Raw genomic sequence first — 144,179 nt, 5'->3', positions numbered from 1 at the left:
CTGGTAGCAGCCAGTGGCACAGCTCACCCACTCCCAGGGGTCCAGGCCAGGCAATGCCCATGGGGGACCTGCAGAGCAGGCTTGGGTGCTGCTCTTCCCTGGGACAAAGGACAGGGGTGTCATTCTGACTTCACCCACTCACATGTGGCTGCAGGTTAGAGGCCACGAGATTTTCCTGTCACCTTCATTCTGGGCAAAGGATTTCCTGGTCTCTCGCCTGCTCCAAGCCCAGGACTCCTCACTCCACTCAGGCACCGACCCCTGCTCCAGTGCTGCCTCCACACCTCCCTGACCAGCACCCTATGCCTTTGGGGCTCTGCTTAGCAACCAGGACACAGGCCCTGACTTCACCCCAATGTTCCATCCTGTGGATTGAGTCAGAGTGGGTGAATACTTTCATGTCCTCAATATGTGGGGGCCCAAATGACACCACCATGTGACATGCACCAAACAGGCCTCATAGATCAAGTAAAGACAGTGGGTAGACCCTGCAACCCCAGTGGGCTCTGAAGCAGTCACACTCTTAGAGCAAGGGGGACTCGCATCAGCAAAGCTGTGTCACCCTCCTCACGAGGTTAAGGCTGTTCATTGGAATCTCTTTCTTCTTGTTTTATTTGTAATTTGTGAATGGTCTTGGTGGTATGGTTCTGTAACAGCTATAAACATAGGGGGTTATGCTTACTTTCATGTTTTTATGTACTTAAGTAACATTATAATGAAAATAAATTGTCAATACTAGGGAATCAAGACAATTTTTCCCTCCAAAATGGGTATTTAAGAAACACTGTGATAAAATAATCAATCCCCTCTGAGGTGTTAAATAGCCAATAAATGACTTAAGAAAGAGGTAGCCCGGAAGAGGGTCAAAAACTCAGAGACGGTCTGGATTTGAGCCCACATTCCTTTATGAGCTCAGACCTGGGGAAAGGGTCTTAGAGACTCTGAGCCAGTTTTCACATCTGAAAGGCAGAAGCCCAGTAATGGTTAGTAGGTCTCTCTCCTCTGGGCATCATCCTTCCCAAGATGGGCCTCCTGTACTCAGACTCCCATGCAGAAGAACCTTCAGCCAAGAAAAGCCCTGCTCCAGTGGGAATGCCAGGCCACTGACATACAGGATAGGAAAGGGTTTGGCTGAGACCTGAGGGGCAGTGGCCTCTAAGACCTAGCAGGGCCAGCTGCCCTCCGCTGTGGGGCAAGGATCCCACTGCCCGGCTCTCTCAAATCCAAACCAAAGGGTAAACTCAGCTTCGCCCACACCCTCCAACACTAGCAGGAAGAGGAGCTGTGGCACCTCACCCCTGGGGCTAGCTTGGAACAAGCAGGAAGGCTCAGCAGGTGTGTCTCCTAGAGCAGCCGGGACTTCCTGACCTGAGCTGAGGGCAGGGAGGTCAGCAGTGCCCACATGAGACCCAGGCCCCCAGTCTTGGCCAACAGCCTGCCAGCCTCTGAAGGGCCCAGCTTGCGGCAGGTGAGCTGGGCCGGGTCCCAGAGGCCAAGGTAGATGGGCTGCAGTCTTCTCAGTGAGGACCTATGGTCACCCACCAGCCTGGCTCCCTTCAGGGCCCTGCAGTTCACTGGCCTTGCTGCTCACCCTGGACATTTGGGGCCCCCTGTCCAGGGTCCACCCTGCAGGGGCTGGTAAGCTTGACTGACAAGGCCACGATCTGATTATTTTTACTTTTCAGGGTTGTCCCCACCAAAATGAAGCCCTCTGTTTAACCAGTGGCCACTAAAAATAAATATTTAAACACCACCTTTGTGCAGCTGAGCCAGGTCACGCCTCAGGGACACGCCATCTCCCTCAGTTGCCCAGGCCCAATGACAACCTCGTGCCTCCAGTACTGGCCCAGTAGGAAGACTAACTCTGCGATGGCCATACACATCCATATTCCCCAGCATCTGGGAGAGCAGTAACTGGTAAGAGAAGGTCAGAAGGAGACCAAGAAAGGGAGCCCCTCTCCAGAGCATTGTCCCCACACTGGGATGTGAACAGCCCCCAAGAAACACCCTGACCTTCCACAGTGTACTGGATTTGCTCCAGCCATGCAGGCCCCACCAGGACACAAGATACTACCGCCCTGGCTGCAGCTCAAGGCCAGAAACCACACATGGCAGGTGGTCCTGGAGCAGGGACTGCTGGGTCCTCCAGATGGGAGAGAACCAGCCTGGAGAGAAGAAAGTCCCCACCCCGCCAGTGATCTTCTGCTTTTTCCCAGCCCTGAGATGTTCAAATGCAGCTTTACTGCTAGGAGGTCAGGAAGTGGGGGTGGAAAGGTCCCATTTTAGCATCTGGAGTAATAGAGAGAGAGAGAATCAGGAGAGAGACAGAGAGAAGGGAGATGAAAAAAAACACAGAGAGGAGAAAGAGAGACAGAGGTAGAAAGAGATGAGAGAGAGGAGAACTCTCTGATTTCTCTCAAATGGGATGAGGGTAGCCAGGGAGCAGAGAAAGGTAACCCGCTGGGCCCCGGAGCTGCCCTCCTGCAGGATGGGCTCCCCCTACCCCGGCCCATGAGGGAACAGAGCTACCAAAGCCCCACTTCCCTTGGCTGACCGTGCGCAGTAGGGCTTGCTGGGGGAACTTCTCTCCAAATGAAGTTGGACCTAGATGGTGGGATGGAAAGAAGCTGCTGCTTGCCAGGTATCTGTAACCTTGGGTTGCACCATGAAATAGGTTTTTAGTAGGTCTGTGTTGTAAATAGCACAAGTTATTTCCACTGTATTCTTGTGGATTAAATCACTATCACTTTGTGAATACGTTGAAAATACATCTCAATACTTGCAATCATGTTTTGTCTGTCTCCTATTTCTTTTCTTTTACTTTTTATTTTTATTTTTTTCTCATATATTTAAAGGCTCAAAAAATAAAGTGGCCAGGAATTGCCCACCTGAGGTCACCTCGTGAGCTAGTATAGCTCTGTAAGTGCTCGGGCTCAGAGCATGACAGGGTTCCTGTGGACCCTGGCACAGGCCTCAGGACCAAGAACAGCCTCAGGGACAAGTCCTGCACCCCTCAATGCTTAGACCCTCAAATCCTCTTGCCCCTTAGGAGTCACTGCAACTAAGACCCTGAAAACCAGGGTGACCTGGGGGGGCCAGGTGGCTGTGGCACTTGGGAGGGCCACCTACCTGGGGCTGAGCAGCCAGGAAGAAATGGGCTCAGCCCACCTGGGAGGACTGGCCCAGGTTCCCGAGGCAGCACAAACTTTGGACAACAGGTGTTTGTAGTGGTGAGACTTAGTGGGGATGTGGCATCCCTAAGGCTTGTCCCTGCCCCTGACTTAGCTGGGTGTTATTACTGAAGGGGTTTCTTTTTTTGTCTTCTCCCACCCTCTAGAAACACCTTGAAAGAATCACAGTGATAAAAAATAATAGTTCACCTTGTTTTCATCCCATAATATAACATATTGACCTATTTTATCCCACCTGACGTTCACAACAGCCCCACCTTCTCTCCCATCACACTTTTCTCTGTGCTGTTCTTCAAACAAACCAAACACTTTTCTGCCCCAGGTCTTTTCAGATGCTATTTTTCCTGCTTTAAATATTCTTCCCCATGCTGCACCCTTTCACTTCATTCAGGTCTCTATCAAATCTTCCCTCCTCTGTAAAGACTTACTTCACAATCTTGTGTAATCCATGTGCAATCCAGGAGAATTTTCTTTTTCTTAAGAGATACACTGGTGTGTTTAGAGATTGTTGTGAATTAAAAATGGCAGATTTTAAAAGAATCTTTGCAGTTCTTCCATCAAAAGTTATAATCTATTTCCTCACCCTTCTGCTCTGGGCAAACGTGTGACTTGCTTTGACCAATACAGTGTGGTACAGTGATGCCGTCTGACTCAAAGCTAGAACTCAAGAGACCTTGCAGCTTCCGCTCTCATTCCTTTGGAACACAGGTGCCTGTGAGGAAACCCAAGCCAGTCTGCTGGAGAGGCCTATGGAGGAGAACCAAGGTGCCAGACCAACAGCCCCACCAGAGGTAGTGAGTGAGACCACCTGGTGTCTTGTTTGGAATATCTAACTAAAACAAGAGGGAAGAGTCAAGGTTTGCAACTTAAATTTTTTGAAATAAGAAATTATTTTAAAAATTTTCAAAATAAGAAAGGAAGGACAAACAGAAACAAAATATCAGATAGCTACATCTCTGGTCAATTGATTTTCACCAAGGATGCCAAGAGAAGTCGATAGGGGAAAGGATAGTCTTTTCAAAAAAATGATGTTGGAATATGCAACAACAGAAGAATGAAATTGGACCCCTAACTCCCACCATATAAAAAATTAACTCAAAATGGATCAAAGACCCAAATGTGAAAGATATAACTGAAATATTCTTAGAAGCAAACATAGGCATAAATCTTCTTGATCTTACATTAGGCAGTGATTTCTTAGATATGATACCACAAGCAATAAAAGAAAAAATAAATCAATTGGTCATCGTAAAAATTAAACACTTTTGTGTTTAAAAGAAAGCAAAAGGACAGCACAAAGAATGGGAAAAATATTTGCAGATCACATGTCTGATAAGAGATTCACTTCTAGAATATATAAAGAATTCTAAAAACTCAGTAATAATGCAAATAACTTGATTTTGAAATGGGCAAAGTATTTAATAGACATTTTTCCAAAGAAGATGACCAATGAGCATTTGTATGAAAAGATGTACAAAAAGATGCTAAACATGATTAGTCATTAGGGAAATGCAAATCAAAACACCAATGAGATTCCGCCTCATAAACAGTAGAATTACTATAATAATTTTTAAAAGGCAGACAATAAGTATTGACAATGATGTGAAAAAATGGGAACACTTATACACTGCTGGTGGGAATGTAAAAATATTCAACCACTTTGGAAAACTGTTTGGTGGTTCCTCAGTAAGTGAAACATAACGTTCCCATATGATCCAGAAATCCCACTCCTAGGTATATATCCAAGAATTAAAAACATATGTTCATACAAAATCTTGTGCATGAATCTTTACAGCAACATTATTCATAATACCCATAATAGCCAAAAGGTAGAAACAACCCAAATATCCACCAATTAATGAATGGATAAACAAAGTGTGGTATATCTATAGGTGGAAAATTATTCAGCCATAAAAAGGAGGAAAATACTGTTAAATGCTACAACATGGATAAATGTTGAATATATTTTGGTAAGTGAAAGAAGTCAGACACAAAAAGTCACATATTATATGATTCTATTTATATAAAATGCCCCAAGTAGGCAAAACCATAGACACATAGATTAATGGTTTTCAGGGACTTGGGAGAGTGGGGAAATAAGAAGTGACTGCTAATGATATGCAGTTTATTTTTCCATTAATAAAAATGTTCTAGAATTAGATAACGGTGATGGTTATACAAACTTGTCAATATACTATCACTGAATTTTACACTTCAAAATGCTGAACTTGGGCTTCCCTGGTGGTGCAGTGGTTAAGAATCTGCCTGCCAATGCAGGGGACACAGGTTTGAGCCCTGGTCTGGGAATATCGTACATCCTGCAGAGCAACTAAGCCCGTATGCCACAACTACTGAGCCTGTGCTCTAGAGCCCGCAAGCCACAATAACTGAAGCCCATGCACCTAGAGCCCATGCTCTGCAACAAGAGAAGCCACAATGAAGAGTAGCCCCCACTCACAGCAACTAGAGAAAACCTGTGTGCCGCAACAAAGACACAATGCAGCCAAAAATAAATAAATACATTTTTTTTAAAATGGTGAAATTTATGGTATGTGAGTTAAAAAACCCAAAACGTCTGAAAAAGATAAAACTTAGGCAACTACTAAAATTTCTGTAATATTTAATTTTCTTGATTTGTTCTTTGGTTTTATTTCTTCCTTCGCAAACTATATACATTTTATTTCCTTTACTTGTCTTATTGCATTAGCTGGTACTTCCAATATGATGTTGAAAAAGTGTGGTGAACACACCTGCAGTCAATTAATCTTCAACAAAGGAGGCAAGAATATACAATGGGAAAAAGATAGTCTCTTCAGCAAAGGGTGTTGGGAAAGTTGGACAGCCACATGTAAATCAATGACGTTGGAACACACCCTCAGACCATACACAAAAATAAACTCAAAATGGATTAAAGACTTAAACATAAGACATGACACCATAAAACTCCTAGAAGAGAACATAGGCAAAACATTCTCTGACATAAATTGTACCAATGTTTTCTTAGGTTAATCTCCCAAGGCAATAGAAACAAAAGCAAAAATAAACAAAAGTGAGGTCTAATAAAGTTACAAGTTTTTGCAACAGCAGAGGAATCCATAAACAAAACTAAAAGACAACCTACAGACTGGGAGAAAATATTTGCAAATGATGTGACTGACAGGCGCTTAATTTCCAAAGTATACAAACAGCTCTTGCAACTCAACAACAAAAAAACAAACAACCTAATTGAAAAATGGGCAGAAGAACTAAATAGACATTCTCCAAAGAAGACATACAGGTGGGCAACAGGCACATGAAAAGATACTCAACATCACTAATTATTAGAGAAATGCAAATCAAAACTACAATGAGATACCACCTCACACCAGTCAGAATGGCCATCATTAAGAAGTCTACAAATAACAAATGCTGGAGAGGATGTGAAGAAAAGGAAACTCTCCTATGCTATTTGTGGGAATGTAAGTTGGTGCATCCTCTGTGGGAGAAAAGCATGAAGATTCCTCAAAAAGTTAAAAATAGAGTTGCCATATGATCTAGCAATCCCACTCCTGGGCATATACCTGGACAAATATATGATTTAAAATGATACATGCACCCCAATGTTCATAGCAGTACTATTCACAATAGCCAAGGCATGGAAGCAACCTAAATGTCCATAGACAGATGAATAGGTAAAGAAGATGTGTTACATATAAACAATGGAATACTACTCAACCATAAAAAAGAACAAAATAATGCCATTTGTGGCAACATGGATGGACTTAGAGATTATCATACTAAGTGAAATAAGTCAGAAAGAGAAAGACAAATACCATGTGATGTAACTTATATGTGAAATCTAAAATATGACACAAATGAACTTTTATGAAACAGAAACAGACTCACAGACATAGAGAACAGACTTGTGGTTGCCAAGTGGGACGGGGTTGGGAGAGGGATGTAGTGCGAGTTTGGGGTTAGCAGATGCAAGCTATTATATATTGATAAAATGGATAAACAACAGGTCCTGCAATATAGCATAGGGAACTATATTCAATATTATGTGATAAACCACAATAGAAAAGAATATTAAAAAATGAAGAATGTATATATATATACACATCTGAATCACTTTGCTATACAGCAGAAATAACTCAACATTGTAAATCAACTATATTTCAATACATTTTTTTTTTTAGAAAAGGAAAAGTGTGGTGAGATGGGACTTCCCTGCCTCATTCCCAATCTTAGTGGGAAAGATCCTAGTTTCTCACCATTAAGTATAATGTTACTGTGGAGTTTTTGTAGATTTTTTTTATCAAGTTGAGGAAGTTCCCTTCTATTCATGTTTACTGAGAGTTTTTATCATGAATAGAAATTTTATCAAATGCTTCTTCTGCACTTACTGATATGATCAAGTAATTTTCATTTTTAACCTGATGGCATGATTACATTAATTGATTTTTTTATATTGAACCAGCCTTGCATACCTGGGATAAATCCCACTTGGTCATGCTGTATAATTCTTTTTATACATTGTTGGGTTTAATTTGCTAATATTTTGTTGAAGATTTTTGTATCTCTATTCATGAGATGTATTGGTCTATAGTTTTCTTTCTTATATTTGATGGGCTTGGTTTTAGAGTAATGCTGGCCTCATAGAATGAACTAGGAAGTATTCCCTCTGCTTCCATCCTCTGAAAGAGATTATAGAGAATTGATGTAATTTCTTCCTTACATGTTTCGTTGACTTCACCAATGAACTCAGGCCAATTGTTTTCTATTTTAGAAGATTATTAATTATTGATTCATTTTCTCTAATAGGTATGCCTGTGCCTATTCAGCTTATCTATTTCTTCTTGTGTGAGTTTTGGCAAATTATGTCTTTCAAGAAATTGGTCCATTTCATCTAAGTTATCAAATTTACAGGCATAGAGTTGTTCAAAGTATTCCTTTATTATCATTTTAATGTCCACAGGACTTGTAGTGATGTCCACTCTTTCATTCATTAGTAGTCTCCTCTCTTTTTTTCTTAATTAACCTGGCTAGACACATCAATTTTATTGATCTTTTCAAAGAACCAGATTTTTTTTTTTTTTTTTTTTTTTTTTTTTTTTTTTTTCTTTTTGCGGTATGCGGGCCTCTCACTGTTGTGGCCTTTCCCGTTGCGGAGCACAGGCTCCGGATGCGCAGGCCCAGTGGCCATGGCTCACGGGCCCAGCCGCTCCGCGGCATATGGGATCCTCCCAGACCGGGGCACGAACCCGTATCCCCTGCATCGGCAGGCGGACTCTCAACCACTGCGCCACCAGGGAGGCCCCAAAGAACCAGATTTTGATTCCATTTAATTTTTCTATTAATTTCCTGTTTTCAATTTCATTGATTTCTGCTCTAGTTCTTATTATTTCTTTTCTTCTGATTAGATTTAGTTTACTCTTCCTAGTTTCTTAAGATGAAAACTTAGACTATTGATTTTAGATCTTTCTTCTTTTCTTGTATAAGCATTCAATGTTATAAATTTTCCTCTGAGCACTGCTTTTCCTGTATCCCACAAATTTTGATAAGTTCTGTTTTCATTTTCATTTTGTTCAAAATAATTTTTAAATTTCTCTTGAGATTTCTTCTCTGACCCGTGTGATATTTAGGAGTATATCACTTAATCTTCAAATATTTTTGGAGTTTCCAGTTATTTTTCAGTTATTGATTTCTAGTTTAATTCAATTGTAGTCTAAGAGCAGACATTGCCTGATTTCTACTTTCAAATGTGTTAAGATGTGTTTTATTGCCCAGAATGTGGTCTGTCTTGGTGAATGTTCCATGTGAACTTGAGAAGAATGTGTATTCTGTTGCTGTTGGACAAAGTGAGCATACAGACATTGATTATATTCAGTTGATTGATGGTTGATTATATGCAGTTGGTTGATTATATTCAGTTGGTTGCTAAGTTCAACTATGTCCTTCCTGATTTTCTGCCTGCTGGATCTGTCCATATCTGATAGAGGGATGTTCCAACTACCATAGTGGAATCACCTATTTCTCCTTGCAGTGCTATTAGTTTTTGTCTCACATGGTTTGATGCTCTGTGGTTAGGAGCATACACATTAAGAATTGTTGTTTTCTTGGAGAACTGATCCCTTTATTATTATGTAATGCCCTCTTTCTTCCTAATAATTTTCCTTCATTTGAAGTTTTCTCTGTCTCTAATTAATATAACTACTCCTGCTATCTTTTGATTAGTGTTAGCATGGTGTATTTTTCTCATTCATTTACTTTTAACTTATAAGAGTTTTTACATTTAAAGTGGGCTTCTTTAGACAGCATAAACTTGGGTCTTGTTTTTTGATTCACTCTTACAATCTTTGTCTTTTAATTGGTACATTTAGACCATTGACAATCAAGGTGATTATTGATGAAGTTGGATAAATATCTACCACATTTGTTACATTTTCTCTTTGTAGTCCTTATTCTTTGTTTTTTTGTTTTTTGTTTTTTTTTTGTGGTACGCGGGCCTCTCACTGTTGTGGCCTCTCCCATTGTGGAGCACAGGCTCCGGATGTGCAGGCTCAGTGGCCATGGCTCATGGGCCCAGCCGCTCTGCGGCATGTGGGACCTTCCCGGACCAGGGCACGAACCCGTGTCCACTGCATCGGCAGGCGGACTCTCAGCCACTGCACCACCAGGGAAGCCCTGTTTGTATTTTTGTCTGCCTTTTGTGGTTTTAACTCTTTTTCTGCTTTTTGTGGTTTTAACTGAATATTTTATATGATTTTATTTTATTTATCAGTTATACTCACTTTCTCCTTTTTTTGCTTTTTAAAGTGGTTACCCTAAATTTGCAATATACATTTACAGGTATTCCAAGTCCATTTTAAAATAACACTATACCACTTCACAGGTAGTCAAGTACCTCCTAATAACAATCTTAGTTCCTTTTTCCTGTCCCTTGTATCATTGTAGTCATTCATTGAACTTATGTATAAGCTTACATAAATAAATAAATATATTTTTATAATTTAAAATTTTTAATTAAAAAATTTATAATTTTTATATTTATAATAAAAATATATAACATACCCAAGTATACATAATCAAACACATTGTTGGTATTATTATCTTGAGCAAACTGTTATCTGTTAAATCAATTAAAAATAAGAAAAATAAACATTTTTATTTTACCTTCACTTACTCCTTCTTCAATGCTCTTGCCTGCTTTATGTAGCTCTGAGTTTCTAGTCTATATAATTTTTCTTCTCTTAAAGAAATTCTTAGACATTTCTTACAAGGCTGGTCTACTGGCAACAAATTCCCTCAAATTTTGTTTATCTTAGAAGTCAAACATTCTCCTTCACTCCTTATTTGTCCTTCAGTTTTGAAGGATCATTATGCAGAGTACAGAATTCTAGGCTGTAGAATATTTTCCCCTTAATACTTTAAGTATTTCACTCACTCTCTTCTTACTTACATGGTTTCTGAGGAGAAGTAGGATATAATTCTTATCTTTGTTCCTCTATAAGTATAATGGTGTTTTTTTTTTCCTCTGACTTCTTTTAGAATTTTATTCTTTATCTTTGATTTTCTGTAGTTTGAAAATGATATGCTGTAGGTGTAGTTTTTTTGTTTGGTTGGTTGGGTTTTTGGGCATTTATCCTGCTTGGTGTTCTCTGAACTTCCTAGATCTGTGGTTTGATGTCTGACATTCATTTGGGGAAATTCTCAGTCATTATTATTTCAAATATTTCTTCCTTTCCTTTCTCTCTTGCTTCTCCTTCTGGTATTCTCATCACACATATGTTACATCTTATGTAGCTGTCCCACAGTGTTTGGATATTCTGTTTTCATTTTTTTAAAGTCTTTGTTCTCTTTGCTTTTCAGGTTTCAAAGTTTCTATTGATATATTCTCGAGTTCAGAGATTCTTCCCTCAGTCATGCAGTCTACTAGTAAGCCCATCAAAGGCAGTCTGCTATAGTGTTTTTTATCTCCAGCACTTCTTTTTGGTCTTTCCTTAGTATTTCCATCCCTCTGCTTACATTGCTCATTTGTTTTTGCATACTGTCTATTTTATCCATTAGAGCTCTTAGCATATTATTCATAGTTGTTTTAAATTCCTTGTCTGATTATTCCAACACCCCTGTCATGTCTGGTTCTGATGTTTGCTCTGTCTCTCCAAATTGTATTTCTTGTCCTTTAGTATGCCTTGTAATTTTTCTTGATAGCTGGGCACGACGTATTGGGTAAAAGGAACTGCTGTAAACAGCCCTTAGTAACGTGGTGGTGAGGTGTGGGGGGAGGGGAAGTGTTCTAAGTCCTATGATCAGGTCTCGGCTTTTTAGTGAGCCTGTGCCTCTGGACTGTGAACTTCACAAGTGTTTCTCAGTATTTTTTCTCCCCCTTTTGGTGGGACAGGATAGCTGAAGTGGCCTGGAGTTGGGTATTTCCCTTCCCCTGGGTCAGTTAGGCTCTGATAATACCCCCAGCAGGCTAGGCTCTGGTTAACTACTTTCCCCTGAGGGCAGGTTTTGTTAAGAAGAACACAATGCTCTGGGCATATTTCAAAATGGTTCCTCTCCCCCTCCCCCTGTCAGAAGTATGTGGGGGTTTTTTTCCTCTGATACTTACTGTGGGAACCTGGTCAACTCCTGGAGGTCAATCTCAGTACCATGGGGGCCCCTGTATGATGGGTCTGCTGGAGTTTTAATTCTCAGACTTGTCCACACTGGGCTTCCAGGAGTTCATCAGTTACAGTTCAGATTTCCTACCCTGGCACTGGACATGGTGGTTTCTGGCCGTGAGTCTCTGCCCTGGGAAGCTGTGGCTCCATGTATTCTCCTCTGTTTCTCCAATCTTGGGAGCAAGAGTTGGCCTTATGTCTTCCCCTCTCTTACAAATCCAAGAAGAGTTGTTGACTTTTCAGTTTGCTCAGCTTTTTACTTGTTAGGACAGAGTGGCAACTTCCAAACTCCTGACTTGTGGAATGCTATTAGTTTTCAATTAATAATTTTAAAATAATATGTTCCAATATTAAAGATATTATTCAAATTTAGTAAAATATTTTGTATATGAACTAAAAATTGTACTCACCTTGCAGTTTGTGCCGTTATACTGCTTTAAATTTTAAAAACAAATAAAAACTTCAGTGGTCACATAGAATGGCAGAATTGAAGTAAATCAAGTTCTGGATCTTCATCTTTCTAATCACTGTACTATTGTCATTTTGTTAAATCTGCAGTTTAAATGAAGGAATTCACAGTATCCCATGGTTAGAGACATGAGTCATGCCCCAAATGGCTTCTGATCTCTGACAACTTACTTTGGACAGCACATTTCTGGGCCAATTGTATACATGGGAATCCTCCAAATTAACTTTCATGTAGAATACAAAGTTTATTAAAGGATTAGAAATAAAATCATGCTAATCTGTAGCATATATATATTTATACTCACAGTAACCCTAGCAACTGTTCAGAATTTAGACCAACAAAATATTTTCCCAAGACGAGTAGAGTATTTTATCACACAAAGTGATTAAGAAAATAACGACACAAAACAGCAATCTGACTTGGCAGATTTCACTATTGTTCATTTCTCTACAGACTGCACCCTTTTATTGCCCAAACCCAGGAAGACGGCTCCCAATATGCTGTCCTTGGTTCACCACCTATACTTCCTGTTCCCCTAATGCTTTGTAGTTTTTATTTTAGTCAGTTCTCAGGAGAATCTTATGAATTTAGAGATTATAATGCTTATTTTACAAATGAGGAAAGCAACCCAGAGAGGTTAGTGGCTTGTCCAAGGGCTAGTCAGAGAGGACAGAGCCTAAAAGCCACATCTGCTAGACCCCAGTTCTCAGCTACTTTGGTTCAGGGTCCAGCTCCCCACCCATGGGACCACATCCAGACTGGCCTCTCTTAATAGTGCCATGGGTCAACCCCCTACCACCTTCCTGCAGACAGGTTCACCCCAGCCATGCTCACAGGAAACTGTCCTCAGCCTAGTGTCTACTGTCAGCCTAGAAAAAGCCTAGAAATTCATGCACACTAAGGTTCCCAGAGCTGACTCAGGTCCCTTTCTCAGGAGGTATTTGCAACAGGGCTCCTCACTACGCTGCCAGGATCATCTGTACATACCTCCCTCTTTCTCCACATCACCTTAGGAGTAGTTTGCTCCCCAAAGATGAATTCTTCTTGAGGGTGAATCAAGAGAGAGACCCCAAAGTCAGGTCAGCCTCAAAGTGCATTTAAAGCTCAGAAGCAGCGGATTAAAGCTCCACAATCAACTTGATGTACCCTGCATCTGTGGAATACATGAATAGACAACAAATCATCCCAAACTGAGGAGCCAGGAGTCAGTGCTGTGCCTCTGAGGTGGGAGAGCCAACTTCAGGACACTGGTCCACAAGAGACCTCCCAGCTCCACATAATATCAAATGGCGAAAATCTCCCAGAGATCTCCATCTTAACACCAACACCCAGCTTCACTCAACGACCAGCAAGGTACAGTGCTGGACACCCTATGCCAAACAACTAGCAAGAAAGGAACACAATGCCACCCATTAGCAGAGAGGCTGCCTAAAATCATAAAAAGTCCGCAGATACCCCCAAAACACACCACCAGACGTGGACCTGCCCACCAGAAAGACAAGATCCAGCCTCATCCACCAGAACACAGGCACTAGTACCCTCCACCAGGAAGCCTACACAACCCACTAAACCAACCTTAGCCACTGGGGACAGACACCAAAAACAACGGGAACTACGAATCTGCAGCCTGCAAAAAGGAGACCCCAAACACAGTAAGATAAGCAAAATGAGAAGACAGAAAAACACACAGCAGGAGAAGGAGGAACATAAAAACCCACCAGACTTAACAAATGAAGAGGTAATAGGCAGTCTACCTGAAAAAGAATTCAGAATAATGATAGTAAAGATTCTATTTCCAAGATCCAAAATCTTGGAAATAGAATAGACAAAATGCAAGAAGCAGTTAACAAGGACCTAGAAGAACTAAAGATGAATCAAGCATCGATTAAAAACACAATAAATGAAATGAAAAATACTCTAGATGGGATCAATAGCAGACTAACTGAGGCAGAAGAACAGATAAGTGAGGTGGAAGATAAAATAGTGGAAATAACTGCTGCAGAGCAAAATAAAGAAAAAAGAATGAAAAGAACAGAGGACAGCCTCAGAGACCTCTGGGACAACATTAAATGCACCAACATTCGAATTATAGGGGTTCCAGAAGAAGAAGAGAAAAAGAAAGGGACTGAGAAAATATTTGAAGAGATTATAGTTGAAAACTTCCTTAATATGGGAAAGGAAATAGTTAATCAAGTCCAGGAGGCACAGAGAGTCCCATACAGAATAAATCCAAGGAGAAACACACCAAGACACATATTAATCAAACTGTCAAAAATTAAACACAAAGAAATCATATTAAAAGCAGCAAGGCAAAAACAACACATAACACACAAGGGAATCCCCATCAGGATAACAGCTGATCTCTCAGCAGAAACTCTACAAGCCAGAAGGGAGTGGCAGGACATAACTAAAGTGATGAAGGAGAAAAACCTGCACCCAAGATTACTCTACCCAGCAAGGATCTCATTCAGATTTGATGGAGAAATTAAAACCTTTACAGACAAGCAAAAGCTGAGAGAGTTCAGCACCACCAAACCAGCTTTACAACAAATGCTAAAGGAACTTCTCTAGGCAAGAAACACAACAGAAGGAATATAACTACAATAATGAACCCAAAACAATTAAGAAAATGGGAATAGGAACATACATATTGATAATTACCTTAAATGTAAATGGACTAAATGCTCCCACCAAAAGACACAGATTGGCTGAATGGATACAAAAACAAGACCCATATATATGCTGTCTACAAGAGACCCACTTCAGACCTAGAGACACATACAGACTGAAAGTAAGGGGATGGAAAAAGATATTCCATGCAAATGGAAACCAAAAGAAAGCTGGAGTAGCAATTCTCATATCAGACAAAATAGACTTTAAAATAAAGACTACTAGAAGAGACAAAGAAGGACACTACATAATGATCAAGGGATCGATCCAAGAAGAAGATATAACAATTGTAAATATTTATGCACCCAACATAGGAGCACCTCAATGCATAAGGCAAATACTAACAGCCATAAAAGGAGAAATCGACAGGAACACAATCATAGTAGGGGACTTTAACACCCCACTTTCACCAATGGACAGATCTTCCAAAATGAAAATAAATAAGGAAACACAAGCTTTAAATGATACATTAAACAAGATGGACTTAATTGATATTTATAGGACATTCCATCCAAAAACAACAGAAAACACATTTTTCTCAAGTGCTCATGGAACATTCTCCAGGATAGATCATATCTTGGGTCACAAATCAAGCCTTGGTAAATTTAAGAAAATTGAAATTGTATCAAGTATCTTTTCTGACCACAATGCTATGAGACTAGATATCAATTACAGGAAAAGAGCTGTAAAAAATACAAACACATGGAGGCTAAACAATACACTACTTAATAACGAAGTGATCACTGAAGAAATCAAAAAGGAAATTTAAAAATACCTAGAAATAAATGACAATGGAGACACGACGACTCAAAACCTATGGGATGCAGCAAAAGCAGTTCTAAGAGGGAAGTTTATAGCAATACAATCCTACCTTACGAAACAGGAAACGTCTCGAATAAACAGCCTAACCTTGCACCTAAAGCAATTAGAGAAAGAAGAACAAAAACATCCCAAAGTTAGCAGAAGGAAAGAAATAAAAATCAGATCAGAAATAAATGAAAAAGAAATGAAGGAAACGATAGCAAAGATCAATAAAACTAAAAGATGGTTCTTTGAGAAGATAAACAAAATTGATAAATCATTAGCCAGACTCATCAAGAAAAAAGGGAGAAGACTCAAATCAATAGAATTAGAAATGAAAAAGGAGAAGTAACAACTGACACTGCAGAAATACAAAAGATCATGAGAGATTACTACAAGCAACTCTATGCCAAAAAAATGGACAACCTGGAAGAAATGGACAAATTCTTAGAAATGCACAACCTGCCAAGACTGAATCAGGAAGAAATAGAAAATCACAAGCACTGAAATTGAAACTGTGATTAAAAACCTTCCAACAAACAAAAGCCCAGGACCAGATGGCTTCACAGGCGAATTCTATCAAGCATTTAGAGAAGAGCTAACACCTATCCTTCTCAAGCTCTTCCAAAATATAACAGAGGGAGGAACACTCCCAAACTCATTCTACAAGGCCACCATCACCTTGATACCAAAACCAGACAAGGATGTCACAAAGAAAGAAAACTACAGGCCAATATCACTGATGAACATAGATGCAAAAATCCTCAACAAAATACTAGCAAACAGAATCCAACAGCACATTCAAAGGATCATACACCATGATCAAGTGGAGTTCATTCCAGGAATGCAAGGATTCTTCAATATATGCAAATCAATCAACGTGATACACCATATTAACAAATTGAAGGAGAAAAACCATATGACCATCTCAGTAGATGCAGAGAAAGCTTTCGACAAAATTCAACACCCATTTATGATAAAAACCCTCCAGAAAGTAGGCACAGAGGGAACTTTCCTCAACATAATAAAGGCCATATATGACAAACCCACAGCCAGCATCATCCTCAATGGTGAAAAACTGAAACCATTTCCACAAAGATCAGGAACAAGACAAGGTTGCCCACTCTCACCACTCTTATTCAACATAGTTTTGGAAGTTTTAGCCACAGCAATCAGAGAAGAAAAGGAAATAAAAGGAATCCAAATTGGAAAAGAAGAAGTAAAGCTGTCACTGTTTGCAGATGACATGATACTATACATAGAGAATCCTAAAGATGCTACCAGAAAACTACTAGAGCTAATCAATGAATTTGGTAAAGTTTCAGGATACAAAATTAATGCACAGAAATCTCTGGCATTCCTATATACTAATGATGAAAAACCTGAAAGTGAAATCAAGCAAACACTCCCATTTACCACTGCAACAAAAAGAATAAAATATCTAGGAATAAACCTACCTAAGGAGAGAAAAGACCTGTATGGAGAAAATTATAAGACACTGATGAAAGAAATTAAAGATGATACAAATAGATGGAGAGATATACCATGTTCTTGGATTGGAAGAATCAACATTGTGAAAATGACTCTACTACCCAAAGCAATCTACAGATTCAATGCAATCCCTATCAAACTACCACTGGCATTTTTCACAGAACTAGAACAAAAAATTTCACAATTTGTATGGAAACACAAAAGACCCCGAATAGCCAAAGCAATCTTGAGAATGAAAAATGGAGCTGGAGGAATCAGGCTCCCTGACTTCAGACTATACTACAAAGCTACAGTAATCAAGACAGTATGGTACTGGCACAAAAACAGAAAGATAGATCAATGGAACAGGATAGAAAGCCCAGAGATAAACCCCCACACATATGGTCACCTTATCTTTGATAAAGCAGGCAGGAATGTGCAGTGGAGAAAGGACAGTCTCTTCAATAAGTGGTGCTGGGAAAACTGGACAGGGACATGTAAAAGTATGAGATTAGATCACTCCCTAACACCATACACAAAAATAAGCTCCAAATGGATTAGAGACCTAAATGTAAGGCCAGACACTATCAAACTCTTAGAGGAAAACATAGGCAGAACACTCTATGACATAAATCCCAGCAAGATCCTTTTTGACCCACCTCCTAGAGAAATGGAAATAAAGACAAAAATAAACACATGGGTCCTAATGAAACTTAAAAGCTTTTGCACAGCCAAGGAAACCATAAACAAGACCAAAAGACAACCCTCAGAATGGGAGAAAATATTTGCAAATGAAGCAACTGACAAAGGATTAATCTCCAAAATTTATAAGCAGCTCATGCAGCTCAGTAACAAACAAACAACCCAATCCAAAAATGGGCAGAAGACCTAAATAGACATTTCTCCAAAGAAGATATACAGACTGCCAACAAACACACGAAAGGATGCTCAACATCTTTACTCATTAGAGAAATGCAAATCAAAACTACAATGAGATATCATCTCACACCAGTCAGAATGGCCATCATCAAAAAATCTAGAAACAATAAATGCTGGAGAGGGTGTGGAAAAAAGGGAACACTCTTGCACTGCTGGTGGGAATGTGAATTGGTACAGCCACTATGGAGAACGGTATGGAGGTTCCTTAAAAAACTACAAATAGAACTACCATTTGACCCAGCAATCCCACTACTGGGCATATACCCTGAGAAAACCATAATTCAAAAAGAGTCATGTACCAAAATGTTCATAGCAGCCCTATTTACAATAGCCCAGAGATGGAAACAACCGAAGTGTCCATCATCGGATGAATGAATAAAGAAGATGGGGCACATATATACAATGGAATATTACTCAGCCATAAAAAGAAACAAAATTGAGCTATTTGTAATGAGGTGGATGGACCTAGAGTCTGTCATACAGAGTGAAGTAAGTCAGAAAGAGAAAGACAAATACTGTATGCTGACACATATATATGGAATTTAAGAAAAAAAAATGTCATGAAGAACCTAGGAGTAAGACTGGAATAAAGACCCAGACCTACTAGAGAATGGACTTGAGGATATGGGGAGGGGGAAGGGTAAGCTGTGACAAAGCGAAAGAGCTGCATGGACATATATACACTACCAAACATAAGGTAGATAGCTAGTGGGAAGCAGCCGCATAGCACAGGGAGATCAGCTCGGTGCTTTGTGACCGCCTGGAGGGGTGGGATAGGGAGGGTGGGAGGGAGACGCAAAAGGGAGGGGATATGGGAACATATGTACATGTATAACTGATTAAATTTGTTATAAAGCAGAAATATATATATATATATAAATTACATTTAAAGTAACAATTAAATTACTCATTCTATTAACTTGTGTCTGGTTATAAGAAGCTAAGAAAATTTAGCTTGTCCCCAAGTGGTACTGCATCCAACAGCTTAGCCTCTGTCTCAGGAGTGCAGACAGCCTCAGCAGGGTTTGGGAGAAGATGCTGTGAGAGGGCAGAATCTCACAAACTCTAGAAGTGGGTGCTGTCCTTCTCAGTGTATTCAGATGCTCCCCTCCAGAGTTACTGGATTCACCAAGCTTAATAAGGGTCAAAGTAATCATTTTTGTCCTCCAGGACCTCACAACTCATTAAAATCCTTCTGCACAGACAGATTAGGGAACAGCCCTGAGAAAAATGTATATCTGCTTTAAGAAAAAAATGGTTCGGATTCCAGTTGATATCAGCCAGGCTTTAGTTACAGGAAACAGAAACCACTCTAACAATTTTAAGCAAAAAGGGGTTTAGACAGGAAATTAGGAGCTTTCAATTTTACTGAGAGGACTAGAGGAGAAGACGTGGACAAGGCCTATTGGATTGACGCCCAGGACAATGTCTGGGGACCAGCTTCCTCAGCCCCACCAGCCAGGTGGATGTCAGAGGATCACTGCTGATGCTGCTGCACCTGGCTCTCAACTACACAAAGGAACTGAACGACACTGGAATGCCACTGCAGGAGAAACAACCAGCACAACTTTGCTTGCCTGCAGGAACAGCCAAATGCAGCAGGAGGATGCTCTTGACCTCAAATCATAGTGACATGCAGCTAACTGGCAGAACTGGGCATGTGCTGGAGCCAGCTCACCCCAGCTCCACATTCAGTGACATCATGTAAATAGCCTGAAATTGACCATGGTGTGAGTACTTTTATACCAGGGAAATCAGTAGACATTACAAGCCAGGGTGCACTGTTTTTTTCAGTTGGAGAGCTGGTTGTTAAATATTTACCAGCACACCACTGGGCAGAACCCAGTTCACGTCTAGAACTCTAGCTGCAAGAGAAGCAGGAAATTTATTTGTTCACCTTCCAGCCTTTGAAGGAACACTAAAAGGAAGGTGAAAACGATGCTAGATGCCAAACCACCAACCATTACACACACTTCTGGGAATGTATCCTACAGTAAATTTACATTAGTGTGAAATGATGTATGATTGATGATGTTGCAGGGTTATTAGTAATTGTGTTGAAGCAAAATTTCTTAACACAAATTTCTCTTGAGCTTATGTTGAAGTTTATTAACTCTCCAGCAAGGGAACTGGCAAGGTGACAAAATAGTATATTGGTTCAAAGAGGGTTTGGAAGTTGTTGATGTGTATCTACATCAGGGAAAGAATGCTTGCATAAGCAGCTCATTAAAAAAAGAGGCCGATAATAAGGTCAAGATTACGGTTTCATTTACCATGATCATTAAAACATCATTTCTGTTTCTGCCACAATAAATGAGTTTTTAGGCACAAAAGTCTTGGAGACAATTTCTGGAGAGGCCAACTCTTCAGCAGAGATAACAAGAAACACATCCAAGACACGTTACATCTGTGGCTATTAATTAGACATACAAAGGTACACTGTTTGATGTCCCAGCAGAGCAGGACAAGGGCCAGTGAGCCCCAAGGCAGCAAGTGTGCCAAGTGAAGTTCAGACCAGAGAGCCAAGCAACCAGATCCTGCTTTGTCTCCATAGCCAGAATGAGCTTCTGGTTGAAAGGTGCTAAATCCTTGGTCACCAAATCCTTCACTTTGTTTTTTATTTAACAATAGGCAAAAATGGAAATGAGGTGTTACATACTGAATTGTGTTTCCCCCAAAATTCGTATGTTAAAATTCTAACCCCCATTGTGACTGTATGAGGAGATGGGGCCTTTAAGGAAGTAATTATGGTTAAATGAGGTCATAAGGGTGAGACCTTCATCATAGGACTAGTGTCCTTTTAAGAAGAGAAAGACAAACTCATTCTACGAGGCCACCATCACTCTGATACCAAAACAAGACAAAATGTCACAAAGAAAGAAAACTACAGGCCAATATTACTGGTGAACATAGATGCAAAAATCCTCAACAAAATACTAGCAAACAGAATCCAACAGCACAATTAAAAGGATCATACATTATGATCAAGTGAGGTTTATCTCAGGAATGCAAGGACTCTTCAATATATGCAAATCAATCAACGTGATACACCATATTAACAAACTGAAGGAGAAAAACTATATGATCATCTCAACAGATGCAGAGAAAGCTTTTGACAAAATTCAACACCGATTTATGATAAAAACCCTCCAGAAAGTAGGCATAGAAGAAACTTTCCTCAACATAATAAAGGCCATATATGACAAAATGACAGCCAGCATCATCCTCAATGGTGAAAAACTGAAACCATTTCCACTAAGATCAGGAACAAAACAAGGTTGCCCACTCTCACCACTCTTATTCAACATAGTTCTGGAAGTTTTAGCCACAGCAATCAGAGAAGAAAAAGAAATAAAAGGAATCTAAATCAGAAAAGAAGAAGTAAAGTTGTCACTATTTGCAGATGACATGATACTATACATAGAGAATCCTAAAGATGCTACCAGAAAACTACTAGAGTTAATCAATGAACTTGGTAAAGTAGCAGGATACAAAATTAATGCACAGAAATCTCTTGCATTCCTATACATTAATGATGAAAAATCTGAAAGTGAAATCAGGAAAACACTCCCATTTACCACTGCAACAGAAAGAATAAAATATCTAGGAATAAACCTATGTAAGGAGACAAAAACCTGTATGCAGAAAATTATAAGACACTGATGAAAGAAATTAAAGATGATACAAATAGATGGAGAGATATATCATGTTCTTGGATTGGAAGAATTAATATTGTGAAAATGACTATACTACCCCAAGAAATCTACAGATTCAATGCGATCCCTATCAAACTACTATTGGCATTTTTCACAGAACTAGAACAAAAAGTTTCACAATTTGTATGGAAACACAGAAGACCCCGAATAGCCAAAGCAATCTTGAGAAAGAAGAACAGAGCTGGAGGAATCAGGCTCTCTGACTTCAGACTATACTACAAAGTTACAGTAATCAAGACAGTATGGTACTGGCACAAAAACAGAAATATAGATCAATGGAACAGGATAGAAAACCCAGATATAAACCCACGCACTTATGGTCACCTTATCTTTGATAAAGGAGGCAAGAATATACAGTGGAGAAAAGACAGCCTCTTCAATAAGTGGTGCTGGAAAAACTGGACAGCTACATGTAAAAGAATCAAATTAGAACACTCCCTAACACCATACACAAAAATAAACTCAAAATGGATTAAAGACCTAAATGTAAGATCAGACACCATCAAACTCTTAGAGGAAAACATAGTCAGAACACTCTATGACATAAATCCCAGCAAGATCATTTTTGATCCACCTCCTAGAGAAATAGCAATAAAAACAAAAATAAACAAATGGGACCTAATGGAACTTAAAAGCTTTTGCACAGCAAAGGAAACCATAAACAAGATGAAAAGACAACCCTCAGAATGGGAGAAAATATTTACAAATGAAGCAACTGACAAAGGATTAATCTCCAAAATTGACAAGCAGCTCATGCAGCTCAATAGCAAAAAAACAAACAACCCAATCCAAAAATGGGCAGAAGACCTAAATAGATATTTCTCCAAAGAAGATATACAGATTGCCAACAAACACATGAAAGAATGCTCAACATCATTAATCATTAGAGAAATGCAAATCAAAACTACAATGAGATATCATCTCATACCCATCAGAATGGCCAACATCACAAAATCTACAAACAATAAATGCTGGAGAGGGTATGGAGGAAAGGGAACCCTCTTGCAGTGTTGGTGGGAATGTAAATTGATACAGCCACTATGGAGAGCAGTACGGAGGTTCCTTAAAAACTAAAAATAGGGCTTCCCTGGTGGTGCAGTGGTTGAGAGTCCGCCTGCCGATGCAGGGGACATGGGTTCATGCCCCGGTCCGGGGGGATCCCACATGCCACGGAGCGGCTGGGCCCGTGAGCCATGGCCGCTGAGCCTGCGCGTCCGGAGCCTGTGCTCCGCAACGGGAGAGGCCACAACAGTGAGAGGCCCGCGTACCACAAAAAAAACAAACAAGAAAACAAAAAACTAAAAATAGAACTACCATACAACCCAGCAATCCCACTACTGGGCATATACCCTGAGAAAACCATAATTCAAAAAGAGTCATGTACCACAATGTTCATTGCAGCTCTATTTACAATAGCCAGGACATGGAAGCAACCTAAGTGTCCATTTACAGATGAATGGATAAAGAAGATGTGGCACGTATATACAGTGGAATATTACTCAGCCATAAAAAGGAATGAAACTGAGTTATTTGTAGTGAGGTGGATGGACCTAGAGACTGTCATACAGAGTGAAGTCAGAAAGAGATAAACAAATACCGTTTGCTAACACAGATATATGGAATCTAAAAAAAAGATAGAAAGAAAATGGTCAGAAGAACCTAGGGGCAAGACGGGAATAAAGATGCAGACCTACTAGAGAATGGACTTGAGGACACGGGGAGGGGGAAGGGTAAGCTGGGACAAAGTGAGAGAGTGGCATGGACATATATACACTACCAAACGTAAAATAGATAGCTAGTGGGAAGGAGCCGCATAGCACAGGGAGATCAACTCGGTGCTTTGTGACCACCTAGAGAGGTGGGATAGGGAGGGTGGGAGGGAGGGAGATGCAAGAGGGAAGAGATATGGGAACATATGTATATGTATAGCTGATTCACTTTGTTATACAGCAGAAACTAGCACACCATTGTAAAGCAATTATAAAAAACAAAAAAAAAGAGAAAGAAATGTAGAGCTTGCTTACTCTCTCTGCCATGTGACGAAGACCCAGCAAGAAGGCAGCTGTCTGTAAGCCAGGAAGATAGCTCTCATAAGAAACCAACCCTGAGGGCGCCTTGATCTCAGGCTTTTAGCCTCCAGAATTGTGAGAAAATAAGTGTCTGTTGTTTAAGCCACCCAGTCTGTGGCATTTTGTTATGGCAGCCTGAGCTGACTGCCCAAGCTACATGTCCCTTAATAGTGTTAACTGGTTAAATAAATTGTAGTATAACTACTAATTGTAGTATAACTATTCAGGGCCACATCAAATACCACATGGAATACATAACTACAGTACCCTGTAGTTATGCAAACAGCAATGCGCACTCCTATAACGAAATGCAGTGCAACCATTAAGACGAAAGAGGTAGCTCAAATAAGCACAAGGACTAACCTCCATAGTACGTTAAATGAAAAAAAAGGAAGGTACAAATCTCTATATATAGTATGCTGCTCTTCAGGCTAAAAATGATCAAAGGTATCTTTATAGATGTATTTGCTCAACTAAATAAAGCTATCTCTAGAAAGATACCCAAGAAAATGGTAGTCTCCAGAGAAGAGTAGCTGGAAGCAGGGGTGGGGAAGAAAATTTTTACCATATGCCTTTTTGCACATTCTGAATTTTGTACCAGTGTGCGACTAGTGGCAATTCAAAAACGTTTAATTTTAAAAACAAATGTTTGCAGGAATAATACTACACTGTTCATGGGAATGTGGTGCTTGGCCCTGGAAGAGCAAGGATTGGGCTGGAGGAATCAGAGCACCGCCTTAAGTGTCTGCTTTCCTGCAGGAGCTAACCCTGGACTTCAAGGCACACAGGGAGTTGGGGTCCTGGTCTGACCTTGGGCAAGTCACTCACCCCTGTGGCCTCAGTGTCTTCATAAAAGACTGCCCATCCTGGGAGACAGACATCACCTATGCTTGTCTACACAAACCAGGTGCGAAGTGAGTTCTTTTCCTATGTGGGGCAGGGGTTCATTCAGGGATTCATTGCTATGTAGCCCAGATCAGACCCCAAACCAGACACATCTATTAAACCCTGACCCCAGGCATCCACAAGAAGGCCACTTCCATGCTCAATGTGGAGGAAGACAATCAGGCCAGTGGTACCAGGGGTCAATAAGAAAGGTGGCAAATGTGGGCTCTGGAACCCCTGCCTGGCCTGCGTCCTGGCCCATCCCTCATTACCCTGCCCACGTCTAACCTTGACCTGAGAGACAGGCCTGGTCCACTCTGAGTGGTGATGTGGGAACTGGAGGGGACATGGCCTGTGGTGTGAGTGGCATGGACTACACAGAGAGACTTGTGAATGCTGCCCAGGGCTATTTCCTCAGGTCGAGCTCTGGCCGGGAGAGGCTATCATAGCTGCTTCCTGTGGTTAAAACATACAAACCTAAAGACTTGTTCAAAGAAATAGATGGCTTAACAACGAGGGGTGGGCAGGTTCTCATTGAAGTGTGTATGTAGATGCCCTTGGCTGGCCCTCCTGGGCCCAGTTATGGAAGCAGGACAGGCCAGCCCACCCCTGCCTGTCCCTCCCCAGCACCAGGGCAAGCCGTGGTTGGCCAGCAGCAATTCTTCATTTATTCATGAAACGGTCTCCATTTGCTCTTGAAAAAGTCTCTGTGCTCATTGACATTTCTCTCCCTGACCTCTGACCCTCCTCTTCCCCAGCCCCAAGCTCCTGCATTAGGGTTCAGAGCTTGGCAGGACCCCAGCATCCCAGGGCCTGGGTCTGACCCTGCCACAGCTGCTGGCCACCTCTGACACACCCCCTTTCTGCCAGGGCCCCTCAGCTGTATGTTTCTAATTCCCTGATGCTCAGGCTGAGAGGTGGGAGGGGGCAGCTCATACTAGGCAAACTGTAGGATCCCAGGCAGCCTTGATGGGCATGGGGAGGGGCTGCCCACTCAGGCCTGGCCTGCCCTGGGACCTCCAGATGCCAAGGTGTCAGAGACTCACAGAGAGCAGGGAGTTGCCAGGGGGGCCATGCTGAAAGGGGACGCTCTAGCCTGGATGTTTCTGGAATCTGGCCTTGAAGGTCCCGACAGAATTTTTCCTCAGAGATGGACTTTCTTGGGGTTCCTTTAAGCAACTCAAGATGACAAGGTAATTTCCCAGGAGGCTGGGAGGTAGAACCAGGCCCAGGGGCTCAGCATTTAACCTGGGCTCCTTTGTGAGTGTAATTCTTTCCTTCCTTGCTCTCACCTGCGGCCTCCTCGGTCCATGGTATCTGTACAAAAGATGGTTATCGACTGGCACAGCCTGACAGGTGATCAAATGGCAAGCTGTGCCCTTCAGGTTGAATTATTTCTTAAGTGATTTATTGAGGTAAAGTCACCTGTTCACCTTTTCCAGGAAGAGCTCACTCTCACTCTCATTCCTCCGAACCCCTAGGGCCAACATCTCCTGAACAGTGACTGTGGGCAATGATTGTGGGGGCAAAGACCAAGGTCTGGGCATCTGGGGAGTAGGGAGCAGCTGTCTTGGCTGGCAGCAGGCAGAGCGAATAGGAATGCTCTCAGGAGAGAGGAGATGGAGTGGGAAGGGCTGCGCTGCCCAGACGACCTGAGTTCACTCTGGGCCAGTGGAGAGGCGTTGAAGGTCAAGAGCGAGAGGTGATGTGATCAGGGATCTGGGCAGCAGTGCAGGGGCTGGGCGAAGGGATCAAGGTGTGGAAGGAATGTGGGTTCAGGAGAAGCTGCTCTCAGCCATTGTACCTTAGACCAGTCCCCAGGGCTCTCTGAGCCTCATTTTTCTCCTCTGTGAGATGAGCTGATAATGACAAGCCTGCCTGCGACTGAGGAGAGCTGGGGGTCAAGTGGCCCAGGGGTATGATGTGCTGTGTAAACCAGGTCATCACAATTGCACTAGTGGGTGTGGAAGGGGACACAGCAGCACCGAGGCAGCTCCATGGCTTCCTGAACGGGAATGTGATGGGGCCTGATCAGGACAGACATCTGACCTCCTGGTGTCTTCATATGCCTCCCCACCTGCCACACCAGACAGCCAGACCTCCCTTTTTATGTTTCTAATTTGACAAGTAACATAGGAGCAAAGACCAAAACAGGCAAGCACACACACACACAACCACCACTACCACCACTACCACACCACCACACCCTGCTCCCTCCCCACCAGCAGTAGCTGAGTAGGCTTCATCCTTCCGGTTCTTCTATGCTTAGCATACAAATGCTTAGCACCCAGAGTGGGGTGTGTGTTTGTGTGTGTGTGTGAATGGTTTCTTAGCACATGTGCTTATCCAACTTGTTTTTGTCACTTAGCACCAGGACTTGGGGAGACCTCACTCCCACCGGCCATCAGAAAGTCTTCCGTGGGCAGTGCTGAATGTCACAGAGCCACCAGCTGCTAAGCGGTGTTTGGGTTATCTTGGACCTCACTCAAGACAAAGAAATGCTGGGGAACAAGAGAGACAGATTTCTGAAGTGTGTTTATTTCATAACCTCTCCAGAGTTGACAGGGATGTTGTTCCAGGTGAGGAGACCGAGAGGCTCAGAGGACACCCCAAGGCCACCCCTCCACCCCCACCGACCCCGAGGACAGAGTCAGACTGCTAGGGACCTGCCCGGTGCCCTTGAGAGAAGCGTCTCTGCTCAGAGGAAGTTGTCTCTCAGGGATCCGGTCCCAATGACCTGGATTGCTCCTGCCCCCCGCCCACCCCCGGCCACATGAGTGACCAGACTCACTGCCCTCCACTCCTGAGACCAAGAGAGGGGCCTGGAAGGCTGGGGCAGAAAGAGTGCTAGATCTCTCCCCAAAGAGCTTTTTAAACTCTTGCAATTGCCAAGTTATCCGAAGGGTGATGCTTCATGCCCTGTGAATATCTCAGTCCCCAGGAACCTGGGGTTTTATCCTCCATGATGGTCCTGGCCTGAATCAGTCCCTCACTGAGGGCTGCAGATCAGTGGCTTCTGATTCTCTCCTTCTTTCCACATTGACATTCTTCTGTGAAGAAGAACTTCCCTCACCCCCTGGGATGCACAAGTACTTCTAAAAAGGTGTCATGCTTACCTACAAGGTGGGAAATGGGCTTCTCTCTCTCCTCTTTCTTTCTTCCTTTCTTTCCTTTTTTTTTCATTCTTTGTCTTTTTCTTTTATTTATTTATTTTTTGATGATCACAATGAGCCATGGATTTGTATGTATTGTTCTTTGTGCTCAATTATAGTCATTATGCTTTTTTTTTTTCCTGCGAAACACGGGCCTCTCACTGTTGTGGCCTCTCCCATTGCAGAGCACAGGCTCCGGACGCGCAGGCTCAGCGGCCATGGCTCACGGGCCCAGCAGCTCCGCGGCACGTGAGATCTTCCCAGACCAGGGCACGAACCCCTGTCCCCTGCATTGGCAAGCGGACTCTCAACCACTGCACCACCAGGGAAGCCCGTCATTATGCTCTTTAATGCTCCAGTTGTCCCAGAAATCTTTGAGCACTTCTTTCTTTCTGGCACAAGATGTCCCAGGCCCACCTTATTCTGTTCCTGCCCCAGACCTAGCACCAGTCAGTCTCCCAGAAAACTGTGGGTCCTTGGCATGGGAATGGGATTTAGAACCCAGGATCTGGCTCTCAGGGTGTTTACTTCCATAGAGGTGATCCACTACATTGTGCAGAAGAAAGATAGGACACCAGAGAGTGGCTGGGGATCAGCCAGGTCCCCTAGGCACCTGTGGCAGAATGGAGACTGAACTCCAAGACTCCCAGCTCTCTGCTCAGGTTCTTTGGAGTGGGAGAGGTTTCCATGTAGGTCATTTCTAGGTGTATGTCCTGAAGCCCATGTTTTGCTCAAGGGAGGCCTTGTCAGCATCCTTAGCTACCCACCCACTAGTGATGCCTAAAATTCCCCCATTCATTCCTATATGTCAAGATTTAGATCTCTTAGATAGCTAAGAACTAGTTCCCTGAGGAGTTCACTTAAAGGGTTCAGGTGTTCCCAAGACAGATTCCACTAACAGACACAGCCCTGAAGTGCCTGGACCCTGAGGTTGGGGGGAGGGGCCACTCTGAATGGGGAAGGGCCTACACAGACTTTGGGGACTGTCTAGGTCTGGGCACTACCTCACAAATGTGTGTCACAATCTGGCAGCCCCAGCCCCCTGCATATCCACTGCTCTAGGGAAAAAATACACCACTCCCTGCACCCTCCAAGACCTCCAGGGGTCTTGTACTGCCACAGTACATTGAACTCATGATGGTCAATGAAGAAATCCATGTGTTCCCCCTTCTCTTGTAACCCCCATAGCCTCCAGGGCCCAACAAGGGACAAATGGAAATCTTATTCTTTGACAGAGTTGAAACGGAGGGAGTGAAAACATCAGGCCAACCAAGAATGGCAGTAGGTGGAGTGTGCACGGGGTTGGGGGTGGGGGCCTGGCTCAAGCTGGCTTCTGTTTTGAGGAGTTGGCCCTAAAAGACATCAAAGGGACTACCGCCTTTGAGCTGGGCTCCCCTCACTGCTCCCTCTGCCCTTCCCCCCTGTGCCCCATGGCATCCAAATATCTTTTGACCAAGAAGTTTCTACCTCATGAACAAAATAAGGAAAAGCGTTGTTTTCAAAACACAGGGAGCTATTTCTCTTTGTGGCAGAATAGTACTTCAACATATTGAGGTATTTCTGTTTGGGTTTTTTTTTGTACTTTCTGCAATCCCATCACTTAGTCCATTCAGACAGGGGGTTATTTTAGAATGGCTGACCTCAGGGTGGGGTCACCCTGCAGGGAACAGAGCACACACATGCAGGATTTTGACTTCCAAGGCAGGCTGCTGAGACGCGGGGAAGAGAAGGATGGTAGGAGCCAAGGCTTCACATTGCAAGAGCCAGGTTCTTCAAAAGAGAAAATTTTGGTTTTGTGTTTTGGTTTTGGTCCTCAAAGGCCCAGAGGACAATAGACAGCAGGGTAGAAAAAAAAAGGATGTGTGCAGAACCAGTGCTCCACTCGAGGAAATGGAGAGTGTCCAGGATGGTGAGGGGTGGGGAGAGGGGGTGGGCGTGGCTTCAGCCCTGGCCAAGACCGTGCAAACATGGAAGAACACCAGAGCCTGATGGAGTCCAGGAGAGGACAGAGAGTTTTGTAAGCCTCTTTCACCAGGGTTTCTCACCATGGCAGGTGAGATAGTTATGCTTAAACATGGTGCCCAGGCCACCTCCAGCTTCCCCCCGCATTGTCCCTGGGGTGCTCTTGGTCCTCAGGACTAGAGATGAAGCTTTAGCCATCATATCCATGATTCATGCAGCAGGATGGAGGAAGGGGGAAGGAGGGCAAAGGCTGTCCCGCAGACCTGTCTTCAAGTCATTTCCCATTTGCTGCACTTCTGCCTTTTGGTCAGAACAAATAACAGCTGGCCCAGCTTGCCAGAGCAGTGCTGCTCCAAACAGTCATCCAATACTCATCTGTGGCTGTTGAAATATAAACTTAAGTTAATAAAATTATTATTTGGTGCTTAACACCACTAATCATCAGGGAAATGCAAGTCAAAACCCCAGTGAGATATCATCTCACACCTCACACCTATTAGAATGGTTATCATCAAAAAAGAAAGAGATAACAAGTGATGATGAGGATGTGGAGAAAAGGGACCCCTGTAAACTGCTGGTGGGAATGTGAATTGGTGCAACCACTGTGGAGAACAGTATGGAGGTTCCTCAAAAAATTAAAAATAGAACTACCATATGTTCCAACAATTCCACTTCTGAGTATATATATCTTAGTGTGTGTGTATGTGTGTGTGAGTGTGTGTGCGCGCGCGCGTGTGTGTGTGTGTGTGTGTGTATATATATATATATATATATATATATATATATATATATATATACACTGACTTGAAAAGTTACCTGCACACCCCGCCATGTTCACTTCAACATTATTTACAATGGCCAAGACATGGAAGCAACCTAAGTGTCCACTGATGAATGAATGTATTTTTTTAAAATGTGGTGTATATATACAATGGATATTAAGGAAATCTTGTCATTTGCAACAATATTGATGGAACATAAAGGCATTATGCTAAGTGAGATAAGTCAGAGAAAGACAAACATCATATGATCTTATATGTGGAATCTAAAAACCAAAACAAAACAAAATATTAAACTCGTAGAACAGAACAGATTGGTACTTGCCAGAGGGGAGGGGATTGGGTGTGGGCAAAAAGGATGAAGGCGGTCAAAAGGTACAACCCCCAGCTATAAAATAAATAAGTCCTGGGGCTGTAATGTACAGCGTGGTGACTATAGTTCATAATACTGTGCTGTATATATTTGAAAGTCGCTAAGAGAATAGATCTTAGAAGTTCTCATCACAAGAAAACAAAATTTGTAACTATGTGTGGTAAAGGATGTTAACTACACTTATTGTGGTGATCGTTTCACAATATATACAGATATCGAATCATTACTTTGTACACCCAAAGTTACAGTTATGTGTCAATTATATCTCAATAAAAATAAATAACAACAAAAAAGTAAAGGTCAGCTCCTCTGTCACACTAGCATTTTAACATTTTAAGTATTTGATAGCCACATTGGAGCTAGTGCCTACCATACTGGACAGCACAGACATAGAACAGTCATGGAAGAAAGTTCTCTTGGCAACACTGCCCAGAGGGGTGAAGAGTCTACAAACTTCCACTTGTGGGTCCCTTTCAGTGCTCCTGCTTCTTCCCTCACCACAATCCCTACCTCTGGTGACCAGTGCCACATACCGGTCCCATCACACCGACCAATGCCTGATGCCAGGGCCCAAAGGCCAGCCAAGTCAAGTGGCATCAGTATGGGAGGAGAGACCAAAAGGGACAAGAAGGAAGAGGAAGAACTTAGGGCGAGGGGGACTGGGGTGCTGTCAGCCCATGTGGCAGCTGAATGGGCAAATGGAGCCAAAACTCCTCCCTCAACCTTCACATCCATCCACTCACCCATCTACCCATCCACCACCCATCCACCCACGCACCCACTCATCCACCTATCCATCCATCCATCCATCTACCCATCTATCCATCTATTCTGCACTCCTGCTTTCCAGGAATTGTGGGTACAAAACAAATGAGCCACAATCTCCCACCTCAATAGGAAAACAACTAGCATAGTAATAATAATAATAATATCAGCAACAGCAGCAGCAATACCAATCAGCATAGCGGTGATAGCTGCGCTGACAAATGTGGAGGGATGCCTGCTGGAGACACATTTAACGGTAAATACTGACTAAATGCTGAGGAGCTGTCCAAGGCTCCTCCCCCTCTAAGGAGCCCGTGCTTCCCAAGGTGGGTTAAGGCTGTCAGTCCACATGCCGGGACCTCCCCAAACTCCTTGAGGGAGGATTTTGGGGTGTTAAGCAACACCCCCCAGGACCTGTTACGGCCAGGCCACTCAGCCAAGGGGGGGTCCAGGCCAGCCCCCCGCCTGCCCGCCCTGTGGCCCCACATTCCTAGGCTGTCAAGTCTCTGCTTCTACAAGATGAACACACCCAGGAACCCCCAAAGTGTGACTTTGCCTGCAGAGGATCCTGGCTGAAGCTGCCTTTGCGACTTTGGCTTCCTTTCAGAGGAGTCGGAAAATGTGCTCTCAGAGCCTGGCCATGGTCCCAGCTCTTCTGTCCTGGAGCTGTGTGGCTGCTCAGAGCTTTGGAGGCCCTGTCTGTAACACGCAGACCCATTCATCTTGCAGAGTTGTATGAGGATTGGAGACAATGTGAATAAAGACCTAGCTGGGGGCTGGCATACAGCTGGTGCCTAATAAATGTTACACATGGTTTCAAGGTGAGGAGGGTTCCCTTCCCACTCTCACAAAGTCTAATGCTATAAACTAGAGATTTTAGGCACACAGCATTATTCCTATAAGTTCACAAGCCTGAACAAAACCATCCTGTGCACGGGCTCTGGTTTGTACTCAAAGGGAAAGGGCAACAGGCCATAAATCAAAACACCTTGACCTGTCTGGGGAATCTGCTCCCCCACACACTTTACCTGAGTCTTTGGAGAATTTTCACCACATGTCAACATGCCGTCCAGCCAGGAGGTCTGAGGCCTCCAGGAACTACCTTTTACAAGCATGCACAGGGCCACAGAGCCTGGATTCATGGCAGGTGGTCAACAGGGCGTTGCATACCTGAGGGTGAGCTGGTTGGCTGCATTTCACTGCTGGTTATGAAAAAGTTCAAGATCAGATCAATTAGTTGTAAATGTGGCTTTAGAACTGAGTGGGCCATGGGTTTACAAAACTATTTCTCCCCCACAGGAACATATCCTACAGGCAATATTTGCCTGAGTGTTCAAGAGAGATGAAGCAACAACGATTTCTGGAACACGAGGTGTTGGGGTGTGTTTGAGGGAGAGACAGATGAGTCATTCAAACAACATTTATTTATTTAGTGCCTACTCTTCAGGTACTCCGCTAGTCAGTGAATAAGACAAGGTGGTCCCTGCCTTCATGGGCCTGGTATTCAAGTTGAGGAGCAGATAAGGAAATAGTCAAACAAAATGATTACAAGTGTTCAAGTGCTGTGAAGAAAATAAAGGACTGAGATAATAATAACAATGGATGATCAGAGGCCTCCTTGATAGCATGACATTTAAACTGAGATCAGAAAGATGGAGAATGAGCCAGTCATGGGGAGAATGCAAGGAAAAACATTACAGACAGGGAGTAGTATGTGCAGATGCCCTGGGGCAGGAAAGAGGTTACCATGCTCAACCCCCTGAACCAAAGTCAGAGAGGTAGGAACAGAATGACATGGACCACATAAGCAGTAAATAGAGAGTATGAATTTTATTTTTTTAGTTTAATGAAGAGCTATTGGAAATTGCCCCATAGGAGCTATGTGCTTAAGAAATACCACTCTTCTGTTGCTGCATGGAGAACAGCCTAGAAGAAATTAAAACTGGAGACAGAGAGATCTATTAGCAGGCCTTGGAGCAATCCAGGTGAAAACTGATGATTACTTGAATGAGAGTAATGGTAGTAGGATAGGGAAAAGTGGGGAGAATGCAAAATATATTTTGGATATAGGACCCACTGCAACTTGCTGCTAGGTTAGATTTCAGGTTGGAAGGAAAGAAGGAGAATCAAGGGTATCTCATGTATTCCTGGCTTTAAAATGCTGGTACCAGTTGCTGAGATTAGTACACTGATTGAGGGTGGGTAGATATATTAAAAAGGGAAATCAGGAGTTCTGTGTTGGACCTATGATGTTTGAGATGCCTGTGGAACAACCAAATACAAGTGATCTAAGGGCATTAGGAACTCAGAGGAGAGATCTGACCTAGAGATAGAAATGTGAGGCCATCAATTCACAGATGAAATCACCTAGGTGGAGCAGGATCCCTCAGACGTAGAAGCTTGGAGGAGGAGGAAGAGTAAGCTGAGAAGACACAGAAGGGGCACAGGAGGAGGAGGAGGAAACCTAGGAGAAAGCAAGAGAGAAGTGTTTTAAGAAGAAGGAGGTCAACATGTCATCTGCTGAAAAGTTAGATGAGCACCAAGACCTGCCTGGGGATGGCTGGGGAGGCCACTGTGGACTGACCAGAGCAGATCCGTTGTGGCTGTAGGACAGGAGGCAGTGGGTGTGGAATGAAAAATGAAGGAGAGATGAGAAAGTGGAAATAGCAGGTGGGGTTACACCTGTCATGTTTGCTGGCTGCTCCACAGCTTGAGAACACTTTGGCTCTGTTTGGGGGCCCTTCCCACCTTGAGAGTCCTGTGTCCCTGAATAGAATGGAGAAAACTCTCTTCCTGGTCTCCTTTGCACTCAGGGCTTAGGCGTGTGACCTGGGATCCTCCAACCAGATTCAACCTCATGAGACATCAAAATCCCTTCCCAGCCTCCTTTGCAGCCAAGGCACAGGCATGTGATCTGGCTCCACCAATCAGATTCAATCTCATGAGATGTCAACCTCTTTTTTTTTTCCCAGCTTCTTTTGCAGCCAGGACTTAGGCATGTGACCTGACCCTGCCAATCAGATTTGCCTCATAAGGCGTCTATCCAGGGGGAAGCTTCAGAGGGTAGGAGTGGTCGAGCTCCAAGCACTAGAGGGACACTGGTGGTGACAGCAGTGCAATGGCAGTGAGGTCAAGCTCCAGGCGACAGACCCACTGTAGCATCTGGTGCTCCATGGGGCAATGGCAGTGGTTTCCTCTCTGGCTAGTCCTGTGATGTTATAGTGTGGGAAGTTGATCCTTGGGACTTAGTTTCCAGCTTGCTACTTCAGCCTTCCCCAAAATTCCTTTTAATAAACTCATCTTTTGTTTAATCTTCTTGACACAACTTCTGTTGCACAAATGAAGAACTGTGCCTGATTTAGTACGATAGAAACAACAGAAAGAGCAGAACAGGAAACAAAGAAGAGCCTGAGTGCCCTGAAACCCCTGGATGCTGGACCAGCCCAGGACTACCTCAGACTTCCTATTGTATGAGACCAGTAAATCCCTCCCCATTATTCAGGTTTTCTTGCAGCCAAGTGCACTCCTAACTGAGCCAAAATTTGGTGGCTGGCAGTGGAGCACTGCAAGAATGGGCTGAGGGAGGAGGAAGGGGCAGATAATGACAACCCCAACTTTGCAGGACAGCCATGCAGTGGCAAAACATTTGGCCAAATGGTCCGCTGCTGCATGGTGGGATACAGATCATACACCAACTGAGGCTGTAGAGTTAGGGAAATGTTAGGAAAAATCCAGAGCAGAGCTGTAATTGGTTACTTTGGGCAATGTTCTACAAGAGAGGAATGGATTGAGACCAGAGACAGCCAGATGTCAGGCAGTGATAGGAGGGAATGTGACGGTTCTGAGAGAAGCTCCCTCTCTCAGTGGCCTGCAAGCTGAATGGGGTGAAATTTCCAGAAAGTTCCAGAAAAGTCTTGCAGGATTTTGCGCACGCATACACACACACACACACACACACACACAGTTTCTTTACCCCAGACTGAAATTCTTGCTTGCAAACGACAGCCATAGTAGGAGATAAAATTGGGACACAAGGTCTTTCTCCAGAATCTTCTCTTAAGAATTCCATCTAACAGAGAGGCCCACAGGAAAGAGTGTATGAAGGGGCATCTCCCACGAGGCCACTGTTTTGAATGCAGTAACAAATCAGTTAGGATGAGGGCAAGTAGGTAAATCATTGGAATTGTTGTGTAAGACAGGCTAGGGGAGATCTCTGGCTACAGTTCCTCTCAAAAGAAGGAACGACACCACCCCCCCCCCACACACACACACAAAAGACCAAAAGCCTACCAAGTTTTTGAGTAAAATTATTACCTGAAATAATTCAATGGGTAACTGCCAATCCCCGACCCTTAGGACCCCAAATTCACTCCAACCGGAAGCTGTGTGGCCCCAGGGATGGCATGCCCCCTACAGCCTGCTTCACATGTGGCCATGGAGAGTGATGGACAGGGAAGACCCCTGCGGAGGGCAGAACAAAGTCCACAGGGGACAATGGCTACAGCAGTTGCTCCCAGGAACAGAGCAGGGAGCCAGATGGCCACCCAACGAACAGGGTGTCCTCATAGGGCAGGACCTTTGCTGCATGTACCAGTGACTGCTGCCTGTGTTGGAGCAGAAAACTTGTAGTTTAAAAGTCGTAGGACCACAAGGAGCGTTATGGAGAAGACTGGCCTGGGTGTAGAGATATGAGACTTCTGCTGTCTGCTGTGGGAGACAGTGACATTTCCTGCGTGTGGGGGAAGGGTAGGATGAGTGCCGGACAGCAGAGAGGCAGACTGTGCACAGTTACTGCCTGCTGCCTGTTCAGTGTCCACCCCTCCTTTCTTCTTTACTAACAGAGACCTGGTTTGGGAGGGGGTATATAAGTGCCCTTCTAAAATGCTCATCTTCTCAGTCACGTGGGAACTGTGCCATCAGTGAAATTCATTCTCCCAATCTGTTTAAGTGGAGTCAAAAAATAAAACTGAAATCTAAATCAGCATTAAATTTTTATGGTATTAATAAATATTTCAGTCTTGCTTTGGCCAGTTGGCTGACTTTCCAGTAGAATAGGGAGGTCAAGAAGAGTATGCTCTCAGACGGGCCTTTTTGGGATTCAGAGGTGAATATGGAAGGAGAATCTGATGACTGAATGGGGGCATGTGCCCCAGGCTTACAGACTGGCTAGTCCCCAAGGGCCATCCAATGGAAGGATGGAACAGAGAGCAGGACATCAGGCAGCTAAACCACAGATCCTTCTGGTTGTCAGGAAAGTGTTGGGAAAGTGTGATTTTCTCCCACAGTTTCACAACTTCTTAGAGGCCATCCACGGAGCGTGGCCTTGTGTGGTGAAGCCTTACATTGCGTACATTTGTCTCTTCCTAGAGCTCCGTGTGGCAGGATGCATAGACTCATCACTGAGTGTAGATGCTGCCCCTGCACCCAGGACAGTTAGGGGACCTTTGGAGACCATATAAAAAGGAAGAGAACTTGGCCAGGAGCCCACATTTCCTAGGTATCTACCAAGGCTATGGTGCTGTACACATACAGAGATGTGATCTCATTCTAATCCTCACAGCCCCCCTGTGAAGTAGGGATTATACCCCCATTTTACAGATAAAGTAACTGAGGATAAGAGAAATTGGGTAATTAGCCAAAGTTACCTAGTTGGAAGCCACGGTGCTGGAATGCAGCCCAGGTCAGTGCTTGGAGTTGTAGCTCTGCCCCCAGATCCAGTTGCTGGCAGTTTCTTTAGGTGTGTGAGCATTTGTTATCTTACAACACTGAAGAGCCATACAGTGCAGTGAGTAAACTCACAGGCTCCACAGCCAGACAGCCTTGGTTTGATTCCCAATTCCCCTACTCACTGGCTGTGTGACCCGGGGCAAGTTTCCTAAACTCTCTGTGCTTCAGTTACTGCATCTGTAAAATGGGAATAATGAGAGCAGCATCTACCACATAGTTAGACCGTGTAAAACCCTTAGAATAGTAGCTGGCACATGAGAAGCCCCGAGTAAGTATCAGCTATCATTATTTTATTGTTGTTGATGATGACACTGGCATGGGTGAAGGAGCCTGTGAAACTGCATGGCTGAGGTAGTAATGGAGGAAGGAGTCCTGAACTCCACCGATGCTGAGAGCCCCAAAAGTCCACTTCAGCAGTGGCAGGCTTGGAGGATGGGCTCCAACTCCCTGGCACTGCCCCCACCAAGAAGTGGTTTTGGTTTTGTCTGTTTGGTCTGAGTGTTCAGACTCAGGTCTCCTTGGATTTCTGTCCCCACAGAGCTTCCCACCCTACTGTCCGAGTAAACATGCTCATGGTCATGTCCTGGGCAGGCCCCTTCCAAGGCCTTGACCTCCCTCAGGGGTGGTCAGAAGAGCTGGCTTGCGTTCCCAACAGGCACCTGTGGAAAGGTCAGACACTTCTGGGGTAGGATGCATGCAAGTCTGTGGCCCAGCCAGTGTGGGGACACTTGCCCGTCATTTCTGAGCCATGGGTCCTTGTCTGTCCCTGAGAAAGCCCAGCGACCAGAGGGAAAAGCTTTGGCTGGAGGGCAGGGGTATCCCTGCACCACTTATCTGCTCTCTGGGCATTAATGCTGCCTGGACCCTTCTACTGGTTCCCAGGGGGCCCTACTCTGCCTGAACTGAGCCCGGCACAGCTCTAACCCTCAGGGCCCAGCCACCCTACCTGGGCCGCTGACCTGAGGGCCCAGACTCTCTCAGGGTACTCTGGGCCTGGCCAAAATCACCCAGGCCTTTACCTTCTTGAGAGGGCAATACAAGAGCACTGGGTAAGCAAGTCTGCTTGGCAATCCCCTCAGATGCGTCACTCCCCATCTAAAGTGCGAGCTTTGGGGCTTCCCTGGTGGCGCAGTGGTTGAGAGTCCGCCTGCCGATGCAGGGGACACAGGTTCGTGCCCCGGTCTGGGAGGATCCCACGTGCTGCAGAGCAGCTGGGCCCGTGAGCCATGGCCGCTGAGCCTGCGCGTCCGGAGCCTGTGCTCCGCAACGGGAGAGGCTACAACAGTGAGAGGCCCGCGTACCACAAAAAAAATAAATAAAAATAAATAAATAAATAAATAAAGTGCGAGTTTTGAAAGGGTGAGAATGGAGTCTCTACAAACAGAGCCTGTCACCCCTCACCAGGTTCCCCAGACTGGAACCCTACACAGCAGGCGCTTAAACTGGCAGCAAACAGTCCCCAAATACCCTTATCAGTCCAGATAGCCATAAAGCTTCCTGAGTGCTGCAACCTGATCTCACAAAAGTAGAGCTGCTGATTGGAACCTTACAGAAACACTAAAGCCAGAGTCCTCCAAGGAACTGGAGGAACATTCTGGTGAGCTTTTCCTGCCCCATTTTACATTTGAAAAATTGCAAGAAATTTATTTTGGGTTTTACAAATTAGTACAACATCTTTGAAAAGAAATCTACCGCTCTCTTTAAAAAGCAATAAAAATATCCATCCCCTTTTACCCAGAAATCTCATTTCTGAGAATGGAGTTTACGGAAATAATTGAAAGGAAGATAAAAGAAATAATGGTCAAAGCTTCCCACTACAGGTTTGGCTAAAACATCTAAGCTGACTCTGGAAATGGCCTCATGTCTGTCCAACACCAGAAGGATGGCTATGTTCGTGCACATCTATCAACTCAATGGTGTCCTGTACGGCTGTTTAAAATTATGTCTGTTTACAAGGACAAACATATAAGTGACAAAGGAATAGTAAGTGCACCAACTGACATGTGCCTGCATGTGACCCAGAAGGAGGTGTGTGGGGGGCATTGAGATTGTGGATGACCCTCCCTTCCTCCTTCCTTCCTTCCTTTCTTCTTTTCTTTCACTCTCTCTTCCTTCCTTTAACTGAGGCCATGGGGTTTACTCTTCAAGACACAAGGATGAGAGCCCCCAAGAGAGAGGAAGAAGTGCCCTCAGACTGCTTCCCAGCTTTCCTTGTTGAATCCAAATCTTTGTTCTTCCTCTCAGGCCCTGTGGAATCCAAATAGCAACAAAATAGCATCATTATCACCATTGTCATTGTCATCAAAGGAAGAGTCACGCTAAACACCCTCCCTGATGAATCCACATTTGCCCCGAAGTCCCTGCCTTGACACTCCAGCTCCAGAGAGATCTGCCCTGGAAGGCGCCAGGTGGCAGTCCCTTCATAGATGTGTCCTGGAGGCCTAATGTCCTGAGGACAAGTCATACGCAAGCATTCCAGCCAGTCCTGCTATGGGGAAGCACGTTAGGTAGAATAATAAAATTCCAGGCCTGAAGGAGGAGTTGATGACAGTGTGTGAGGGTGGTTAGCAGTCTGGACCTGAGGGATCCCAGGCAGCATCAGAGCCCAGGTGTCTTTGGGCTCACTCTGGCCTTGGGAGGCCAAACTTGTGTGGGCAAATCCTTAAGAGGAGCAGATTGGGCTGGAACCTGGGCACCAGTTTACCAAAGCATCTGAAGCACTGTCTGCTCTCGTGTAGAGCAGGGATGGAGACCTCAGCCTAAGAAGGCTCAAGTAAGAAACAAAAAAGTACCAACCATATGGGAAAAATTGATTCATTAGACCGTTATGTTGCATTATGAATCATTATCAAAGGACATAATGAGGAAAGTAAAGACAAGTCACACACGGACAGTATTCGCAACATTTGTACCCAACAAAGAGTATTCAAAGTATGAAAGGACCCTTCCAATCTGACATGGAAAAGATAAGCAGTCCAATGGAAAAATGAGCAAAAGACACACAGAGGCATTTGTAAACAAGGAATCTCAAATTACAAAGAAAGGAAATGTTGCTTAACCTCAAATGCACAAGAAAGCCAAGGTAAAAATGTGTAGCCATGGGAACCCTTTGCTTATACGAGTGTGATTCGGCACAACTGCTCTGGGAGCATCTAATGAGGGATCAGCACTTAAAGAGGGGATATGTACCTGCCCTACAACAGAGCAAATCCACTGTTTGTTAAGTGTAAGTCAGAGAGGAAACTTGTGCACAGGCAGTCTAGGGGCCAGGCGATAGTCACACCCCATCCTCCAAAACACAGAACCCTGGCAACAGTGCAAACCCTCAAAACTAGACTACTTACTATTTAAATATGGTCTATTCATTTATTAACCACATAAGTCTCAAAATCATTGTTTTGAGCAAAAATTGGGAGAGTCACAGCATCTAAAAAGAATATCTTTGATCTTATTTCTAGAAAGTACAAGAATAAGGAAAACTATGAAATACATTAATTTGAGATGCACACATACAAAGGTGCTGATGTTACCGAACCAAGTTCAGGTCTGCTCACCTGTGTGCGGTAAAGATAATCTACTGACACCTGGTTGTAGCGAAGGAAAAGCACAGTGTTTATTGCAGGCACCAAGCAAGGAGTCCAGGCAGCTAGTGCTCAAAAGGCCTGAACCCTTCAAAGGCTTTCAGGGAAAGGTTTCTAAAGACAGGCTGAGGGACGGGGGTTGTGGGGTGTGTGATCAGCTCGTGGACATTCTCCTGATTGGTTGGTGGTGAGGTAATTGGGAGTCAACATCATCAACCTTCTGGTTCCAACCAGTCTGGGGTCTACATGCTGTCGGCAGCATACAGTTAACTTCTTCCACCTGGTGGGGGATTCAGTATCTGCATAACTGCTCAAAGGACCTGGCTCAGAATATTCTCTATAGCCCTTGAGGAGGAACTAAAGTTCCTTGGCTTTGTTTAATGGCTAAACTATCAAATATTATTATTTTGTCTTGCTTGACTGTTTTCATTTCTTCCATATTTTCTCACTACTCTGATTAAATTTATTCTTTGACTAAAGTTTTTCTACAGACAAAAGGCAGGTGGAGGACACTGTTGGGGGGTGTTCTGTTCTGGGAAGACCCCATAGGGTCCTGCTCGGTTACACTAAGAGCCTAAGACTTCATTTTACTACTGCTCTCTATTTAAGATGTACCTAAAATGACATTTGTACAATATGATTCATTGCACTGTTGTTTGTAACAGCAAAAGATTGAAACAACTCATGTCCATCAGTAGGGACTGGTTCAATAGATTAAGGTTCACCAAGTGTCACAGTGCAAAAAAACACCTAAAGCAGGCTGTCTGTATAACCAGATCACTGTGATATATTGCTAAGTGGGAGAAATAAAGCCAAGGTGTAGAACAGGCTGTGGGCATGCCTTCCTTTTGTGTAGAAAATGAAAAAAAAATAAGAAAACATTTTTGTTTGTTTGTCTTTGCTGCTCTTGCTTGCAAAAACCAGGTGACCATCTGTCCCCATCCTAGTTTGTGCCTGCTGTCCTGGCATAATTTAAGCACACCTTTCCCTGTTGGTAAGGCCCTGGTTGGACCAAGAAGTTACCTGTGTCACCCTAATCCAAATTTGTTTCTTCTTTTTCCTGAGAACAAAGCTAGACTACATTTCTCAGTCTCTCCCACCATTAGGTTTGGCCGTAAGGGTGAGTTCTAGGAAGTGGAATTTAAGTTGAAGTTGTCATGACTTTCAGGCTTGGCCTGTAAAACTGCCACGTGAGATCCTTTCCCTTCCAGCTAGCTGGGTGTCAATGTCAAGGGCAACCTCAGAAACCCTGAGCTGAAGCTAGAGCAGCCCCTGGCAGCCAGGATCCCTGAGTGACCATGTGGAGAACAGCTGCCCACCCTCCTCTCCCTGCCTCTTTTGCCCTGCTTTGGTGAGTAGAAAGAAACTTCCATGGGTTTTAGTCATCAGGCATTTGAGGGTTTATTTGTTACAGCAGTCACCCTAACTAAGGCAATTAATTTCTTATTAAAAAGTAAAATAAAAGTGCAAATGTACATTACATGCTTCTTTATTTGTAGGATGTATTTTACAGGGAAAAGTATTTAAAATAGAGATCCTTAACCTACAGGATTACTATGAAGATTAAAAAAATAATGTATATAAAGCCTTCCTCAGTGACTAAACCAGAGTTGGTGCTCTAAAATGTGTAACATCCCTTATCTATTTACTGATTGTTAAATTGAGGCCATTGTCAGGGCTGAACACCGGCTGTCCCATCACCAAGGCTATTCCCTCTCTCTTTTCTGGATGAAGAGGTCCCACCCTCCTGGTGGCACCTCCAGCAGGTACCTGAGCTTACTTAGCTCTGCAGGAAGCGTTGGCAAACCTCTCCGGGTCAGGACTGGAAGGTCAGTGAGGGCCTTCCCTGTTCCTGGTAGCTCAGCTGCCCCTCACCTCCATCCACCCAGGCCCTGGGTGGGAGGAGGAGGACTCTGGGCAATTAACTCCATACTCCCTCACTTTTTATCTTCTTTTAAATTCTTAAAGTGCCCTTCTCTCCCCCTCCAATCATTAAAGTAATAAGTGTTCTTTGTAGAGAATTGGGGAAACATATTAAGGCTCAAGGAAGAACATTAAGATGTCCATAGTCCCACTCACCAGAAATAATCTGGGGGCTTCCTGGTGAGGTGAAGCACTGAGGAGCAGGGCCGAGCTCAAAGTGTGTGTGTGTGTGTGTGTGTGTGTGTGTGTGTGTGTGTGTGTGTATGAAATTATACATAAACAAAATTTATCATCATTTTCAAGTGCACAGTTCAGTGGAATAAGTACATTCACATTATTGTACAACCATTACCACCCTTCATCTCCAGAACTTTTCCATCTTCCTAAAGTGAAACTCTATACCTATTAAACTATAACTCCCCATTCTCCCCTCCCCCCAGCCCCTGGCAACCACCATTCTAATTTCTGTCTCTATGAATTTGACTTCACTCATGTAAATGGGATGATACAAGATTTGTCCTGTTGTGACTGGCTTATTTCACTCAGCATAATGTCCTCAGTGTGCATCCCTGCTGTACCATGTGTCAGAATATCCTTCCTTTTTTTTTTTTTGTTCGGTACGCGGGCCTCTCACTGTTGTGGCCTCTCCCGTTGCGGAGCACAGGCTCCGGAAGCGCAGGCTCAGCAGCTATGGCTCACGGGCCCAGCCTCTCTGCGGCATGTGGGATCCTCCCGGACCGGGGCACGAACCCGTGTCCCCTGCATCGGCAGGCGGACTCTCAACCACTGCGCCACCAGGGAAGCCCTATCCTTCCTTTTTAAGGCTGAATAATATTACATTGTATGGGTAGACCACATTTGTTTATCCATTTGCCCAAATGCTGAGGTCTCGTCTGAGTGTTCTGTGAACTCTCCTCCCCTCTAATACTTACCGGGACCCGGAGGGCCGTTTTCCCCTCTCCGTTCACAACAAAGTCTCAAAGAAGGTGCAAGAGCAGATTCAGGTTATGGGCCTGTGGGGCCAGAAAGGCAGAGACTCTGAGACCAGGAGAAGGGAGAGGCGAAGGTCAGCTAGAATCACTGGGGGACAGGATGGACGTGGACAGGGCACTCTCCTGTGACCTGGGCCTGCTGTCCCACAGTCCTGGACACTTAGGGGCCTGGGGCTAAGGAAAAGACCCTGTCCCTAACAAGGGGACAGGATCTGAACCAGGGAATGTCTCAGGAATCTTCCTAAGAAAGACAGTGGTGGACACGTGACCTCTCTTCAATTTGCACAGATCTACGGCCGAAACCCTCCTACCAGCTGTGGGTGGGTTAATTGAAAAAGACAGTTAATGTGGGCAGTCATGAAGTAAAACCACTCACAATTTAAAGCTTCTAACCGAAAACATACTTAATAACTACACTTTTTTAAATATAAATTTATTTATTTATTTATTTACTTACTTACTTATTTACTTATTTATTTATTTATGGCTGCATTGGGTTTTCGTTGCTGCGCACAGGCTTTCTCTAGTTGCAGCGAGCGGGAGCTACTCTTTGTTGCGGTGCATGGGCTTCTCACTGCAATGGCTTCTCTTGTTGCGGAGCATGGGCTCTAGGCTCGTAGGCTTCAGTAGTTGCAGCAGCAGGCTCAGTAGTTGTGGCTTGTGGTCTCTAGAGCTCAGGCTCAGTAGTTGTGGTGCCCAGGCTTAGTTGCTCGGTGGCATGTGGGATCTTCCCAGACCAGGGCTCAAACCCATGTCCCCTGCCCTGGCAGGTGGATTCTTAACCACTGCGCCACCAGGGAAGTCCGGCTTCACCACTTTTGAGTATTTCTCACCAGCTGTGAGCAACTCATGCAGCAGAAGCAGGACTCTAAGAGTACAACTGGGGAAATGAACTTAGTGTGAGCATAAAACAAGCCTTCCAAACAGCACTAGCAAAAATAATGCAAGACACACGTGATCCATGGACATGATAATGTATAGCACAGAACTTGCTCCACAATACCTGGGTTCAAGAAACATTTCTTTATTTTTCAAATAAAAATTTCAAAACAAACAAAAAAAAGTTGTCTTTGAGCAAGTCGCCCCAGAACACATTCCAGAGGTGCAAGCCCAGCACCAGGCACCAGCCTCTACCTCAGCCCCTCCAAGGTCCAGCTCTGGGCCCCAGGACTGAACCATAAGACCAGAGGCTCCTTGTGGGGACGGCCCAGCCATTTCCAACACCTGGGGGCAATTTCCGCTTCCTGGTCTGGTGGGTGGGAAACCCTCTAGGGAGAACACAGCTGCAAAAAGAAAAAGCCACATGCTCAAAACCCACAACAAGGAGACACATGGTCATGTTTTCAGCAATTACTCACCTTTCACACACTCCCTCCTTAAGTCCCTGCAGACCCTGTGTTCCTCTGTTCCTATGCCGGGGCTGAAATTCTGCCCAAGGCTGCCCCAAGGTGTGGGTGGGTGAGGTGGGGATGCTGGATGTTTCCCTCGTAAGCCCACACCAGCCACCACAAGGATTATTTTTCTCATAAAGACTCACCCTGTTACACAAGGTACAGACAGTGATTGTATAATGAGAAGGTCTTAAGGCACAGGGCAAGCAGAGGGTTGGAAATCAGAACACTTGGAAAGCTGTCTCCCCACTCACTGACTACCGGAGATCCCTAGAGGGAACAACCCTTCCGGCCAGGCATAAAAGGCAGAAGAGTGGGTAGACGGATGCATGGAGGGACAGATAAAAGAACTGGGAAGTGGGGACGGGTTGGGGTTACATTAGTCAGAACTTCTTCTGTTACCAGTGACAGAAACTGAATTCAGGCCAGCTTAGGCAAAAGCAAATCTATTGGCCTATGTACCTGAAATATCCAGTGGGGGATCTACTTTTAGATATGGATGGATCCAGGGACTCAAACAATATCATTCTCTCTTCACTTTCCTTGTCTTGACTCATTTTACATTTGTGTGTTGACCTTTTCTTTCTCCCTGCAGATGGGCTATGCTGTCAAGGAAGAAGCCAGTAGCCCAGGCTTATATCATCCCAGCTTGGCAAGCCAACCAGAAAGAGACATTCTCTAATAGCCACATAGATTGGCTTGGATTGCATGTCCACCCCTGAACCAATCCCTGATACCATGGTGATGGGAGCACTAGGATTGGGCAGGCCTGGGTCATTTGCAGTCAATGTGTCCAGGACAGGGTGAGGGCACTATGACCCATAGTCCCACCGGAACTATTTTGATAGAAGATGGAGGAGGGTGGTCCCTGTGTAGATAAAAAAAAGTCTTTCTGCTACAGTTGTGTATGTTATTGGAAGGGTATAAATAAAGGCCAGAACATGGGAACACAGAGCTAGAAAAAATCATTGTGAGAGAAGCAGAAAATGAGATGGAAGGTGGGTCAGGGCCCCCTCACAGAGGGCCCTTGAAACCCCATGAAGGGCTCGTCTTCTCAATCCATTTTGCCATCTATCAAAACCACCTGTGGATACAAATCAACAAAAAAAAAACCCAATTGAAAAATGAGCAAAGGACTTGAACAGACATTCGAAGAAGTTATATGAATGGCCAATAAGCACATGAAAAGTTGTTCAGCATCACTCATTAGAGAAATACAAGTCAAAACCACAATTACCTCACACCCATTAGGATGGCTACTACTGGAAAAAAAAAAAAACCCGAAAATAACAATTGTTGGTGAGGATATGGAGAAACTGGAACCCTTGTGCACTGTTGGTAGGAATGTAAAATGGCACAGTCACTGCGGAAAACAATATGGCAGCTCCTGAAAAAACTAAAAATAGAACTACCAAATGATCCAGCAATTCCATTTCTGGGTATATACCCAAAAGAATGGCAGGCAAGGTCTCAAAGAGATCTCTGTAAGTTCAGAGTAGCATGATTCACAATAGCCAAAATGTGGAAGCAACCCAAGTGTCCACTGAGAGATGAATGGATAAACAAAATGTGGCCTATATGTATACAATGGAATATTATTCCATTAAAAAGGAAGGAGATTCTGACACATGCTACAACACAGATGAATCTTGAAGACATTATGTTGAGTGAAATAAGCCAGACATAAAAGGACAAATAGTATATGATTGCCCTTACATGACATACCTAGAATAGTCAAGTTCAGAGAGACAGAAAGTAGAATGGTGGTTTCCAGGGGATGGGGAAGGGGGGATGGGGAGTTAGTGTTTAATGGATGCAGAGTTTGAATTTGGGAAGATGAAGAGCTCTGTGGATGGATGGTGGTGATGGCTGCAAAACAATGTGAGTGTACCTGTCTTAGTTGGCTCAGGCTGCTATAACAGAATACCACAGGCTTGGTGGCTTAAACAACAAACATTTATTTTCTCACAGTTCTGGAGGCTGGAAGCCCAAGGTCATGGTGTCAGCCTGGTCAGGTTCTAATGAGAGCCGTCTTCCTTGCTGTGCACTCATATATCCTTTACTCAGAGGGTGCTCATGGAGGGAGAGGGATCTCTCTTCCTCTTCTTATAAAGCACAAATTCCATCATGAGATCCCCACCCTTATGACCTTATCTAAACCTGATCACCTCTCAAAGACCCACCTCTATATATCATCAAAATAGAGATCGGGGCTTCAACATATGGACTTGGGTGGGGGGACACAAAAATTCAGTCCATAATAGTACTTAGTGCCACTGAACTGTATACTTAAAAATGGTTAAAATGCTAAATTTTATGTTATATGTATTTTACTACAATATATTTTTTAAGTTATACAAGTAAAAAAAATCTTGTGTAGTGAGTTAAAGACTCTGGACCTTGGGCACCACCACGGATGATCTGATTGCTGGAGCTGCAATGGGACCCAGGAAGCACTGATCTTTTATGAGCTATAGGCACATCTGAGGCACACCACAGTTTGAGGAGCACCAATCTAGGTGATAGAGAGCCATGAAAGATTTCAGAGCAGGATTGTGCAGAATGCAAGTGGAAGGTTAGGTCGCAGTGTGCAGAAAGAAGTTCCAGAGCCATCCTGCACTTATGGCTAAGTGGGGAAGTGGGAAGGGAGAGAGAGAAGCAAAGCCATGAGGAGACAAGATGAATAATCTCCAGAACAGGGTGAATGATCTCCAAAGTACTGAACATACTGAACAGAAAACACTGACCACATGGCCATTTCCAGCCTGGCCAGTAACCCGTCTCAAAGGAAGGGTAAATTCCACTCCCTGCAGCTCCCTCTCCCAGAGCCACCTGACCGAGGTGGCTTGAATGGGACCGTCGGCAGACACAGAAAGAGCAGCTTCTTCCACTGGAAGAAACCAGCCAGCATCTCTGGGGCCTCGCCAGGGACAGAATCCAAGCTCCGGAGCGACCAGCAGGGACAAAGGCATCTGTGCTGTCCTGGCCAACACCTGCCAGGAGAGAAATGTAAAACCCTCGCTGGGAGCCCAGAGGCTCAGCTTCGACTTGATGCTTTGGCCACAGATGACCGCTTATCGTTCAAGGAGACAATCCTGGCATGGAGACAGTCCTGAGGCCAACCTCGCACTGGCCATTTCCACTGCCACTGGAGCAGAGAGGCCCTTCTTGTTTGGAGACACTGAAGCAGCTGGAGGAGGATGGCTGAGATGGGGTCTTTGCCAGGCAAGATCAGCAATGCACTGCTCACAGTGCCTCTTTCTGCTCTCCCAGGGCTTTTCAAGGCTCAAACCCAGCTCTACCCAGAGTAACAGAGAGGTGTGGGAACCCCGAGCCCCAGGCATTTGTTCCTTCCTTCCCTTCCAAGGGCAGTCCAGCCAAGTGGCCATGGGATTTCACCAGAGAAAGGTCAAGCGGGAGGGGGACAAGGTGGGGGTCTTCCTCTGTCCCACAAAAGAAGACCCCTTGGTAGTGCAAGGGGCAAATGGATTTTTTATGTTAGTTCTTAGATCCTGCTGCTAACAAAGTGATCACTTGGAAGAATATTTTCAGAAGGTCACCGTCCCTGAACTTGGTGCTGATTTTTGGCCTCAGACGTGCTCCCCTGGGTCACAGCCTCCAGAAGGCCTTTCCCAGCACAGCACCTTGTCAAAGTCGCTATGATTTATCTGCAGAGAATCTCAGAATTCCTTCCACCCCATACCGCCCCCCCCACCAATTATACATGTTTTTTGTGTGTGAAAACTTGAACAATAATGTATGTGTTGGGCTTCCCTGGTGGTGCAGTGGTTGAGAGTCTGCCTGCCAATGCAGGGGACACGGGTTCGAGCCCTGGTCTGGGAGGATCCCACATGCCGCGGAGCAACTGGGCCCGTGCGCCACAACTGCTGAGCCTGCGCGTCTGGAGCTTGTGCTCCGCAACGAGAGAGGCCGCGACAGTGAGAGGCCCGTGCACCGCGATGAAGAGTGGCCCCCGTTCACCGCAACTGGAGAAAGCCCTCGCGCAGAAACGAAGACCCAACACAGCCAAAAATAAATAAATAAATAAATAAATTTAAAAAAAAAAAAAATAATAATGTATGTGTTGAATGATATCCCCTCCCCTAAAATTCATTTGATGGGAGTCCTAACTCCCAGTACCTCAGAAAGTGACCATATTTGGAAATGGGTCACTGCAGGTTTAAGTTAGGATGAGCTCATACTGGAGTAGGGTGGCCGCTAATCCAGTATGACTAATGTCCTTATAAAAGGGGAAATTTGGACACAGAGATACATACACAGAGAGAAGACCACATGAAGACACAGGGAGAAAGCTACCTACAAGCCAAGGAGAGAGGCCTGGAACAGATCTTTCCCGCCTAGCCCTCGGAAGGAACTGACACTTCTGATGCCTTGATCTTGCCTCCAGAGTTGTGAAACAATGTATTTCTGTTGTTTAAACCACCCAGCCTATAGTATTTTGCTACCGCAGCCCTAGCATTAAATACAGAAGGGTGTAAAGTACAAAGGGAAAGCTGACTCTCACAGGCAAGTCCCTTCCAATCCCCTCCAGAGTAACCCCCATGGGTGGTGTGCTGCGGCCACAACGTTCTTTTTTTTTTTTTTTTTTTTGCGGTACGCGGGCCTCTCACTGTTGTGGCCTCTCCCGTTGCGGAGCACAGGCTCCAGACGCGCAGGCTCAGCGGCCATGGCTCACGGGCCCAGCTGCTCCACGGCATGTGGGATCCTCCCAGACCGGGACACGAATCCGCGTCCCCTGCATCGGCAGGCGGACTCTCAACCACTGCGCCACCAGGGAAGCCCGGCCACAACGTTCTTAACTCCATTCACCAGATTTTGTACACCTGGGTTCTGCACATGAATTAGTTTCACCAGTGAGAGACATTCATGTGTAATTTGGAAAGTGGGATTGAGGGAGAAGCCAGCCTGTGGCTGCTCCTCCTGCTGGCATAGGGCTGTGGCTGTCTGTGGCCCATGTCAACATATCACAGCATCTCAAGATGTTTCACAGGTGTGAGAGGTATGTGTGGCAGTGGCAGCTGGGTCAGCAATGACCTCTGAATCAAAGCCACATGGTATGCCCTCCCACAAATCAGCCTCTGGCTCCCCTAGCCTACCAACAGCACAGCAGACACCTATTCCCCTCTATTAAATGCCTTATCTGGAAATGCCTTGAGAGGCTCCCATTTCCCACAATGGATCCTGATAGATAGAAATGATTTGATAAGTCTTATTCCAGACTTTTCTGCAGAGAATTTTATAACATTTATTGATGTCCTAATTAAAACTAGAAAATTAACACCTATTCGTTAAAACTTCGGAATCACTTAAGAGTATACAAGAGAAAAGAATCACTTTTAACATTTTTGAAGTTTTTCCATTCAATCTTTTCACTGTGAATATGTCCGTTCCCCTCTAACCTGGGCGTATAATGTGCATACAGTTTTGTAACTTGCTTTTTCTTTTTTTTTTTTAAATTTTAGCTATTGCATAAAAATGCTTTTAATACAGAAAACATTAACTCATTAGATGGGGCCAAAAAATGAAACATGGATAAAGTTAAATATCATACAATTCACATAATATGTTACATTTTAATTAAAAAAAAACAAAAACAGGGCTTCCCTGGTGGCGCAGTGGTTGAGAGTCCGCCTGCCAATGCAGGGGACGCAGGTTCGTGCCCCAGTCCGGGAAGATCCCACATGCTGCGGAGCGGCTGGGCCCCGTGAGCCATGGCCGCTGGGCCTGCGTGTCCGGAGCCTGTGCTCCGCAGCGGGAGAGGCCACAACAGTGAGAGGCCTGTGTACTGCAAAAAACAAAACAAAACAAAACAAAACAAAACAAAACAAAACCAAAAACACCCGGTCTCTAAAGACCCAGTGAGGGCCATCTCCTCCAGGAAGCTGATTAAGTGAACTATAATTGTTTATTCTCCATGCAATGAACAAAACAATAAAAACAATTTTAAAAACTGAGTCCAATAAAACTCTTAAATACCACAGAATGGGAAGGGTGGAGGAGGACTTCTTATCTCTAATTTCACACTACTAGAGAGGGGGCATCTTAAGGTTTTCAGGACCATACTTGGCATAGAGAAGAAACTAACTAAAAGTCACAAAGATAATAATCTCAGATTTTTATCAGATCGAAGGACCTAGGGAATATCATGGGACCTTCCTCTTTTCACATTCTTCTAGCTCCTAAGTCATCTGAAAGTGAACATACCTTCTCAGAGTCAGAGGGAATAATAATTTGAAACACCAGATCTTATCACTGTATTCCTCCTTCCCCAGTGATGTAACTTGCTTTTTATTCTTATTAATATGTGGACAATTTCCCATGTTACACAGTCGTCATCAGGAAGATGAGTTTTAATGGAAATATAGGGCCATTTTTTGTTTTAACTCACTTCTCTTGTGAGATAACTACTAAATATAAAAGAGGCCATTAACATATACAGTTTAAATAATAATTATAACATGAACACTCAGGTAAGGAAACAGGACATTTACTGTACCCCAGAAACCCTTCCCCTACCACTATCCTGACTTTATGATAATTTTTTTCCTGCTTTCTTAGTAGTAGTTTTACTGTTTTTGGATTCATCTCTAGACAACATTGTTTAGTTTGGCTGTTTTTTTAATGGAAACTTACAATGTCTTCTGCTGGCTTCTTTGTTTTTCTGTAGATTCATCTATTGTTGCATGTAACAATAATTTGTTGTTTTTCATGGCTATATAGTATTTCTTGTATAAATATGTGCTTACCTTTATTCATCCACTTATGTTGTTTGTGGACCTTTGGGTTGTTTCCAATGTTTTATTATGAACAATGCTATTATGAACATACTTTTATATGAATCCTAGTGCTCATGCCATGAATTTCTGCTGGGTAAACACTTATGAGTGGAATTGCTCCTAAGAGCAATCAACCTGATTAGGTAATGATGAACTTGTTTCCAATGTGTCTACACCAGTACACACTTCCGTCAACAGTGGATGAGTTCTCATTTCTCTACAACCTCAGCAACACTAGGGACCATCAGAGTTTAACATTTTTACTAGTCAAGTGGTATGTGAGCGTATTTCATTGTGGTTTTAATTTTCATGCTCCTGATGACTAATAAAATTGAGTATCCTTTCATGTCAATTGGCCATTTTGATTTCCATCATTGTGGAATTCTTGTTGAGATCTTTTGCCTTTTGCCAAGACAGACAGTCCTTTCCTATGGGCCATCTCTCTTGTTCATATTGGCTTATAGGAATGCTTTATATATTCTAAATATAAGTCCTTTGTCAGATGTATGTTCTGCAAATATTTTCTCCTGATCTATGGGTTGTCTTTTTGTTCCCTTTATACATTTTGATGTACATGAATTTATTACTCTTTGCCTTTATAGTTAGTACACTTTTGGGGTTTAATTTAAGAAACCCTTCCTGGACTTCCTTGGTGACGCAATGGTTAAGAATCCGCCTGCCAATGCAGGGGACACGGGTTTGGTCCCTGGTCCGGGAAGATCCCACGTGCCACAGAACAACAAAGCCCATGTGCCACAACTACTGAAGCCCATGTGCTGTAACTACTGAAGCCCGGGCACCTAGAGCCCATTCTCTGCAACAAAGAGAAGCCACCGCAATGAGAAGCCAGCACACCACAATGAAGTATAGCCCCTGCTCGCCACAACTAGAGAAAGCCCACGTGCAGAAGCAAAGACCCAACACAGCCAAAAATTAAAATTAAAGTTAAAAATATAATAATAAATAAAAAGGAAAGGTAATATAATTCTACAAAAGAAAAAAAAGAAACCCTTCCTAACCCCAAGATCAAGAAGGTATTCTATTATGTTCCTTTCTAAAAGTTGTATTGTCTTGTCTTTAACATTCAGGTTTTTAATCCACCTATTTATTTATTTATTGGTATAAGGTAGTGATCTGATTCTCCCCACTTGTCCCAGCACCATTATTGAAAAGTCAGTCCTCTCCCACAGATCTGTAACATTTGGTATCCACATATGCACATACCTGGTTTTGAACTCTCTAGTCTGTCCCATGGGTCTGTTTCTCTGCCTGCCCCAGTCTTTATTTAAGAGTCCCTCATTACAGAATTGTGTGGCAGAATCATCTTTTGAAAACAAATGTTTCTTCCATGCCACAACTTCCATGTTGTCCCCTCATTCACCCAGCTGGCCTATTTCTTATTTCCATTTCCTCAGGGATGATTGTTGTAGCAGAACACAGACAATAAGTAGGCAAGTTCTTGACTTTTGAATTTCAAAAAGATACAGATAAGTCAGAGCTAGTATCTTACATAAGATGAGATAAAGATCCCTTGGATGAAGAGGAGGAGAAGCATGGGGCAGAGAGGGCTTGGGGCAGGTTTTCTGTCTCTGGGCCATCTCTCTTGATGCCTCGGGTTATTGGAAATCAAAAAGGAGAAGGAACAGGTGCTCCCAAGCTGAGCAGGATTGGGGATATTAACAAAACCCCAGATTTACCCTTGTGCCTGACAGTGTTGGAGCAGCAAAGCAGAAGAGACCGAGAAGGTGACAAATGTTTCCTGAATGTCAAGGGGCACTACTGAAACTGAGAAAGGGTGCCCCTGTAGAGAGGCTTTGCGATGGAGTAGGAGGAGGTGAACATAACCTGTGGGGCCCGTGGACAGAGTTCTACAGCCAGGACACCTCAGCAGACACTCCTCTCTGCATACCAATGCTGAATGAAACAGTGAATCCTTGTTTCCAAGGATGGGGTAAAGTGTTCAATACTTCATCATTAAGCATAATGTCAGCACTCAAGTTATTCTGTAAATGGCCTTTATCAGACTGAAGAAGTTCCCTCTATTCCTAGTTTGCTGAGTTGATATCATGGATGAGTGTTGAATTTTATCAAGTACTTTTTCTGCATATATGAGATGATTATATGATTTTCTACTTTATTCTATAATATGGTCAATTCTAGTGACTGATCTTTGAACGCTGTAACAGCCCTACATAACCACCACACGTTGCTAGACTCAGTTTGTTAATAAATATTTTGTAAAGGATCTTTGTGTTGATAAGAGATATTGGTCTTTTCCTGTGATATCTTTGTCAGGTTTTGTACTGAGGTTATGCTGGCCTTAAAAATGAAATTGAGATGTGTTCCCTCCTCCTCCATTTCATAACAGAGTTTCTATGAAATTGATATAATTTCTTCATTAAATATTGATATAATTAACCAGTGAAGCCATCTGGGCCTGGAGTTTTTTTTCTCTGGCCAAGTTTTTCTTTACAAATTTAATTTTTTATTATATGTAGGGTTATTCAGATTACCTGTTTCACCTTGAATCAATTTTGTTAAATTGTGTTTGTAAATGTGCCCATTTCATCTTTGTTATTGAAGTCATTGGCATAAAGTTATCTTATTACTCTTTTAATAGCTTCAAGATCAGTAGTGATATCCTCTTTTTTAATTCTGTTATTCATAATTTGTGCTTTGTCTTTTATTCCCCTTGATCAATCTTTGCAGGGTTTTGCTAATTTCTTTCATCTTTAAGAAAAAAAAAAAGACTTTTTGAACTTTTCAATATGCCATTAAGTCCATCTAGTGAATTGTTCATTTCAGATATTGTATTTTTCAGAATACAAATGAAGTCCTTTTTATTATTTTCAATTTCTCCTGAAGATTCCCCATATAGTCACTTCTTGGTTATTTTATAATAGCTATTTCAAATACCTTGCCTGAAAATTTGAACTCCTGAATCATCTCCAGATCTGTTTCTATTGCTTGAATTTTCTCTTGACTATGGGTCAATTTCCCTGTATCTTCACATGTCTACTCATCAAAAATTACTAGTCTGGTGTGGCAGCCAATCACAGATCTTGACAAGAAGCCCCCATGTAAGCACTAGAATTTAACAGGGCATAGTGCAAAGAGGGTCCAGGATCAGAATGGGGAGCCAGGAATAAAACTCTGCTCAAAGCACTAAGAAAGGCTTGGCTGAGGAGGAAATTCTGGATATCTGTTTTACAAACTCTGGATTCTATTATCTTCCTCTGAAAGGTGTTGATTTTTGTGAAATTCCTGACTGTTAAATTCCTGGCTAATTATCTCAATTTTGTGGAGGCTTGTTTTTCACACTTATTAGGGGAAGTCTGTTTGGATTTTGCCATTGGTTTTAGGATAAATCTGAGACATAGTCTTTTTTCCTAATATGTAGCCCATTTGGAGTTTCAGTGGACATCCCAAGGTGTTTGGGAAGCTCCTCTAACTTAGTAGTATTCTAAACTCCAAACTCTGTCTTCCCTGCAATGGGAAGCAGCTGAAATTTTGGACTAGCTTTTTCAGTTATTTCTTTCCACTATGTTCCTTTGAGTCCCCCCTTGCAACCACAGTTCAGGAGTAACTGAAGTAGGGAGTTGATATGCAGATTTTGAAGTTCCCCCCTCCATGTCTCCCTGTTTCCTAGGATTTCCCTTTTTCATTTCCAGCTCAGCTCTAAACTCCATCCTCAGATGCCTCAAGCCAGTAATAATGGGACTTTCTTAGTCCTAATCCCCCAGTGCTCTGTGGCCTGGAGAGTGGCCTCCAGGAAAGAGCTAGGTAACTAATATGCATGATTATAATAATATGCAGTTCTCTTTTTCAAGGGTCAAATCTCCCCAGGCATCTGCCTGATTTTGGTCACTCTCCAGTGTTTCAAATAATTTTTTTCTTTTGGTGTTTTTTTTTTGCTACTTTGTCCATTAAAGTTTATTGTCGCTATTTGTGGGAGGGTTAGTCTGATACAAGATACTCCACTGTTACAGGAACTAAAACTCTTCTCAATTCTGTGTGTTTTACTACATCTATATTGAATTGCATGTTTTAGAATCTTTTTTTTTCTTTTTTGCGTTATGCAGGCCTCTCACTGCTGCGGCCTCTCCCGTTGTGGAGCACAGGCTCTGGACATGCAGGCTCAGCAGCCATGGCTCACGGGCCCAGCCGCCCTGCGGCATGTGGGATCTTCCCGGACCGGGGCACAAACCCGCGTCCTCTGCATCGGCAGGTGGACTCTCAACCACTGCGCCACCAGGGAAGCCCCTATGTTTTGGAATCTTAAAAAAATATTCCGCCTTTTAAAAAGGCAGAAAAATTTTAAATGATAAAGTATTTATGAGTTCTGCCATTCTCTTATGGTTATGAAAACATCCTGTTCAGTGGGCTCCCATTTCCTGGTAATCTGTGAGCGCTTTAAAATTGAGCACCTAAATCTCCCTGACAAGTAGATGTACTGTTTTCCCCACATCCCCTGCCCCAACATGAGTTTTGGAAAAAGGCTGATCTGGTGTGAATTTTGGATTTGCCATTTATTAGCTCTGTGACCTTAGCCATGTCACCTAAGCTCTCTGAGCTTCCATTCCTCCCCTGTAAACTGAGGTCAAGCATACTGATCCCACAGGGATTAAGTAAATGAAGTAACTTACATAAAGTGCCTGGCACTTAGTAACTATTCCATAAATGTTAGTTTCATGATTCTAGAGAGAAAGCATTTCATGTCTGTGAAGTAAGATTCTTGTTCTTACACAGAAAACTATTTGATTGTTTTCAACTAAAAACTGGATGTCCCAGGCTGTCTGTATAGAAATGTTTTATCTTAGTTGTTATTTTCCCTTGGCAAATAACCCACCAAGACCCTAGAATAGAAGTAAAGAGAAACTAATATTGGCTGCACACGATGACCTGCCAGGCCTCTGGTGGGTGATAAAGGTGAGTGAGACTTAGTCAGAGCCAGTCTGGTGTAGTGGCCAGGGACCCAGCAAATGAAGGCAAGAAACCCCCAGTGAGGAGCTGAAACTTACAAGGGCGAGTGGAAAGGGGCCTGGTTGGGGTGAGGAGGCTTGACAAAACTCCATCTAAGCACCCAGGAAGGCCAGAGTGAAGGGGTAATATGCCATAGAATCTGCATGTTTGCTCAGGAAGAGAGGAGGTGGGCATTCCAGGGCCAGGATGCTATGTGGACCAAAGCTTGGAGTTTTAAGAGAGATTTCCTGTCTCTTAGTGGGGAGGTGTGGTGATGGGGGCAGGGGTTAGAGCTCAGAATCTGGAAAAGGCAGGTGGAGGTGGGGCCAAGCAGAGGCTTAGGGCAGTCCGGCCACAATTTCTGGGCTTGAACGGTGTCCTGTCCAAGCAGAAGAGTCCAGATAAGGTTTGCTTTTTTAGGAAGAAGAATGTGAAGACCCAGAAGAGGCTGACCTGGAGGAGCAGGAAATGGGCAAGATATGTCCTGTACATCAGCTTTGTGGCGAGACACTGGGGTGGGAGGAGGGGCCATCCTGGTGACTGTATCCAGGAGGGGTTTGAGAGATTTGATGACTCACTGGATATAAGTCTGGAAGGAGTCTTGAGCAACTGAGATGTCTAGGTGGGGAGGTGGTGTGGGGGGTGACACATTAACTGAAACAGTGACAGGAGGCACACCAGGTCCTATGAATTCTCTCTTCAGTCTTGGGAGGTAATCGTAACTGTGTCCACTTCAGGGGAGGAAGTCGAGCGCTGCTGCAGGTAACTCACCTAAGGTCACACAGCTGGACTGGCACAGGGCCTGTCCCATCGTCTGTGGAGTTGATCCAAACCAGTGCAAACCAGTGCTGTGCTGGTAAATCCAATCCCACCCCCCCCCCCCGCCCAGCAAAAAAAGCCTGATTTGAAGAATTTGCCATTTCCTGTGGTGTAAATATTCCTCCCACCTCAGCCAATTTCGGGCCACCAGCATGATGTCACTGAACATGGAGTTTGGAAGGGCTGTGCACAAGCCATCGTGAGTGGGTACTAGCCAGTACTAACCGGTACTAGCCAGCTCACCACTGACACAACCCAGGTCTGCCTGGTACTTGAGGCCCCTTCTCCCTCCACAGTGACAAACCAAACACCTCACAGCTAACTCAGATCTTTGTATTTTCAGTCACTGTCCTTCACCCTGACCTCTCCTGGGTTTATCTCCTCACAGCTTGGTGTAGCGAATGGGTTATAGGGAAATACCTATCACTGAGGTAGGTCACTCTCCCCCATTCTGTGCCCAGCCCCCTGGCCCTGCGGTTTCAGGATGTCCAGTGTAGTGAATTCTCCTGGAGTCGTATTCCAGCGGTAAATCTCACGCAGGGCCTTTCTGCTGAGTGCGCACAGGAAGCATTCCAGCTGGCACACGGCTTGTGTCTGGAGGACATGGAGGAACCAGGCAGCACTCCTGGACCAGCAGGATCGGATATCTGATCATCATTCAGAACTCAACAGAGCAGTTTCCTGTCCCAAGTAGGAATGGTGTTTCTGGTGTCACAATCTGAAAGTGGATTCAATCTGCACAGCAACTCTCTTCAGAGTTGACAACGTTACATCCTCATGGACAATTCACTTTAAAAGAATCTGCAGCATTTTAGTACCAAACCTATGAAGATCCTCTTGTGTCACATTTTCTCTCCAATCTTGTGGTTTGTGGATATTTTCCTTCTAACTTGGGACTGACTGCTATGCAGGTCGAAGAAAGGAAAACACGCCAAGCAAGGAATTAGGGCAAGTGGAACCTCACTGACTGTGCACCTCTGTGGGTGAAGAAGGGATGGGGATTTAGGTGAAACAACGTGATTCTGTGATGGACTCATCTCCCAGAGCAACTTGGGGGCAGCAGGCTGTTGCAGTAGCCACTCTGAGGGAAAGGGCAGTGTCAAGCCCTCAGCGGGGAGGCAAAGGTAATAGCATCGCAAGGCCTGAGCTAATGGGAGGTCCCCAGGGGGTGAAGTGGAATCACGTGTCCTCCCAGCTTGGGGGACACCTGGCAGCCAAGCCCCAGGTCCTGGGCAGGCACAGTGGCCAGGCCTCCCCCTGACTCCCTGCAGAGCCGCGGGCCCCTGGCTGGGGCTGGACAGGGCTTCCTATCCCTCTGAGCTGGCCAGCACAAGCATCACATCCTCCCGGGTACACGGCTCATGGGGGACTGCGCTGACAATCTGCCTCAGAGAGACTGGGCCTGGTGAGCTTTTGCTGGAAGACACGTCCTTTCAGAAGAAGGAAAGGCCCTTGCCCAAATCTAATTTTAAAGGCCTGTGAATCATAACCCAAACTGCTCATTACCCAGGGACTGCATGGTGACTGACTTGGACCTTCAGCTCCAGCACAGAAGATGGGAAGGCACACGTTAACCATGGTTCTCCTGATCCCAAGACTCTCTCAGAGACCTCCAGCTCATCAAGGCCCAACAGGAGTCTCTAGATGCCCTTTTCTAGCACAAGGCGCCCTGTATCTTCCTGTCACAGCTGCTTCTATTGAAAAAGGATCATTCCCAGAGGCCCCAAAGCCCCAGGCTCCAAATACTGCCTTGAAATCTAGTCGTGGGCTTTAGCTCCCAGGTAGCGCAGAAGCCAAGTAACAGCAAATTGTAATTAATATATATTTTATATGATATTATCTAAGATATATAATGAAACCTCAAAACCTGCCTACAACATAGGTAAGGGGTCAGTGGTTTCATATTTGAAGACTGAAACTAATTCACATTTGTGTTCAAATGCACACTTTTCTTTCTGGAAAATGCACTCGTTTCTGGTTGCATGGAGCCTGGTGTCTCTGGGCATGTCCACACCCTCCCAGACATCCAACGCCTCTCAAAGTCTGGGAAGCGCCCGTCTTATCTTGAGCTGCCACTTCCGTACCTCGCCCTGTGCTTTGATCTCCTGGGACAAATATCTGTGACCTGGGAATGGAGAAATGTACCTCGTTCCCAAACAGGCCATCTGTCTGCAACTTGCCTCTCCTCAACCCTTGAGTCATCAGTAAATCTTTCTGCCTTTTTTCTCACTTTGCAGTGACTCAAGTTTTGCAGCAACAGAGCTGGGTTTGTGGTTTCCGTTTCCACAGGATGATGTAACCAAGACACTGGGTGCAATATTCCCATAGTATTTTTTGAAGGTCATTTAGTTGTTCAGATTTATTTTTAAAAGGTTTTATTAGAGTGGCTAGTAGGTACAAAATGCCAACGTTGACCGAGTAAAATACCAAATGACTTAACATTAGGTCAGAAACGGCCAAACACTAAGGTCCCTAGAAGTGAATGACCTACTTCTGGAAATCTATCCAATGATCCAAAGTATGAAGAGGGCTTTGTGCAAAAGACTTCATCTGTGCTGTTGTCCAAGACGGAACAGGACATTCAAGGTGGCCAACAGCAGGGAAATTCTCAACTCTAAGAGACACGAGGGCCTTTAAAGACAAGTTTAGAGAATCGATGTATTTTAAGTGGGGGAGGGGGAGCAAGATGCCAAATTGTATGTACGCGTACATCAAACTATAAAGACGTTACAAAAACCCCAGAGGAATTTACCAAGGTGGGAACAGGGTGGTGCAAGAGGAAGGTACTGTAGGTCATTCCTTTTCCTTCTCTACTTCCCAATAAATCTCTGTTTGCATTGTGATGACAATGTTATTTACAATGGAAGAGACAGGCTTCATCTAAAGATCCAAAGTGTTTCCTTCACAACACGAATGTGATCACTTGAATGTGCAATTTTAGAAACAGTACATTTCTAGTTTGCAGAGGGCATTTTGAGCACATGAATGAGATCTCTCCTTTAGTTATATAACAGGAAGTGTTTACTCAAAGAAAGACCTAAACTTAATTCAGAATTAATAAATTTGAAGGTCATTCTGAGGTTTGACTAGAAGTGCTTTTTTTTCTGCAATGGGAATGTGTACTGAGCTAGGCATGCGGGGGCTGGGGCCTGACATAGGGTAATGGGTTGAGGCAAATGAGTAAAAGGAAAGAGGAGGTGGCAGCCCAGAGGCATCACTGACTTAATTAACTGTGGTAGGCTGCTTAATGGAGAGAAATTCAATACAGATGCATCAGCTTTAAGCAGATTCCAGATATGGCCTAATCTGCACTATTAAAAGATTTAATCAATTTATTATATTTTCTCATTAGAAATCAGCCAGGCATAACGGATAACTCTTACCATTTTAAAGGAAAATGTAGTTAGAATATTCATAAAGAAATAAATTTTGTTTTTGTCTACAATAGTAAAAAAAGAAGACCCTCATAACTGGAATATAATGAATGGTAAATTCAATGCATTAAAAAAATATCTGACAACAGGGCCTTAAGTGGTTTAACTGCACTGATGACAAGCCAGCCCCAAATCTGGTTGGTCCTGTGGTTTCCTGTGAACATCTTATACCCATCCCCTCTTCCACACATACATCCCTGTAGAAAAAACAAACAAAACCCTGAAGCATAGCAACACTAACATGAGTTTTTGTTTTTTTCCTACTGAAAGTCACACAAAATGAGTAGCTGTTATTTGATCCATTGCATTGTAACATTTACATTTTCATTGTATTTGTAACAAGACTAAGCAGATTTGGTGTGAGCTGCCTTTTCCTTCAAGCAGAACAGGGACATCCTTCGAGGGCTGGGAAAGCACAGTGGGACCCATCGAGGCAGGTACAGCCATGTACAGCCACTTCAACAGACAGATCCCTCGCTGGCCCCAAGTCACTGTGGCAAGAAGCTCCTTTGCAGCTGAGATTACATGCAGTAATGCATCCTAACCCCCCAGGGAGGGCTGGCACCTGCTTCCTTCCATGACAAGAAAGCACAAGAGGAGACCTTGGAAGGCTGGGGCCAGGGCGTAGTCCCTCAGCCACCGGCAAGCCATCCAGTGGGTAGGCAGCCCCAAAGGTGTGTCATCTTCCTGAAGAACAGGAAGTTTCTATAAGGCAAGAAAAGCTTCTGTAAATCCACTGTTCTCTTAACCTGACCACTATCCTTGGGAGGTGGTGTGGAGACTGTGGCTCATATCCTACCCCACGGACACACTGAGTAGTGAATGGAGATGACTGCAGATAACACCTGAACCTCCAGGTGACCCTTCAAAGCCCAAGAATTGAGGCAAAACGTGACTGTCACTTAGCCTGGTCACACATCATGATAAATGGTGTGAGCATTAGGGGGTGAAGGTGTGTGTTAGCCACGCCCGAGTCTGCTGTCTGCACAGCAAGTTCCTCTGTGCTCCAGCTGTATCAGGCTGAGGCTGGGCTTTGTGAAATAGGCGTGGTCAGAGAGCTGGGCAGGAAGGAGGCGAGGACAGACTTGCCTGTGGAGATCAAGAATTTGACTGGCTGAACTGATGGTGTTTGGGGCAGTGGGACAAAGACCAGCTGGGAGGGTCAGAGCTCCTTCTGTGTCTGGGCTCGGGAAGGGCCCCCGCCCAGAGTTCACCAGCACCACCCAGCCCTTCTGCTCTCAAGACTCTGAAACGGATGGCCCCGCCCTCACACCGAGGACCATCATATGACCTACATTATGTGACACATGGCCTGTTTCCAACCATCAAAGTCCCACATGCTCGGGTCTGTGTGTGTGTTCTCACGCTGGCCCAGACTAAGTGTTGGGAAAGCGATGCCACCTTCCAGAAGTGAGGTGCCTGCGCTGTCTGCCCTGCGAGACAAAGCTCTCCAGCCTCCACTTGGGCAGGGCTCTCACACATGCAACCACAATGCCTAGGAAGCCCACCCGGCCTGCTCTCAGAACCCAAGTCCGTAAGTCTGTCCTGTGGCAACAAAGGCTGGCACAGATCCATGTGCCCAAGCAAGCATGTACCCCCTCATCTGTGTAAATGAATTTTTAAAATGCTACTGATGCTAGCCTATATACAATTCATCCCACCTTCCACACCAGAACCCCACAAACCTGGTGGTTCTTTGCGGGAAGGGCCTGAGGGCTGGATGGTTAGAGGAATGAGAGGCCAGTCACACCTTTGTGCATTGTGATTCCCACCCCTCTTCACCACCTTCACATATTATCCTTAACTTTTAATTATTAACAGGAGTTATCTGGCTTGGGGGTTATGGGCCATTTCGTTTTCTTAATACTTTTCTGTAAAGTAATGAAAGCTAAGAGAAAGTCTAAAGTAACAAACGAAGCAAAGAGGTCTAACCAGAAAGCGTTCCAAGTTTAAGGGAAGAAGGAATCATCTTAAGTCAGGAGTGTGGGGGCCACAGGGTCACAGGCCATGCAGTTCCAGGTGGGAGCAGTGGGCAAGCAGGATGGAGGGCATTCTGCTGGGAGAAGCGCATGGCGGGGAATGGAGCACTGATGGAGGGGCTGGGGTAGTGTGGGGCACTGCCGGCCGTTCCAGACACGAGGGCCCAGCATGCTGGATCACCACCTAGAAAAGAGACTCAGGCCTGCAGTCCAATGAGATTGTCCACTTGTGTCACATCAACACTGGAAGGGTCTGAAATGACACCAGGGTGGACCATGGGGGAGTTTCAACGGGCTCCTGGAAGATGAGTCCAGGTGGCCAGTGGATTGAGGTGGTGAGAGAGCTCCAGACAGAGGGAAAGCACAGGCAGGAGAGAGACTGATGTCCTCACAAATGAAGAGCCCAGTTCGGCTGGTAGCAGTACCCTGAAGGGTGTCCTACAGAATCCACTCTCTGGGCAGCAGGAGGGCACCAGAGCTGCTGATTTGGAGGGGTGTTTTAGGAAGAGGGAGTGGCCAGGTGGAGAATGAGCCCACAGGCCAGTGGGCACAGAATCCAGGCACGGCACTACAAGGGGAGAGGACCAGAGTGAAGGGGTCCAACGGCATTTCTGGAGACGGAGTCTTGATGAAGGGAGGTCGGCACCTCCATCAACATTAACAGTGATGTCAGGGAAAAGGAACAGACGTGGGCAAGAGTGGGATTAGGGGAGGAAATAGCCAGTGTTAACAAAGTGTCACCAGGACATCTGATGGACATTGAAGCTCAATAAAGTAATTGCTCACACCCTGTCCTACAGTTCCTTATTATGGTAAAGAGAGACAATTTAAGTGACTTTGTCATCAAGATGTATATATGTTCTTCCTTACTGAGGAATAAAAATGTCTTTGCTTTTTTCCAAGGAAAAACTAAACACTCCCACAAAGCAAATGGCAATTAGGATGAATGACAGCAATTCGTACTGTGAGCACAGTGTCATTATACTGGATCTTCACTGTCATTACATGGTAAATAACTGTCCTGGAAGTGTAATTCGCATCCACAAAGCTTGCTACCTTGGCATCAAAGATCTTACTTTTTTGATTCTTGGATTATATGCCAACTGTAGGCAATTTATCCTGTAGCTAGATCCATCCTAAAACCCTGAGCACATTCGTGCACAAAGGATCACGTGGGCACTTGTTAAAATGCAGATTTTAACTGGCCTGGCAGGTGCACTAAGGAGGCCTGGAAGGTATATTTGTACCAAGAAGCCAGATGGAGCTTGGACCTGGTCTGACGAACTTTGTTCTATAAAACACAAGATTCAGCAAGTTCTTTAAGAGGAACAAACAAAACATGACAAGTACATTCTATGGAAAAAATAGAGGAAGAGGCACTTGAAAGTTTCATTTCATTCCTGAACTGCAGTGCATACAAATATTCCCCTCAAATAACTTGAAAAACCTTATGAATCAGTGTTTAAGTTTTTTACTCAATGTAATACAATTCTTCAGCTAAAACAAGAGTAATGAGACAAAATGGTTCTGAAAAGTACAATAGAAAAATATTGTCCACTGGTTTATTTTTCCAAATGAGCAATAGGCTATTTACAAATAAGCAGATCTCCAATGATGTATATTAAAATGGCAAATCTATTAATTACTGTTTGAAATCTAAATGAAAAAAAAATTTAAGGCACATTTGTTCTATGAATTTAAAACAAACTTTCTGGTTTAATGACAGATTCATTTCACTTTTGTCCCCAAAACACGTGAGCACCAAGATTATCAAAGAACACTTAATATTTAGTAAAACAGTAAGGAATGTAAAAATTAAGGAGGGGGAAAAGAGTTTTCAAAAGGAAATCTTTGGAGATCAGTTTACTGCAAATAAAATATACTAAACATTCCTAATACACATAAATACTAATAACTAACAGGTACTTGGGAAATGGCAAAGTTCTAAACAATGGATATTAAATAAATTAAAGGTATTTCAGATACAGAGGATAAAACAAAACCGTAATTAAAGAATGAGACACCCATCTCCATCAACATAACACGGACAGGATGAAGTGAACAAAATCAGATACATTTCCCCCCAATGCTTTCATTAGGGTTGGGTTTTTTTTTTTGTCTTTGTTTTAGCTTGCATACATTAGATTTATGACAATAATTCTTATTTGCCATTCTAAATATTAATATTTTACCCTTTAAAAAGAAGGGTCTGGAGAAGAGAAAATGCCAGACCCTTCTTGAAATGTAATGCCAGGTCCATTAGGCCACACTAATTACAACACGAACAGCCATCTATCTTTTACTGTGCTTTCCCTGCTCCCCTTGCTTTGAAAAACCTTCAAAAATGAGACAAGATTGGGGGAAACAATCACCTTTGGAAAGCTCTCTTGAAGATGATGATACAGTTACTATCACATTTCCTTATTTGACAACTGCAACATAAAATGGCTTAAAAAAATTGCTGTAAAAAAAGACAAAAGGTAGAATCTGTGCAAAGTTAACAGTTACAACAAAACATTTACCAGAGTTACAGTGTTTTGTTACAATAATACTTTGCAGGAACGTTCATGTTTTCTGCCATAGGACTATAGCAAAGAGGTCTGAAAAAGAAATATTTAAAAAAAAGTTTTGTTCATCAGGTACATTTCAAGTCATAATTAAGCAGGTCTGCTACATAACGTTCAGCAAGAAAATGTGTTCAAAAGGCAAACATGATCACATTTTTGTTCAAAAAACTCAATCTTCAAGGAGTCCTTTGTAAGAAAATCATGTGTAAAATATATCCTTGTATGGACTTCAAAAACTGATCATACAAAAAATTTTTGAAAAATAAATTAGGTAATTAAAAATGTCTTTTCCAGCAAAGCTGGACATTAGGCTGTCCTCACTGAGCCATTATTATTGCTGCTTTTACTGTAATTTGGGTCATTTTTTTCTAGCCACATTTCAGCCAACTGCTGTGTGGACCCATATGTTGATGCTTTGGACCCCAAGCACATTTTGTACTGTTTGGGATCAAGGTTGGGATCACAAAAGACAGGATGGTGGACGTGGACTACTCCTACTTCTTGGCTCCTAAATGTCTTCAAACCTGCCTGGACAACCTTGTTGAAAAGGTCAACATCCTCGAGCCCCCAGCCTTGGATAGAAACATCAAAGCCACCTACTTGGACGAGATCTCCCTTATAAATACAAGTAATGCCAAACCCATAGTTTCTCCAGAAGCCAGTTTTTTGAGTAAAGGCAAAATGGTTGTCGCTGGGAACCTTCCCACTATAAACAATCTTAGGATCGTACTGGCTAAAGATGATTGGAAAATATATTTGTTGGCCCAGAACCGTGTTTGCTCGACATCGCTGAAGAAATTCTGTAGTAAATACAAGGTCAACGTCACAGAAGAAGAGCAAAGATTCATTATTAAATTGGGAAGATCCCACTTCTAGGGCCAGAGCTCTTGAAAATTCTCCAGACACGGGCAAAATCTGCATGTCGGCTTTTGGGTACTTAATGCGGTAATCTCTCATGAGTTCAACTTGCTTGGCCTTGTCGGGGTTGGAGTCAGAATTGAAGAGCAGAACAACAAGCCTGACATTCTGATTCGGAATGAGACATGTCTTCTCAAAGTTCCCCATGAATCTCACAAACATGTCAAAACGTCCAGACAAAGGAATCAATATATTGATCTTTTTCTCTTTGGGTTCTTTGTGCTCATCCTTGGACCCAGGGAGCTGAAAGGGAACAAGCTTCTTCAGGGAATTCGAGAGAAAGGACAAGGATCCAGATTCTTGATTGATTTTGTTGGCCAGTTCCTTTGCATCCAGCTCCTCGTGTTCCACAAACTGGATCTTGCTGAAGGTCTGCTGTAAATATGCATGCCTCCGCACAGGCACTGTCATTTTCTTCCCTTTGTGTTTTTTGTACAGAAGCAGCAGGTCCAGAATGTACTCGGCCCCGTACATGGGATTCACTCGGCGATAGCCGTACTGTATCTCCTTAAAATCAATAATGCGCCCTCTGGTCTTGGCGTTGGCATTGATCATCTCCATGACCTGCATGACAATGTCATCCAAGGCCTCCCTCTGCGCGGAGTCCATCCCTCTTCGAGGGGGTTGGCTGTCAGCAGCCGAATACAAATATTTCCCAGTCAGAAACTCCCACTCCAGAATCTCCTCTCGCTGGCGGGGCTGAAACCTCATGAAAGAAGGGGGAATTCCCAGCTGGAGGTCTTCTTTATGAATCTCGGTGTTGCTATATTTGCTCATCAGGACAATCTCTCGGTGCAGCTGGATGGTGCGGTGTCGAAGCTCAGCAATCTTGCGGCTGAGCATGTAGCTGTGGAGCCTGTACTGGTAGGGTGGGTTTTTGTTAGGGTGCAGTGTGATGGCTCGGTGAATTTTACTGTTATGGAGATCTCTAATGTACCCCTTCTTGTTCTGTTCATAATTCTCATAAAAAAGCTGTTGCATCTGTTAAGAAACAAAAAAAAGATTGTTATTAGTATTACATGACTGAGTGTCCCTCTATTCTTATATTTCCTTATAGACCTGCATACCCTAAAAAAAAAAAATCTAAATATTAGAAATCTTTCTAAATGAGTCAGAGCATATCTAAGGTCCTAGGTAAAGCCCGATCTACAACAGTCCAATGAGAACAGAAGAATTATAAACCACTTAAAGAAACAAGACTTCATCAATAACCAGAGTTAGCCAATACAATTCTGTAGGCAAACAGAATTATGAAAAGGTTTTCCCATGAAGTAAAAGTGTAATCCTGAGCTCACAGCACACCAACTCAACATACCTGGAAGAGAATGCCACTGCTGGTCCCCACCAAGCCCGTGAAGGGGACCTAAGAGCCAAGGTCCCCTCTCTGAAGACTGGCACCCAAAAGGAGCTCCCATCTGAACAGGAATAAACTGCATCAGTGGATTGAAAAGGAGAACTCCAGGAGGATGACCTGAGCACAGGATTAATGCTGCTTCCAGGGAGCTGAGCAGAAGGAAAGCCATCCAGCCACATGCAGGAAGAGGCCTGCCACTGGGAAGGGCATGCTGTAGGTAAAACCAAGGGTCTGCGAGGTTACTGGGAGCACACTTGGAGAATCCTTTAAACATCTCTGTGTTCCTGTGCAGGCAGGAAAGGGCCTGCTTGCTAAGCGCCACGTCTCGAGCACCAGCAGAGCCAGCGCATGGGGGCTCAGAGTGTGGAGCTGAAGGGCAGGAAAGGCAAGGGGACTCATTATCCCACCCTACTCTCCCTCTGTTCTAGGACACTGACTGGGAGAAACAAAAGTTTGAGATCCATCAGCCAAAACTGGGTCTGTTCCCTCAAGCTAGATAGGGAATATACTTAATTCTCCAGTACATTCAAGCAACAGGATGATGAGCTCTACAAAGCCTTCTAGAGTAAAGAATAAAAATTTTCAAAAAAAGTTTAGTAAAAATAACACTTGTGGGACTTCCCTGGCAGTCCAGTAGTTGGGACTTTGCCTTCCAATGCACGGGGTGCAGGTTCGATCCCTGGTAGGGGAGCTGGGATCCCACATGCCTAGCTGGCAAAAACCCAAAACATAAAACAGAAGCAATATTGTAACAAATTCAATAAAGACTTTAAAAATGGTCCATGTCAAAAAAAAATCTCAAAAAAAAAAAAAAAACCTTTGCGGTCAGTATCTGATAAACTAGTCCTATTTTATTTGTGGCTGAACTTTTTTTTTTTGTTCATATTATTAAATACTATCTCTTGATAAGGGTGCATGGATTTGGATCAAGTAGGCCTTTGGACAGTCGTATTTTTGACTTTTTTTCCCTTGAGCCACCCAAGTTATAATAATAGAAAAATACAGATTAGCATTTTTACACCCCATTTTCTTTTTCTATACAATTACTACAAGCTACCAATAAATGAAGCCAATAAGAGCAAAAAGAAGGGAAATGCTTCTGAAGAATGGCTTAAAAGAAAAAAAAAGAGCACACAAGTAACGCTGCCGGTGCTGAGCAGGGGCTGAACACGCACCCACTCACTCGCTCAATTCCCTGGAGCCGTGAATCTTCTGAACGCTGACCGCCTGTGTTTTGTCCTCAGAGGAGCAACTAGCCTGGAACTGCAACACCTCCTCGCAAGTGCCCTCACCATTTCTGACTGTGCTTTCCACATCATCTACAATCAACAAACGAGGTATGTGCATACACGGAATTATCCGCTGAAATGACTTCCAAACATTACAATTACTTAGATAAGACAGTCAAGTAAAAAAAAAAAAGAAAGAAGAAAAAGAAAAGGAAAGGAAAGGAAGCAGAGTGTCTCTCACCTCGGAGAGAGCACCACCTTTCTCAAGTGTGCAGCAGGCACCCTGACACGCGCGCAGGTGTCCGCTCACTATTTCTCTCAGCACAAGCGGCACTTAGTTACTCAAATTCTTGACTTATAATACATGGACCAAAAAAAGGCAGTTTGGGATTTGCTGAAAGAGGGCTTGAAGCAACTGATGCCCAAACTCCTCCAACCCTGGATAGACAGGCCACAGAATGATGACCAAGAAAAATGACAAGGCATCATAAGGACCATAAGAATTTATCTTTCTTTTAATTTCACTCCTCAGATGGGTCACAACAAAAGAGGTTTAATGAAAATCCTGTCAAAAGTGTTTTCACTGTTCATTTTCTATCTGGGCTGATTCCTGGGTACAAACTGCATGGCTGCAAGGTGACAAGTGGGAGTCATCTGAGGATTCAAAACCATGAAGAAACGCTGAGGAAAATTCTTTGCAGGTGCTAAAACAAATGCTGTCGTTTCCTTCCTCTGACCCTCACCCCTGTATGCCCCAACAACTTGAGGCCATTTTTCCAGTTTTAACCAAGTTAGCCTTTACAACATGCATCAAATAGCTGGGCAAGCCACCTGACTCCACGACTCCACCTGAGGACACCACTGTGTGAGGAGAGCCACTCAAAGGTTGGCAACATGCCCACCACAGCAAAGAACTCAGCAACAACCCAATGCTCCATGGTCGGGGACTACTACAGTCACTACCGTAAGCTATATGATGGAAGGCTTCCTAACAATTTTGGCAGAGATTTTAAATATTTGTTGTAATTACGTATTACTTCCATTTTGTCTGCTTATAATTTCAAAATTTTTAACAATGAGCATGAAGAACCATGACTTTTTTTGAAAGGTCCCTTTATGTTTCCAAGAATGCAGGCACACTGGGCCATCAGTCTGGCCTTAGAAGCTGCTTTCCAAAACTAAGAATCCTCTGAAGCAGGTGGTGCCCCTTCCTCTCCCCGTGCTGCCAATCCCATCTCCCCGGGCATTTCAGACCCTGCTCTGCTCCTGCCCTGCTGGGTGATGTCTCAGTCTCCCAGTGGGTCTTCTTGCAGAACTGTTCCTTCCTCAATTCTGCATAGTAGCAAAACCAGTCTTAAGGATATGAGTGGTAGAACCCACATGATTCTCTCTTCCTAAATACTCTTAAAAGAGAATAAAGAATGCAAAAGGAATAAACCCATAAGGACCAAGAGAATGGGGGAGGAAACACAGACACAGTAGAGAAGAGATGTCCCCAAATTCTAAGAAAATGGAGCGTGAAGGAAGATGAAACCCAACAGACTGCTCTGAAGAGTAAGCCAATTTATTGAATCCTGAGAACCCTGCGGAAAGATACCAGTGTTGCAAGGCGGGTGGAGGCTGGGGCTGAACACAGGGAGATTGGAGGAACTGGATATATGGAGCAGTGAGAGCCCCACAGTTCCTCCCCACATACCACCATGGCGGGTGGTGGGGAGAGGAGAAGGAGGGTGGTGGGAGATGCCCAGCAACTTCCAAAACACGCTCCCAGTTATTCTGGCATTTAGATGATGGGTCTGTTGCCAGAATTCATCTAGGGTTGCATATCGATTGTTGCAACTAAACTAGGACTGGTGAGTAGTAAATATTGGCGGTTTCTCGACACATTCATCTTTTTTTAAAAATTAATTAATTAATTAATTTGGGGCTGTGTTGAGTCTTCACTGCTGTGTGCGGGCCCTCTCTAGCTGCGGTGAGTGGGGGCTGCTCCTTGCTGCGGTGCACGGGCTACCCGTTGCGGTGGCTTCTCCTGTTGCAAAGCACAGGCTCTAGGCATGCGGGCTTCAGCAGTTGCAGCACACGGGTTCAGCAGCTGTGGCTCACAGGCTCCAGAGCACAGGCTCAGTAGTTGTGGCATGCGGGCTCACTTGCTCTGCAGCATGTGGGATCTTCCCGGACCAGGGCTTGAACCTGTGTCCCCTGCATTGGCACGCAGATTCTTAACCACTGTGCCACCAAGGAAGCCCCAACACATTCATCATTTACAGTAGTTATTCCTGAATGTCACTGTCTATAGGTTATTTTCCCTTACTCCTCTGGGTTTACTTCATTGATAAGCACATAAGCCTGAAGTTCAATCTGTTCGCAAATGAAATCTGAACACCTAGAGAGGGATGCGTTCAAGGCTGACAGTAGAGGGGAAATGAAAGTCTAAACAGTAGGACCCCCAGTCCTCCTCTCCCAAATGTCTCTCAGAACACTGGTCCCCCACTTCTCATTCCAAGTAGGAGGCTGGAAGCATCTTTTCTGTATCAACTAAATAGCCCCATAGATATCTAGAGTCCTCCAACAAAAAACATCACCCAAAAGTTGATCACTACAGCAAGGATACTAGTTTAAAAAAATCTTGCCTATAGAGCTTCCAGTTAGTTTTTCAATGCTTCAGCCTTAAATGACAATTGACAGCCAAGGACCACCAGGCAGTTGAATGAGGGTTCCAATGGGAAAGATGGAGACAAAACAAAGAAACAAAAAGCTTGGTGGAAATAGAAACAATGCAGTGACTAGAAGAAAAACTCAACAACAAAAAAAAACAAAAATTATAAGGTATTCAAAGAGAAGCTACTGTATCTGTGCAACAAAAATAGAATACTATAAAAAAGATAATCAGAAAACAAAAAAGCTCTTGAAATTAAACATAAAATAGCAAAACAAAAAGAGTAGAGATTGAAGGTAAAGTTGAGGAATATTCCAGAAAATAGAAAAACAACAAAAATACACAACAGGAGAGAAGAGTATTCATTCTAGAAAGAGAAAGCACATGGGGAAGAAAATACAAAAAATGGGTCCAAAATTACTCAGGTGCCTGGATTGAACCCTAAGTGCCCAGAATAAAGAGTACAAATTGGGAACACTACAGATAAAACTATTAAAAACTTGCATAGAGGAGAAAAAAGGCCATATATAAATAATTCAGAAACTGGAGTGGCGCTAAACACAGACAAAACTAAAGAACAATACCTTCAAAAGTGGGTGGAGTGAAAATTATTCTCCACATAGAATTCTCTTCCCAACCAAACTATCCATCAAGTAAAAGGGGAGAACAAACGGCTTCAGATATTCAAGGACTCAAATTCTACCTTGCATTCATTCTTTCCCAGGAAGCTATTAGAGGATGTGCCCATCTAGAATGAGGGGTTAAATCTGGAAAGATGACATAGGATCCCAGAAACAAGGGGTACAACACAGAAGGAAGAAAAGAGAGACCCAGAATGACAGTGCAAGGAAACCCTACAAGAACAGTACTATGGACTGCATGTTTGTGTCTCCCCAAATTCATGGGTTGAAACTCTAATCCCCAATGTGGCACTAGTAGGAGGTGGGGCCTTTGGGAGGTGACTGAGTTTAGATGAGGCCATGAGTGTGGGGCCCCCATGATGAGATCGGGGCCCTTATAAGGGGCTGAAGCACCAGAGCGCTATCTCCCCACCATGAGAGGACACAGCAGGAAAGCAACCATCTGTAAACCAGGCAGAGGGTCCTATCCGAACCCAACCATGCTGACACTTTGATCTTGGACTTCCAGCCTCCTGAGTGTTTAAGCCACTCAGTCTACAGTATTTTTGTTCTAGCAGCTGGAACAGACTACAACAAAGAGCTTTGCAGCAGGGAACCAGTGCACACGGTAAAAGGCACAGATGTTCACTGCTTGCATCTTCAGAATCCAGATCAGTGCCTGACACACTGCAAGATACTCAACAGAGAGCTGATGAATTAATGATTAACAGCAGTCTTAATGCATACCAAGTATCAAGAAACTGGAAGATCTCAGTGCAGAAGAACACGGCTGATGTGGATAGACACAATACAATATACTTGTGTTCCTGTGACCAGGATACATGTTAAAATGTAAAAATCAGCAGCACATTTTGAAAAAGAATACATAACCTTCCACCAAAGGATACAGCTGTCATTTGTTTTTTACTCCCCAGAACACCAGTATATAAGTGTACGTTTTATTCTTAGCTATCAAAACCCTGCACGAGGGGAGCGAGGTCCATCGGGAGTCCTCTATGAAAGCAGGTCTTCCGTGCATGACTGATTATTTCTTACAGACTCGACAGGACAACATGTCCCCAAACATTTTCAGGAATACATTTCTCAAAACATTTTAGAAGCTGTCTGTGGTCATTACTTTCATAGTGACTGAAGTCTAGGTAAGCTTTATCTGAAACACAGAGTGTGTGTGCTAAAGGCATAAATACAGAGAAGAGAAAAATATTGACTGGCAGGCTTCTGAAAGGCTTAAAATCCCCTGGAACCACTGTGGACTGAGAATTTTAAGCTACAGTAAAGTTGTTGTAGGCACCTTCTGGCTAAAGTCTGGCTGAAAGGAATGTTGTGTTACATTCTTTTTCTCTTTTTATGAAGAAGAAATCTGTTGCAAGACAAAAGTGTGTGTGCGTGTGTGTGCATGTGTGTGTGTTTGGGGGAGGCAGCACTTATTTTATTAAAAATAAGGCCAACTCTATGCCCAGATTAGCTGGTGGCCCTCATGTCACCCCAAAAGATTTAGTCTACTAACACTGCTATAAAATAAATGTTTTAGACAAAGAAGCCACTCACTTGGCAGACTAGATGGAGTACATACCTACAATGATCTTTAGAAAAATCTAAATAAATGCCAGTGAAGTAGCTCCCTTTCTAAAAGGGCAAATGAGGGTATAAGTACTTCACAGATGATTAGACAGAATGTAACAGGTGAGGACATGCACTTCCACATAAGGATATTAATGGTAATACTCAGACCCTGCCCAAATCGGCTTCCAGTGGCACCTTTTGGTCCTTTAGCACATTTAGCAATCTCCCTCAACTTCTATACAAAGTCTTATTATAAATGACTTTGGTGTAGAGGTAAGGAACCATTTTCTTTTCACCCTCAATGTGGTGCAATAGGAGAGGAAGAGGGAAAATTCAGGTTTCAGGGAAACTTTTTTGGAGAAGAGAAATACATGTTACAAATCAACTTCAAAATTAAGAACAGGAATATAAAGTATAATTCAAAGTAAAAATTTCAATGAGATATTAAGGCTAGGTTAGGGAAGAACGATCCAGAAATCATCTGTGATCCTGAAAAGGAGCCGGGCGGCTGGAGGGAAGTACTGGAGAAGCAACCCAGTGCTTAGACTCTGCCCTCTCCCAACCCCACCCACCCAGACCTCCAGGGCCAGCCCCCGGCTGAGTGCACAGCGCCCCACTCACTGTCATCCACCCCCTTAGCACTTTTATCCCAGGTCACACTGTCCACTGTTCACATGAAGCCATCTTAGTACTCTCGGGTCTCATTTTTGCCTTTGTAGTATTGCTGGCATTTGCATTTGATTTTGGAATCCCTGGCAAAGTTCTCAAGTTATCTTTGTTTTCACCTTGACTAGTTTCTCTGCTGTTATTTGGGTTTTTCCTACCTTTTGTTTTTCTTTGAAGGTGCCCGGTTGCATTTAAGAAGGCATGCTGTGGGTGGGATGAAATTGAACCATTTTGCTCTTAGGCACTTGAATGAGAAATAGTTGGATCGTTAAGCTGAACATCTATACCTTCTATCCACTGTCCCTCTTTCTCTCATGTTATAGCTAATTCCACTGCTTGCTACAATGTTCCCCATTAAGCAGTCTCTAAGAGGAATAATCATATGACTAAGGGAAGTGTTTAGCAATTTTCTAGTAACAGAAATGAAACTATTATTTATCTGGAAGAAAGTTCAGAATTAACAATTTAAAGAATAAAGGTTAAGAAATAAGGCTACATAGAGACATTTACTGCTTTTATGCTACCAATAAGTTATAAGACTTGGACAAGTCATTTGAATTTGTTGGGTTTCAAGTTTTCTCATTTATAAAATGACAGTATAGAGGTTCCTTCAAGGTGAAGAATTCTAAGATCTTATGTGCTAATTTTAGAACCAGTCTCATATAATTCTAAAGTCATGCCCTGATGTTCTTCAACCCATCCATCCTGATATGGTTGAAGGTGTAACATCAGAATGTTACAGGATTCTACCTTCACCGAATCAAACTGTATTAAAGGGTAACAACGCATCCCAATGAACTGTTTCCATCCCATAAAAACAAACCTCCAATTCTGCTACAAATGAAAATAGTTAAGAATATGAGATTCATAACAGTTCATTTTGGTAACCCTAGAGGTAACAAATATGTAATTTTTTGGTAATAAAGAACATGTATTTTGAATAGTACCAAATTTAGAACAAGGACTTTGTTATTATTAAAAAGTATTTCAATAATCTATTACTTGGCACAGTCTGTGGAAGAATATTATAAAATGGAAAGTTAAAAAGTACTGCAGAAGAAAGCACAAATCAATGCACATAGGTTATTTAATAATCACAAAGAATACCTTGTTTAAAACACACTAAAGAAGGCTTTTTAAGATGCATGGGATACCACTGATGGTTTAAAGTTAATTTCCAGTGTCCATAAAACAGCCCTTAATCTTTGTTCCAATAAGTACCCCCATAGGGCTTCCCTGGTGGCGCAGTGGTTGAGAGTCCGCCTGCCGATGCAGGGGACAAGGGTTCGTGCCCTGGTCCGGGAAGATCCCACATGCCGCGGAGCGGCTAGGCCCGTGAGCCATGGCGGCTGAGCCTGCACGTCCAGAGCCTGTGCTCTGCAACGGGAGAGGCCGCAACAGTGAGAGGCCCGCGTACCGCAAAAAAAAAAAAAAAAAAAAAGTACCCCCATAATCTTGGATTCCAGCAAAGCCATCTAACCTTACTGTGAGGTGTTTCTGGACTCTGAGTCAGTCTACAGTAAATCTGAAAGGGGTTAATAAATATCAAGGTCACGTGATTCCCAGGAACTTCTAGCCAGCTGGGAATAACCATTAACTACCCATGCCTAATCTTCAGTTAACAAATACTTCTAGAGTCTTCATTAGCAAATGTCCTTCTTCTCCTCTGCAATGAAGGCCAACACTCTCATTAAGTTAAGGCTCTTCCCATTAACTGTTCACATTAATGTCACCATAAAGTACATATTTCAGCCATATCAACAGACTATCACTGCTACAGATGGACAGCTATTTCTAATTCTGATGTATACAGTGTTTTAATTCACTGCAGAGAATTTGTTTTCTTACCCTTTTGTTCTGAGAATTGATTCAAAGAAAATATGGGTTGTCTAAATGTCAGGAGACCATAACTGGTGGTAGTTTCAAAATAACCATATTCACAAGTTTTAAATATTTAAATTAACAATGTCATACACCTGCAGGGAGGGTTTCCAGGTAATTTACTGTCTGAAACAGGATCTTCTGAGATGAAAGAGGAAATCCGTTAATAATTAGGCCAAGATCACTGGTATAAACTAGGCCTGTCCCCAGCTCTCAAGACATATGGTCACCCTACATGTCCCTATTAGGTCTCCTCTTATTAGTTTTGTGTAGGCTTTGCCAATTTTCATCCAATTAAGTTCAAGTATTAGGTGCTTAGTATTTTAAAGACTCTATCCAAGAAAGTAAGTTTTTCATGGGAAATAAGCTGGGTCTCTAATGGTAAAAAACGAGAACTATGTGTGTGTGTGTGTGTCTTGAATGGTTACTGTCAAATTCTGAAATCTAAATACCTTTTAAAGAAGACTGACACATTTCAAAATAGTTGAGAATTAACCTTGGCAAAGTAAACAAAAACTGTTGGTAGTAATTTAAGACTTCTACTGATACATAAGACAATATAAGTGATCAAGAGCTGAAATCAATAGAGTTTGCAAGTGAACATTCCATGGTCTGAACAGTCAGCAGGGGCAGTGGACAGGGGAGACAGCCCTTATCTACACTCAGAACACTGTATCTAAACTTCCAGCTCAGGTCTTTACTCATGTCTGACCCAGTGGGAGTCACTTAAAGCTTTTCAAGCATCACCTTTTTTGTTCCATAAAGCAGCAAACTTGGCAGGATTATGCAGAAGGAATGTACGCAGAACTATCTTTAAATGACCAAAGTCTTATGCAAATGCAGCACCAAATACTTAACTAAACATTCACATTAAAAGCATTGTACCAGGCAAGGAAAACTTCACAAGGCCACATACAAAGAAAGGATAAGTGTGCGTGTACACACACACATACACACACATGCGCGCACATGTATGCGAGACAGAGCGTGGCACTGGGCAGACTGACACGGGACATCAACGAAGGGCTCTCTCTAAAACTCGACTCACAGCTGGTACTTGGGTCTAGTCCCCACTGGCCTCCGCTGACACATCACTCACAAGGCTGTTCACTAACTCCAGTCAACATGTGACACACCAGCTCTCTCACTTGACCAAAAGTCTGTATGATAAACTGAGTTAACTAAGCTGTGGTCTAGGGGATCACCAAAAAACAAACTAAAACAAAAATAAAACTAAAGACACACAGGGGCAACATGAGAAGTGTACCAGGTTGGGGAGTCAGGAGAGCAGGACATACAGGAATACAGCCCAGTGAGGTCCGATTTTTAAAGAGAAGCTAGAAATCTGGCTATTTTGTGTAGAGCCTCCTAACTTTTAAAAGTCAGCAACCAGAGCTCTACACACCACCAGTCCCTCCCATCAAGCCTGTTAGACAGCCTCATCCACCAGAGGGCAGACAGCAGAAGCAAGAAGAACTACAATCCTGCAGCCTGTGGAACAAAAACCACATTCACAGAAAGATAGACAAGATGAAAAGGCAGAGGGCTATATACCAGATGAGGAACAAGATAAAACCCCAGAAAAACAACTAAATGAAGTGGAGATAGGCAACCTGCCAGAAAAAGAATTCAGAATAATGACAGTGAAGATGATCCAGGACCTTGGAAAAAGAATGGAGGCAAAGATCGAGAAGATGCAAGAAATGTTTAACAAAGACCTAGAAGAATTAAAGAACCAACAAACAGAGATGAACAATACAATAACTGAAATGAAAACTACACCAGAAGGAATCAATAGCAGAATAACTGAGGCAGAAGAACAGATAAGTCACCTGGAAGACAGAATGGTGGAATTCACTGCTGTGGAACAGAATAAAGAAAAAAGAATGAAAAGAAATGAGGACAGCCTAAGAGACCTCTGGGACAACATTAAATGCAACAACATTTGCATTATAGGGGTCCCAGAAGGAGAAGAGCGAAAGGACCAGAGAAAATATCTGAAGAGATTATAGTCGAAAATTTCCCTAACATGGGAAAGGAAATAGCCACCCAAGTCCAGGAAGCGCAGCGAGTCCCATACAGGATAAACCCAAGGAGAAACACGCCAAGACACATAGTAATCAAATTGGCAAAAATTAAAGACAAAGAAAAATTACTGAAAGCAGCAAGGGAAAAACGACAAATAACATACAAGGGAACTCCCATAACATTAACAGCTGATTTCACAGCAGAAACTCTACAAGCCAGAAGGGAGTGGCATGATATACGATATACTTAAAGTGATGAAAGGGAAGAACCTCAACCAAGATTACTCTACCCGGCAAGGATCTCATTCAGATTTGATGGAGAAATCAAAAGCTTTACAGACAAGCAAAAGCTAAGAGAATTCAGCACCACCACACCAACTCTACAACAAATGCTAAAGGAACTTCTCTAAGTGGGAAACACAAAAGGACCTACAAAAACAAACCCAAAACAATTCAGAAAATGGTAATAGGAACATACATATTGATAATTACCTTAAACGTGAATGGATTAAATGCTCCAAACAGAAGACACAGGCTTGCTGAATGGATACAAAAACAAGACCCATATATATGCTGTCTACAAGAGAGCCACTTCAGACCTGGGGACATATACAGACTGAAAGTGAGGGGATGGAAAAAGATATTCCATGCAAATGGAAATCAAAAGAAAGCTGGAGTAGCTATACTCATATCAGATAAAATAGACTTTAAAATAAAGAATGTTACAAGAGACAAGGAAGGACACTACATAATGATCAAGGGATCGATCCAAGAAGAAGATATAACCATTATAAATATATATGCACCCAACATAGGAGCACCTCAATACATAAGGCAACTGCTAACAGCTATAAAAGAGGAAACCAACAGTAACACAATAATAGTGGGGGACTTTTAACACCTCACTTACACCAATGGACAGATCATTCAAAATGAAAATAAATAAGGAAACAGAAGCTTTAAATGACACAATAGAGCAGATAGATTTAATTGATATTTATAAGACATTCCATCCAAAAACAGCAGATTACACTTTCTTCTCAAGGGCGCACGGAACATTCTCCAGGATAGATCACATCTTGGGTCACAAATCACCTCAGTAAACGTAAGAAAACTGAAATCATATCAAGCATCTTTTCTGACCACAACACTATGAGATTAGAAATGAATTACAGGGAAAAAACCGTAAAAAACACAAACACATGGAGGCTAAACAATACATCACTAAATAACCAAGAGATCACTGAAGAAATCAAAGAGGAAATTTAAAAAACCCTAGAGACCAATGACAATGAAAACACGAAATTGAAACTGTGATTAAAAATCTTCCAACAAACAAAACTGCAGGACCAGATGGCTTCACAGGTGAATTCTATCAAACATTTAGAGAAGAGCTAACACCCATCCTTCTCAAACTCTTCCAAATGATTGCAGAGGAAGGAACACTCCCAAACTCATTCTATGAGGCTACCATCACCCTGATACCAAAACCAGACAAAGATACTATAAAAAAAGAAAATTACAGACCAATATCACTGATGAATATAGATGAAAAAATCCTCAACAAAATACTAGCAAACAGAATCCAACAACACATTAAAAGGATCATACACCAAGTGGGATTTATCCCAGGGATGCAAGGATTCTTCAATATATGCAAATCAATCAATGTGATACATCATATTAACAAACTGAAGAATAAAAACCATATGATCATCTCAATAGATGCAGAAAAAGCTTTTGACAAAATTCAATACCCATTTATGATAAAAACTCTCCAGAAAGTGGGCATAGACGGAACCTACCTCAACATAATAAAGGCCATATACGACAAACCCACAGCAAACATCATTCTCAATGGTGAGAAACTGAAAGCATTTCCTCTAAGATCAGGAACGAGACAAGGATGTCCACTCTCACCCCTATTATTCAACATAGTTTTGGCAGTCCTAGCCACGGCAATCAGAGAAGAAATAAAAGGAATACAAATTGGAAAAGAAGAAGTAAAACTGTCACTGTTTGCAGATGACATTATACTATACACAGAGAATCCTAAAAATGCCACCAGAAAACTACTAGAGCTAATCAATGAATTTGGTAAAGTTGCAGGATACAAAATAAATGCACAGAAATCCTTTGCATTTCTATACACTAATGATGAAAAATCTGAAAGAGAAACTAGGGAAACACTCCCACTTACCATTGCAACAAAAAGAATACAATAACTAGGAATAAACCTACCTGGGGAGACAAAAGACCTGTATGCAGAAAACTATAAGACACTGATGAAAGAAATTAAAGATGATACCAACAGATGGAGAGATATACCGTGTTCTTGTATTGGAAGAATCAATATTGTGAAAGTGACTATACTACCCAAAGCAGTCTACAGATTCAATGCAATCCCTATCAAATTACCAATGGCATTTTTTACAGAACTAGATCAAATCATCTTAAAATTTGTATGGAGACACAAAAGACCCCGAATAGCCAAAGCAGTCTTGAGGGAAAAAAACGGAGCTGGAGGAATCAGGCTCTCTGACTTCAGACTATACTACTACAAAGCTACAGTAATCAAGACAATATGGTACCGGCACAAAAACAGAAACATAAATCAGTGGAACAAGATTGAAAGCCCAAAGATAAACCCACGCACCTATGGTCAACTAATCTATGACAAAGGAGGCAAAGACATACAACAGAGAAAAGACAGTCTCTTCAATAAGTGGTGCTGGGAAAACTGGACAGCTACGTGTAAAAGAATGAAATTAGAACACTCCCTAACACCGTAAACAAAAATAATCTCAAAATGGATTTGAGACCTAAATGTAAGACTGGACACTATAAAACTCTTAGAGGAAAACACAGGAAGAACACTCTTTGACATAAATCACAGCAAGATATTTTTTGATCCACCTCCTAGAGTAATGGAAATAAAAACAAAAATAAACAAATGGGACCTAATGAAACTTAAAAGCTTTTTCACAGCAAAGGAAACCATAAACAAGACGAAAAGACAACCCTCAGAATGGGAGAAAATATTTGTCAATGAATCTTTGGACAAAGGATTAATCTCCAAAATATATAAACTCATGCAGCTCATGCAGCTCAATATTTAAAAAAACAAACAACCCAATCCAAAAATGGGCAGAAGACCTAAATAGACATTTCTCCAAAGAAGACATATAGATGGCCAAGAAGCACACGAAAAGCTGCTGAACATCACTAATTATTAGAGAAATGCAAATCAAAACTACAATGAGGTATCACCTCACACCAGCTAGAATGGGCATCATCAGAAAATCTACAAACAACAAATGCTGGAGAGGGTGTGGAGAAAAGGGAACCCTCTTGCAGTGTTGGTGGGAATGTAAATTGATACAGCCACTATGGAGAACAGTATGGAGGTTCCTTAAAAACTAAAAATAGAATTACCATATGATCCAGCAATCTCACTACTGGGCATATACCCAGAGAAAACCATAATTTAAAAAGACACATGCACCCCAATGTTCACTGCATCACTATTTACAATAGCCAGGTCATGGAAGTAACCTAAATTCCCATCGACAGACAAATGGATAAAGAAGTTATGGTACATATATACAATGGAATATTACTCAGCCATAAAAAGGAACGAAATTGAGTCATTTGTTGAGATGCGGATGGATCTAGAGACTGTCATACAGAGTGAAGTAAGTCAGAAAGAGAAAAACAAATATCGTACATTAACGCATGTATGTGGAACCTAGAAAAATGGTACAGATGAACCGGTTTGCAGGGCAGAAGTTGAGACACAGATGTAGAGAATAAACGTACAGACACCAAGGGGGAAAAGCCACGGTGGGGTGAGGATGGTGGTGTGCTGAATTGGGCTGTTGGGATTGACATGTATACAATGATCTGTATAAAACTGATGACTAATAAGAACCTGCAGTATATTAAAAAAAAAAAGTCAGCAACCAGTTTAAACTAGAAAAAGACAGAGAGAGAAACACAAAATAAGTCTGTGGGTCAAATATGGCCTACAAGTTCATTTCCTTCTAGGATTTTTAAAAAATCTCTTCCTCATTTGTTATGGAATCTCACTCTATCTAAAGACATTTTGTACCATTTTAACTTACCATATTTATCAAGTAATATCTTACCGAAACCCTCCTAAAGATTCAAGCAGCCTTTAAATGATGAAAGCCTAATCAGTGACGGGAGTTGCTGTCACAAGACAAAGCCACCAGGAGAAGGCAGCAAGCAAACTGGGGGATGGGGAGAAGCGCACAGCTCAACTACCCTGCACTCAAGTCTTGTAAAGCACAGCTACCACTTTAGAACCCAATGGTGTGTATCACAGCTTTGTTTCACACATTAAAGTCAGTATTTCAGCCAGGTACACAGCGCTGAGGAATCTACAGTGGGGGTGGGGGATAAACTGCGGGTTTGGGATGTCCAGGCTTAATGAACTCTGTGGGGTTAAGGCAACCTGTGTAAATCTTAGAAGGGATTCTCACTACACAAGGATCACACAAAGCCTTGAGTTCTTGAAGTTTTCTTTCACAAAAGATCATAAGAAAACTTTGCTGAAGAGAAGAATGAGAAGGAAAGGGAGTGTTTCTGTGGGAGAGAGAAAGGCTATTAAAGCTTTAAATCCCACAGTGTCAAATTTCTAGAGAATGATACAAATAAACATTTTCAAAACACAGGCAACCAACAAAGGAGTAAAAAGACAATACAATGGAGCAAAGATAAGTCTTTTCAAAAAACGGTGCTGGAACAGCTGGACATCCACATGCAAAAAATATCAACCTGGACACAGACTTTAAACTCTTCATAAAAATTAACTCCAAGTAGATCACAGACCTAAATGTAAAACACACACTATAAAACTTCTGGAAAATAATAAGAGAAAACCCAGACGACCTTGGGTATGGAGACACCTTTTTAGGTATAACACCAAAGGCACAATCCATGAAAGAGATAACTGATAAGCTGAACTACATTAAAATTAAAAACTTCTACTCTATGAAAGACAATGTCAAGAAAATGAGAAGATAAACCACAGAGAGGGAGAAAATATCTCTAAAAGACACATTTAATAAAGGTCTATTAAAACTCAACTATAAGAAAATGAACAACCTGATTTAAAAAAGGGCAAAGACCTTATATACCTCACCAAAGAAGAAATACAGGTGGCAAAAGCACATGAAAAGACATCCAACATCTTATGCCATTAGAGAAATGCAAATTAAAACAATGAGATACCACTACACACATATTAAAATGTCCAAAATACAAAATACTGAAAACACCAATCACTGGTAAGGATGTAGAGTAACAGGAACTCTCATTTGTTGCTGGTAGTAATGCAAAATGGTACAGCCACTTTGGAAGATATTCTGGCAATTTCTTACAAAATTAAATACATTCTTACTGTAAGATCTAACAATTGCACTTCTTGGTATTTACCAAACTGAACTGAAAACTTGTGTCTACACAAAAACCTGCACATGAATGATTATAACAGTTTTATTCATAATTGCCAAAACTTGGAATCAGTAGGTGAATGGATAGACTGTGGTACATCCAGAAAATGGAATATTGTTCAGAACTAAAAAGAAATGAGCAGGACTTCTCTGGTGGTCCAGTGGTTAAGAATCCACCTTCCAATGCAGGGGACGTGGGTTTGATCCCTGGTGGGGGAACTAAGATCCCACATGCCACAGGGCAACTAAGCCCGTGCGCCACAACTACTGAGCCTGTGCGCCACAACTAGAGACCCGATGTGCCGGAGCCTACACACCACAACTAGAGTGAAGCCTTCATGATGCACTAAGACCTGACACAGCCATACATACATACATGCATAAATATTTTTAGAAAAAAAAGAAATGAGCTATCAAGCCATGAAAAAACATGGAGGAACTTTAAATGTATATTATTAAGTGAAAGAAGCCAACCTGAAAAAGCTACATACTATATAATCCCAACTATATCACATTCTGGGAAAGGCAAAACTATGGAGACAATAAAAAGATCAGTGGTTGCTAGGGGTAGGAGAGAAGGATGAACAGGTGAAGCACAGAGGATTTTAGGGCAGTGAAACTACTCTGAATGATACAACAATGGTAGATACATGACATTATGCACTTGTCAAAACCCAGGGAATGTTCCCAAGAGGGAACCCTAATGTGAACTATGGACTTTGGGTAATTACAATGTGTCAATGTAGGTTCATAGATTGTAATAAATATACCACTTTGTGAGGGATGTTGGTAGTGGGGGTGGTTTTGTGTGGCGGGTGGCTGGGGGCGGAGGGCTGGGGTATATAGGAACTCTGCACATTTTGCTTTGAACCTGAAACTACAAAAAAACAGAGTTTATTAATTAAAAAAAAAAACACACAGGCCACCCATTAGGAAAAAATCCTCGAAATATTTATGTTAATTAGATTCTAGGAAAACAGTAAATCTTTTTCTCTGGCTTGTTATTTATAATCAAGTCTTTCATTCTTTCCTTCATTCATCCATCACTCACTGCTCTAGGCAAAACAAAACCTTTAGATAAATATATAAAATACTCTAAACTTCAGATCCTTTGTGGAAAGAGGTAGGTGAAAATAAAATGCAAGTGATTAACCATACACAATGAGTACAATCTTTTGTTCTTGAAGACAGTAATTTAAACTAAAAAGACTTTACAGAAGGAGAACTATTTTTTGAGTGAGAAGCCAAGCTTTTCTCCCTCTGATTCTCTCCACAAATGCACACATTCTTCACAACGCACAACCCCTGGGGGGAAAATCCTATTTTTATGCATAAGTCATTGCCTAAACAATACTTGATGAATAAATGAACAGGATTATTTCTCCCATTTTACAGATGAGGACAGAAAGATTGATCACTGAACAATAAGTGGCTCCAGACAATATTTAAACATAACAAGGAAAGAGCAGGACCAGGCTCTTCAACAGAAGGGCTAACCCTTAGAAAAGAAAACCACACCTGCCTGCCTCCCCTCCCCTCACAGACCCCAGACAGCCTGTGGAAGGCAGGCAGACCCCAGTCAAAGGCAAGACACTGGCACCCTGTTGACCTCCATTCCCTCCCCAACTCCCAACAGATATGGCAACAAGAGCTGAGAGGACAGGACTTTAAAATATGGATAATCTGTGTCATCAGCAAAATGCCAGAGGAAAAGAAAAGCATCCTTAAAAGAGGATCAGTTAGAATTCTCACAAATTACACTAACTATCCCTATTTGTTCCACTGAAGTCCCTTGAAGGCAGGCCTCAACTGTTACTTCTGTGCCCCAGCATGTCGCTGAGCCTGGCACATAACAGATTCCCTTAAGAAACATTTACCCAAAGGATAAAATGCTAATAACTGAGAGTTTCCGTACACTAAGCAGAGCATGATCTGCTCAATGTCCCTAATTATCAGAGAAATGCAAATCAAAACTACAATGAGGTATCACCTCACACCAGTCAGATAAACGCTGGAGAGGGTGTGGAGAAAAGGGAACCCTCCTACACTGTTGGTGGGAATGTAAATTGGTGCAGCCACTATATGTAGAATAGTATGGAGGTTCCTTAAAAAACTAAAAATAGAGTTACCATATGATCCAGCAATCCCACTCCTGAGCATATATCTGGAGAATACTCTAATTTGAAAAGATACATGCACCCTAATGTTCACAGCAGCACTATTTACAATAGCCAGGACATGGAAGCAACCTAAATGTCCATCAACAGAGGAGCGGATAAAGATGTGGTGTGTGTGTATACACACACACACACACACACACACACACAAACACACAGTGGAGTATTACTCAGCCACCAAAAAGAATAAAATAATGTCATTTGGAGCAACATGGATGGACCTAGAGATTATCATACTAAGTGAAGTCCGAGAAAGACAAATATCATATGATATCACTTATATGTGCGATCTAAAATATGATACAAATGAACTTATTTACAAAACAGAAACAGACTCACAGACAGAGAACAAACTTATGGCTACCAAAGGGGAAAGTGGTGGGGGGGGATGGATAAATTAGGAGTTTGGGATTAACAGATACAAACTATTATATATAAAATAAACAACAAGGACCTACTGTGTAAGCCCAGGAAACTACATTTAATATCTTGTAATAACCTATAATGGAAAATAAAGATGAAAAAGAATATATACACACATATATAAATAACTGAATCTCTTTGCTGTACACCAAAAACTAACACAACATTGTAAATCAACTATACTTCAATGAAATAAATTAAAACCCCCCAGCATCATCCTACACTTCCAGAACAATCTACCTCCCTCATACAACCATCCAACAGAACCCTCTGTTAGTTACATGTGAGAACACAGGGCTTTTCCTTTGAAAAGCTCTTGAGAGGCACTGGACTTTATAACAAAGGCTTATTTACCCGCAGTCCCTAATGGAAGGTAAGCATTAATAAGCGGCATCTCTGGGAGGCTCTGCGGAGCACTCAGCATGGGCTCACTCATGGAAGGCTATGACAGGTCCTGCTGCTCCGCACATCTCACACCCCAGGGGCTGGAGCTGGCAATCAGCAGCTGCCCCGGGCTCCCAGGGCGGGGCGGCCCCTGCTCTCAGGGAGCTCACCCTCCAGGGCCAGGACAGGCAGTTTACAAAGACCAGGTGAAACAGGAGACAGAGAAACAGAAAGCAGGGAGACCGGAGAGAGGGGAGCTTCGCAGACTCAGGAAGGGAAGGGGGAAATCTGAGCCAAGACCTGACAGAAGCAATTGGGGAGGGAAGTGTTCCGGAGGGCACCACACGTCAGACTAGAGAAGATGCTATACTCCCAAGAACTGTCTGTCATCTCTTCTGCGAATCCACTCACCTACTCTGTGCCAGGAGCAGGCCTGAGGCTGGGCCCCCTGAGCACCATGGCCAAAGCGGCCATCCTCCTTCCAGCCCACACATCCTACTACAGTCCCTCCAGGCCAGCTCATGGCGAGGCTTGTTCATGTGTGCAGTGGGGCCAATGATGAGCTGGGGTTAGATAATGGAGTGTGTGTGTGTGTGTGTGTGTGTGTGTGTTTCTGTGTAGGGAGAGAGAGAATTTTAACAGCATAATCAATATGAAAGGTTTAAAAACTGGAAATGACTTCCCCAAACTTTCTGAATAAGTGTATATATGTATAAGCCGTGGGACCAAATTTTGGTCAGACACAGTATAAGAAGTAGAGAAGCCCCTTTTTAATGTGTGCACAACACAAACATTCCTGGCACCGAGGAAGAAGATGTGGGGCCAGCACCAATCTCCTATACTGCGGGAATCGGAACCATCGCCCTCTCGGCGATGGGGAGCACAGTGGGATCATTCTCACTGGTGAGCAGGTGGGGGCACTGAGTCTCAACAATGGGGTGGGGCTGGGAGAGGAAGGGCCACTCTAGGGACAGTGCCACTTGAACCCAGCACAGATCCTCACACCTCCCTCTCCACCCACTTCTTTCTTCCTCACAGTTGCATACAGGCAGCCACAACCGCCAGCCCTGGCCCAACACCAGAACCAAGTGCGATCCAAGGGCCAGCCCAGTTGTCTTAAAGTAGAAGTGCCTCAAAAGTATTGAGCAACTTTCCCTCAGTGCCCTCTGGATGGAGTGACTGAGTCTTGGGCAGAAAGCCATTACTAGTAATAGTAGTTAAGTAATCTTTAAATTAGAAATGTGAAAAGAAAACTGATCCTAAAAATAAGAATGGGTAACTTCTATTTTATCACTAACATTTATTTACACATGGGCCTCGAGTGCTCTAAACTGAAAGGCAACAGAATGAAAAAGTTCATTCCTGGTAGTTATCTCCACTAGTTAAAAGGGCCTACCCTCCTGTTTCTTAGCCTGTTCATGCACCAACACATTTTACATGGGGACCTCAGCTGAGAAACACTTAAGCAGGCTAGGTAACACTTTAAAGTATTTCAAAATGATATGTTTTAATGACTGCATTTTAAATGATAACTTCTACATTAATTTTCCTCTGAATTCTGCGGCCAATGCAACTCTCTAGCCATCAATTTTGCCCTCCTGTCCCTGTTCCCTAATTAATATTCTGCACCTTTAAATATAACTAATAATCAAGCACTAGAAAAAGAATGGGAGAACTGCTTCTAAACACCAAATGCATTAGTATTTAATCACACCCAGAACTTTCTGCTCCTACAATAGAACCACTGCACATATATGGTCTCCAAGTCCCTGCACACCCCACTTTCTAATCTTGTCTCTATTTCTAAATTACATCACAACCTCCGACAGCGTGTGTGCATATGTTTGGTTGAGGGAAAGGGGAGACAGTGAGAGCCATGAAGCGAGGGCTGGGAGGATAACCACTGGGGTCTTTAAAGAGTCAAAATTCAATTTCAAGAGTATACTTCTGAAAAGAGGCCAAAAAAATACATCATCTACTTCTTTACCCAAAGTTTTGAACAGATTCCACAATGTGTGGCTTATTAAAGACCGACTACAATGAAATAAAGGGAGATTTCATGAATGAAACGTAGTCTTACTCAGCATTTCAAAAACCTGCACTGTAAGCCAGGTGATTCTTAAAATGCCATCTTGTAGAAATACCTAACTCACTTATGATTACTGACTATTTTTAAACCTTTTTAAATTATTATAAAGTAATATACATCCATTACAAAATACAGAAAACCACTTATCCTACTCCACTGACATTTGAAATATATTCGTTCTAATACACACATATGAATATCTTTATTCACGTATGAGGTAATGATACCGAGCAGCGGGGGCTCCTGGGCACCAAAACCTTTCTGTGTCCCCCATTTCTTTAATTACAGGAAATAGGCTTCACTCAGCCTCCATGACCTGCCCTGAGTTCCAACAGGCAGATTGAAGCAGTTGTTAATTAGGGAAGGGAGGGGATGTAAGACAAGGGAGAAACAAACAGGCAAGAAAAGCAATAGTGCAACCTTGGGGCAAGGTCCTGGTTCCCCATCAAGGGATACACACAACAATATCTTTGAGCTGTTTTGCAGACACTGAAACCCCCACCAGATGGGAGATGTTAACGGTTAACCATGGTATGCTGCCCACAAGCATGCAGACCTCAGACGGTGGGAATCAGAAGGTCAATGATGCTGACTCCCACTTACCTCACCACCAGCCAGTCAGAAGGATGTCCCTGAACTGATCATGCCCTCTTTGAACCATTACTATAAAACTTCTCACTACCCACTCCAAGGCGGGGGTGGGGTGTGGGTGGGAGGCGGGGAGGCACAGTTTTGAGGGCATAAATAAGCCTGCTGGCCCCTTTTGCCTGGCAAAGCAATAAAGCTATTCTTTCCTACTTCACCCAAAACTCTGTCTCCGAGATTTAATTTGGTGTCCGGTACAGAGGCCGAATTCGGCTTCAGTAATGAAACCAAATTATACTTGGTAAACTATACAGTGCATATATAAGTACACCATACCTGTGTAAAAATTCTACTTTTGACCATCTTATTTTCCTGAAATAGTTAACAACACTGACTGCTAAATAAAATCAAGCTATCAGGACTTTAACTAAAGAAAGAGATACTAAAATTATAAGCTACAAGAAGAGCAAAAATTTCATAGAAGTGAGAAAGCTTAAAGGCTAAAAGTAAAGGAATAAGTCATATGTCAACCAAAGGCTAGAAGTACAAATTTTTTTCATAAAAAAACTTTGAGGCGGGGGTGTGGGGGGGAGAGGGGGGAGTACCAAGAGAAGAGAATTTCATATAGATTTAGAATCAAATTCAAGTTACATATTATCTTGACCCAAGTTAGTCAACACAAATTATATATAAATATACAAAGTAGATGTATATGTAAAATAAGCATACTCTAATTAAACAATGTAATACCCATAAAACTCATAAATATGAGTTTTACTAGAAGAAATGAAAACCTCTTTCCCAATCTCTTGGCCAGGCACTTTCTTGAGTCCCATTCTAATGTTAAGTCCAAGTGTCAGATGGTATTGTGTCATTGCAAAAAAAAAAAAAAAGGAGAGAGGAGAGGTTTATTAGAGAGGTAAAAAGAAACATGAGCTCTATTCTTACTACCCAGCAATAACCAATGTTACTATCTTAGAGTCCAACTAATACCAAAATAACTGAGAAAAGCCACAATACCAAAATGTTACCAAGTAGTATTACATGCTGAGATCCATGACTATGACTGTAAACTATAGAACAATTAGCCAATGTGAGCAGTAAAAGCCATAATTTAAATGTGAATACTCTGGTTTCTTTTCAAATGCATTAGTCTAAAGTGCTAAAATGTTACACTGAGCGTATGTGAGCCTAGCAATTCACAATGAACTACAGGCATATTCCTAGAATACAAAGGAGCAATGCATATTTAGTTTTAATTACTTTAGTCTTTGTTTTACCTTACTCACAAGTACAATGTATCTATGCAAATACTTAAGAATCACAGACTTTGCTTTATTTCTCCCCAAAGGTGGTGTTAATTCAATTTATTTTCCCTCACATTATTGATAAATTTGACTGCAAGCCCATTAATTATATTCTTTCTTTAAACATCAGATTAAGCTTTGATAATAATAATAAAGCATTTCCATGCTCCCCCAATGCAAGTTTAATCACAAATGCATTCATTCCCAGTCTCACTGCTATGGTAGGGGCACAGTTAAAAGCCACATAATATAAATTTAAAAGGAAACACCCTAAGGGAAACTTTCTCATCTGGACTGATTTGCTAGTTTCATACTATGTTTTGAGAATATTCCTAAGTCTTTATATTATATCCTACTATTACAGTCAGAATGTTTTTCCATTACAGAAAAATTTGGGTGAAGCATCTAAGGACACCTTAAATTATGGCATTTATATAAAGTTAAATTTTAAGTAGATCATACAATACAGCAAACATAAAACCAAAACTACAAATGAAACCAAGTCCCCCAAGAACCTAATTCCCCTACCAAGTTTATGATTAACCTTTCTATCCGAAACTGTATTCCATTTCCTGTCCCTCCCCTGTTCCCCTCAGGACTGAGAAGTATCAAAGAAAAGGGGGTACTGAAACCAAGCAGGACTCTGCCAAGCCCTCCCTGGTATAAAAGCCCCTCCATGTCCCCTGTTTCTTGTTTGTAGAAAAAAGTCTTTAGTCTCCTAAGGCCTTCCCTGAGTTACAGAGAGCAGACTCAAACAGTAACTAGTTAGGGAAGTGAGAGACTGCAGAAAACAAAGGAAAAGCAGTCAAGCAAGAAAAGGAATGATAGCTTAAACAATAGTTAGTGATAACAGAGTCCTCAAGGGATATACAGAACAATCTGATGCAAATCTTTGAGTTGTTCTGCAGAAACTAAGACCCCCCCCCCAACCCAGGTGGACGATGGTGACTACACCTTACCACAAAAGCACTAGACCCCAGACTGGTTGGAACCAGAAGGTTCATGATTAAGATTCCCGAAACACCACCCTGTTACCTCACCACCAACCCATCAGAAGAAATTCATGCCCCCTGCACCTCCCACTCCAAATGCTGCCTTTAAAAGCCCTTCCCTGAAAGCCATCGTGGAGTTCGGGTCTTTTGAGTATGAGCTAGCTGCCTGTTCTCCTTGCTTGGCACCCTGAAAATAAATGCTGTGCTTTTCTTCATCACAACCTGGTGTCAGTAGATTGGGTTTGCCACTCATGGACCCAAGTTTGGTTCAGTAACAGAACTACAATATACTGATGATCAGTTCCTAACAGGCAATGATTCTTGCCAATGGGAAATGCTTGATAGAAACGTATTTCCTATTTGGATTTCACATTAGGAGCTTTTTAACTTTTTAAAGTAAATTAAATGGCATTGTGCTATTGTATTTCTTAAACATCTGACCTTGGTACACTGCCATGATTTCCAAAAGTGATATCCAGATGTCTTACACTTGCAACTGAGAAACAAAAATCCAATCCCCCGAAGAGAGGAAATGCTGCTCTGGATTCACTACAGGATGTAACGATTTCCTTGGGTCATGTGGCACAGACCTGAGGTCCAAGAATCTGTCCTCCCATCCTCCGTGGTGAGACTGGGCCTGGCTCTGGCTGCCTGCCCCCCATTCAGTTAGCTGTGACCACACACGCCAAGTTCTCCCCAGTGAGCTGGGAGTGGAAGTGATGTGCTCCCCTGCCAGCCGGTGTCTCCTCAAGGCCCGGCTCTGTCTCTCCAGGCTCTGATCACCTCCTATGGCTGTAGCCAGGGCACCATAACCACGCGGCTGAAGACGAGGCCACAGGCAATGCAGAGAAACAAAACTATATTTAGTCTAACTACATTTAGAAATTAACGTCCATCTCCACTGCATTCCTCAGGTGGCTGGTATGGTGTTTAGCCCTCTTCTAAGTCACATATGTTATATATTTGCCTACTGTACTAAACATGTGAGGCAATGAATAAATTACAATTTAAATGCAACTTTGAGGATGACACCTCACAAAAATTACAGTAGCAACTATTTTCTGAGCAGCATTTTACATATTTCATATAATCTCATGCCAGCCCTAGGGACTATTCCCATTTAATAGAAGAGGACAAAAAGAGCTTCAAGAAACTGGCTAAGTTGACAAGGAAACAGTGAGTAATGGCAGAGTCAAGATCTAAACCACTCATGTCTTTAACTAGAGCAGACGCCAGCAAACTGTGGCCCATGGGCTGAAATCCGAAATCGGCCTGTTGTTTGTGAGAAGTTCTGCTGGAACACAGCCATGCTCGTTTGTTTAGCTGTTGTCTATGGATGCTTTTGTTGGGACACAGACGTTATGGCCCACAAAGCCTAAAATATTTACTCTCTGGCCCTTGACAGAAAAAGCCCACTGACCCCTGATCTAGAGCCACACACCATCAGTGCCTCTGTTCACCGGATGCAAGCGAGGCACGTACAGACTGTGCCCAATGTGGTGTTCTCCCCACATGGCTCACCTTCCCATCTACAGCCCACGTCTTCTTGCTCTCTGTTCCTGCCCCTGAACCCACCACTACTGACCAGTGCCAAGTTGCGTCTCCCTCACACAAGACACCCTGTTATATCCACGGAAGTCACACCTCTGGCTTCCTACCTTCTCAATGCTACATAGCTCCTTCAAAAAGGATTCAAGCTAAATTAAAAACCTGAAAGCAATAACACCAGAAGCAGAAAATACAATGCATCAAATTCTGCATACCTTATACTTTGTGGTATACATTTATTCTACTTTGGTTTTGTGCATAAAAGGCAGTTTCAAGACACAAAAAACTAACATAACACTCCCCGAAATAGAACCCTCAAAGACCACGAACAGCCGAGTTATGTTCATTTTATCCCTGTTCCTAACCAGCATTAGAGCTGCATGAGCAACTGTATATGAATGAGTCACAAAAGCTTTCAGAAGAATCATTCTGAATAAGGTACAAGAAAAAAGGCCTTCCTTTACACAATTCATTTCACAACAAATGAAAATATTTGTTTTCCACAGCAAATATTTTCTGAATACCCAATATATGCCAGGCACAGCTGTACAGGCACCCAATACTCTACAGCATGAAGCAAATATTTTTTAATTCCAAGTACTCATCATCTAGGTGACAATCTAGATTGAATAAGACAACATCCAATCACCATCTGTAGTCATTTCATGAGCCAGTTTACTTCTAAAATTTTATTTTCATTTTTATGAGTTTCAAGGTAAAAAGTACGAGTTTTTACCCCCCACCCCACCCCAAATTACCAGCTATGAACAAAATTATTAGGGTTTGCTGTGCTGTAACATCTAATATGACTGGTACATATGCTGCAAAGAGGAGGCTGAGATGCCGGAGCCTGTTTTGCTTCTCATAGGTTATGTGTCCTCAAACAAATCTCAGCTTAATTGTGAAATAAGGGGGCTAAACATGAAAGTCCCTTCCAGGGTTACAATTCGGGGCAAATTAATATAGTATGAACAAGATTAGGGGGATCATTCGAAGACTGCTCTCCAGGACAATAAAAACAGGCACTGACAAGGATGCCTGGCTGCCCCCAGCCCCCCACCTGCACCCCCTAAATTGGTCAGTCACCAAACTGGGCAATACAGTCCAAGTCTTTCCAACATGTCCCCTCTTCTGCATGCAGCCCACCAGCAAGGGTCCCGGTTAGCTCTGACCCTCGTCATTTCTCACCTGGCTGCAGCAGAAACCTCTTCTGTCTTCCCTGCCCTCTCAGCCTTACCTTCCTCTAAACCTGTCAGGGTGATCTTTCAAATACGTAACTGGTCATGCTGCTGGCTTGCTGGGAATACTCAAATCTGCCCAGAAGAACTACTCCACATAATCCCTAGGTCCCCTCACATTCCAGCCACCTCCACCAGGCCCAATTCTGAGGCAGCTCTGTGGCTGGGCTGGCAGACTCCCCCTCTCCATATGTGCCAACCTCCTGGCTTGGTGGGACTCCTGGGTAAACCCTGTCCACTTGGGACTCAGTCTTTTCCTGAGCCAAAACCTGTGGGTCCAGTGGACCTGGGCACTTTCTATCACAGGACATCTCACTGCCTGTTTCTCAGCTCTCCCTTATAGAATCTTCCAGGGTGTGCCCACAGGTGTGTGATTGTGTGTATGTGGGGGCGGAGGGGTGGTTTGAGGAGAGACAGAAGGTAAATCTCTTTTAATTCTTCTTACAGAGTAGTGATTCTCCATAAGAAGCACATGGCAGAATCATCTGAGATTCTGATGCATGTCTTTGGCAAAACTCACTCTGTAAAGAATATAACGAGGCTGGTGTTTAGAGAAAGGAACCCCAGAAAGGGTTGGCTATTACCCCACATGTGCTCCTTTCATGAATATCAACATGAAGGCACGCTGGCAGGAAGGATCATCTCTCAAATCCTATGGAACAAGCTGAGGGACAAATGAGTAAGCTAGAAAAGATTTCATAAGAAAGATGCCAAAAAACGGGTAGGATGTTGGTTAGCAATCCCCATCTCACTCCTCTGTGTCTTTATGGGGCTAATCTGCTGCATTTAATGGGTGGAGTTGTGAGCTCTTCTTCCAGGATGCTGGGCAGGCAGGCAGGCAGAAGGCACCAAGTCAAAGGAGCTAAATCTTAAATGAGGACTGTAGCTGTGAGTCACTGAATGGAGAGGTGACAACAAGTTAGAAGTGGCAGGGAAGAAATGCAGACAGGCGTTCCCTGGCAGCTCTGGTGGCCCTGGGCTGGTAGGGGCTGCCCTCCTATTTTTATTCCAGGGATGTGTTCTCAGGGAGACCAGGCTAACCAGAAGGAAGGAAAGATTGTCACCTTCCACCTTTCCTGAATTAAGCCCAAGAGAGCACTGGAGGCTGCCTTCATGCCCTCCCAGCAGTGACAGGTGGGTTAGAAGTGATCTCCAGTTAGCAGCACATGAGCCAGGGCCATCACCATAGCTCGAGACAACCCTCAGCCCTCTGCACCATAGCTTTCAATCTGAGCTAATGTGATGGGTCAGACTGCATTCCATGAGCTTTAGCAACTTCAGAGGCTGCTGTGACAAGCTCTCATCCTACCCAGACTGCCAGGGAGGGAGGAGGGGGCAGGCCTGGAAGGGGATCTGGGGCTTAGGAACAAAGTACAGTGGAGGACCAGGGCATTTGTGACAGCTGGCAGCACTCACTGGTAGGACAAGGTGACCCCAGTTTAGGGTGTTGGTTTTTATCTTTTTCTTCACTTTAAAAAGGCTGACTTATAAACAGTAGTTTGCATGTTTAGAAATTTTGGAAAGGTGGTTAAAACTGAAGGATAAAGATCAAAAAATGAGAACCAATAATTAAAACAGATCTATTTAATGGAAAATACACAAGGAAAAAAAAAGCCCCAAATATTGGTGAGATAAATTGTTTTTGTGTTTTACATGGCTTTTTGCCTACCAGCCTGAACCAGCTATAATCTGGGGGGAAATGCCATGATCTTTGGGCTTATATCATATGTAGACCCAGATTCCTTTTTTTTTTCTTTTCCGAATCGATTTTGCCCTGCTATAGGAAGGTCACTTGTTTCTAGAAGAAAACATTAATAGCATCAGTTAACATATAATTTTTTTAAATGCGATAACAGGATTCAGTAACAGCTATCTCCAATTAAATGAAACAAGACCACCACAGATCATTTTTATTAAGAATTGTTTACACCTAAAACCAAGCTTTAAAGTGGAATATGCTGGGTTCCAGAAGCCACAATCCTCTGAAAGGTGAAGTGAGGGGATGTAGAATACATAAGACAGAGCAGGCCCCCAGAAAGCACTCAGTAGGTCCTGTCCACAATCCTCACAGGCCACACACTTTCTCCCTTTGGGCCACCCACTGCACAAGTCAAGGCTAACATCCAAGAGTACAAGATGACAGAGGACACTATTTAATTTCAACACAAAGACTTCACATATTTAGTCACTCAAACTACTTCTAAGAAAATAAACAAATACCAAAAAGCCCTGTTATAAAGTTGCCAGGCATAAAAATCAGCATCTGGTAGAGTTAAGAATATCATCATTTGGGGACTTCCCTGGTGGCGCAGTGGTTAAGAATCCACCTGCCAGTGCAGGGGACACGGGTTCGAGCCCTGGTCCGGGAAGATCCCACATGCCGCGGAGCAACTAAGCCTGTGCGCCACAACTACTGAGCCTGTGCTCTAGAGCCTGCAAGCCACAACTACTGAGCCCAAGTGCCACAACTACTGAAGCCCGTGAGCCGAGAGCCCGTGCTCTGCAACAAGCGAAGCCACCCAAGGAGAAGCCTGCGAACCGAAATGAAGAGTAGCCCCGGCTTGCCGCAACAAAGACCCAAGGCAGCCAGAAATAAAAATAAATAAATTTAAAAAAAAAGAATATCATCATTTGACAAACATCAGAGTAATTAATTAATTCAGATAAGAATCATGAACGGATGCTAAAATTAGTAAATGGCAGTAGAGGAGGAATAGGATAGCTCATGGTCTCAAAACATCTCCGTATAAAATAAGTTTGTATTACAAAGGGAAAAACGGTAATTTTACCGTGGAGACTTGGCAACCAATCAGAATTAATCCTGCCCGTTGGGGGTCACACTGACATCATGTGCCCCCATTATGTCCTTGTTCTTAGAAAATACATTGAGGGGTGAAAAAGAATATTACATCTGCAACTTACTCTCAAATGGTTCAGGAAAAAATATATACATATAAGAGAATGATAAAGGTGATGTGGTAAACATTAACCACCAGAGAATCTGGATGAAGGTGATATGGGAGTTCCTTTGCACTATTCTTGAAATTGTTCTAAGTCTAAAATTACTTCAAAATTTTAAAAATTTACCAAAAAGAAAGGTTAAAAATGACAGTGATTTTTTTTGTAATACTCCATTCACCAACAAAGAAATAATGAATGATAGGTAATATCTTTCTATAACGTTCTTCAGCTGTTCAAAGAGCTTTTCAGAAGTATAAAGCAAGACGCTTTTGATCTGTAATTGGTTTTATTAAACCTAAGGTTTCAATATTTTATCTTTTGGATCTTTTTTTCCCTTTTTGTTTTCTTTTCTTTTTTCTTTTTTTTAAAGTAATCAACATGGCAATACCTCCTTATATTCTTTGTGGTTTCCTGGACAAAAACCTGTTACTATTTCTGTCTCTAATTCATCCTTTTTGCCTGCTGTGCTGTGGGCATGACATCAATTTATTATAACCAATAATTTACAGTGCCTCCTAGTCACTAAATTACCACCATACACACTGATGAGTCAGAGAACCAGCATACTCATCAGTTAAGAAAAAGCTTGGTCTTTATATTCCCTTAACATAACAAAGTAGCCATCAATCTGTATAGATTCTATAGAACTTGCTGGTAACTAGAGAAGATATGCAGCTCTACCAGATTTTTACAGCGACTTGCTGAAAGATACACACTCAAACCTAAATGGTATTATAACAAAACTATTATGAATCTAACATTTCAACTGATGACTATTAGTACTAGCCATTCTGACATTTAGACACACAAACCCACACACACTTATACTGCTCAAAGTGGAAAACATTAACTGTGAAGATGGTTTAATAATTTGCTCTACTTCCCATGCTCCTGGTATGGTACGGTTTTCTATTTCAAGTGTCTATAGTTAGTGAAACATTCCATCCTTAAAATAATAGGATTTAAGGGGATCTGAGTTTTGATGCATGTTACATAGTGTTTGTATGACTAAATGAGAAGTTTAATTTCAAACCCAAACCCAAGCCTGCACTCCTTTCTCTTCCTGCCAGAGCAGTCTGAGCAAAGAGGTAGGATCTAGGAAATAGACTGAGGCCACATGGGCGCGATCAGGCTCTTGAGCTAGGTGTGAGGTTACACAAAGCAGCAGGAAAACCAATTCCCAAGTGTTCGTTTTTAAAGAGTCATATGATCCATTAAAGAAAGCAACTGAGCCTCTGAGACAGGGTTGGGGACAGGGAGAAGCAGCTCATCAGCTGGTTTATGAATTCAAGAGGCTCTGAAGATGGCACTATGCTACGGGTCACAATCGAGATTTGTTTCTTGTGAAAGTGGTTTGGAACAGAAGCATTTATGTGGGCTAACTTCATACAAGTTAACACTTGAGAAAATAAACGAACAGACATCGAATTATTCATTGAAAGAATACGGTGATCTATAGAAAGTTAGTAAACTGGGGAAGCTAGAAAAGAGAGTGCTGTTAGACAACAATAAATTGGTTACAGAAAAGAAGAAAGGGGTAAAGAGACTATATAACCTATGAGAAAACATTTTTTTTTCATTTTTCTGCACACAGAAGTATCTTAATGGCAGAGAAGAATGGATGAGTATTCTTGCATTTGGGGGGCATAGCCTAAAGCAGTCCTCCAATAAATATTAAATTTCTTTTCTCACTTTCAATCTTAAACATTCACACAAATTTGCTTTGTACTCTATGATATCCATGTTTGTATCATTGTAAAAATGTCTCTCCCTCTCCCAAACCTGATGTAAAATTAACGTTCTGGGAACTTAAGCCATGGTTATCCTCTGGCTACTCAGTACCCCCCACCCCAACATATCAGCACACACCTGGAAACCCTTTAGGAGAAACCTGGCTCTAAATCTAAAATTTTATTTAAGAGAAACAAGACCAGACAAAAGAAAACAAAACCAACAGCAAAGAAGTAAAACTTAAAGGGGGAAAATCCTAGTGGGATATCTGAAACATATCTTGTTTAGTCAGAAATAGTCTGCTCATGACAAATGTTTTTTATATTAACATAGCATTTACAGTCAAAAAAAGAAAAAAGAAAGAAAAGAAAAAGAAACCACTCAGTACCTAAAATGGGAATAAAAAGGCTTTTCTTCTATACCTCATTTTTGGAAACAAAAAATCTTTGGCTAAGAGGAAAGAGTTACACCCATATAAAACTTCAGCATGGGAAGAATTAGTATCACCAAGTGCTTCTCAACTTTGCCAACTAACAAACGTATTTTAAAAATTATTCATTCCAATTTTCAGAGTACAACTCATGATGCTGGCTGGCTGTCAACAGCTGTATACTCTAGTACTTTACATAATATTTTATTTCAATGTTAAAAGACCATTTTTCTTAAATCTCAAGGTACCTTTATCATATTCCCTATATATGCTAATTTATCAAACACATAAAGTGCCTCATATGTTAGCCTCTAAGAGGAATACATAAATGGTTAAGACAATGCCCAATTTACCAGGAAAAAAAAAGTCAGAAACTTGACGCAGTCACACCCAGAGAAAGTAGATCAAAAGAACATGGTATCAAAACAAATACTGTTTTGATGAATTTACCAATATGATCTTAAGAGGAGGGCTATGTTGCTATGTGACATGGTCAGGTATTACCTAGAATCAAGTAACTAAAATTACAAAAGCCTATTTCAAGATGGATTTAGGCTTCCTGTTCACCCTACACTTTTTTCCTGAAGTAAAGCCACCAATGAGGTCAAGCAAGGTAAGGTCCCTAACAGGAGACAGACAGCACCCAGGGTGGGGTGTCAGAGCCTGAACAGAGTAAGAAAGGTATCTATACAATGGTGTTGCAGCAATAGGAGATTAATTACATACAATGGAAATTTACCCAGTAAATAAGTATATGTGAGGATAATGGGAGCTAGATTCCTCAACTGTCAGAGAAAGGAGATACAAATATGGAAAGGGAAAAAATGAGAATGAATCCTTTAGTGTTGAAATGGGATTCTGGGTGCCAATGTAAACTCATGGATACAAACCCACATACACACACACACACACGGTGGTTCAGTTCACTGAACGGGACTGAGAGTAGCAATACCCCAATAGCAATGAGCACATCTAGAGCCCTGATCTTGGCTTCTAAATATTTCCCATTAAAATGAACCAGTGTCTCTTTGAGATATGGCAGATTGCAGAGCTGCAGCAGGGAAAAAAATAAGAGCCTGGAACATCTTGTGCCAGAAAACAAGAAACTACTCAAAGAATGACAGACACAAGTCAAAAAGACACAGAAGCCAGCAAGAAAGGGCTGCCACTGGACAAATCTGGGATGATTTAAACACAGAAAAATATAATAGTAAAAGATTAGGGACTTCCCTGGTGGTGCAGTGGATAAGAATCCGCCTGCCAATGCAGGGGACACAGGTTCAAGCCCTGGTCCGGGAAGATCCCACATGCTGCAAAATAACTAAGTCTGTGTGCCACAACTACTGAGCCTCCGCTCCAGAGCCATAAGCCACAACTACTGAGCCTGCGTGCCACAACTACTGAAGCCCGCACACCTAGAGCCTGTGCTCCGCAACAAGAGAAGCCACCGCAATGAGAAGCCCACACACCACAATGAAGAGCAGTCCCCGCTCGCCACAACTGGAGAAACTCCACGTGCAGCAACGAACACTCAATGCAGCCAAAAATAAATAAAATAAAATAAAGATTATCACCCACTGAATAAAACAGGAATAGAAGAGTCCATCCTCATACAATCACATATATGAATAAATAGATGGGACAAACAAGCTTTACCCTACTTTTAACTAATCAAGGTAGAACGAATGATTGGAATTAGAAAAACACCATTTGGCAATCATCTGTAATAATTTATTCAGCCAAAAAACATCCATGGCTGCTAAAACTAGTGGATATGAGTTTCATAAGGAACAGGATATTTACAGAGCCCAAAACTACCTCTCCACAGTGACACTTATTAATTATAAAGAGTCGTGCACCCCAATGTTCATAGTGGAACTATTTACAGTAACCAAGACATGGATGCAACCTATGTATCCATCTACAGATGAATGGATAAAGATGTGGTGTATATATAAATATTTATATATACACACAATGGAATATTACTTAGCCATACAAAAATGAAATAATGCCATTTGCAGCAGCAAGGACAGACCCAGAGATGATGATACTGAGTGAAGTCAGACAGAGAAAGACAAATATATGATATCACTTATATGTGGAATCTAAAAAATAATACAAACGAACTTATTTACAAAACAGAAACAGACTTACAGGCAGAGAAAACAAACTTATGGTTACCAAAGGGGAAAGGCGTCGGTGGGGGGATAAATGAGGAGTATGGGATTAACAGATACACACTACTATATATAAAATAAACAACAAGGATTTACTGTGTAGCACAGGAAATTATATTCAATATCTTGTAATAACCTATAATGGAAAAGAATCTGAAAAAGAATGTCTATGTATCTATATATAACTGAATCACTTTGTTATGCACCTGAAACTAACACAATATTGTAAAGCAACTATGCTTCAATAAAAAAATTTTTTTAATTAAAAAAAGAGAGTAACTTTACAGTAGAGAACGACACCTTGATCAAGTGATCAATGCTAATACCTCCAATAACAGAACAAATCAAAACCATGCACTATTAGAATACAAGAACACAGCATGGATTCTGTCATATTCCTGCCCCAAATGCATAACTTTAATCTAATCAGGAGGAAACAGTCAGCAAGTCCAAACTGATGAACATTTCAACAGCCTATAATCTCCAAAAGCCTCAAGGTCTAAAAATCAAGGAAAGACTGAGGACCTATTTCAGACTGAAGGGACACAACACTCAGAGCATTTAAAATGCTACCCATTTTAGGACTTGAGGACACAGGGAGGGGGAAGGGTAAGCTGGGACGAAGTGAGAGAATGGAATGGACATATATACACTACTAAACGTAAAACAGATAGCTAGTGGGAAGCAGCTGCATAGCACAGGGAGATCAGCTCGGTGCTTTGTGACCACCTGGAGGGGTGGGATAGGGAGGATGGGAGGGAGACACAAGAGGGAGGTGATATGGGGATATATGTATATGTATAGCTGATTCACTTTGTTATAAAGCAGAAACTAACACACCATTGTAAAGCAGTTATACTCCAATGAAGATGTTTAAAAAATGCTACCCATTTTAATAAAATTTCAATTTATACAGATTTACAGAAAAATGACAAAGAGATGTATACCTGTATGCCGTGGACTTTTTCTGCTTTAAGGAAAAAGGGTTAAGTAAAAACCTTTATCACTGATACTTAAGAGTGGAAACCGTTACAAATTCAAAGTTCCATAGGAAAAAAACCCTGCTAAACAAAAATCACAAAGTCAGTTGCTATGCAGCAATAATGAGGTATGTTTGCATGAAGTCAACAAAGGAGAAGAAAAGGCAGTAAAAATGAATCTTTCTGTATTTTCTATGTTAAACTTCCAGGATAGGATACACAAACAGTCCAGCCAGAAGCTGCTCCCATAGAGGTATTCGCTTAGGCATGCTTCAGTTTATTGGGAGGGAGTGGCTATAACAGTATGTTAAAGACAAGTCTACTGGCATGTGATTGACCTATATTAAAAGATAATTTAAATAGCGAGTTCAATATAGAAGGTACAAAAACTGCCTCCAACTTTGTAATTTAGACCCTTTAAGAGCATTACAGAGTACTGTTAAAATACCGATCAAATTTCTCAAAGTCCTTGTCTTCGACTTTCAGTCCAGTATCTCTCTTACCACCTACTCACTAACCCTGGTAAAACTTTCCGAATGCTTCAAGTAAAAAGCATGGAAAGGAAAAAAATAAAACTCAAAAGATCTCTGTTTAACCTTGGTACAAGATTTGATTGTAATTTACTCATTACACAGTTTGAGATTAGACAGTACCTCAAAATTGGTCAGGTTTTTTACACACTTGGCCACAGGAAGTTAAGGTTAAGAGGTAGAGTTTATGGTCCTCCTGTCTTGGAGCAGAAGTAGCTCAGTAAACATCTTCAATAAGACAACATAGTTTTTCAACTACACTAAAACACACTTTATTCTGCACTGACTTCGCCCACATAGTTTTGTAACTGTCAGGATCATGAGGAAAATTTAGAGTCCTTCCTTCTGTCACACCATGGGATATGATTTGCACAAGTTCCCTTGGATGAATCAGGCAATGTAAACTCGGCATGTACAGCTCCCTTTGAATAAACAAACTGTGGAAATCTTTAATCTCTTCATTGTAATTACTTTATTTGTTACACAAAGCTCAGCTTTTCCATACAAAGGTCTGTTAGTTTACTTGTTAGCTAATCAGGTAAAAGATTTTTTTGTTGAAATATCAAGGCAGTCCGCAAAGAACAGGCTGCATGTTGGGTACCCTTACCCCCTAAAATAAAATCTAACCACTTTAGTTCATCCATCTTTCCAGTCTAATTTCCTACCACTCCAATCATACTAAGCCACGTGTAGTTTTCACAGCAGGTCGGACTATCCCATATCCCTGTGACTTCATACTTACGGCTCCCTTTGACAGGGTGCCCCACCCTTGTGACTGGGTAACAGTTCTGTCCATGTGAACTTCTCCCTGCCACCCAACTCCTCTACCCCGAACAGTCAGTCTCCGGTTTCCTAGAACACCCCATTCCTAGCTCTGTCAGCACTCCCCACTGAGATGTGTGATTATATGATCTCTCCCCTGCGGGACCACGGGCTCCTTGAAAGCAGGGTTCTGTCTTACTCATCTTTAAACCTCCGCCTGGCTAAAATGAAGGATGATCCTTGTATCAGTCTGTACTGTTTCTATCAGACAGCAAAAATATCATCTAAAAAAATCCAGTCTCTACAAGACGTGCATTCAGTTATATCACTGGCACTTTATTTGCCTTTGAGGGGAAGGGAATGGGATGTGAAGCATAAAAACCATCTACGTTGGGGGAAAACATCAAAAAGAGAGTTGATTCATGTACATTCCCTGGCTCTATCATGTGACTACCCTCAACCTGGCCACCTTCCAATTGGTTACATGGCTCACCTCACCCCCTCCCCACCTGAATCTGGGGAACTTGTACTCACCCTTTAGACACCTCTCCCAAAGCCCCATCAGGTATGCCAGCCCCACATGCACACAGCTCTCTCTCTCTACTGTCTGCATAGCAACACCATCATTGAGGTTAATCAAATAATGCCCTCGCAAAGATGCATACTCCAGAGGACAGGGCCTCCAGGATATTACAGGGGTAACTGTGCCTCACTGAGTGCCAGCAACATAGCAAACACACAAATATTTTAAAGTGTCAATTTTGCTGAGTATTGAATGAATCACAGAAGTTTATATATCATCTGTCTCTCCCATTAGAAAAATTCCACCACAACAAGGATGGGTACATATTTACTCCCCTCAGAACCCCTGCCAGTCATACAGCACCACTATCTCTTGGTTGGCATTTAATGATTACTGCTGAATGAACAAATAATGAACAACTCCTGTATGTCTCTTCAAAATCGCTCTCACCTTATTAACAGTTACCCAGGTATGAAACATGGAATGTGATTATCTCCTGTAAGTTGCTCAGACTTGTTCTAAAAACTTTTGCCCATTACCATTAAGGTTAAGTGCTCTGTATCAATATTCTAAATGCCTAAGGCACATGACCAAGCAGTGAAAAAAGGCGGGGGAAATCAAACCCAACCTCAGAGATCAATTCAACAATTTTCCATATCCTCATTATAGTCACGCATAAACCTGTCCAACCTTAATATTATAAAAGTACAAAAATGGAAAGAGCTACTTGCCCAAATTACAAACAGAAATACAGTACCAAACAAAAGCATATCAGCCTGGACTAATCCATAAATAGGGTACTAAAAATTTCTTCTGAAACAACGGTGAGACATTGTGACACACCTAAAATCCAAATCACTGACAATACTAACTGCTGGAGAGGAAGAGAGCAACAGGAACTCTCCTTCATTGTTGGTGAGAATGAAAAATGGGCCAGCCACTTTGGAAGACAGTTTGGCAGTTTCTTACAAAGCTAAACATATTCTTACCATAGAATCCAGCAATCACACTTCTAGATATTTACCCAACTGATTTAAGAACTTATGTCTACACAAAGTCATGCACACAAAAGTTTTACAGCCACTTTGTTCATAATCGCCCAAACTAAAAGCAATCAAAATGTCCTTCAATAGATGGCTAGATTAACTATGGTACATCCAGACAATGAAATATTACTCAGCAATAAAAAGAAATGAAAAAATAAAAAATAAAGAAATGAGCTATCAAGCCACAAAAAGACATGAATGAATCTTAAATACATACTCCTAAGTGAAGAAGCCAGTTTGAAAAAGCTACACAAAAGTATATGATTCCAATTATATGACATTCTGGAAAAAGTAAACTATACAGTTGGTAAAAAGATCAGTGGTTGCCAAGGGCTTAGAGGGTGCAGGGAGGGAGGGAGGAACATTGGACAGGTGAAGCACAGGGATTTTTGAGGGCAGGGAAACTACTCTATATGATAATATGATACTGTAATGATGGATACATGACACTACGTATCTGTCAAAACCCATGGAACTTTACAGCATTTAAAGTCATTTAAGAGATCAGGGGAGGGAACTGAGCAATTAAGCAAAGGGATGGTGGATGGTGAGAGCCAGGTTTCTCACTGCTGTAGTGGGTAGGTTACAATTAAGCAGAGGAAGGAGGCTAGAGGATTCATGTGGTACTGATTCCAGCTGGAGACATCAGTATCAACTCATGTTTAGTTTAATACAGATACAGGTGGTTACATACAGAAATATTTATATTTATATTTATACATTTTTACAGTGGAAAAACCTAACACTCTGTCAGCCAGGTGATCAAGGTCAACATCAACCGTGATAAATCATGTGATGATATGTGATGAGAATGGCACTTTACCTCCGTGGTCTTCCTTTAAAAAACTCTTAACTCCAGGACTTCCCTGGTGGCGCAGTGGTTAAGAATCCGACTGCCAATGCAGGGGATACACGTTCGAGCCCTGGTTTTTGAAGATCCCACATGCCGCAAAACAACTAAGCCCGTGCGCCACAACTACTGAGCCTCCACTCTAGAGCCCACAAACCACAACTACTGAGCCCGTGTGCCACACCTACTGAAGCCCACGCGCTTAGAGCCTGTGCTCCGCAACAAGAGGAGCCACTGCAATGAGAAGCCCGCACACCACAACAAAGAGTAGCCCCCGCTCGCCACAACTAGAGAAACCCCGCACACAGCAAAGAAGACCCAATGCAGCCAAAAATAAAATATAAAATAAATTAATTAAAAAACAAAACCAAAAAAACAAAAAAGTAACACTCTAACTTCAGCCTAATCATGAGAAAAACATCAGATATATTCTAATAGAGGGACATTTTCAAAGTACCTGACTCAAAACTGTCAAGATCAAAAAGGAAGGCTTGAGAAACTGCCACAGAGCAGAGGAGCATAAGGAGAGATGACGACAGAAAAAAGACAATAAGTAAAAAACTAGGACATCTGAATAAAGCATGGCATTTTCTTTGTAATTTTCCTGTAAATCCAAAACTGTCCTAAAGTCAAAAACTTATTTTGAAACAAACCTACAAAAATCTTTCTACTCACCACCAAACCTTACACCAGTAGTTGTCAAAGTGTGGTCCCTGGACCAGCAGCATCAGAATCACCTGGAAACTTGTTAGAAATGTGAATTCTCCTGCCGCACCCTAGCTAGGCCTCCTGATTCGGGATAGGGTTCAGCAGTTTAAAATAGCCCCTCAGGTGACTCTGATACACACTAAAGTTTGCACGGTGGCTCTGATTTCTGATACAGGAAGTGGGTGGGACTTGAGAACTAGGTGATGCTCAGGCTGCTGGTCTGGGGACCACATTTTTGAAAATCTCTGCTTTACAAAAACCAAGCAACACGAGTGGCCATTACTGTGTTCAAGTACTTACCACAACACAGCTGTGAGAAAGGTTTCATCACACCCACATTAGAGAAAGAGAGTGCTTCTCCTTGGCCACACAGTCACATAATGGGACTGTGGAGCCTTTGTCCTGCCCTCTCCAGGGGCAGCATTTCTGGGCAACACACTGTATTGGTCTCCTAGGCTGTTGTAACAAATGATCACAAACTGGGTAGCTTAACACAAGAAGAACAGTTCTGGAGGCTCGAAGTCCAAAATTTAGCAGGGCTGTGCACCCTCTGGGGAAGACTCTGCCCTTACCTCTTCTGGCTTCTGGTGGCTGTTGGAATTCTGGGCTCCTGGCCACACGGTTCCAATCTCTGCCTGTCTTCTCCATGTGTCTGTGTTATTTCCCTTTGCTTCTTTCCTATAAAAACACTTGTGATGGCATTTAGGACCCACCTGGATAATCCAGGGTAATCTCCTTATCTCAAAATCCTTAGCTTAAATACATCTGCAAAGACCCTTTTTCCAAATAAGGTAATATTTACCAATTTGAGGGACTGGGACTTGATGCCTTTGTGTGGCCTACTACACATATTGTAAATCAGGATGCTAATCTAATGGATTCTCCTACAAAATTATAGCAGAGAATGAAGATTTCTTACCAAGGATCTGTCAGCTTTTTTCTTTCTATAGGGATGACCACAGAATACCATACAAATTCAACTGCAAATGTGAAATACTGCCATCTTTTAAACTTTCTAAAATTCAACTTACAGTTAATAAACACCTTCATCAAGGCCACAGAGTTCAGAGGACTTGTTTTGGAAAATCATGACCAGCATCTTTAAAGAGACTTTTGAGAAATCTTAGGACTAGCTTAAAGATTTCTCAAGGAACTGATCCAGGAATGTTTGCTCTGCTACTTTTACATTGAAAATTTCCTAAGAATAAATCTAGGGATTGGAAATCAAACTCCTCTTTAGTTTGTTCTTAGGTTGAGGTCCGCCACTTTAAACCCATTACACCACTGCTTTAAACCACTTACAATGGCTTGGCAAGTCTCACAAAGAAAAGTAACAGAGTACTCTGAGGTCTAACTGCTATCCATTAAACACTGTTTTAGTATTGCATGAGTATACTACAAATATCCTACCAAATAAAGAAATGTAAGAACCACAAAAATTTTCCCCTTGTCTAAGATACCTGACAACTGAACTTTATTGGTTCTTTTCAAATGAATACTGGCAATACTTACAATAAAAAAGTAGAGTGCATGCAGTGCATTATACAGAAAAAGAAAACGTAATTCCATCAGAGTCAGAAATGTAGGATCTGCAGTTAGACTGCCTGGATTCAAATTCTGAATTGAGCACTTCTGTATGACCCTGGATGAGTTAACTAACTCTGTATGACCCTGGATGAGTTAATTGTATGACCCTGGATGAGTTAACTAACCCTGTTTCACAGACGAGGAAACAGTCTTGGAGACCAGAGTTTAAAGCATAAAATATCCTTTAAACCTCACTCTCCTCCAAAAACAAATTATTTATTACAGTGGCTTAACTGAATCAATGTTCAATTAAAACTCTCTCCTGAAATTAATAGTGATTTCTGCCTTCTAAGTTAAGTGCCCACTAGGAAACATTACTGATCTACCATAACTATTACAACTTAGATCACTTGGTGATCAGCCAGCTTTCCACTGATTAGGAAGTTTTATTAGCCAAAAATTATAACAGAAAGGCTGAGCCCCTAACTGATTTCTCTGTCAATTAGCAAAGGTTGTGCAGCGATTCCCTGATGATGCATGCAATACTATGGAGTGGATTATCTTTTTAAAAATAAGGAAAACCATGCAGTTTTAAATCAATGTAAGTGAATGTCAAATTTCATGGTAAATAAAACCTCTGTAATATAGGGACACAAGCCTCAGAGCTTACTACTCCAAGCAAACAATGCTCTGGCTTCTGTCCGGGTGTTGACCACCAGCCAGCCATCTGTGATCCACTGGTTCTCAGGCCCTCAGTCCCTGAGGTTTATTAGTTTCAAGTAGTATTCCCACACATCAGTCACCAGCTGATAAAAAAGTTCCTCATCATTATGCCAGCACACCTCCCATATCAGGAAATTCTCTTTTTAAAGAAGACAATGTTCACTTTTGATAAAAACCTCCCATCTCTTTACCTTTCAAGCCAACTATAACAAGTACCTAAATGGTGGGTGTTCAAACATTGCACGTTCAAACTAAGCAAACATCAATCAAAGGTAAGGTTTTCCTCTTATTTCACTGGCCTCCCCTGCTCAGTCTCCTTTGCTGGACCCCCTCCATCTCTGACTGCTAACCCCTGGTAACCCCAGGGCTCAGCCCTGGGGCTCTTCTTCTATCTCCACTAACTCCCTAGGAGATGTCATTTGTCCTCTGGCTTTAAATAATGTCTAGATGCAAATGGCTCACATTTGTATTTCTAGCTTGAACTTCTCCAGTCTTTCCCATCACCTTAACTCTACCCCTCCACCTGCTCAGGCAACTTTTCTCTCTCCCCACATCTCATCCCTCAACAAGTCCTATCAGCACTACCTTCAAAATTTCATCCACAATCTAACCACTTCTCCCCACTCCTACTGCTACCACCCCGGGCCAAGCTATCCTTCCCCTCTTCTCTGGGTTGCCAGACATGCCTGCTCACCAATCTCCCTGCCCCCACTCTTGCTGCCCACAAACCAGGAGTTCTTTCGAAACATTAACTCCCTGCACTCCTCTGCCCCCACCCCTCAGTGCCCTCCCAGATCACTCAGTATGAAACCCAGAGCCCTAAGCATGGACAGGCCTTACAGGATCTGGCCCCTCTCACTCATGCGCTCCAGCCACCTGGCCCCCTTGTCCTAATCATGCACACATTCTCTGCCCCAGGGCTTTGCATGACCCATTCCTTTGCACGCGCCATTCCTTCTACTGAAGATGACCCTCCCTGAATATAACAAGGTTCGCTTCTTACGTTCTCAGCTGGACTAGCATTCCCCTACCCCTCCATCACTCTATCCCCTTATCGTGCTTGTATTTCTTCAGGGGGCTTAGCATGACCTGACAGTATACATCTGTCTCCTTATTCTCTGATGTCCCCATAGAGAAGTGAATGTGTCACGAGAGCACGCTTTACTGTACTCATTGCTGCATCCCCAGCGTCTAGAACAGGGCCTGCCACATAGAAGGCATGTAGATACGTTTTTCAATGAATTAACCATTAAGAAAAACTTAAGTATGCTTGCATCATCTGGGATCTCATACCCACCTGACCCTAATAAAACAACCAGAATTCTAAATTATTACAGAATCAATTTATAAAAGCCTAAAAAGCCAACAAGTGTTCCTTCCGTGGTAAAAAAGAATTAAGAATGGACTCATCTTTCTGCCTTAAATAAACCACATCGTTGTAAATAAAAATAGCCTTATGTCTTTAAATGAGTGTTCCTGTTGAAGAGAAATGCACAGATGCTAACATATACAAAAGGAAAAGTAGTACCTACAGTATTTTTCAAAAGAAAAATTCTTTGAAAATAAATGCCAGACATCAAAGAAAATAACTCTACTGATTTATCCCTGCAAGGGTTCACAAAGCGAAAACACAGAAACAGAACACTACAGGGTTAACCATGATGATGTTAGCAAGGGTGCTAGCATTCAATTGCTGAGTGAATGCTGAAAGATTCTTTTTAGCCAGGGAAAATTTTTGCTGTAATGGTACCATTACAAATTTCTTACAGTAATAACACAGTACATTACAGGCTTGCTCAAATGATAAGCTCTTTATGAGGGTTAAAAGTCTGCAGCCCTCTCAAACAAAGGCCTTTCTGTCTTGGATTTCCTAGAAGTCAATAAGCTAAAAATCACATCCTGCACGATATCCACTTAGACTCACAGAAGATCTAGTCTTCTATGGCTTCACCCTGTTCCCCAGGGCACTGAGCAGTCAATGTGATACAGTGGCAGAGACGGCAACCTCACTTCTGTGTCCAATTAGATCATCTCTGGGTTCAAACTGCTTTTAATTTTGAAATAATTTCAGAATTACAGCAGAGTTGTAAAGGCAGTAGAGAGAGTTCCCATCTCTTCACTCTGCTTCCTCTAACGTTAGCATTCTATGTAACTATGCAACACATATCAAAACGAAGAAAGTAACATTAATACAACCTTATTAACTAAACTACAGGCCTTATTCAGATTTCATTCATTTTTCCACCAGTGTGGAAGAGAAAAGGTCTTCCAAGACCTTCCTTCCTTTCTCTTTCAACTCAGGACCCCACACTGCATTCAGTCATCATGTCTCCTTGGTCCCTTCCATTTTGGGACAGTTCTTCAACAGTCTCTCCTTGCTTTTCACGACCATGGCACTTTTGAAGATATTTTTACAGGTATTTTACAGTATGTCCCTCAACTTGGTCTGTCTGATGTTTTCTCCTGACTAGACTGGAGGTATGGCTTTAGGGGAGGGCTAAGGTAGAGGTGAAGAGCCTTCTCATCCCATCCCATCCCATCCCTGGTGTCTGCCAGGTTTTTCTACTATAAAGTTACTCTTTTTCCCATTCATTTAAAAATGAGTCACCAAGTCCAGCCCACATTCAAGGGGAGGGAAATTAAGCTCCACCACCAGGAGGGAAGATTATCATATAACTTGTGACTGTTAAAACCACCACAGTGATTAATAAATACTTTGCAGCTACTTTTTTCAAACTGAAATTTGTCTGATAAACAAATTTCAAGTTATGGTTCATGGAAACTAACAAAAGCTGCGGCTTAAAATAGAAAAAAAAAAAAGAAGAAGAAAAAAGAAAGCTGAGGCTTGAGAAAGATTTATAACCAGAACACATAAACAGACATTTGTGAAATCATCAATTGCAGAGACAAAAAATGATATTTTAAAAGATCATTTACTTTTAGGTTTAAAGTGTTTGTCAGTTTAATCTCTGGCCAAAAGTTCTTTGTTTTCATCATTGTATCTAATAGAGCTTCCTTCCGTTTCATTACTCAGGATTTACTGCTGACCAGCACTCATCATTATTGACTTTTATCTGGCTACACAAATTGCAATTAACATGGCTTAGAGAGGGGAAGAAAGGAAAAATATACATAAAGCATTAGCCTGCCAAACATAAATGATGAGGGGATACTGTGTGCCAAGTTTGGCTTCCCTACCAACTGGACTCTAAGTTCCTTACCGGTAAGACAAAGGTCTAAACTCCTTTTCTGTGTTCTCCACTACCCAGGATGAAGCTCTGCACAGGACAGGGGCTAAATGTGATGATGCCAATTAACTAAGGTAACTGTGGTCTCTACTTAGTTCCAAAACATGGATCATGAGAAATGTTTTAAGGGTAAATAAATGGCACTGATGGTTCTTAAACATGAGCAAGGAGAAGAATCACCAGAGAAGCCTGTTAACAGTGCAGATCATCAGGCCACACCAGCAAGAGGCTGTTTCTGGGTTTGGGCCTGGAAATGTGCTTTGTAACAAACACCTCAAGTGATTCTCTTGTAGATGGCTTCTCTTTAAGAAAGAGCAACCTGATATAAGAACTACACGCAATGCTACTGCTTGAAGCACACACACAGACACACACATAACACAAACGCATGCACACATACATGCACACAGACTCACGTGTGTGCGTGCAGACACACACACAGACACACATATGAACATAAACGTGCACAGATCCAGAATTTTCCCACTGAAAAAAGGTCCCACATCACTCAAGTTCTAGAAAGACTGATTTACAACATAGTCCTAAACCTTAGCAGCTTCACCTCTGACATCAGGCTCATTCTTGCCTTTATTCCTCACTTGTCACTTTTTGGAGACCAGAAAGTCTCATCAGTTCGAAAAGATAATACTGGAGTTAAAATTTTTTTAAAGCTTTGCTGTTGCCATCCTGAGACCTCATACAGACGTGACAGGACACTATCCTGACTGTTCATAACAGTCTAGAAACCCAGCAACCTTTAGAGAAGGGGGTGACCCAAACAACACAAGCCTCCTCCACACTGACGCCCAATTCATCCTGCCCCGCTCTAACTGTTCCACAGGCCCTCCACACTTGCCTGTATAGCTTATATTATTTTGCCCTGATTTATTGTTGGTTTACTATTATTAGGTAGCGAGATATTTTTCATATAGATTAGTCCATTTTCACATAGTGATAGTAAGTTTTAGAGTTCATTTTATTCCTGTTATCTCAAAATGGCTTGTACAGCACTTTGAATACTTAGATACGACTTAGAAGGTAGATTGTCAGTTTACTACAGAATTGGGGTGATGACATCTGTGATCTCAATCTTCTCAACTATACAGGAAATGTTCTTCTGCTATATTTTAAGATAAAGATATATGGATCCCATCTTCTGATAATGTGGCTAAGAGCCCTTTTCTGTCAACTAAACATAAGTTAAATATGCCTCATTATGAGCTTCCAGTAAGAAAGGTGGTTAATATATAAAGCATAGAATATCTTTAAGATATTCCTACCAAACTTGAACATAATGAAGACGTATCTATTTGCCTTTAGATCCACACCTCACAACCACAAGACTGATATATTAAACAGTCCGTTTCAGAGGTGTTGATGTACCTATGGAAGGTTTTGTCTTGTCACTAAAATAATTACAGGTCCAAAGCAACTGATTCCTCCATTTCAGGTAAACTTTGATTTGTTCTGTCAGAATAGACTTCTCAGAACTGTAAAAGCAAACAGATTCCAAGACCACACTGTTAGTACAAATCATATTCAAGTATTTGTTGATATAGGTCAAAATCTATGCAAGTGCTCAGGGAATGAGTTCTGAAAGGCTTAATTTTTCAGACACTTGAGGATATCCCCCAATAGCATTTCCCGAGCCTTCCCTCTGTGCCAAAGCACTACCTATGATAATATGCATCATCTCAATTAATCCTTGAAACTATCTTACATGGTAGGCAATTTCTTATCCCATTTTTAAAGGAAATTAAGTTCCAGTGAAGGCAGGTAACCTGCTGTCCGAGATCATGCACCTGGCGAAGAATGAAGCCAAATCAATTGTGATTCAAACCTAGGCCTCTTGTGCCCTAAAGAATGTCCTCAACACTCACTACCTTGTTTCCCCCAGCACTTGTGCCACCTGGCTTCATCCTTCACCTCTTTTCTCTTGCTTACGCCATTCGGGCAACAGCGGTCCCCTTGCTGCATCTTAAACACGCCATACACACGCTGGCCCTCACCATCTCTCTCTCTACACCTGGCGCAGCCCACTAGAACGGAAGAGAGCAGGGCCTTCGCCTTCTGCATTGCTGCCTCCATCAAGAACAGTCTCTTGGTCATAGAAGACATTCAAACTTAATCTGAAAAATGAATGTGTGTGAATACTGTAACTGATGGGTTGGAAGTCTTTCTAATTTTTAGGATACAATTTCCTGACTTCTTCGGTGAGGGTAAGAGGCTACTCAGTGATTTATCTGGTTGTGAACAAGCAAAATTTAAGTTGTGAAGCTAAGGCCCCATAATGAATGGTCTTAGGTGACATCAATGAAAGTGGCGGAGTAAAGAACTCCAAAACTTCTCTCCTTTACAAAAGCAAAGACATCATGGGCAAAAAATTGTTTCAGGCAACTTTTTCAGGACTCTGGATATTAGTCAAAGGTAATCCAGGAAGCATTTATGCAAGAATAACAGCGAAATTTTGGTAAGAACAGTGAGTTCTGTGACATTTTAACTTGCCCTATTTCCATTCCCAGACCCCTAGCAATGTGGTAAGTCTGAAAATCAACAGTCCACAGTCACGGTGGAAACCAGCAATCTGGCGGCCACGGAAGGGAGCAGAATGGGGCTGGTGATCCTTCAAAACCCCACTCCCAGATAACTATCATTATCTGACCTGTCTAGTGGTTCCCTAGAAGACCTCACTTGCAAGGCTGTCTTTATTTGACCTGACCCAGAGTTTTCCCATTGCAAACAGCCTCTTGGTAGGGAAGGGGGGGAGATATTTCTTAAAAACAATCACAGGTAATTGGTGAACATCATGCTGCCTGAGGAAGTGGCTAACAGGACAAAACTAGCTTAAAGAGAAAAGCTGGGGTATGAGATGTCCATAAGGGGCTTTGAAAAGCTTTAACGTATTCCTGGGAATCCAGAAGGCCATGCACATGCATGGGGCTGTGTGCATGCCCAGGGAAGACCTGAGAAGGCCCTAAGCACTCATCTCTGGTTGACCTTGAGGTTCTGCACAAGCAGGAAGCAGCTAAGGAAGAGTTGAAAACTGTCAGGTGAGTGTTGAAGGCAAACATGAACAGATACACAGAACCCCTGAGCAAAGACTGGAAAACTTATTCATTCCAGCACCTAAGGAAATCTCCATGCAATCAGTAGCTGACCACTAAGCAGACCAAGCAGAGATTTTAGTGGCCACAAACACAAAAAGAATACAGACCTTACAGAACAAGTTCTAAAAAGTCACTAAACAAACAACAGCAACATCATCAAACCATGGAGAGAGGGCAGAATCTGATTTCCAAAGTGGTTTATATTATTTAAAAGGTCCAATTTCCAACTAGAAATTATGAGACATGCAAAGAAACAAGGAAGTATTGCTCATAAAAAGGGGGAAAAGGCAGCCAATAAAGAGAGAAATTATAAAAAAAGAGTCAAACAGAAATTCTGTAGTTGGAAAGTATAATAGCTGGAATGAAAAATTCACAACAGATTTGAACAGGTAAAAGAAGGAATCAGCAAACTTGAAGGTAAATCAATTGAGATTATCCAATCTGAGTAGAAAGAAAAAAGAATAAAGAAAAATAAACAGAGCCTGAGCATATGCATAATGGCAGTCCCAGAGAAGAGCAGGAAAGAGAAAGGGGCAGAAAGAATACTGGAAGAAATAATGGCTGAAAACTTCCCAAATTTGATAAAAAACAACCCACACATCCAAGAAACTCAATAAACTCCAAGTATGGTAAACTCAGAAAGAGCCACACCCAGACAAATAATCAAACTCCTGAGGGCTTCCCTGGTGGCGCAGTGGTTGAAAGTCCGCCTGCCGATGCAGGGGACACGGGTTCGTGCCCCGGTCCGGGAGGATCCCACATGCCGCGGAGTGGCTGGGCCTGTGAGACATGGCCGCTGAGCCTGCGTGTCCGGAGCCTGCACTCCGCAATGGGAGAGGCCACAACAGTGAGAGGCCCGCGTACCGCAAAACAACAACAACAACAACAAAAAACTCCTGAAAGCCAGAGGGAATCTCAAAGCGACTTATGACATAGGAAGGATCCTCAGTAAGATTAGCAACTGATTTCTCATCAGAAACCACGGATACCAGAAAGCCTCCATTCAAAGTGCTGAGAAAGACTGTCAACCAAGAATTCTGTATCAACAGAAGCATCCTTCAAAAGTGAAGGAGAAATTAGGACATTCCCAGACAAACAAAAACTGAGAGAATTTGTCACTAGCAAACCTGCCACATGAGAAATATTGAAGTCTTTCAAACTAAAGTGAAAAGACACTAGGTAGTAACTCAAATACACAGGAATAAAAAGTCCAATAAGGGTACCTACACAGGTAAATACAAAAGACAATATAAATGTATTTTTTAAATTTGTACTGATAAGTCTTTTTTTCTCTAATCTGGTTTAAAAGACAACTTTATGAAGTTGTCTTTTAAAAATTATATAAATATAATTATAAATTTATAATTTTTATAAATTAAAAAATTGTAATTATAAATCACTAATTATAAATCTACGTTGATGGGCATACAATGTAGAAAGATATAATCTGTATGACAATAACAGCATTAAGGACTGAGGGGAGAATCAGCTATACAGGAGCAAAGATTTCATATACTATTGTTATTAAGTTGGTATTAATTTGAACTAGGTTGTTATCAGTTAATGTTAATTGTAATACTCAGGGTGACCTCTAAGAAAATAACAAAAAATAAAGTAAAAGAAATGACAAGACAGTGAAAATGTATCGAATATATGTACTTAACACAAAAGAAAGCAGCATGGAGGAACAAAAAAGACATGACACAGAAAACACATAGCAAAATGAGAGACATAAATCCTACCCTATCAGTAACGATATTAAATGTAAATAGATTAAACATTCCAATTAAAAGGCAGAACTGGCAGAATGGATTAAAAAATGATCTAACTAGGGGGCTTCCCTGGTGGTGCATTGGTTGAGAGTCCGCCTGCTGATGCAGGGGACATGGGTTCATGCCCCGGTCCAGGGAGATCCCACATGCCGCGGAGTGGCTGGGCCCGTGAGCCATGGCCGCTGAGCCTGCGTGTCTGGAGCCTGTGCTCCACAACGCGCGAGGCCACAGCAGTGAGAGGCCTGCATACCGCAAAAAAATAAAAATAAAAAAATAAAGGTCCAACTATATGCTTTCTACAAGAGACACACTTTAGATTCAAAGACACAAATAGGCTGAAAGTGAAAGGATGGAAAAAGATATGCCATGCAAACAGTAACCAAAAGAGAACTGGAATGGTTGTACTAATATCAGACAAAACTGACTTTAAGACAAAAATTGTTACTAAAGATGAAAGAAGAAATTTTATAATGATAAAAGGAGTCATCCATCAGGAAGATCTAACAGTTATAAGCATATATGCACCTAACAACAGAGCCCCAAAATATATGAAGCAAAAACAAATATAATAAAAGGGAGAAATAGACAATTCAACAATAATATTGGAGATTTCAATATCCAGCTTTAATAATGGATAGAACAACTAGCCAGACAAACAAGGAAAGAGAAGACTTGATCAACATAAAAATCAACTAGACTTAGACAACAGTCCACACAACAAGAGCACAATACACACTCTTCTCCAGTACACATGGAACATTCTCCAGGGTACACCATATGTGATGCCATAAAAAAGACTCAATAAATTTTTAAAAATTGGAAATAATACAAAGTATGTTCTCCAACCATATGGAACGAAATTAGATAGAAATCAATAATACAGTGATTGATCTTAGACTGCTGTGCTGTTCACAGCCGCCTTACTTTCTCTTATTTTTCACTTCCCTTCATGCCTTTCCCACTCACTGCTGACACAGTCCTTACATAGTAGCCCCCTTTCGGGGGTGCTAATTTGCCCTTCTAATCTATCAGGGGCTTGGAAATTGAACCACCAACTGCCAGAACAAAAGAATAAGGCTCAGTATAAGACCATGAAGCACTCTGCCTTGAAGAAACAGGCTGCATTAGTGCTCAGTATTTGAGCATCTATTCTAGCCATTTAGAGGCCTGCCTGGTTCTTGGCCACATAAGGTTAATGGGCAGCCTAAAGGAATGAGGAAGGCACCCCTATAACACAAAGCAGCTCTAAGACAACTAGCAGTTAAGAAACATTATTTCTTCTATGATTAAAGAAAAAAATCTCAGGCTTCTGATGTAAGGATGTTCAATACTCCTTTAAAAGCCAGTCAGACTAATAAGGAAAAACGTCTCTTTTCAGATATTTTGCTCTAAACTCCCATTCCCCTTGGTGATACGCCTTCCTATAAAAAGAACATTATAGGGACATCCCTGGTGCCGCAGTGGTTAAGAATCCGCCTGCCAATGCAGGCAACATGGGTTCCAGCCCTGGTCCGGGAAGATCCCACATGCCGCGGAGCAACTAAGCCTGTGCATCACAACTACTGAGCCTGCTCTCTAGAGCCTGTGAGCCACAACTACTGAGCCCACGCGCCACAACTACTAAAGCCCGCGCACCTTAGAGCCCATGCTCCGCAACAAGAGAAACCACTACAATGAGAAGCCCGCGCACAGCAACAAAGAGTAGCCCCCACAACTAGAGAAAGCCCATGCGCACAACAAAGACCCAATGCAGCTAAAAAATAAATTAATTTAAAAAAAGAACATCATAGACCTTACCCTTCCATTTTATATTTAAAATCAGCATCACAAGGTTTTACACTTTTAAGTTTTTTTTCAACTATTTCAAGAACATATATGTTTTTATCTCCTCAACTAGACTAAAGTCTTTGAGGGAGAAAAAGGCCATTCACCTTCCATTCTTCTTTTGCAATTTCCTACCAGTTCAGAGGGCAGTACTGGGGCCATTAATGATCCCTTAATAAATATTAACTGGTTAACTCAGACATCACAACTGGTGTGTCTTGGTGTACTGGTGTATCCCAAACAGTTCTAGATGTGCCAAATAACAATCCCTTTGGGTCTGCAGAGGGCGGGTAGAGTGGTTAGGGGATGGGGTAGCAGAAGCCCTCTCTAGGCAGTTGCCTCAACATGTGTGCCATGATGTAAAAAAGACTGGGAAACATTAGGGTAAATGACTGGTTAGAAACCCTGCTGAATAGAACTGGAAATAGCCTGAATATCCATTAAAAAAAGATGAAGCTCTTTATGTACCAAAAGGAAAATCTTCCAAGACATGTAAGTGAAAACCAGCAAGATGTGCATAGTATGTAAAACATGCTAACATTCATATAAAAGGTGGAAGATATACAAACTTAATTGCTTATATACACGTAGGTTGTATCTGTAAAGGTGCACTATGGTGGCTGACTCATGAGGGGAACCCAGTGGTTGGAGATAGAGGTGGGAGGACTTCTCCTAGTAAACCCTTTGCACTTTTGAATTCTGAACCATGTGACAGCCATTAGCTATTAAAAAGATAAACTTTTTTTTAAGTTGCCAAATCTATCTATGTTTGTTGCTAACTTTCATTAGTGATGATTATTTTCTACCTAGTCAAACATTGAGTTAAAATAATAAAAGCAAGATCTGGATGCGGGTTACATAGCTATGTCCAGTTTGTGAAAATCCATTGAGCTCTATACCTATTTATGATCTGTGCACTTTTCCAAAGGTATGATATATATATACTTCAGTAAGAAATGAAAAATAAAATGAATAGATTACTTAAGTCAACTTTCTTTTTGTCCCCTTCTATTAAAAGAGTAGTATAATATTTCATAGATTTGCCTAAATAAAATAAGTTACTGTTTCAGATTGTTCAATAATGTTTCTCAAAAAAAGAAAAAAACTGGTATAACTTGAGTTAGTGATGCTGACCCCATGTGACAAGGGGGAGTCAGGCCTGCCAGCTCCTCCTACCTCTTTTCCACCAGTATAAACAGTCTCAAGGCCCACACTCTCTCTGCTGCTGGGTCCTCAAAGAGGGAGATTTTAATAAGCCTTGAAAAGCATTATTAAAAACCACCTAATGGGCTTCCCTGGTGGCGCAGTGGTTGAGAGTCCGCCTGCCGATGCAGGGGACACGGGTTCGTGCCCCGGTCTGGGAGGATCCCGCGTGCCGCGGAGCGGCTGGGCCCGTGAGCCATGGCCGCTGGGCCTGTGCGTCCGGAGCCTGTGCTCCGCAGGGGGAGAGGCCACGGCAGTGAGAGGCCCACGTAACAAAAAAAAAAAAAAAAAAAAAAAAAAAAAAAAAACCACCTAATGGGTTACCATATTGCAGTCACATTTTTTCATTATGAAAATGAAATTTTTAAAGTCACTTAACAAAAATGCCAAGGTCATGAAAGACAAAGAAAGGGGCTGTGCAAACATCCTAGATTAAAGATACATGACAATCAAATGCAAGACCCCAGGCTGGAGCCTGTAATGGAGAAGGAAGAGCTGTTACCAGGACTTTACTGAGTCTACAGACAACATCATGTTAAATTTACTTAAGCTGTACTGTAGTGGTATAAGAGAATTTCTCTATTTGTACTCAAAATACATTGACATTATTTAAAGTAAAGGGCCACAAAGAAAGCTACCCATAAATGGTGGTTGGGTAAGTCTATGTCTCTGTACTAGAAGAGGGTGGAGGGGCAGTCAAGCAAATGATAGCACAAATAGAGTAAAACGATAACAGGTTACTCTGGGTATAGGTATTTGGATGTTCCTTGTACTTTTTCTTTTCTGTAATGTTCCTGTGAAATTAAAATGATTTCCAAATAAAGCTTTTAAAGTCATGTATTAATAATTAGCCACCAATAATAGTCAAAACAGGGACTTCCCTGGTGGTCCAGTGGTTAAGACTGTGCTTCAAATGCAGGGGGTGTAGGTTTAATCCTTGGTCAAGGAACTAGAATTCCACATGATGTGTGGTGCGGCCAAAAAAAAAAAAAAAAAAGAAAATAGTCAAAACAAGCTTAGAAATGAATCTGGATATTGATTATGACAGTTGTTCCTGAGGAGCCACTTTAATTATGTAAGTGTAATCCCAAGACATTATCTGGGACTTGCAAAAAAAAAAAAAATTACACCTTCTGGCTAGGTTTATAACAGAGCTAAATAAGTACCTTCCAAGACCCAAAGCTTAACATAATTGTCTTTAACGTAAGATTCCACCTCAATAATTTCTCATAATGTGAGCCTTAATGGAGAAACTAGATTTACAGAAAGTTTAATAAAAGTTCCTCATCCACATGAGGGTATTAATCTTGCCTGAGTGGTGAACACAATGATAAATCCTAATGAAGACTTAGGTTAGAAGCTCTTAAGCCTTTTTTGTTAGAACAAAAAAGGAAACGGAAAAGAAATCAAAGGTCTAATAAAATGGTAAATGTCCCAACAGAATTCTTAAAAATGATAAGGATGAACTCCATGTGAAAGGCAAAACTATATTTATAGAAAAATGTATAGAAAGTTCCTGTGACCCAAGGAAGGGAAGAATTTCTTAAGACATGAAAAGCACAAACCACACAGGAAAAGAATGATAAATTAGACTACACTTAAACTCACAATTTGCATATAATAAAAATACCACATTTGCAAGCCACACTCTGGGAAAAGATATTCTCCCACAAAAGGAGAGTCATCTGGTACAAGCCCTGTGGAGACCAAGCCAGCAGTATCTAGAAAAAACTGTGTCATCAGGCATTTAGAGAAATGCAAAGCAGTAGCGACAGCATCTGAAGCTGACTCAGGAGATCCTGGGCAAGGACAGGGAGTGACCCAGGGAAGGAGCTTCCTCCCCCACCAGATCCTTTTAGCTAATAAGGTCATTTACCAGATGCGTCAAGTCTAACCGGCAGTTCCAAGTGTACAGACAGGATGATTCCCAGCACCCTCACTTCAGGCCTTAGAAAACTTTGGCGATTACATCATAATAAAGGGAAATAGCCCCAAAACTGTCTCCCAACCCCTACACCCCCAGGACAATACTTTCTCACTCTATCTTGGCGCTAATGTGAGGTCAGAGTTCTTGATAAACTCAAGGTACTGACTTTGTTGGTGTCTATCTATCGACGTGTAAGATCTAACAGCATGGCAACACTAAGATTTTTAAAAATTCTCTCTCAAAGGTAGGCCTGTCCTCTGCAGTTCTAGCAGGAAGGCTAGCTTCTCAGAGATCAGGGGCAGCATAAAGCACTCCAAAATACACAAGGCATTACACATTTTAAAAATAATGAAACTTGTTAAGGTTATAACTACTTAATTAAGGATGGGGAAAATGCAGGAATACTGCCAGCTGTATCATGCTTAAAACTGCACGAAATCTCCAAATGGCTTTCCTAGCAGCAAAAATCCATGAAAACAGAATCCCCCCTAGATCCAGTGAGCAATGGCCCATGCATGGGGAGGCGGGGGAGGTACACAAAGAGATTAGAGTGTTCATTCACTCAGATCACATTTGGGATTTAAAATGTTTCTTTTATAACTGGAAACTATACGAAGACTACTTCCTGTATACTCGAAAATGTCCACTTCCCTAAAAGTTCGAACTAAAGAAATAGTGTGATTAGGAGACATTTAAAAAGAAGTCTAGGAGAAAGGCAAGTACAGGCCAGAATACCATTTCTTCACACAAGCCCTTTAGAAAATTAACTCAGAAGACAAGCTAACACTTTACATCTGAAAATGCATTTCTTTTTCTTGGGCAAAGGTCTAGCAATTCCCTTTGCTCCTCACAACTATCAGTAGTGTATCAATCTAAACACAACACAACCTAAATCATTTTTTCCATTCTGACTAATATCACATCCTGCAACTGTAGGCAAGAGGTGCACATCTGCCAATAAAAACAAAGAAAAGTCAAAAGCTAACTCATAGTCTCCAGAACTATTAAAGAGAAAACATCCCCAAGTAGGTTTCCTTCAAAAAATTGCACCGATGTATCAATATAAGTTGGAAACTGCCTATTCTGAAAGAAACAACTATATTGCAAACTTACAGATCATAACACCTGTAAAAAAGTCAAGGTTTAATATAAATGCAAAGCCAAATACTGTTGACTGTTTTACATCATTACTCATTTTATGAATTCAAACATTTAAGTTTCTAAACTGTGTCGGTCAACGTGGCCAGATGAGAGAAGTCAGACCTTTGGGAGAAAAGGGACGCTCTTATAATCCCATCTGCAAACTCAGAAGTCAGATTAGATAAATCTTCTGGAAAATCATGAAAGTACCACTGTAACCTGTACTAATCCTTTTCTTTGGGTCCCAAATGCCATTATTAACTAAGATTTTAGGACAAAAGTACATAAGGTATGTTCTAAAAACCAAGAGAAAAAGTAATGAGAGAATTCAAATTAAAAGAACTAAGGTAAAAATGTATAACTTAATATGAATTTTTAAGCCTTAAAGAGGACATTACCACTAATAGTTTCCTATGACTGGTCCAGACCTAGTAACAAAATCAACAGATTTTCTTCTGTTCTTACCTCATAAGACCAGACGCACTGCACCCCTGCAAACCTCCGGACACACCTTCCCACCTCAACATCCTCGTGGGTTGTGTACATTTCCCGGAGGCACTTGCCGATGTGTGGTACCATTCTCCGGAGAACTTCCCGGCTCATGATCACACCAGGGCCCCCCATGCAGAAGTTCTCACCAGGTTCCAGAGCAAGTTTCCCCATCTCTTCCGTGGTGCCCAGTCCTGTCTGCCCAAGAAAGAGGGGTTCACTACTATTCAAACTCCTCAGAAAATTCTCCAGACGGTCTCCTTTGATGTAAACATCATCGTCTGCTCTCATAAACCATTCATACTTGTCCAAGTAGTGGTCATGCATGTACTTGAGCATCATAAAAGACTTCTTCTGGGGTGGGTAGGAGTCGTCCACTCCCCGTAGTGGCACTATTGGAATTGGGATCGATGTGTCTGAACCCTCACTAGAGAAGAATTCGACTTTCCCAGGAATTGTCTTGGACCATGTTCTGGAATTAAAATAAACATCAGTGAGGCAACAGTTTATTCCAGGCTTCCCATTTCCGTAAATTCCCATATCTTGATTCATGTTGAATCACTTTGAATGCACATTCAGAAGGATGATAAAAAGCTTCCCCTTAACGGAAGCCCACACTACCGGTATTGCAAAGTCCTAACTCATTTTCAAAAGAATCCCAATGAAAAAGAATGATGAAGTATTAAAACATTTGTCGGATAACTATGTTTTAGCTATGGCTGAAAACCAAGTTGCCAAGGCACCAAGTCTAGATATTCAGGTTAATTCTGATACTACCAACTCCCTACCTACAAACTCCTCCGCTCTCTAAAACAAAAAATTAAAAAATTGTTCATTCAACACATTTTCTTGGAACGCTCATCAAGTGCCAAGTATGCGTTAGGCCACGAGGATGCAGCGGTGAGCAAAACACAGACCCTGCAGCTGATGTGGAGTCGACATGAGGCCAGACATACATTTATCCAAGAAAGGTGAGCAAACGAAGGACACCAACCAGACATGGAGCGGGAAATGCTTCCCTGAGGTGGGTGAACATCAAGGATGAGAAGCAGACCCAGAGTGTGTGTGTGTGTTGGGGGGCTGTCTTGATGGGGGAAAACTGCAAGGCCTAGCAGCCCTCCAGAGATGGGGGCCTTTATGCTTTAAAGCAGCAGGAGGCCACTGCAGGAGCAAGTCTATCGGCACCATTTTTCCAACAGCATTTGCTCACTTCATGTCTCTGTCGCAATTTTAACTCTCACAATATTTCAAACTTTTCATTACTACTATGTTTGTTATGGTGATCTTTGATGTTACTACTGCAAAAAGAGGCTGATGGTAGGCTCTGTAGGCTCAGATAATGCTTAGCATTTTTAGAAATAAAGTTTTTTTTTTTTTTTTTGGTGGCTCGCTTCTCCCTGTTCTCTGGATACCAACCGAGCCGGAGTCCCCCCAACCCCCCAACCCGCCAGGATCAGGCAACCACGAGGGTCCCAGCTTCTCTCCGGGAGGGGGAGCCACGTTCTCCACACCCAGCGGGGAGCGCCTCGTTGCCTTCCCATTGGCCCAGCCGATCCTAGCGCCTTCCGCCATTGGTTGCCGGTTCCTTGATCCCCATTGGCCAATGCTCATTGTGACCTCACGGACCCATGTGGGAGCGCCACAGGCAGATTGGCTGGTGCACCCAGCCAACCACCACGGAGAAAGGAATTTCCAGAGTAGCTGGGGCGGTGAGGCTGATTTAAGGTGGTCTGAGCAATCCCAGGTCCCAGGGCTGCTTCTCAGCTTTTTCCCGGTTTCAGGACTTAATGAAGCTCAGGTTCTTGACGTCTCATCGCAGAAAGAATTCAGGGAGAGACAAAGTGATAGGTAAGAAGTGGATTTATTTAAAGAGAAACACACTCCACAGACAAGAGTGTGGGTCATCTCAGAAGGTGAGAGAGGCCTAGAAATAAAGTTTAACATATGTACATTGCTTTTTAAACATAATGCTATTGCACCTTAACAGACCACAGTCTGTTAAGCATAAACATAATTTTAATATACACTGGGAAGCCCCCCAAAAATTATGACTCGCTTTATTGGGATATTTGCTTTATTGCAGCAGTCTGGAACTTCCACAGTTTCTCCAAGGTATGCCTGTATAGCCAATCATAATCACATGATGAGAGCAACTGTAAAATGCATCCTCACTTCAGAGATGTTAAAATGTGAAAAAAAAAAAAAAAAGTGCATCTTAGAACGGATGTAATACAGTAGTTGTAATGTTTTTCCCTTAATGCCTATGGATTTAAAATGGACCTACAGGTCTTATGCCATTTACAGAACCCTTAACAAAGAATTCGGCATAAATGAAACCTGATGGGACTACAGATGCTATACTAGGCACTGTACTTCATTTTTACAAAGGATTTGCTCCTGAAAAAAAGCATGTAAACATAGTAGGAACGAGGCAATTAATTTAAAGAGAAATCAACCCCTCCTGAAAAGAGAAAAGTCCATTTTAAAATGGGAATGAACACCAACCTACATAAAATATAACTTCAATGCACTCTTCTGACATAGCACCATCATCAGGAGGGAGACAATTTCCCAGTCTGGGGAAGTCAGTGATAACGAAGTTACACCAAGAAGATCCCCCATCCAAGTCAAGAAGCCCCTTATTTCTCCCTTCATGTAGAAATGATTTTTGTTTGGCAGAACAATTCTTCAAAAACATAAATAATTTCAGTCCTTGGCATATAATAGAGTTCAATAAATACTGCTCACTAGTGTGAAATAAGGGACTTAAAGATGCCGTGCATATGTATGAGCGTGCGCATGCAAAAGGGCAAGAAACCAGTTGTCTCTTATCTTTGAGAAATTTCCAGGTGAGGCACACTAACATTCCTACATGCAGAAAGAAAGCAACTTAATCAAAATACAGCCAGAATAGAATTATTAAGAGGTAAAATCCACAGACATGCTGGAGTTGAAATATACTACCGTTCATGGTACTTCTGAAATAATTTTAAACAAAATAGTCTGTAGTATCTTACAACTGATTTTAAAAGGGTAGTGAATAAAATCAACTTAGCTTTAGCTTCTACCCAACTGCTTCTGTGATTAATAATACAGACCACATTCAAAGTAGTACTAAAGTAAGTCAACTCCAGAGCCATTAAAATCCTAAAGCATCGTGGGGTTATTTGGAATACGGGGTCGGTAAGACAATGCTTACATTCAGAGGAAAAACCTGCTCTTGAGACACAATACAGCGTGTGATGGTTAAGAGCATGGACTCTGGAATCAGGCTATTGGGGTGAAAATCCTGGCTTCACTTTGGGCAAGTTACTCTGTGACTCACTTTCCTTATCTGTAAACTGGGGATAATAATAGTACCTGCCTTATAGGGTTGTGGTGAGGGTTAAATGGATTATTACATCTAAAAGTGCTTAGAAGTCAGCCTGGCATGAGGTAAGCATTACATAAGTGTGACTTATTAGGGAAGACAAGAGTTTGCAAATAAAATAAGGTACTGAAAGAAAAATGAGGGAGACAGGAAAGTGTGGGCTGAACTTGGAATAGTCAGTCTCAAGATTACACACCAGAGTGAAGGCATTGTGAAAAATGCCGCTTCTCTTATTTCTGGCTAAAAACCTGACACTCAAGCTATATAACAGAGTTCTATCATACTATCAATCTCAAGACAATGTCAGGGTAGAAGTCTAAAAAGACTTTAAACTTTAAAAGTGTTCCCACTTAAAACACCAGAATCTTTCATATTAGACTGAGGATCAAAATTCATTTTGTCTGGCTCTGCTTCCTATGTGCCACCCCAGGTAGAATATAGCAATGGAAGCACTAGCAGTACAACCATCAGTGATGTGATTAATACTTGAACTATAACCTGAAATGGTGTAATTTGTCCAGGAAGAGCAACCAGTTAATTTTAAAAACAGACAATCTAACCTCAAACCATCTTTAAAAGCCTCTCTGCAGTTTTAAGGTAACTCCACTGATTATTATCTTTTCCTTTTCAGGTAACCCAAGGAAAAACCTCATGTTGCCTTTTTCTGTTCTTAAATGACTGGTGATTTGAGGGAAATCTCTTAATATGGAGCTTTTGTAAATCCTTCAATCTTGACAAATTATGATCTTTTTACTTAGGGTACCTTTAGCTTAAATAGCTCCATAAAGAGTTCTGGAACATAAATCATGATTCACCACCCTGGGGAAGCCAGGGGGAGGGCATCAATAATTTCAAAGAAATGAAGGAACTGGTACTGAAGAAGCAAACTGGCCCCCCTTCTGAGACAGAAACAGGTCAGCTTCCTTAATTTTCATAAGCAAATGTCAACTTTACCATCAACACTGGTTTGTAACCAGGAGCAAAGAGCTCTCACTTAATTGAAACCACAGAACATTTGCAAGGGCCCCTGCCGGAAAGCTCACTTTTCAATGGACTGATAACCAACTCTTGCTAAAGCACAGATAAAACAACTGAAATCTGAGAGTGCCAAGCTAATAACCTTCCTTTCCTCCAGGCTTCTAAACACTGACCCTATATCAAGTTAAATCACAGCTAAGTCATGCAGCTGGACATTAGCTTCGCTGAGGAATGCCTTTGCTGAGTTAGGATTTAATAAGTCTCCATTTCTATTCATGTCATTTAAAGAAAAACTACATAAAATACATTTCTATACGAAACCACATCTACAGCATGACTGTTGTCCTGGGTACACATTCATAATATACAGGTAAATTTTAAAAGCAGACAATAAAATACTTGTGATATGGATTCATAAGGGAACAAAAGCACACATACAAAATAAAATAAAGTACAACTCTACACCAAAGTGTTTACTATGGTTATTTTTTGGATAGAGGATCAGAAGGGATTTACTTTTCTTCATGTTTTCTACAACAAGTAGAGTTAGGGAAAAAAAAATTTTTTTAATCCAGGAGAAAGCTTTAAACTAAAAAGCATCCAAAGAAATAAAAATATTTAACAGATAATTTTACTTGTGTAGTAAAAATATTTTTTTACTCTAATCAATAGAAAAAACTAAAAGAAAAATGGAGTAAGATTGAGTACTTTCTTTCACATTTTCTAAACTTTAATAGTTACAATAAGTTTTATAAACAAGAAGGGGAGATTTTCTGTGAGTCCCCCCAAATCACTATATGTGGTCTGATGGTTACAGTGGTAAGTTTGAAAAGACTCATATATGATCAAATCACCTGAGAATCTGGAGTCAAGGAAGGAAGGGAGAATATAGTTTTCCCCTGCAGAACTGATAGATAACAGAAATTAAACGTACACATTTATATTCTTCCCTATTACAGAAAAGATTTAAGACAACTTAACCAAAATGCACACAGGATGAAAAGAATAAGCAAGAAGATTAAGCGAAAGAAAAACAAAAGTAGGAAAGTTGGAGCAAGGCATGAAGGTGGTGCCTGTAGCAGGGAGGGCAAAATCAGGGTAGGGGCTGCCCACCCACCTCTACACCCACGGCCAGGCAGAGCCAGTGAGCTGGGGGGCAGGGGGGAAAACCTATCTGTTGTCACGTGGCCTCTATGTCTGTTCATACAGGGCCAAATTCAGTTATAAGCCTTCCAGCAGACAACCAAGAGAAGTCACAAGACTGTGTCTCACTGTTCGGGGTTAGGTGACATAATGATTCCAGATACTAAGACCTCAGGGAAGTTTCTCCCCTGCATCTATGGTAGAGCAAATGTACTGAGTACCCTTACAGGAGGCACCATGTGATGCAGCAGCAATCTTAGCTCATCCTCCCAAAAAAGTACATGGAGGACAGTTCTATACTGCCAGTCAGAGCAGCTACGGGCCTGGGAGAACTGAGGTCTTCCCAGACAGTCTACCCAGTGAGGACTCAAGGCCTTTCCTGGAACTGAAGGAATGCCCCCGGCAGGATATATAAGCCTTATTCAGTCCATTAGTTCCAGGAGCACTGCAGTCAGGGTACTTAGCTGCAGATTCCCCCTTCCGTGTACGTGGTTTCCGGATATGTGGCTTCCTCTTTTAAAATTTTTAACCGTCTCACTGGATATGACCTTATGATATGAGCAATCTCAAACTCTTTTTAGAAGTAGGTGGGGAAATATATAACGGGGATCATAAATGTTGGGAAATTTTTTAAAGGAAAAATCAAATTAGACTCCTTACCATTAATCCTGAAAACTAGACTTAAGGTAAAAGCAAGCACTGAAGAGCCTTCCTGCCCCCGTCCCCCAGTAAAGATGTTGGAGGGTGGATTACAGCTTCCCACCTCAACAACAGCCTGGGCACTAGCCCAGGAGGCAGTTCCAAGGTATTAACAGCTAAGAGCAACCTGCCCTTTGAGCCTAGGTTCACAGCAAACAATAGAAATACTCATCAACAAAGAGACCACAAATACGCTCTCTTTGAAACACAAGAATTAAAATTTGGAGTGTTAACGGCAGAAGGCAAATTCTGATCTTGTGGTCCATTTCCAAAGCTGCAAGTCCTAGAGAGCTACTTTGCATACATTGATAGTTTATATTTTGCTGCTGTACACTTAAAAGCGTAAATACACAACGAATTCTTAATCATGTATAAACAAAATGAGTTTTCAAATATAATTCTAAGAAAAAAAAATCAGTGTTGTTTAATGTAAACAATAAAACCACCCTGAACCACAGCCAACTCCTGTGCAAGCCAGTCTTCTTCCCCTGTTGAGGTGTTCCCTGGCATCAAGGCCACTTCCCAATCAACAACACCCAAAAGGAGTCATGGCGTGCAGGGCAGTGGGTTGAGGGCATAAGACTCTCAACCTTATGACAACTCCACGAGGTGTGAGAGGCACCGATACCCACATTTTACAGATGAGAAGACTGAGGCTCAGAGCCAGGTAAGTAATTTGCCCGAGATCACAAAGCTAACAGATATGGAAACCAGGACACAAGTGGGGTCTGACTCCAACACCTCCACTGGCCAGCCTACTGGCTTGTTCATCCCCACACCTGTCTGCCCACATTTGTTCTGCAGTCCCACCTCTACTGCTAAGGCTGAGAAAACAGTCGTCAGAGATAATGAGAGAAGGCTTACACCCACTTCAACCACCTCCTCCCACTCTGTCTGGCTGGCTGAGACCTGCCTGTCAAGGACACCTTCAGAGTCTCGGCTGGTTTCGAAGGCCAGAAGACTTCATTCAAACGTTACTTTCTGAAACCCTCATTCCGTGTTTGGGTCCCTCTGCCACTCTAAATCCTGCCCAATTATTTTCTGGTATTAGGTTGGAAACACACAGAACAAAGTTTAACAGAAAATCAGCACCTAGGTTCAATTTACAAGACAATCATTTTAATGGCATTAGTATCTACATTTTCAATAATTCTTGGGTTTTGCAAGCCCAGAGTTCACATCAAATCAGAGCAGTCTACACCTTATTTTTAATCATTCACAGAAAAATGTACTCAACTACAGAAAAAATATAGCAGCCCTGAACGCTTCAGGAAATGACACTAAATTAAGGTGAGATGAACAGTTTCACTGCTTTTACACTGTAACTTAGTTTCTTGTTCCTCCAATTCTATCCAGAACCAGAAGCCAAAAAGACACTGACAATAACAGATGAAGGCTGACTGAATACTTATATTAATATACAAAAATCCTCACATTAAAAACGCTGTCACCTGATTCTCCCAAGTATCACCTGGAAGGATGAAGTTACAGTAACTGAGGAAATACAGTTACAATAACCAAATACATGTGTTAACCCTACATTTTGGGGCAGGAGTAACTGTCATTTACTGAAACAAGAATGATCCTGACTTGAAACCCTAGGGAACCCAGGGCCAACATGCCATCTGTGCTCAGCAGTCTTGCAGGTACTTACAATTTAACACACTCAAAACTTCACGCACATTTCCTCCCAAGAGCTGTCACCTTTTCTTTTTTAACTGTAGTTACGTAGCTTTACTACAAAGTGTTCATTGTAGAAAAACTCAAAAATACAAGAAAGTGCCAAAATGAAAAATCATTCAGCATCGTGATATGTATACTCTTTTACATTTTCTTTTCTATGTCACACAAACACAAACATTTATTTCGTTTGATTTTTAAAATGGTCTCACACTGGGCATACAATTTTAAAACCTACTCTCATTTAGATGTATTATGAACCTCTCTTCCTTCCAATAAACACATTTCAGCCACGTCTTTTTTTTTTCTCTCTTTTTTTTTATATTGGAGTATAGTTGCTTTACAGTGTTGTGGTCACATCATTTTTTAAGGTTAGAAAAGTAGATCACAGCATGGACAAATTAGTGAAATCAATTATGGCCCATAGCTCCTAACACAGGACACCAAAGATATTTGCAATTTCCACTTCATAACATACATCCTTGAACACATCTTTAAATTCCTTGGGAAAAATTTCTAATGGAATTACTAGCTCTCAGATCCCAGCCCTTTCTCATCATCCCTTCACTACTTCCTGCTAGTCCACGTTTCCAGGAAACTGTTGTCATCTCTGCTTCAAAAACTCCTGCTCATCTTTCAAGACTACGCAAGGGAGGAGGGGTAAGAATGTGAGTGAGACCCACCTCGATCCCCTTCATAAGTCAATGCAGGCCTCTTTCTTCTGTACCCACAGAGTAATTAGTCCAGGCACCCTGTGAGCCCTATCACTCAATAGTATTGTTTGTTTCCTTCCCTAGATGATGAACTCTGCAGGAATGGAATTATTAATCTATTTTCAAAAACTGCAGCTTAATTAATTAATGGATGGGGAAAAGTGAAATGCAATAAAAACACAATCATGTATACTCTTCTATTGACAACTGCAACTATCCTTGGAATATTCTGTTTGAGAGCATCAAGATCTGGAACCATGACATATAATACTAAAGTCATTTTCAGGACCACAATTTTCACCAGTTTTCTTATACAGGTAATTTACAATGTGAAATGGGTTGTGCCCCAAAAGTTCACTTACAGGTTGATTATTTGGATTATAGAAGCCTTTCAGTAATTTTTTTGCCAAACTGAATTCTATCTGAGAAAGCAAGCCTTGTTCTAAACTGTTTCAAGATAAACATGGTTTACTGAGTTCAAGAAAGAAGGAACTCTGAGATCTGCTCGTTAACGTTGGTAAAAGGAACAGCCTGAATTCATTTAAAACATTAGGAAGAGGCCATTAACTGATAAAACATTTTGCAATAAGATTCCTATATCTAAGGCTAGTGTTTCTCAAACTTTCTTCCCACAATTCCCTATAGACTGATGCTAATCTTTAATAGTGCCCTTTATCACTCCTGGGGCAAAGAAGGGGAACCATCACCTCTTTCTTCTGAGAAAGAACAAAACAGTTCCCTGTCTTCAGAGCAAGGGAAGCAAGAATCAAGATAAATAAAAGGTGTTGGATTAACTTAGTGTTCTGGGCACAAAAATGGACTAAAGAGCTAAATATGAATGCTTTTTCTTTTTTATCAAACCATTAATTAAAAAAAAAAAATCTAGCACCAAAACTCTCCCAGCAAGAACAGGTTAAGTATAGCCAAGAAATGTTTGAAACAGAAGAGTAACAAAGGAGAACCTGTGTACTGGATATTAAAATATTATTCAACCTCCAATAACTTCAACAGGTAGTACTGGCACAAGAAAAGACAGAAAGATCAATGAAACAAAAGAGCAGGTCCAAAAACATACCCAGGAATTTTGAGTATGATGAAGATGGCATTTCAAATTGGTAGGGAAATGGGAGCTTATTCAACAGATGGTGCTGAGACAATGTATCATTTGGGGTAAAAATGAGGTTGAGGTGATTTGTACCCCTTCTACAATCAGAAACATGTTACTTGAAAAAAAAAAAAAAAAAACCTCTCCAGGGCAACAAACTTCCTGAGCTTATGGGGAGAATAACCCTAAAACCAGAAAGGAAAAGACTGAACTACATGGACCACTAACTTCTGTATATCAAATGATGTAACTAAGAAAAAAGAAAAAATATGGAAAAAATACAAATTGCAGCTAATAACAAAAGACACAAGGAACCCAGCCAGGGATTCTGATGAACTGTCATTAACCAGCATAATAACTTTGGAGGAATCACTGTACCACTTTAAAGAGAAATTACCTAGAACACAAATACTTTGTGGATGAGTTAAAAAAAAAATCGTATATGTTGATTTGTAGAACACCACCCTACCCAGAACCCTAAGGGAATTTTAGTTTAAGACAATCTCAGAGCTCCCACACTGTAATCACTTCAGATATAAATCTTTTCTCAATTCTTTTTAAATTCATTACATTTATAAAGCTAAGGATACATCCACCTGTTCCTGTGCAAAACCAGATCTCTGCTGACTTACCTCCTTCCCCCTAAATCTATTCCTCCTCTAGTTTTTCCCATCTCAATAAATGACACCACCACCCACCCTTTCTTTCAAGGCAAAATCCTAGAAGTCATCCTTGATTCCTCTCTGCCTCACCCCTCACAAGCATTCTGTCAACACATCTTCAACTCTGGCTCCAGCATATATCCTGGAACCATCCTCTTCTCTCCATCCCCATTAATACCACTCTAGTCCCAACCATGCTCATCTCCACCTGGACCATCTCCTAACATCTCCTTACTCCCCTACAATCTATTCTCCACACAATAGCAAGGATTAACTTTTCAGAATATAATGCAAGCCCTCCCTTTCCCATCTAAACCCTCCAAAGCGTTTCTAATTCACTTAGAGTAAAAGTCCATAAGACCAGACACTATCAGCCTCATCCTCTTTCTTTTATTGACCTTCTTCAAGTTTCTTTCCAAACTGGTTCCTGCCTTGTAATTTACCAACTCTTCCCTCTGCCTAGCACGCTAATCAATGACATTCCCACAAAGGCTCCTCATTATCAGATCTTGGCCCAAACACCACACTCTTGGAGGCCCTCCCCAACAACCTAACAGAGAGAGACACCACCCCACCCTGTCCCTACCCTGCTCTACTTTCTTCACAGCACCCATCACTAGCTGAAACCCTCTTTTTGGTGTCTGTCCCTCCCACTAGAACAGAAGCTCCATGAGAACAAGCATCTTCACTCTTGTGTTCCCCAACACTCAAGAGTCCAGACCCAAGGGGCCATGCATGTATTTGCTGAACAAAGGGACAAACCCTAAGTGTATGGGAACATTCTGATGAACCAGGATCACTCCTGTCAACTTAACAGCGATGGTATCTGCTCAGTGCCTATGAGGGAGTTACCCTTGGCCTGTCTCTGATGGGCTACACTTTGAGTTTTGTTTTGCCTGCTTGTTAAAATCTGTTTCTTGCCTGCTTTCAGCTGTCACTGCACTGCTAACATCTTGGTGATCCCTCTCCCCCACTGTAAGCATATGGCAGGTCTGAAAAGTAAAAGTCAGTAATGATGGGGCTCTTCCATCATTAAAGTGCACCAACTTTAGTGCAGACAAGTGTATCTCCTTGAATTTTTTGAAGGCTTTAGCTCCTTTCTGGGTCTCAGACAGTTTCTAGTCCCTAGATCTGAATTCTGACATTTTCAATATCCTAGCATAAAAGTACATCATAGTACCATCTTACTAAAAACACTGCCATCCCCTTCAACCCACAAGCCAAACAATAATTTTATTTTAGTAAACAAAAACAAAAAACACTGAGGTTTTTTCTTAAGCTAAAGAATGAATCTGCCTTTCAGGGGAGATGTAAAACTCAGTGCCAAACTAGAGTTCTACCTTGTGCTAGAAGATGCAAGCCAACTTGTATACTGCATGAAATTTCCAATTTAAGAGCTGAAGGTGGACTTTTTGGCCCAGGCTGCAAAGCACAGCGAAGCCATAATCATAAGTTACATCCTATAACCTCCATCCCAATTCTGGCCTTCCCCAAAAGTTCCTTAAGTCTAAAATCGTCTTGTGCCATCTCCTGCAGCCAGTCTAAACACAGGGTTGACAGGCTGAGAAGCAGAGGACCTTCACCAGCAAAGCAGGTCCACCCCCAGGCTCCAACTAATATGACTCCTTAAGATCAGAGAGATACAAGAAAAGGTATGCAGGAAAGCTGACAGAATTACTAAATAGTATACACCATTTCCTGGTAAGGGTTTTATCAAAAAGGCAGAGTTGCCACAAAGAAGGGTCAGAGGGCAAATTGTGTTTCTACTTTTCCCTAACTGCCTTAAAAAAAATAAACAATGAGATAAAATCCTACATCCAAAAAAGATGAGGTAGGAGATTTGGAAAGGAGGCCAAGAGTAGAGCCTCAAGCATGGGCTTTGGGAAAAGATTATCTCCAAGTGTTAAATAGTAGGTCCAGTTTGCCATACATTTTCTGAGTATTGCTGGTGTACCAGGACCCCTACTAGTCTGTATATATTGATTTGGTATCTATGAAAATGTATTTGTTTGGGGGGCAGGGAACCACACCGTTTACCATTTGAACAAACTACTTTGGTAACTGTCCCAAAGTTGTGATTTCAAAGGACTTGTCACCAAACTGGAGTCATGCAGATTTACTTTCAAAATCATGCTGTAAACAGCTCATCCTCATTTTCTGATGCAGACATTTCTTTTTTCAAAAAGCACATGTACACCTGAAACACTGTAAAACAACTATACTTCAATGCAAAAAACAACAACAACAACAACAACAAAAAGCACAATTCGTATAAAATTCCAGATAATTCATGATAGATCTGGGAGAAAACCTTGATCTGCGGGTTCCCAAATCACGATCTTGGTCAAATTTATGCTACCTTTTCTAACCTTGTCAGGCACTCAGGACCCTTGCTGGCAGAACCTGGGCTCTGGACTTAAACAAGATCCCAATGGAAACACACAGGAATAAGGAATCAATGCACTGAAAGGGCAGACATTCTCTACTGCTCTTTCATCTTCCTCTTCAGTCCTTTACTCCCCCCCCACCTTAAAGGAAGGGAGATCCATATATGCTTTTCCCCTCACAACATCTAATGCCTGAAAATTTAGACCAGAACTTGAGTTAAAAGCTGAAGTTATAAAGATATTGGCTATAAATTAAGAACCAACAGCAACCAGCTTGGTCTTGCTCAGCAATGACTGCTCTAAGAGTCCATTCCCAGGTGACCTCCCGCGCATTGGTTTGCTCTGTGGCTGGATGAATCCCAAATCTTATCTGTAGAGTAAGCATTTCTGTAGTTCACACATATAAGGTTTCCATTAAATCCCTTTATTGAATCTAAATCCCTCTTCTACCTCAAATTCATTCCAGTACAAATCTGCCATTCCAAAATCATCTCTCTTTCTCGCTTCTAAAGATTACTTTGGCTAATCCCTTTGTTAATCCTGAACATGATTCCAGCCACTTTTCTAACTCATATGGCCAACCAGGGCCCAGATACCGGATAACACACACATCACTCAACTGGGCTAGTTAACACCAAATCTACCATGGGCCAGGAACTGCTTTTCCCAAAGGTTCTCTTTCCAATTATTCAACAGACTGGTGGGGTTGAGTATGCAGTGGGTACCCGCTTCCATTTACCGAAATGATTCCAACAGTGAAACCTACAAGTGGAAGGACTCTAACGAAATTAACTTACATCGGCTCTAGTTCTATAAAGCTAAAGGTGAAAACTTCAGAGACTCAAATAGTAATCCCCACTGCCATCACTATCACAAGTACTGTTCTAAGTTTTCCCAACAACCTTACGAGGGAAATGTTCATTCGGGCTCATTTAACAAAGGCGAAGACTCGGACAAGAAAAGATGAAGTCCCTTACAGAAAGTGAGGGTGAGGACCACACCCAGAGAGGCCACCTTGGTCCGTCTGACCCCAAAGTCCTTCCTTCTGAGCGTTGCGCTCACCATCCCGCCTCTGACCTCTGCTGCCAATGCCCAACATCGCCCGCGAGGCCCCCATCCCACGGGCCACGGGTGGACCCGCTGGGCAGTCCGCTGGGATGCTGGATGCAGGAGGCGGTGCCCGGAGACCAGGGTCTCACCTGTAGGCAGCCACCGCGCGGGTCTGCAGGTATTTCTGGGCGGTCATGACTCCCACGAAGAGAAAGTTGCTGTCGTGCGGGCCGCCATCCTGGGCCCTGCCGTGCGGCCAGAGCTGCTCCCCGCGCGCATCCCCGCGCGCCCCGCCGGCATGGGAAGCCGCGGCCGCCTGCCCAGGCCGGCAGCCCTCGGGACTGGCGCGGAGCCGTGGGCCCGCTCGCTTCAACTCGGAGGCGCGGGGCAGGACGAGCCGCGAGGCCAGCACGAAACCCAGCACGAGCCCGAGCAGCACGCTGAGCCAGGCGCGCCGGCCGCGCACTGCCATGCCCACGCCGCTCCGCCCGCCGGGCCGCCGCCGCCGCCGCCGCAGGCTCCGCGCGCCCTCAGCCCGCCGCCCCCGCCCGCGGAGGCCAGCCCGCCCTAGCGCCTCGAGGCCCGGCCCGGGCAGCGCCGAGGCCGCCGCGGGCCCGCCGTGCCCATCGCAGCCCTCGAGCCGCCCGCAGGCCCCGCGCCGGCGCTTTGTTCCGCACGCCCACCCCCACCGCTGCGGCCTGTGCCTTTAAGAAGGGACCATGCCCGGCGCGCGCCGGCGGCGGCTCGGGCGCGAGGCGGCGGCGGCTCCTCACGCTCGCGCTCGGGGGCAAGTGGCCAGCGCGACGGCGACGGCAGTGGCAGCCGAGTCCGGGCCCCCGTCCCGCCCAGCCCGCGTCCCACAGCTGGCTCGGCTCCGCTGGCGCTGCGCCCGCCCCGGTCCTCTTCGTGGCCGGCGCCTCCGCAGCACATCCTCCGGCTTAGCTCGCCATTGCAACAGGAGTGCCTCACGTCACGCACGGCGCGTTATGAAGCGGCCCCGGCGGCGGCGGAGCCTGGCCCCTCTCGGGATCCGTCCGCGTCGCCCGATTGGCGCAAAAGTGAATGGGGGGCGGTTCACGTGGCCAAAGTTTGACCAAAAAAAAATAATAAAATAAATCAACCCTTCGGGCGGGCGCGGAGCCCGCCCTGCCCCGCCCAGCCGCGCCCGCGCGGTCTGCGGCCAGGCCGCCTTGGCTGAGGGGGCGTGGGGCCGGGTTCGGCGCCGGCGGGGGCTTGGACCGCGGCGCCCGGCAGCCCGTTAGCCTCTCGGGGACCACACAGCCGCCGGCCAGCGCTCGGACTCCCAGCAGCGGCATCCAGCACCGGCCCGAGGTTATTCCCCTTGGAGGGGCCGTGCCTGCCGGCCGTCCCGTTCTGCAAGATGCATCGGTAGCGTGAATCTGAGGAGGGATTTTTAAGAAGGGACTTCTTGGTCCGCCAACTCTTCATGAACCACTCGTTCCTCCTGCATAGACTGTCTTCAGATAACCCCCACTCCCCATGTCCAGCCCCTCAGCCAGGCGGACCTCACCGGCTACCTTGCCTGCGTCTGCCCAATTCACACTGTATCTTTGTTCGCGCCGCTGTGTGGGTAGGAGCGAGCACGTATAGAATAAACAGTTCAGGAGCCGTCTGAGACGTGCACGCTTGGAGAATGAACCGTGAATTCAGTTACCTTGTTCCCTGCCACTAGTTTCTAAGCTAAAAAAAAGCTATACTTAATGTCCAAGCTCCTAACACTACCCGCATTTAATGGATGTTGAAGAAATGGTAGGTAATGTTAATGCTCTTGTATTTACGTAAAGTCTATGTGGACAGTCAGTATCTCTAATCTGAATCTTTGTCAATATTTTAACATAGTCCGTCCATAAAAGTGCCGTGGATTTCTAAAGACAGGTTTTGAGAACCGGATTCTCCATGATGGATTTTAAATTTTACACATATCCTCTTATTTTTTAAAATAAATTTATTTATTTTTGGCTGCATTGGGTCTTCTTTGCTGCCGAGCGGGCTTTCTCTAGTTGCGGCGAGTGGGGGCTACTCTTCGATTCGGTGTGTGGGCGCTACTCTTCTTTGTGGTGTGCGGGCTTCTCAGTGCGTTGGCTTCTCTTGTTGTGGAGCACGGGCTCTAGGCGCTTGGGCTTCAGTAGTGTGGCCCGCCGGCTCAGTAGTTGTGGCTCGCGGGCTGTAGAGCACAGGTTCAGGAGTTGTGGTGCGTGGGCTTAGTTGCTCCCTGGCATGTGGGATCTTCCCAGGGCTTGAGTCTGTGTCCCCTGCACTGGCAGGCGGATTCTTAACCACTGCACCACCAGGGAAGCTCCGCATTTTGTTTAAAAAACAAAAACAAACAAACAAAACGCAGCTAAGGTAACAAAAGCTGATGAAGTGCCCATACAACAAATGTTTGTGTAAATATTAGTGTTATTACTTTGTCGTCAGTGTATTGGGGTTTTTTAAAGAAACTCCCAGAGAGCAAAGTATTTTCCTGGGCCTGACAGCTTCCCTTCATTTAATCAAATGAACCCATGAATTAGGGACAGAAAATAAGCATGCTTGGGGTAAACTTTGGATCTTTCTTCATTGCTAAGATGACCAAAAGATTGAAATATTACACAATTTAAAGTGCCACCTTGTGGGAGAGATATCATCTCTGCAATTGAATGGTGGTCACTCTTGTTTATTCTTTGGATATCAGCACTTTCTTTGGCACTTGTGATTTATGTCAGAAATAGTTCATTACCCACGTTCCCACAGGCTTCCTCCCTAGGAGGTGATCCACATCTAAAAATAAAATACACATTATTCAGTGAACACAGGATTCCAACAGTGGTCTTGAGAAAAATACAGTACACGTAACCATGAATTACAGACTTGAAAATCACCCAAAGGGGTTTCCAGTAAGACCATAAGCCACAAATGCCGAATAGTCACCAGATCCCCCAAATTCAGCAACAGCCCCATAATTCAAAGTGATTTCTATAAAGCACAAATCTAGCAAGATACAGATGTTCAGTTTCATGACATAATGATTTCAATATTTGCTAACCTGCTTTAAACTTCTCTATTTCCTCATCTAGACTAAAATCTAATAAAAAGTACACAAATGTGTGATGGCAATTAAATGTTTTGTCCTCCATTTCCTGGCTCCTTGGGGTCCCTCAGTTCCTAGGTCGGCAGCCTCACCTGCATACCTGCAGACTCAGTGGGAGTGTGTCTTTCATAATGTAGAGAGCATACCCTATTTTCCATAATGACTGGACCTGAAGGTTTAGAGCACCTGGGTCAAGGAGACTGACACAGGTGAAGTCATCCCATGAAAAGTAGGGGATGCCAGGCTAAGGGGGGGCAGGAGGAGAAGAGAGAGGGCAGGGTCCTGTAGAAGTTAGCCAGGGGCTCCAGGAGCCTTCACATTGGGGCTGGGGCAGCTTCCCAAGTACAGTCTGGGGAGATGGAGGGAAAATTCCTGCACAGCTGGATGGTCTGGCTGAGGCAGTTCTCCTGGACAGGGATCCACAAGCGTCCCAGCAAGGGCCCCCTCAGAGGCCTGGATGAGGAGGCAGAACTCTCCTACATGGGGGGATTTCACAGCTGGAGGCAAATGCCCAGAACCAAGGACTTCAGCGACAGCCAGAGGCCCAAAGGGCCAGACAAGAAAGCCCAGCATGGAGGTCCATCCAGAGGCCGGCCCCACCTGCCCAGACACACCTAACACCAGCAAGGATCTGGGAAGATGGAGTGCATCTGAGACCCCTGCCCCCAGTGCACACACAAGCACCCTCCCCAGAACCCCCTCAAGGCCGAGGCAGGTCCTCACTCCCCATGTCTTCCTCTCCTTTATTTATTTGTAAAAGTGAGAAGTCTGGTTAATCAGATTCTATAGGCATTTCACCTGAGTAAACTGAGGAAAGAACTTTCCTCCATGGAGCCCTCTCTGTTAAGTTGAGGGAGTCATTGACCATCTTTCTCATTTAAAAAAGGAGTGGTGTTAACCATAATCAGATAGAGTTATTCAATGAGGAAGACTTCCAAAGTAACACCTTTCCCCCCTCCCCGGGGGGCCTGGGCTGGATCAGGGACTCCCACCAAGTGTGGGGTCTGGGCTTCCTTTTGCACTGAGGGAGTCCCCCCTGGACAAGCTGCAGACCCCTCAGGGTCTTAGTTTCCTTGTCTCTAAATGGGTCTTTCCACTAGATCAGCGGTCCACAACATTTTTGGCACCAGGGACCAGTTTCATGGAAGACAATTTTTCCACAGATGGCGGGGGGTGGGGGTGTTCAGACAGTAATGTGAGCGACGGGGAGCGATGGGGAGCAGCAGATGAAGCTTCGCTCGACCGCCGCTCACCTCCTGCTGTGTGGCCTGGTTCCTAATAGGCTGCAGACAGGTACCAGTCTGTGGCCCGGGGGTTGGGGACCCCTGCCCTAGGTCATGCTAGAAGTTTCTCCTCAGTGATTCTAGACAGATGATGAGAAATTTGTCCAGAAATGCCACATCATCTAACTTCCTTTCTGTTTTCATGCATGAACCTACGTTACTGAACACTTTCTCGCAAATTGCAATTCTGTTCCCACACGCGTTACAGTTATTTTTCCTGTTCTTAATATATTGAACGCCTGTTACAGGTATAACATTTCATATAATTTGCAGCAATTTCTTGGAAACCCTTGGTAAATACCTCAATTGTTTGTTGGCAGCAAGCCTTGAACAACTGACAGAGTTCCCTGTAAGGGCTTCTTTAAAGACACAGCTCCTGGACTCCTGCCTTAAACAGGGGGCCCCGCAAAAAATGTTCATAATTTTTAAAAACCTTTAGAAATGGCTCTTTTAAGAAACAGTGAATGTGGAGGAGGGAGTTATAATCCATGCTTTCAGAGGGCTCTGTTCATCGCCTGCAAAGAAGAAAATCTATAATGACCATTTTACTAATATTACCACTTAACCTCTATTAACCCAATAAAATTTTGCCTTATTATTAATGCTGCTATTAAACTGACATTTAAGGTCCTCATTAGCTAATGAACTTTGCTCAATGTTTCCTTCTATTTGCAGCATTACCAGCCAGATGCAGGAAAGGGCAAGTGATATGGCTTATGTTCTGGCTTCCAGACACTAGTAGATGTGACGCTGGTTGTGCTAGAATGTTCTTCATGCTTCCTTGGTCTGCTTATCAGCTCTGTCCATTCTTTCTGTCAGATATTGAGTCAGTATGAGTGTGTTTCTCACACAAGTGCATGTGTTTCTGTGTATGGGAGAGAGAGAGAGAGAAGAAATTTAGCACCACTCTGTGTGCTGGCCGGATGGGATGTAATCTTACTAGCTAGAAAACGTTGGCTGCCGCCGGCACGGGCACTATTGGGAAACTGCCTGAATGTTCTCTGGGAGATAACCTCACTGCAGAGGCTGGGGACAGTTTGCTTCTAGTCTAACACTTAATCCTTGTGTAGCAGAGAAGTTTGCCTTTCCCATCCATTGCCAAGAAATGCCATTAATCCTTAAAACGGTGCCAGAGTTTCCA

At 42.6% G+C, this 144,179-nt stretch overlaps 1 protein-coding gene across 1 annotated transcript; it reads right to left on the bottom strand.

The window, feature by feature from the left end:
* Positions 1–65,029: 65,029 nt before the first annotated feature.
* Positions 65,030–139,156, bottom strand: CHSY1 (chondroitin sulfate synthase 1). Its single transcript, XM_081228789.1, has 3 exons — positions 138,814–139,156; positions 124,854–125,349; positions 65,030–67,960 (listed from the first exon to the last, which is right to left on the bottom strand). Exons 1-3 carry the CDS (start codon positions 139,134–139,136, stop codon positions 66,368–66,370), a joined length of 2,412 nt encoding a protein of 803 aa, XP_081084915.1. The 5' UTR covers positions 139,137–139,156; the 3' UTR covers positions 65,030–66,367.
* Positions 139,157–144,179: the final 5,023 nt, after the last annotated feature.

The sequence above is a fragment of the Mesoplodon bidens genome, assembly GCF_964165515.1.
Source record: "Mesoplodon bidens genome assembly, chromosome: 3".
Lineage (NCBI taxonomy): Eukaryota > Metazoa > Chordata > Mammalia > Artiodactyla > Ziphiidae > Mesoplodon > Mesoplodon bidens.
Note: the sequence above shows the minus strand (reverse complement) of the source record. Positions and strands in the feature narration are given on the sequence as shown.

Coding starts and splice junctions, on each gene's coding strand:
- CHSY1 (XM_081228789.1), bottom strand. CDS start 139,136: ATGGCAGTGCGCGGCCGGCGCGCCTGGCTCAGCGTGCTGCTCGGGCTC. Junction 125,350..138,813: donor CGCGCGGTGGCTGCCTACAG/GTGAGACCCTGG, acceptor TTTTAATTCCAG/AACATGGTCCAAGACAATTC. Junction 67,961..124,853: donor AGTGCGTCTGGTCTTATGAG/GTAAGAACAGAA, acceptor GTTTCTTAACAG/ATGCAACAGCTTTTTTATGA.